The 116,243-nt window shown below is 38.5% G+C and overlaps 2 protein-coding genes across 2 annotated transcripts in view; both read right to left on the bottom strand.

The window, feature by feature from the left end:
- The window catches only part of hunk (hormonally up-regulated Neu-associated kinase), a 52,911-nt gene extending 35,734 nt beyond the window's left edge, over positions 1-17,177 (bottom strand). Inside the window, exons 1-2 of the mRNA XM_028790476.2 lie at positions 16,726-17,177; positions 15,527-15,819 (exon numbers count right to left, since the gene is read on the bottom strand). Of these exons, the coding sequence (XP_028646309.2) occupies positions 15,527-15,819; positions 16,726-17,160 (728 nt within the window). The 5' untranslated portion in view covers positions 17,161-17,177. The remainder of the gene's footprint in view (positions 1-15,526; positions 15,820-16,725) is intronic.
- Positions 17,178-49,455: 32,278 nt separating this feature from the next.
- Positions 49,456-108,698, bottom strand: rcbtb1 (regulator of chromosome condensation (RCC1) and BTB (POZ) domain containing protein 1). The gene is made up of 12 exons (XM_028790459.2): positions 108,568-108,698; positions 107,586-107,735; positions 106,220-106,370; positions 96,384-96,550; positions 86,739-86,897; positions 70,484-70,591; positions 60,869-61,011; positions 58,250-58,440; positions 56,806-56,932; positions 56,105-56,256; positions 51,977-52,107; positions 49,456-50,910 (listed from the first exon to the last, which is right to left on the bottom strand). The coding sequence occupies exons 2-12, from the start codon at positions 107,709-107,711 to the stop codon at positions 50,770-50,772; spliced, it is 1,596 nt and encodes a 531-aa protein (XP_028646292.1). The 5' UTR covers positions 107,712-107,735; positions 108,568-108,698; the 3' UTR covers positions 49,456-50,769.
- Between the last annotated feature and the right edge of the window lie 7,545 nt (positions 108,699-116,243).

The following is a 116,243-nucleotide window of genomic DNA, read 5'->3' on the forward strand; positions in this document are numbered from 1 at the left end:
TAGAGTTGGCAGTTTCATTTTGCATATGTGTTCACCCCCCTCGTCTATCAGCGGCTAAAAGAGTTCCTCTCTCCTCTGAGGTTTCATTTTGCCGATGTGCTGGCCTCGCTGGTATATTAGCGGCTAAGTGAGTTTGTCTTTTGTTGATGGTTTACCTTTGGTGATGGAGTCGCTTTCTTTCAACTTCATGCTGTAGCCTCGTACTTCTTTCTTCTTCTGACTCGTTAACTTGGGGCTTCCTTGCCGGCTCTTTAAGCTTCATACTGTAGCCTCGCACTTCCGAAGCGCCACGCACTTCTGGGCTGAACAAACAGACACACACACACTTCCACATGTAGACGTTTATATATAAGATGTGATTACCTAGTTTTCTAGTTAGCACTAGAACTTTAGGGAACATTTTTATATCTGATTCATTACAGTTCTTTAGCAATAATGATTAAAAACGGGAAGTATTTTTCTCTTTTTTAATATTAGAACCTTAAGACCATTTCACTCTTTCTAGATGTACTTGTTATCTGAATTAATTCATTTAACATTTGATGTCAAAAAACAAGAAACATTCAGGAGATTTGCAATCAATCAAGTGAGTTTCTTTTGCCCAAGGAAAACTCATAGATAGATAGATAGATAGATAGATAGATAGATAGATAGATAGATAGATAGATAGATAGATAGATAGATAGATAGATAGATAGACACTATTTGACAAAGATAGAACTTGCTCAATAAATAAATAAATAAATTGAATAATAATATTGTGAATGATAAATTAGGATTTTAAGAGTCTTTTCACAATGTTAATATGATGTATGTGTCATTTTAAATATGGAAACATTTAAACATGTGAAAGAAATGGAGCCAAGCTGTCTGTAGCTGTCTTTATCATAGCTTACACCAAGAACATCTGTGTAGAACTGCAGACGTCAACATTCCCCCAAGTGTCTGATGTTTACCAGATCTGTTGGTATTAGGACTGAACACTGAATTCCACACAAGGCCTACACACAATCTAAATTCTCTACATTCCAACAGGAGTTTGTAAATAAATAAAGTTTAAAAACCAAATAGATTAGGTCAAAAATACCTGTGGCATAAATTTACAAAAAATATATTTTAAATCTCATTGTTGTATTATTGTATGTTCTTAAAACAACAAAGGAAAATTACACCAGAATGAAGCCTGGTTCTTTCCATTTTTTATTACTTCTATTAGAAGGAACCTATATGCTAATAAGTGCTAATTTGTCTATATAAACTCAAACACTTTATGATTGTAGCATTTGGGCTATGTTGTCTTCCCCTAGGGTGGCACGGTGGCGCAGTGAGTAGCGCTGCTGCCTCGCAGTTAGGAGACCTGGGTTCGCTTCACGGGTCCTCTCTGCGTGGAGTTTGCATGCTCTCCCCGTGTCTGCGTGGGTTTCCTCCGGGTGCTCCAGTTTCCTCCCACAGTCCAAAGACATGCAGGTTAGGTGGACTGTTGATTCTAGATTGTCCCTAGTGTGTGCTTGGTGTGTGTTTGTGTGCGTGTGCCCTGCGGTGGGCTGGTGCCCTCCGCAGAGTTTGTTCCTTGCCTTGCTCCCTGTGTTGGCTGGGATTGGCTCCAGCAGACCCCCCGTGACCCTGTAGTTAGGATGTAGCGGGTTGGATAATGGATGGATGGATATCTTCCCCTATTTAACAAATGCAAGCAACTGTCTCTTTAGTCCCAACATTTAATCCAGTTACATTTCGTAATAAAAAGATTAACTTAATCTTTAGAACTTATTGTGGATGCAGAATGTAAAACATGAGTGTACATATACAGTAAAATGCATTAGCAAAAAAAGTGCATATAACTGCTGTTACATGTACACACTACATATCAATGTAATTATGTAGGCACAGTATGCAAAATTAATGTGTTATGGAGTTAGAAAACAGAGATAGGTACCTCTGTCAAGAAAAGAAGTTTATCTGTTGTTAAATTCTCTTCTCAACATATCCCTAACCTATACGTATGAGCTCCCTCTTAACTGTTTTCCACATTAAACAACATTAAATATATGTACTTGTGAATTTTAAAGGAAGAGAAGGGTTTCTTTAGTGACTCTCCATACACCAATTAAAATTAAAGTGTTTTTCTTTTAAATAATAAAACACCGGGCAGAACTAATAAGGATTTAAAACAAACAAATCTTTGGAATTAAAGACAGAACACTACAACAAGAAAACCCAATGTTCTTCTAGGACTTACTAAATTCCATTAATGTTAATTTGCTTACCACTAAAGTACCACATCAAAGCACTTTCTGCTTACCTCTCATTACCTCATCTCCCCTTGAATTTCTAGACTCAGTGAGTCCTGTGTCATGTGACAGCTTTGATTTTTCCTCAAGTGACAATTCTGGCCAAGAACCGTTTCAGTAATCAGTGTCTTCTTTAGCTACAACGATACTATAGTCTTGGAAAACCCTGCTCCTCTTTAGCCCCGTGTAGTCCATATAGAGGTAGCCCTCTCATGAAGATTCTGGACTGTGTGATGTAAAAGGACAACTTTCACAGTAATGTGCTCCCACCTCATTGGCTGAATGGTAGGACCTCTTACCAATCCTTCCAGACCTCATCTTTACAAGAACATTTCACACAAATTATTTCTTGATTGGTGACTTGCTTTTGTGTAATCCTCCTCATTCTTTCAGCTTTTACCAGCCAAGATGCAAGCATTTTAGCAGCACTGCTTCTGCCATTCTTTCTTCCCAAATTGAGGATCTGACACTTTACATTTATTTATTTCTCTGATCCAAGGCAACTTTATGATACAACTGGCTACAATTCATTTGGTTTTCAAATTGGAGAACAGTTAGATCAAGTGACTTGCTCATTGCCACACAGTGCCAGTAGCGGGATTTGAACCCACAACCTCAGGGTTTGAGGTCCAAAGCCTTAACCACTACACCACACTACGTCCCCCTAGGTATATTACAATGTATGTTCCCCAAAAGTATCTTGCCCATGTTTGGCACTAACCCTGTCCAGTACCATCCTGGTGCCACTTTAGCCTGCTATGCAACCTTCATAATATATGTACTCAGATAAATTATGCACAGATCCATCATCCTGGATTCAAATTTCAAAGCCAGCTCGTTTATACTTCACGCTCAGAACACGTACGCGCCCGCATCATGGCTGCAATGCATTCCCAGTGTTCATTTGACTTGTCCTCTGAGCAGGTCCTCAGAAATTAACAGGACGCGTGCGCGAGTTGCAGTACCAGCAAAAAGTCAGTGGCCACAGTATGATAAAGGTCGGAATGTGACGCCAGAGTCTCTGTTTACTATCTACATGTGACAGAAAGCCTCTATGCGGATCTTACAGGATCGATGTGGGCGCTTCAATGTTTGATGAATGGTTCGATGTGGTGAAGCAAAATGCCGACATACAGATGCATTTGTGGTGCTTTTATATTCAAGTGTTGCATATTCCCGATCGTAATGACACGATACATTTTAAAAGTCTCACATACCATCTTTTGTGCAACTTCACAACAGCAACATAATGTACAGCGCTGTATTTGAGCCACTTGTGATTAAAGTGAAAATTTTGGCTTTAATCTCAAAATGTCCACTTTAACCTTGTAGTTTATTTTATCATTAAAACAGACCGTCGTAAACGTCATCCCAGTTTTTAATCACTATGGCAAGCAGCAATAGATCACCACACAGAGCACATTAAATGAATGATATTCCAACTCTCTGCAAATTTAGAATCTTTAGATTTATACTTGATATTACTTTCATGATGAAATGCATTAAAGTATATATGTTACATTTTACAGATAAATTGTTAATTTCATTTAAATAATGGGTACTGTTAATAATTACACACATGGGGGTGACACGGTGGCGGAGCGGTAGCACTGCTGTCTCACAGGGAGTCACGTTGCTGGTATTCCCTGCTTGGATTCCACACTGTGCTCTGGTTTCGTTCCAAAGATAAGCAGATTTGGGGATTTGGTCCCACTAAATTGACTCCAGTGTATCTGTGTGCTTGTATTCACCTTGTGATGAGCTGAGGCCCCATCCAGGGATTGTTTCTGCCTCACGCCCAATGCTTCCTGGAATGGACACATCCCTGGATTGATGGATTTAATCATTAAACATCCTTGTCAGAAATATTGCGGTAAGGTGTCATCGGAATTTAATGGGTGTTCCAGGCAATTCACAACACAGAAAAGCCGAACCTGTTCTCACCATGATAGTATCTTGCACTGCCACCTGCTGGATTCCTCCAGATTTTCGTAAAGTACGCGCACAAGTATAAACAGTAAAACGCTTGCGTAGCAGGAGTGTCCGCTGCAGCATGCGTCGCGTCACGTGAAGTATAAACCCGGTCTTAGGGATCCAGTTGACATTAGAAGGGCATGAGGAAAACTGAGGATCCAGCATCACTGCAGATGCTGATGTAGGCAGTAGCAGTGAGAGTTGGAGGATGTGACTGCAGCTGTTGGCATCTCTGTCATCTGCAAGACTCAAGCAGGTTGAACTGGGAAAACAGAGTGGAAAGTGTGCTCAGCTGGGAGAGAAAAAGAACAAGATGTCTGCACAGATTTTATGGGATTGTATTGTGGATTTTAAACTTTCATGGAAGATCACCTGTTATTATGGATTATTTATTTATTTACTGCACTTTTGCTCTTTTGAGTTTTTGTACATTTGACTGTTTGAAAATAAAAGCCCTTGAGCACATTGCACCACCTTTTGCTATTCCATGTGTCCTCATCTGCCTTGCCCCATCTCAGCCCATGGCTTTCGATGGTTTTGGGTTTAAGAGCTGTGAGAGACTGGAACCAACCAGAAACAGACCCCCTCCCCCAATAGACTGACACCCTGTCCAGGAATGGTCCTTGACTTGCTCTTGATGCTGTCGAAATAAGCTCCAGCCACACATAAATTATAGACAGGTATGTGAATGTTGTTATATCATCAACATTATATGGCACCTAAATAACTATATAATTGCCTACTCAATACATTTAAAATATAATAATTCATTGCATTTATATAGCGCTTTTCTCACTACTCAAAGCGCTCAGCAATTGCAGGTTAAGGGCCTTGCTCAAGGGCCCAACAGAGCATAGTCCCTATTGGCATTTATGGGATTCGAACCGGAAACCTTCCGATTGCCAGTGCAGATCCCTAGCCTCAGAACCACCACTCCGCCATATTATTCCAAAATATTCCATCTGTAATGCTGCCAGCCATGCTTTAATAAAAAAGTGACAACCAGGAGGTTCATTTGATCATTACAATGGTAAGTAGGACAAAAAGGAATAATAATATCAATGGCAATAGACTTAAACTCAGTTGTTTAATTTACATATGGCTAAATCTAAAACTGCACTCTGAAAGAAAAGAAGTCAGATTATGCAGAGTGTTCACAAAATGCACTAGCGACACTGGTTCTCTACATTGGTTTTTAGCTTAAGCTGTCACCCAGTTGAAGGGTCTGTACGACAATGACCTTACACACTGCATTCACCAGTCTGATTAGTCTGCTTTCATTACATGCATTCAGATTACCAAGATGGGCTACTACAGTGGAGGTTACAACACACTTAATAAAAGCTCTGTAAGACAAGGTCATCATTGTTCTACCGATATTAAACAAACCAAAGACTGACTGCTCTCCTGAATGATCAGCTTAATATCCACAATAATGCCAAGATATTAATAGCTGCTGATTCATTATTTGTAATCTCACATATCATCTGGCAAAAACAGAACCATTAGGAATGTAATTGACAAATATTAGAACATTAGAACAATCTAGATGAGACCAGGCCACTCAGCCCAACAAAGCTCACCAATCCTATCCACTTATTTCTTCCAAAAAAAACATCAAGTTTTGAAAGTCCCTAAAGTCTTACCGTCTACCACACTACTTGGTAGCTTATTCCAAGTGTCTATCGTTCTTTGTGTAAAGAAAAACTTCCTAATGTTTGTGCGAAATTTATCCTTAACAAGTTTCTAACCGTGCCCCTGTGTTCTTGATGAACTCATTTTAGAATAACAGTCTCGATCCACTGTAATAATTCCCTTCATAATTTTTAAACACTTCAATCATGTCACCTCTTAATCTTGTTTTGTTTAAACTGTATAGGTTCAGCTCTTTTAATCTTTCCTCATAATTCAACCCCTATAGCCCTGGAATCAGCCTAGTAGCTCCTCTCTAGACCTTTTCTAGCGCTGCTATGTCCTTTTTGTAGCCTGGAGACCAAAACTGCACACAGTATTCAAGATGAGGCCTCACCAGTGCATTATAAAGGTTGAGAATAACTTCCTTAGACTTGTACTCCACACATCGTGCTATATAACCTAACATTCTGTTTGCCTTCTTAACAGCTTCTTAACACTGACGGGAAGTCGATAGCTTAGAGTTCACTGTGACTCCTAAATCCTTCTCATAAGGTGTAATCTCGATTTTCAGACATCCCACTGTGTATTTAAACTTAACATTTTTACTTCCTCTGTGTAATACTTTACATTTAATTACATTAAATTTCATCTGCCACAAATCTGCCCAAACCTGTATGCTGTCCAAGCCCTTCTGTAATTATACAGTACAGTGGAACCTCGGTTTGCGAGTAACTTGGTTTACGAGTGTTTTGCAAGACGAGCTAAAATTTTTAATAAATTTTAAGTTGATAAACGAGCGAGCTCTTGCAATACGACTAGTATGTATATGCTTTGTCTGCTGAGCGTCATGTGATCACAACTGAGCCGATGGTTCTTCTCTCTCTCTCTCTCGCTGCGGGATTGTGGGCAATCGTCTCCTATTCTCCATCCGAGTCGGTGTGCCTCACTCATATAGTCAACATCCGTACGAGCGTATACTGTTTACCTACAGCATTGTGTGTGTGTGTGTGTTTGCATTCATGCATGTGTGCTGTGACGTCCGAGTCCCTGTCTTGCACCCCAAAACACAAAGCTGAGTCTCAGTACCTTAGCAACACCAGCTTTATTCACCTTGAAACAGCAACAGCGCAGTTATTTATTGTAGCGGTATCTGTCACTCTTTTCTATACACAGACACAGCAGTCAGGCAGGGCTGTGGCCAAGTACTGTGCCCTGCGCATTTATAATGTTCCTTGTATCACCCATCGATGGCAGGCGCTTATAGCATGTCCATGATCTTTTCGGATTCGCTTTTACGGTGAACTGCTACAGTGCTAGGAGACTGCGATTGCTTTGGGACTCTCTTCCGCATGTCGTCCCGTTGGGTGGAATCCTACAAGAGTTTAGAAACTCACTCATACCAGCCATGATTCTTTTCAAAGGTAAAGTGCAGGTTAATTTGTTTTATGCATTTTTACTTTTTATTTTGTATTAATCATTTTTATATGAATAGTTTTGGGTTGTGGAACGAATCATCTGAGTTTCCATTATTTCTTATGGGGAAATTCACTTTGATATACGAGTGCTTTGGACTGCGAGCACGTTTCCGGAACAAATTATGCTTGCAAACCGAGGTTGCATTGTATAATGTATTCCAAATTATCTGCCAATCCACCTATCTTGGTATCATCTGCAAACATAACCAGCTTGTTACTTATATTCCTATCTAAATCATTTATATACAGTATATTAAAAATAGCAGCAGCCCTAGCACTGACCCTTGTTGGACACCACTCTTAACATCAGCCAGTTCTAATAAGGTTCCTCACACCATCACCCTCTGCCTCCTGTGTCTGAGCCAGTTCTAAACCCATCTAATAACATCACCCTGAACTCCCACTTCGTTTAGTTTGATGCCCAACCTCTCATGTGGCTGTGGTGTAGCAGGTCCATAGCTCATGTCAAAAAAATGCCACTTTTAAAATAAATAATCACCGCACTTGTGGCTTAGCAAGGGGGCGTGGTGGTGTGTTGCCGAGCAGTTCCCAGGGAATTTGTGATGTGGGCGGTTCTCACTTAATTGCACAAGTGAGGAGTTGTCTGCATCCGTAATTGTTCCCGGGAGCTGCTGATTGCCACAGCTGATCCACGCCCCTGTGATATATAGAAGCGCAAGGTGGCTAGTAGAGGAGGATAAAGAAAAGACGGACGAGGTTAAGGAGGAGAAGATGGCAGGAAGCAGGAGGGAGAATACAGGTGCAGGAGAGAAGGAGAACGAGCAAGCGCAGTCTTGCGCCGATAACAAGCAGCTGGGAGAGGCGAACCCGAGTGGGGAGTTTGGCCAGCACCCAAGGGCCGACGGTAGTAGTCGCTCCTGCTGAGCAATTGTTTGGAGCAGTAGTGACCGGGAGAAGGTAGGCTCGCCGCAGCGAAGGCAGTGGGAGTCGGAGATTTGGAATAGAAGCCCCAGTGTGAGCGTCCTAGTCGCTGGGGAGCCCAAGTCTCAGTCTAGGTGAGCAGAACCGGAGACAGGAATCGGAAGGCCACCAGACCAGTAGAGCAAAGAAGGTCAGCTGCATGTAGGGTGAGTCCCATGTTGCATAGCCTGGATAGGAGAAACGGGGGAGTCACCAGTAATAGAAGGCACTGGGCTTTGTGTTTTTAAAGAGACTGCTCCCAGCTTTTTTCTACTGGATTTCAACCTCCACTTTTCACCTCTGTTTTTATTGGATTATTTATTTAAGGAATTGATGCACTGCACTATTTATTTGGACACTTTGTTTTTGATTGTTGTTGGTTTTACTAAAAGCATTTTTGCACCATCCCCTTGTTTCATTGTTGTGCCTCACTGCCAAGCTCGTCGGTGACATTACCGACGGTGTCGGGTTCAAGGGCTCCCAAAAGCAAGATGGGAGCGTGGAGCGAACCCGCATCGTCACAGTGGCACCTTATCAAATACTTTCTGAAAGTCAAGATAAATAATACCATATACTCCACTTTGATCATATCCTTTTGTTGCCTCTTCATTGAATTCCAGCATATTAGTAAAACATGACCTCCCTCTACTGAACCCATGCTGAATGTTCCTGATAACTCCTGCCCTTGCCAGGTGTTGCTCAATCTTATCCTTAATAATTCCTTCCATTAAATGTTTCAGTTATGCATGTTAAGGCTACTGGCCTAAAGTTGCTTGGATCTGCCCTGTCACCCTTTTTATATAATGGGATGATATTTGCCATTTTCCAGTCCTTCAGAAGCTCTCCAGTGCACAGTGACTTCCTAAAAATATGTGTCAAGGGTTTACATATGTACTCACTAACCTTCTTAAGAACTCTAGGGTAAATATTATCTGGTCCTGGTGATTTATTTTGTTTCAGCCTATTTAATATTTCAATTTGATATTGGATGACTCAGGCACCGCCGAGAGTGGCAGCCCTTTCAGCAACTCCGTGTACGACTTATTTTTTCTACCTTTTATTTTTCTCTTTTTTTTTATTATTTTTTATTGATCACTCCTATCACTTTCTTTTATGTGGATTCATTCCCTGGACACTTACTTTTACAACGTGGACATGGATTTTTACACGCCGAGACTTGTCTATTCAAGTAGTCAACTTCAAGCGCTGAGAACAAATGCCAGTGTCGGTGTGGTTCCCTATTTACCCGACGAGGTAAGAAGGCGGTATCATGGCAGCAGAGCCGGCACTAAGCTAAAAATGAAGCGGCTTGCGAGAAAGAGGCGTTTTAAGCCTCCGGTGCCTTCTGTGATCCTGGGAAATGTGAACTCAGTATCAAATAAGATCGACGAACTGGCTGAGCTGGTTAAAAATGTCAGAACCTACAGAGAATGCAGTTTGTTGTGCTTTTGCGAAACGTGGCTAGCTACCACCATCCCAGATGCTAACGTGGAGCTACCCGGGTTTAGCACAGTTAGAGCGGACATAGACACAAGTACCTGCGGGAAGCACAAAGGAGGAGACCTAGCTCTCTATGTCAATACAAGGTGGTGTAACTCTGGACATGTGCTGCAGGGATATCGAACTGTTGGCCGTAAGTCTGCGTCCCTATTACTTACCCAGAGAGTTTGGACACGTCATTGTTTTTATTGTATACATCCCTCCTCGGGCGGACGTGGAGATAGCGAGTGACATCATCCATTCCGCTGTTGCAAAGTTACAAACGCAGCACCCTGAAGCGAGATTTTAACCATGTGACGCTGGAAAAAACATTACCTGCCTTCTCCCAGTATGTGGACTGTAACACCAGGGGAAATAAGACTATTGACTTACTGTATGCAAACGTTAAAGACGCATACAGCGCCACCCCGCTGCCTGTGCTTGGGAAAGCAGATCATAACCTGGTTCTGCTTCAGCCACGCTACAAACGTGAAGAGAGCAAACCAAATTAACAACTTCTTTAACAGGTTTGACCACCCTAACCCACTCTCACCTCGGAGTACTGCACCCTCCACCCATCCTTCTGCTGATACCAGCATAGGAGAGACATCCCCACACACAATTACAGCAGCGCAGGTGAGCAGAGAGCTGAGGAGACTTTGTGCCACCAAAGCAGCGGGTCCAGATGGACTATCGCCACGACTGCTGAAGGTCTGTGCGCTGGAGCTGGGGAGTCCTCTACAGCGCATCTTCAACCTGAGCCTGGAACAGGGGAGAGTCCTGAGGCTTTGGAAAACATCTTGTATCACCCCAGTCCCAAAGGTATCACGTCCTAGTGAGCTGAACGACTTCCGGCCTGTCGCTCTGACGTCACATGTGATGAAGACCATGGAGCGGCTGCTGCTTCACCATCTGAGGCCACAGGTACGCCACATCCTTGACCCTCTGCAGTTCGCATACCAGGAGAAGGTGGGAGCGGAGGATGCCATCATCAATATGCTACACCGATCACTCTCCCACTTGGACAGAGGCAGTGGTGCTGTAAGAATTATGTTTCTAGACTTCTCTAGTGCCTTCAACACCATCCAACCTCTGCTCCTTAGGGACAAGCTGACAGAGATGGGAGTAGATTCATACCTGGTGGCATGGATCGTGGACTATCTTAAAGACAGACCTCAGTATGTGCGTCTCGGGAACTGCAGGTCTGACATTGTGGTCAGCAACACAGGAGCACCGCAGGGGACTTTACTTTCTCCGGTCCTGTTCAGCCTATATACATTGGACTTCCAATACAACTCGGAGTCCTGCCACGTACAAAAGTTTGCTGACGACATTGCTATCGTGGGCTGCATCAGGAGTGGGCAGGAGGAGAAGTATAGGAACCTCATCAAGGACTTTGTTAAATGGTGCGACTCAAACAACCTACACCTGAACACCAGCAAAACCAAGGAGCTGGTGGTGGATTTTAGGAGGCCCAAACCCCTCATGGACCCCGTGATCGTCAGAGGTGACTGTGTGCAGAGGGTAAAGACCTATAAATACCTGGGAGTGCAGCTGGATGATAAATTGGACTGGACTGCCAATACTGATTCTCTGTGCAAGAGAGGACAGAGCCGGCTACACTTCCTTAGAAGACTGGCGTCCTTCAACATCTGCAATAATATGCTGCAGATGTTCTATCAGACAGTTGTGGCGAGCGCCTTCTTCTATGCGGTGGTGTGCTGGGGAGGCAGCATTAAGAAGAAGGACGCCTCACACCTGGACAAACTGGTGAGGTAAACAGGCTCTATTGTAGGCATGGAGCTGAACAGTTTGACATCCGTGGCAGAGCGACGGGCGCTCAGCAGACTCCTATCAATTATGGAGAATCCGCTGCATCCACTAAACAGTGTCATCTCCAGACAGAGGAGCAGCTTCAGCGACAGACTGCTGTCACTGTCCTGCTCCACTGACAGACTGAGAAGATTGTTCCTCCCCCAAACTATGCGACTCTTCAATTCCACCTGAGGGGGTAAAAGTTAACATTATTCAAAGTTATTGTCTGTTTTTACCTGCATTTTTATTACTCTTTAATTTAATATTGTTTTTTGTATCAGTATGCTGCTGCTGGAGTATGTGAATTTCCCCTTGGGATTAATAAAGTATCTATCTATCTATCTATCTAATCTGAGCAGTACTTCTCCCTCTACAATTTCCAGATCCCTCAGTACCCCCTTAGTAGTCCCGTTTACCTCTGGGAGGTTATCCACTTGCTCATTTCTGAAGACCTCAGAAAAATGTAAGTTTAGGGCATCCACTATTTCACTGTTTGTATCTTTTAATTCCCCTTTAGTATTTCTGATACACTTCATCTTCTCCTTGGCTGTTCTTTTACTACTAAAATACTGAAAGAATCTCTTAGGGTCTTCTTTCGCCTTATCTGTTATATCCCTCTCCAACTGTCTTTGTTGTCATCTGTTGACTGGTAAATCCTTGCTGGAGGGCCAGGGATGCTTCTCCACAGCTTTTTTCAGAATAAAGTTAACTGCATTTTTATTTGCATTTTTCATGGCATATCAGTTGGAACATGGAATGTGCTTCATTTAAAGTTAATTTTTGTGGCTGGAGTATTGGGACAGAAATTGAGGACCAGTACTGACATGGTGTTTATATATGATTATGTTTACTTCTTCTTTGAGTTCTTTTTTTGTTTTTATTATTTACTTCACTTAGTAAAGAGTGGGCAACAAAGATGCTATTTAAAAATGGGGGCGGACATCTCCCTTAAAGGTGTCACAAATCTGGACATGTTGAGAGAAGTGTATGCGTGTACCTTCTTTAATTCTGCAGTTACAAAACTGCTAAAAATGTAGAATGTGGCCCAGCATTAAGGAATAAATTAGCTGTACTTGCCTATGCTCTCACATTCCTTGTTGGTAAATGTCCAGCACACATAAGGCTTGGCTGAGATTGAGATACAGTTATTATGGTTGCGGGGTCATTTTGCTGGACCTTAAAAAGTACTTTTCTTTTATGCTTATGGTTTAGAGGTAGACAATCAAGTCAGAAAGGAGTTACAATTGAAGATATCATGTAACCTATGGTTTTCCTGCACTGAAAACCTTTGCTATTCTTTGGTCTTTTACAATGAGGACAATGCATTATATACCTCCCATGGGAAGCATAAAGGGGGCATTCTAACTGCTGGCCTAGACAACTTCAGCTGTATACTCTCAATTTATAAATGCAGCAGTTCTACTCCAAGATCATCCAGTATTGATGAGCTCCTCACTATATCACAGAAAGCAGATCTACCCACACAGCGTAAAAACCTAATTTTTGCCACTTGTACTCATAGCTTCTCACAGCTTATGATATTAAGTGAGGATGAGAATGCAGACTAACTGGTAAATGGAAAACCTACCCTTCCTAGGATTATCACTTCAGTGAGGATGGGCTGGGGTTGTGTATGTTACTCAATGAATTTTATTGTTTGGAGAAGCAGTATATGCTCCTGATAGTGTTACCCATGGGGAACTGGTCTAATGAAAATGGACAGACAAAGACAAATCAGGAAATGGCCATTATGATAGTTTTGATTAAATCAATGAAAAACTTACATGAAATATGGATAACAGGCTGTTAGATGACCCACATAAACTAGGCAGATTCAGTCAAAGGTTGCATGAAGTCACCATGTGTGCCCATCACAAGAATGAGAATAACTGTCAGGTATACAACAGGCAAGAGTGGATGGATCCAAGTATACTAGATTTTTGCAATGGAAACTGAAACAAATGCCATGGTTATAATACTTCTTGTACTAACTAAAAACTCTGCTGATGATCCATTTAAATGTGCATGACAATGGTAACTTCAAGTTTGTGTTTTCTTTGAGTCTCTCAATCTCCGAGTATCTAAAGACTACTTTAAATTTTGTTGAAACATATTTCAATGTGTTCATATTTTTGGTTACATTTTCTGTTGCTTTGCCCAAATCATTTTTCAATGAGCACAAAGCAGGGGGGTTATTCTGCCCCGCAATATTAATCACACAGAGAGACAAGCCATGATTTCCTCCACTGTTGCAGAGACTATTACTCTGTGCTGCCACCATGCATCTTTCAAGAAAACTACTTTATTACAGGACAGAGTGCCAGTCAACTGCAGGTCACACTTATGACAAAACAAGTCTTTTAACCAGATGAAAGATGGTATAGAGAAAGATGACTTGCTGGAAAGCAAGTGGCACTATCATCTTCCAATGAGTTAATTCACAGGCAAATGCAAGAAACATATGTCACTGCAGCCCTTGTGTACAAAGAAGTGTGTCACAAAACATGGAATTTTGATTCGATTAGAGACGTCGTAAGCACTTACAGTATACGTTGCTCAGTGGTAAGAAGCACACTGATTTACAGAGTGTTAAATATGTTAATTCATGTTGAACTACAGTTCTAAGTCCCATCTCCAAGCTATTGTGATTTGAGAATCTTTCTAATTTTGAAGAACATTTCCTTTTACTCTCAAAAAAAACTTTTATTGAGATAGCTTTATAATGTTCGGCTATTTCATACCATCTAGCACTGACAGTGCTGCCACCTAATGGCCGAGGACTTCAACTACAATGAAAATGAAGTTAAAACTGCAGTAAAATATAAATGCATCATTTTTTATATATCTGGTCCCATTCTGTTAATTTGACACTATATCCTCCATCTGTTTTCTGAGCTTACTTTCCAGTATACAGTCATAAAGAGCCACAGCCTATTCCAGCAGCAACCAGCAAAGGGCAGGAGCTAACCTGAATCAGGATGACAGCCATTACCATTCAAACTCCTTACCCGGACAATACTGAATCACCAAACAGTGAGTTTTTTGACTATAAAAAGAAAATAAAAATTAATGCCCCACCATCCTGAGGAACATATGAACATCGACACAGAAGGCACAACTGCCTATAAATAAAATGCAGTAGATATGCTGAAATGTGGCACAGTGTAGGAACTAATCCCAACCAGGGTGAGAGTCCACTGCTCAGGCACATGCCCATGCTCCCATGGGGCTAGTCTAAAATGATCAAATAATCTAATAGGCATGTTCTTGGCATGTGTCAGAAAACCCCAGTACCCACAGAAAGAAATATGCAGACTTAATGAAAAATTGCAAACTCAAGAAATGTTAACATTTAATTCTGGAATCACTACCATCACTTTGAAACCAGCCTTTAGAGTTAATTAGGAATGCAATCTAAGTAATCTATCCTATCTGCTTATTAGATACCAGATGCTAGAGAACTATGCCAACCTATATGTCAGCCAACTTTAAAATAGTTCACTTTTATATATGCTGATCATAAGTATTTTAGGAACTGACAAAATCAAAATCATCCTCTGTTAAGACAGCCGTATACAAAGGATTAGTCAACTGGGCAGCAGGGTGATACACTGCTTCTTTGCAGTAAGGAGAGCCCAGGTGCCGTGTGTGAACAGTCTGCATGTTCTCCTTGGGTCCACCTGGCTTTCCCCCACATGCAGGTTAGGTGAATCTACATTGCAAAATTGGCCCTGGTGTGTGTGTGTGTGTGTGCAATGGACAGGCACCTATCCAGGTGTAGCTCTTGCCTTGCATCCCAATGACTGCTGGGATAAACTCCAAGTGCAACATGACCTTCCTTGAATAAGTGGGTTAGGAAAATGGATATACAGATTAGAAGGCAGACATATTTATGTGATGAGCCCTTAGACCAAAAGATACAGAAGCAGTCTTGCTTACCTGTGAACCACCCCAACTCGATGAAGATGATCCACTGCCATCATAAGTTGCTTTACATACTTTTGGGCCTCTGATTCCTCTAGTTGCTTTTGCTCATAGATTTTCTGCATCAGACTTCCTCCTAGGCAAAGCTCCATAATCAGATAGTAGAAGTTCTCTGTTTCCAGAATATCAAACAGCTGGGTGATATTGGGGTGCCGGATCATTTGTTGGATTTGCCCCTCGCGCCTCAGATTTCGTGTCATGTAGGAATCTTTTTTTGCTTTCTTTTTATCAATGATTTTTACTGCTACCTGAAACAATTCCATACAACACAATTATTATTACCTGGCAAGTGGCTAACACCACCTTACAAGAGCAGGATGAACAATAAACCGTTCTTTAATAAGATCGAGGATTATGAAAAAATGACCATATCCACTAAAACTTTAAATTATACACTGTATATTCTACTTTGTGATAATCGGTTCATTATTCAGCTGGCGCTTTATTGCTTAGGCCTGCATCAGCTTAATCCATTCCTTGGTCATAGGGAACAGGAGGCCGTTGAAGTCTAGCCAGGACACTCACACTGAACATGGCCAGCTGAGATTCGCCAGTCACATGAACTGAAGAAAGCCCGAGCAGGCTGTGTAGAACATGCAAAGGCGGCGCTAGGATTCTGACCTCGGTTCCTGCTTCTTGGGCTCTTGTGGCTGGCCACTTTCAGACCGGCATTCTCAATACAGTTGCTGTAGTAGTTTCAATTGGTTGAATGTGTTAGCAGATGATCTGCGAACATTTCTCCAAATAGATTTCAACACAAAATACTCAAACCGGCTTAACCCAATTCCGTGGTGCCGGATGGCTGCGGACTCTTTAAACGTACAAGTCAAACTGCACTTACTACCCGATGGTCCCGTATTTTTGTTATTGACGTACTAATATTCACACACCACACCTGAAGAAGTTTTAACGGACTACAAGTTACGTTGTATTTTTTTTTTTTTTTTTTACGTATTCTTGCTTATTTGTACACACACGCTAAATGTACTGTAAAACATCTTGTACGTTTGAAATAACCTGTCTTTCACAACCCTTGGAAAAATTCGTCCTTTAAACACAAGCCAGACTGTGATAGTCCGCTGTCGAAGTCGGCAAGAAGTTGACGCGGGAGGCGGGCTCGTGCACTGCAGCCACTTAGCCGTCAGCTGCTTTACCTTTTCGCCGGTCAAAGTGTGGAGCCCTTCCCGAACTTTGGCGAACGACCCCTCTCCCAGCTTCATGCCGATCACGTAATTCCCGACTCTCTTGTTGTGGTGGGTGCAACGGAGACAACATCTGGTTGCGCGACCCACGCAGGGCACCACATGGTGGCTGTTGTCCACAAAAGGCACGTTTTTTCCAACGCAAAAGCGATTGTCTGTTGTCATCTCGCTGAGAGCCGCAGGCATTGTTCCGGTCCAACGGGAAAGCCCTCGGGAAGTGATTCTCAAGGAACTCTGCTTGAAGTCGGAGTTTTGCCAGTGTTTCAAATTCCCGGTACAGTCTCCGACGCTTCCCTCTCGACACTGAGAGGCTAGTCTGAAGTAACTTAATCCTGTCCGAGGCAGCCGGCAAGCAGATGTGAGGGCGCTATAGCCCGCCCCCCGCATAGCAGCTATGACAACAAAGCGATCTGCACCTCCACCCGGCGTACTGGCTTGCTTTCTTTCTTTCTTAAGTTTGCTCAGACGTGTCACGTGTTTAAAAATACATAGAACCAGGTATTATTTTGGAGAATCAACTCACAGCAGTGATTTAAGTGCCATACACTGTTATTATAATAGTACAATGATAGTACAATAATATAGTAGATACATTTTTATTTAGAAGTGTGAAGGTATAGTTTATATTAAAGCTGAAATGTTTTCTTAAGACCTCATAGATGGAATAGATTTCCATTGTCCAAAACAGGATACAGTGTATTAATCAAGCGATTTTAGTAGGCGTCTAATAAATCAAAGTTTCGTGCGCGTTTATTAATGACCAGTCAATTAAAACGTAACATTTTGATGCGTTCCAATTTTTATATGGGACGCAATGCATAGTCTTCGTTCTGTCACAATTTTATTACTGTCTCAGATAAGCAAATACAAGTCATTAATTAAATGAAGGCTAGTTTTGTGACATACATGAGATTAAAGCATATTCTTGATTGGTTAATCTCCAAAGGAAATAATTATTCGGGAGATATCTGGAAGAAGAAAAAAAGATTAAAAGAAGTGCTGTTTCTTCACAAAATTGCTGGGCTCACTTTATGTGCTGGGGTGAGAAGCCCAAACGTATGGAATGACCTTAGAGTACAACTGCTGCTTCCCCATAGTAAGAGGAGACAGTTAAGGTGCTCTGTAAATGTAGCCAAAATGTCCACTGCACACTTATCTTGGGATGGTGTACAAGGCATGACCCACTTGGAGAAAGACTAGGAGCCAACTTATGAAGTCCTGGGTGGATTATATCTCTTAGTTTTTCTGGGAGTATCTTGATAGATATTCCTCAGGAAGGGTTGGTTGTTGCTACAGTTGCCCTCACCAACATAAACAGACTGAAGTTGGCGATCCTTATCATCATCATCATGACAAAAAGAAAGAACATCAAAAAGAAAGAACATCAAGGTGGGGGAGCAGATTGATTTTGTTTGATCTTGATTGTACTCAGGCATTAGCTAAATAAATAGAAATGAAGCATTTTTGAGAAATTATAAATACACTTTTTGGTGTACGTTGCTCTAAAGTACCGTTTTTCTTACATTTATTTTTCTGTTAGTTAAAGTAAATCTAGTTTTGTGCAGCGCTGTAAGCAATTTAATTTGTAATTATTTTTCTCTTACATTTGATTATTTAAATCAATTATTGTAGATTTAAATATTATTATACTTGATCACACTTGATCGTAGTTGCCCCCCACCTCATCCTCACAGATGTGCTGGTTGGGTAAATTGCTGTATTCTAACTTGGCTCTGTAAGTGTGGCAGGGCAAGTAGGCACCATGATGGACTGCCGTCCTGTTAAGGGCTGTTTTCTGCCTTGTACGCAATGCTGTCATGATAGGCTGTGACTCTGAATTGCATGAAGTGGGTTTGAAGTGGGTACATTATGGTAATTTCCATCCATTTTTCAAATCTACTTATTCCGCCACAGAGTTGCAAGGTATCATTGCTAGCAGGGCAGAAATTAATACTGCTTGGCATTCATTTTCATCCCATGTTAGAATGGCTCCTGTTTGCACCCAGAGCTGTGCTGACTCTGAACTGCGTTACCTGGGTTTAGTAATGGACAGAGAAATGTTTGTCATTGGGCAGCAAATTGTGCACAGATTTATAAACATAAATCAGTCAATTCATAACACCATATACAGTAATATTTTGTATAGACAGCAGCACATATATCTGCAAATACAGAACTTAACAGGTTTCCACACCCTATGCCACAAAACCCAGTATCCTACCAGCCTTTTTGGTCTCTTCTGTAAATAGGTGTAAGTGGTGATGAATACACCAAGACTCCAGAGGCCTTCTCACAAAGTATATGCCCCCATTGTGTAATAAGATGTAATTTTATGTGTAAAGCTTTCTGTTTATTTACATTAAACTTAGGTTGTCACACATGTATTCTAAAATTGGAACTCTGGTAGTGTCCACCTGCTAGGTTATTCTGTCTCAAGGGCATCTGTAAATCTGTACCATTTAATGCCATCTGTTAATTTAACTAATCTGTACATTTATACAAATTAAAAACAGCAGTGCTTACCAGAACTGAAGCTTCAGAAGCCTTTGACCTCTTCGTGCCATAACTAGTTTTCCTGCCCTTTAGCCATTATTTTGCCCATATATCTACTGTCTCCTAAAATTCTTGTTGCTCCTAGCCTGATGTCTGCGTTCTCATGTGGTGTCTGCTGTGGTCATTTTTTTAATCATAGGAAATAATTCAGTGCAAGCAGACAACAAGGATTGGATGAAAACAAAGGAAAAACAGCACCCAACCCCCTTCCACCTCCAATTAACATAGCAGCACCACATGATAAATGACCAGAGAACCAGTCGCTGTGGCACTTCAGTAAAGAGGCCAGGAACTTGTGTGACAGACAGATAATCTCTGATTTTGAATGCTCAGGTAGCTAAAGGTTCTGCCATACAACTTAATTTTCTTTAATTAATTAATTTAAGAAGTATTTCAAAATGCAATGGCAGTCAATACCGCTAATGTACAGTTTTTATAAATTCTACGAGGTGAATGGGAGCAACTCCATCCATAACTTTCCATGCCAAAAGGAGGATTTTGAAATTAGCTGTAAGCCTAACTGGAAGTCAGCATGGAGCCGAAAAACTTGTTGGACTTCGTTGCTCTGCTTACAGTCCTTGCTGCTGCATTTTGCATGACCTGCACAGCCACTAAAATGAATGGTATTGGAGGGAAAATGGAAAAGTGCATGTGCTGTTTCATTTTGTAACATTTTGAGGGATTGTAGTTTTAGGCAGACATCATCTGTCGCTGCTCTTTTTATTATCACTTAACTGATATGGGCATTTTCTTTTTAATTTTCAGAGAATGCATGTAAACATGCAGAGTAATTGAATCTCAAGGCTACTGCACCCGTTTTTCTGTATTTGGTTGCTTTCTGTTATTTAACAGTCCATTAAATGTTTTCTAATGAAGAGTTCTTTAAAAAGTTTTAGAATGTAAAGTTGACAGTAGTCTGCTTTGTAATTACTCTGTGGTGAGCTGACATATGACTTGTGTATAAATGGAGGCATCCTTTTGTGACAAAATGACACTGAAAAGGCAAATGGAGTGTATGCAGAAGTTTGTCTTGTTAGTTCCGTGTGCTTTAATTTCATGGCTGTGGGGAGCTAAACTACAAACAGGCTCACACAACTGGTGAAACTGGGACAATTTGACAAACATTTTTGTCTCCAACCAACCATGAATGCATTCAAATGGTAAAATGAATGTATACATTGGAGGATGCAGTTGAGACATTTTAACAAAAAAGATTAATTGTATTAACTCATCAACATAACTTCTCCCTGGTGAGAAACGATGCAGTGATTATTATTGGTTGAGCATACAGATGTTTATGATTTCTGTCTGTTTACCCACAACCCCCCTCCCCCCATTTATAGTAAATAGCTCATTTTTATGCAGAGTCACTGGGTGCTGGAGCCTATCCCAGCTACCATAGGATGGAAAGCAGGAAACCCTAGACAGGGAGCCAGTCCATCGCAGGGTGAACTCACACCCATCACAAATCATACAGTAAGGCCAATTTAGTATCATTAGTACACCTAATCTGCATGTCTTTGGATTGTGGGAGGAAACTGGAGTACCCAGAGCAAACCCACACAGACATGGGAAGAAGAGTGAATCTGGGAGGTGAATCCAGGACTCCTTATTGCAAGGAAGCAGTGCTATCATTGTGCCACTCTTATATATATAAAAGTAATAATGTAAATATTAAAGATGTGTACATCAGGTTTTTTTAAGTCTTGCTCAATCCTTGTATATTCTTGCATTCCTAAAAGAAAAGTAAAAAAAAAAAAGTTGAAAGAGGAAAGACAGAAGAAAACATCAAGCAAAGAGCTATGAATCACAGCACAGACATTCAGTTCAGACCCAGTGAATGAACTCTTGTAAATGTCCTGTCATAACAACAAAATAGCACACAGAACTTACTTTAGTGACCAAGACATCATCAGGAGCACATGGATGGGTGCAATGTGTTGTTTTGCGCTAGATAGCTTCATTTACAACATTGCAACTGCACCTTCTCTTAAAGCTGTTATGTCTAGTGTCCTGCTGGGACAGCTGTTTTAAAATTCAAATGTAAATATCATTTAAAGCACACACTGTTGTTCTGTCCTCATGGTTTAGTCATGAAGTAAACATAATCATGACATTCATAATCTAATATTTATAAACACAATGTGTCTTAAGCTACATCCAAACTACTATGTCTTCATTTAAAAACTACCTTTTCAAATGAAAACAATCTTTGATCACGCTAGACATTTTCTCATCATTTACAAAGTATCTTTGTCCACTCCTAAATGAGCAAAAATGCATATGATGTAGATGTTGATTTACACTGGGCATGCACACATCAGTGGAAAAATCCTTCCTCAGCCACAGTTTTATGGAAGTAACAGGGGAATTATTTCTTTTTTATACATGTATGTAGTACTAGGGTGTTGTACCGTGTTAGCTGTTATGAATGTAGTGAGAAGTCAAGCAAAATGACACCTTTTACTGGCTAACTAAAAAGATTACAATATGTAATTACATCTTACCTGAAGAAGGGGCCTGAGTTGCCTCAAAAGCTTGCAAATTGTAATCTTTTTAGTTAGCCAATAAAAGGTGTCGTTTTGCTTGTCTTATATATGTATGCAGCATTTAAACTGTACACAATGCAATTTAGATGCATACAGGTAAGCAACACTTCTATGTCCGAGATGCTGGAATATGTTTTTCTTCCATAAAGGGTGACCAGTAATGGAATGTGCTGTTGTAATATGCAGGATACAAACAGGAAAGGGTTATACAATAAGCACAAACAAATCAGAATGCAATTAGTGTCTGCATTTTCGAAAGTCTTTGCCTATCCACATTGCAGTGCCGAGGCTGGGTTTTCAGAAGTATACAGCTCTGGATAGTGCTTTCAAAAGTCTCCATTTTTGGTGGTTAATAACGTGGGGATAGTGTGGACAAAATGCAAAAATGGAGACTAATGTTTACATTTTTAAATGAAAATGTATGAGTGTGGTCATACACTTATTTGCTATTTTATACCCAAAATATGCATGCAAGAGGTTTTCTTTTTAGTAATTTTTCTTACTGCAAGGGAATGTACAATAAATGATAATCACACAGACATACCTCTAAATAATGGAAACAAATGTTTACTGTAGTGAAAATGCTAACCTTCTATATTGGGCACCTTAAATGTATTGCTGATCAGTCGGTTGCAAATCAGCTCTACTAAATGATCATAGATTCTGCTTTTTTACACAATGTGATGGGTAGGTTGGATGTTTGCAAGTGAAGACTGGTATATAGGTAACCAATTTGCTAAATTTTCTGGTAGATTTGAAATGTTTAAAAAGTCCACTATTTGTCACTTTTTCTGATTGGTAGTCAAATTCACGTCAGCCTGTACATAAGCAAATAACCTCTGAGACTTTCCAACTGTGGCTAGCAAAATGTAGTGTCAAGGCACACGTGATGCTGCTCCTCTTATGTCAAAGGCTGGATGCTATACTTCTTGAGAAATGACACCGACTCTTTCAATCATCCCTTCACTTTCTGGCTGCTAATATACAGGAGTTTTGTATTATTCTTTAAGTTTGATCCATCATTTTAAACAATGTTATTGTCTACAGTGTCAAAAGGAATTAGACAACAACAAAAAGTCTACCTGCATGTGTCTGTTCATCAGTTTTGGACTCTCTACAGAGCCAGCGTTTGGAGTGTAATAGAAATGAAGAACATTTAATAGTGACATCTACATTTTTAGTGCTGCAGGAGAAAAAAGAACCCCCCTGAAAAGTACAAAATGCAAAACAGAAAGTTCAACACAATGATTTGAACTACCTTCCTCTGTCCTTAATGAGTTGAATCTTAATGGCCTTGACAAAAATTAACGTAATTAATGCATGGAAATACAAAATAACTAAAATTGACAGAGACTCGTCATTTTGTGTATGGCCCCCAAATACATTTTTGAAAATATATATAAAAATGTTTAAAACAACAAAATAGTGTCAAATACATGGGTATAGTAAGGGTCTTACGGGGCTGAATGTAAGTGGACACCAGGGGATTGCATAGATGGTTACACCATGTAGGTGGTAACAGTTCCCAGGCGGAGGAAGTCCCACCTGCAGATATCTGGCAACGTCTCCACTCCCACGTCACTCCACCTGTTCTGTTACATAAAAGAAGATGATCCCCAGAACTTATTGTCATTTTGTAATGACAGCAATACACCCTCATACAGATTTAAACCAAAGTTGTAAGACACTGGGAAAGGTACAGGACAGAATAGAACAAGATATCAAAAATTAAAGGTAAAAGGCTTATTGCTTATGAAAATAAAAAGGCAACACTTATGTGAATATGCATATGCAGCAGACTAACATCTTTTATATTCAGTTGTTATTCATGAAAATAGTTGGATAATCTTAAATTCTAACAAACTTTTAGTATGTCATACGTTATTCACTACTATCCGTCCCCCACGGCTCCACCTGCGTAGTAGTGAAACAGGACAAACTTTAAAAATCAATAAACAAAAAGGTATTGCTAGCTAGGAAGCCATTAAGAAGGCTAACAGAATGTTAGGTTATATAGCACAATGTTTGGAGTACAAGTCCAAGGAGGTTATGTTCAATATTTATAATGCACTGGTGAGGCCTCATCTGGAGTACCGTGTGCAGTTTTCTTCTCCAGGCTACAAAAAGGACATAGCAGCGCTAGAAAAGGTCCACAGAAGAGCAACTAGGCTGATTCCAGGGCTACAGGGGTTGAATTATGAGGAAAGTATAAAAGAGCTGAGCCAATACAGTTTAAACAAAACAAGATTAAGAGGTGACATGATTGAAGTGTTTAAAATTATGAAGGGAATTATTACAGTGGATCGAGACTCTTATTCTAAAATGAGTTCATCAAGAACACAGGAGTACAGTTAGAAACTTGTTAAGGATAAATTTCGCACAAACATTAGGAAGTTTTTCTTTACACAAAAAACCATAGACACTTGGAATAAGCTACCAAGTAGTGTGGTAGACAGTAAGACTTTAGGGACTTTCAAAACTAGACTTGATGTTTTTTGGAAGAAATAAGTGGATAGGACTGGCGAGCTTTGTTGGGCTGAATGGCCTGTTCTCGTCTAGATTGTTCTAATGTTCTAATTGTCATTTACATTCCTAATGGTTCTGTTTTTGCCAGATGATATATGTGATTACAAATAATGAACAGGACTAGGTGAGTTAAACGACGGATGGATGAATGAAAATATTCTAAAGTGAATTTCAAAGTTTCAGTAAAACTTTTACCATTTCTTTACATCACATCAAAATATAACGTGAAAAATCTGTAGATGCATGCATTGACAGGACCAAACAAAGAGATTCATCAAACCACAACATTTAAATAAGGTGCTAAGGAGTTATGGACCGGCTACAGCATCTAGTTTGAATGTTCGGTGAGCTCCAAGGAAACAACCTTTGAAACATGGAAAGTGCAATGGGTTGTTAAGTGGCTATCTTGATGTCTTTTACAGATGAGAGCAAGTGATCTGAAGGCTTTGAGGACATAGTGCTAACCTGTATGCACACACATGCTAATTACATTTGCAAATGACTGTTAACAAGCTGCTTTGCTATTGTTTTTTTTGATTAACTAAATTTTCATTTCAATTAACTACATCCTGATAAAGCGTGAGCTATATCAGGTTTAGCAACCTCAGTTTCCAGGAGGGAGACTCATCAGTTTCATTGGATTAGTTACCAATTGTTAGACAGCCATTAATATTTTTGCTGAGCTATGCCAGTATGTCATCCAATAATATCTGGTAGATTATAAACTCGGCACAACCTAAGTGCTTCTTTGAGTTAGGCCTTTGTAGTCAGCAATCTAGTTATACAAATAGAATTTGTTTATCAAGTGTTTGATCTCTCATCCACCCATCCATGCATCTAATTTGAGGTCATGGAGGCCAAAATTGCAAGGCTAGAAGTAAACAAACCTGCCCACCACAGCACACACCCTCTCACGCTGGGCCACATTGGAGTCACTAATTAACTAAACGCACACATCTTGGGGATGAGGGAGGAAAATAGGATTAGCACAAGGAAGCCCACTCACATATGGTTGGGGTGTGGGGGAGGGGGGATTACAAAACTCCATACAGACAGTGACTTTGCAAAATTTAATTCCCTTAGAAGTAGCTTGGACAATACTTTCAATGTGTTTTTCTACTGTCCAGAAAAATATTTTTAAAAATCTTGAAGCATACTTTTGGGAAGTCATTACGCAATGTGGAAATTCCTAAGAACTGGAAAATGGCAAATATTATCCTGTTTTATAAAAATGGTGATCAGGAAGATCTAAGTAACTATAGGCCAGTAAGCTTAATGTGCATTTCAGAAAGCATTTGATAAGGTGCCACATGAGAGGAAGGGCATGAAACTAAAAGAAGTGGGAGTTCAGGGTGATGTTATTAGATAGGTGCAGAATTAGCTCAGACACAGGGAGCAGAGGGTAATGGTGCGAGGAACCTTATCAGAATTGGCCAATGTTAAGAGTGGTGTTCCACAGGGGTCATTGCTAGGGCTGCTGCTATTTTTAATATATATAAATGATTTAGATAGGAATATAAGTAACAAGCAGGTTAAGTTTAGAGATGATACCAAGATAGTTGAATTGGCAGATAATCTAGAATTCAGTGAATCATTACAGAGGGACTTTGACAGCATACAGGCTTGGGAAGATTAGTGGCAGATGAAATGTAATCTCAGTAAATGTAAAGTATTGCATGTAGAAAGTAAAAATGTTATGCTTGAATACACAATGGGAGGTGTGAAAATCAAAAGTATACCTTATGAGAAGAATTTAGGAGTCATAGTAGGCTCTAAACTATCGACTTCCCAACAGTGTTCAGAAGCCATTAAGAAGGCTAACAGAATGTTAGGTTATATAACACAATGTTTGGAGTACAAGTCCAAGGAGGTTATGTTCAATATTTATAATGCACTGGTGAGGCCTCATCTTGAATACTGTGTGCAGTTTTGGTCTCCAGGCTACAAAAAGGACATAGCAGCGCTAGAAAAGGTCTAGAGAGGAGCTACTAGGCTGATTCCAGGGCTATAGGGGATGAGTTATGAGGAAAGATTAAAAGAGCTGAACCTATACAGTTTAAACAAAACAAGATTAAGAGGTGACATGATTGAAGTGTTTAAAAATTATGAAAGGAATTAGTACAGTTGATCGAGACTGTTATTTTAAAATGAGTTCATCAAGAACACAGGGGCACAGTTGGAAACCTGTTAAGGGTAAATTTCACACAGTTTTTGTTCACTCACAGAAACACTGACACTGGGAAAAAGTTGCTAAGTTGTGTGGTAGACAGCAGGGCATTACGGATTTTCAAACCTCCAGTTAATGCTATTTTGAAGGAGTTAAGTGGATAGGACTGGTGAGCTTGTTGGACTGAATGGCCTGTCCTGTGTTTTTCTTCTGAATGTTCTAAAAAGGAAATATAGGAGACAAAAGCACCTAAAACGACTGCAGACTTGAAGACACACTTATTTGCCTGATGGACTTGACAAAGAATGAGTCATGTTTGTGGGTTCATTCCCTGGCTGCTCGGGTGGCTGAGACCTGTCCTGGGGGGGTGCAACAACCTGGAGAAGCTGTCAGAAAAGCAGCACTGTGAGCAGCTCTGAGGGCGGCACTGACGCAATACTCCAAGAGTGATTTGATCTCATCTCCTGGCCACTAAAGCCAATCAGTCTAAATGGGTGGCTGCCACTTTGTGAATTCTTTCCTGTTGTGCTAAAAAGTTTCTGGGGAGAAAGATGAGCAGTGGAATAAATTGCTCAGCTATTTCCCTTTTAAAATTCCTGAATATTAAACAATGTTTAGGTTTTATTTATTTTTTCCTTCTAAAAATGACATGGATGTCAGTCAGTCACCTTCCAACCCGCTATATCCTAACACAGGGTCACTGGGATCAGCTGGAGCCAGTCCCAGCCAGCACAGGGTGCAAGGCAGGAACAAATCCCGGACAGGGCACAAAGCCCACCACAGGGCACTCACACACACCCACACACCAAGCACACACTAGGGACAATTTAGGATCGCCAATACACCTAACCTGCATGTCTTTGGATTGTGGGAGGAAACCGGAGCACCTGGAGGAAACCCACGCAGACGCGGGGAGAACATGCAAACTCCATGCAGGGAGAACCCGGGAAGTGAACCCAGGTCTCCTTACTGCAAGGTAGCAGCGCTACCACTGTGCCACCCGACATGGATGTGTTGTTTTGCAATATGCATGTAATCTCAAGATGCAGATCAATACTCAGTAACATTTTGGGCTTGAATAATGGATATCTTTGGTAAGTTCTAAGACATTTCATCATATTGGGACTCTTCAATGACACATTCAATATTAAGCCAAGAGAATCTGTGATATCTGCCTCCTTGGAAAGAACAACAATTACCCCTGTGCCAAAGACAAAAAAAGTAGATTGTCTGAATGACTACAAAACAGTGGCTCTCACTCCAATTTTGATGAAGTGCTTTGAGAGACTGGTTGTATGAACGCTTTAAAAAGATTACTCCAGAAAGTAATTGTCCCCTCCCGTAAGTATATTTCCACGATCAGTCCATATAAGATGTCTTATCACCTGCTCTTCATACCTTCCTGGCACATTTGGATAATACAAATTGTTATGCCAGAGTCTTGTTTGTAGACTATAGCTCAGCATTTAATAATGCTGAACCAGCAAAGGCGACCATCACACTTCTCAATTTATAACTTAGTGCCACTCTCAGGAACTGGAGTTAGAACTTATTACTAAACAGACTTCAGCATGAGTGCATTTCCTGTATCACATCCTACACGGTGAACCTCAACAGGGTTGTGTGCTAAGCCCTTTTTCTACATTCCTTGTTCCTTGACACAGCTCCAACTTTGTCATTACATTTTTATAATGACACCACCATCATAGACCTGATCACCAACCATGATGAGATTACAAAGAAGTTTATCTGCTGACTCAGTGGTTCCAGGACAACAATCTGACTCTTAATGTTAGCAAAAAAGAGCTGGTCAAAGATTATATGAAACAGAAAGAAGACCAAGCTGACATCTGCATTGGAGTGCATGCTGTTTAGAGGGTCAGCAGCTTTAAATTTCTTGGAGTGACCATCACGAATGAAACGAGGTGGACACAACATATTTAGGCTCTTGTCAAAAAGACTGACAAACCACTACTTCCTCGGATGTCTGAAGGTAGTTCACATTTCCCTGTCTGTTCTCGTGGACCACTACAGATGCACAGTAGAGTCCATCCTCACTGGTTATATAGGCTGTACGGCAAAATAACAAATACTGTTTGCAGTGCCACCCCTAGTCAAACTGGGGCCTTATACGGACTCTTCTTGGCCCATTAAAACTCTCCCACAACTCCCTGAATTCACTACATTAGTATTTTTTAAAACAGCTTTAATTTGAACTATAAATATATAACTAAATAATAAATAAACAAAAAAGTACATATCACCAATGTAGCTACAACGTTTTGATTTGTTTCCTTTATAAATGAAGGCCTAATTAGCAATAATACTAATAATAATAATGATACAGGGTATCAATGTGCTGTTACTCTTTGTTACTTGATATAGCTGGAGTATCACTTGTGACACGTAATACAACCACAAAAGCAATTTAAATACAGCTACTACTACAAGTACTGCTAGTAATAAAGATAATAATATGAAATACAACTACTAATAATAGTGTTGAAATAAAAACTACTAATACTGCTACAGAATGTGCTTAATACACTTGTTTAATGTAGTAAATAAGGGGTAAAAATGAAGCAAAAGAAAAAATGAACCTGTGAACATATAACCTACACTTATGGATTTATCAAAACTTCATTTTGTCTTTCAAATGACAGCAGATAACAATAATGCATTAACTGAATGGTTTGAAACAGTAGTGATAGCTACCAATAAAATAAATCATTAACTGAGGTTAATCTGAGCTCATTGCTCTTGTTGTACAGTATATCAAAGTTGCTTGCCTGGTGCTTTTCTACAATTCAGGCAAACGCCAATTAGTAAGCAGAAGAGTGTTGGTGACATTACACATGTCTTCAATGCAACAACACTCAGAGCATATCATATGCTGACTAATATTAGCAGCCTTTAACAGTGAGTCAATATGGCAGTAATAAATAATCCTCACCCATGTGTCAGTTAGGTCCTGTAACATCAGATAATATTGGGTAAACACTCGATATCAAAACTATTACATAAAATGCTACTCCATTGTTCCAGTAAACTGCTTGCTTTAGTGCAAGGCAATTGATTTAATGTTAGCTAGCTGACTGTAAATTGAGCAAATTTAGATTTCTAAACACAACTGCAAGAGCAGCACAAGCTGTTTCTTCAGGCATTTATTTTTTGCCATCTGTCTACAGTACTTGTTAATAGAAAATTGCCGTGGCTGACAAAATTTGTTAATATGTATGAAACTGCTATAACCCCAATAGAGTCAAACTGCTTTACATTAAATTTCAGTGATGTTGCGTGATACGCCTGGTTGCACTAAGGTAAAATTAGGGTCATAGTAAGAGTTATCTGTCTCAAGTCAAGTAAACCAAGAAACAGAAATCTATCTGACTCTCCATTGGATCTCCTGTATAGTGGAGGTCTGCAAACCCCCACCAGGCCCCCCACATTAGTCCTCTAATCACAGGCCCCTTGCACAGTGCATGATCTGTGTATAGGAAGGGGTAACTCAGACTGTATGTGTTTTTGTATAATATTGCAATTTATGTGTGAGGTCTTTCGGTTGATATTGTGTCACTATTCCAAGAAGACATACATTGCACTTAGTTTACATGACAACAAACCTGGACTTGAACTGCTTTTCGGTGAAGATGATGTACAGGTTCTTTGATTTTTGAAAGCAAATTTTACAGGCCTATTTTCGAAGTAAGACTGTTATGTTAGATGTGACATAAACATAAGAACTTTGTATACAATCCATTATCTACTGCTGAAACTTTGAGCTTTGAGCTTTAAACACAACAATGACTGAGTGTATCATGTGTAATAAGTTATAAATGATCATCCATTCTGTTTTAAAGCGAGTTAACCAGGTAGGAAACTAAAAGCAAATCTGCTGCAGTGCATCAGTCTGTCACAGAGCACACACGGTCTCACAGGGACAGGTTAGAGTTAATCTTATATGCACAGGCTTAGTATGTGGGAGAAGACACAGGGAGAACATAAAGACTCCACACAGAGAGACAGTCTGAGGCAGAACTCAAACCTAGTCATCTGGAGCTGTGAGAAAAACTATCAATGGCTTCTGTTCAATTATTTTGTATAAGATGTCCATTTATAAGCCCAGTGTAGAATCTATACTAATAAAAGGCAAAGCCCTCACTGACTCACTGACTGACTGACTGACTGACTGACTCATCACTAATTCTCCAACTTCCCGTGTAGGTAGAAGGCTGAAATTTGGCAGGCTCATTCCTTACAGCTTACTTACAAAAGTTAGGCAGGTTTCATTTCGAAATTCTATGGGTAATGGTCATAACTGGAACCTGTTTGACTGACTCACTCATCACTAATTCTCCAACTTCCCGTGTAGGTAGAAGGCTGAAATTTGGCAGGCTCATTCCTTACAGCTTACTTACAAAAGTTAGGCAGGCTTCATTTCGAAATTCTACGCGTAATGGTCATAATTGGAACCTGTTTGACTGACTCACTCATCACTAATTCTCCAACTTCCCGTGTAGGTAAAAGGCTGAAATTTGGCAGGCTCATTCCTTACAGCTTACTTACAAAAGTTAGGCAGGTTTCATTTTGAAATTCTACGCGTAATGGTCATAACTGGAACCTGTTTTTTGTCCATATACTCTAATGGAGGAGGCAGAGTCATGTAGTGCGTCATCACGTATTACGCCTCCTACGTAATCACGTGAACTGAAAACGAGGAAGAGATTTACAGCACAAGTCAAATGCGGGAACGAAGGTAAATGACGTTAATTGTTGATTGTCTTTTAATACTGTGTAATTGTTGAGTGTCTTTTAATACTGTGTAAGCATACATATTAACACATGTGCAATTAAACGTGTGCATTTACGGGGTGATTTCTCAGGCTTAAAAGCTCGCCTTTTATTAAAAAGGTAAATGCAAACTCTTTTCATTCTGAAGGGCACAAACCACGTTAGATTTCAGCCGTTAAACGCGCAAAAATGTCAGTACACCAGATAAATAAGCGCAACATATTATCAGTTGTATGCTTACAATACATATAGAAATGTGTTAATCGTTAACTAATATTATGGGATGGTGTTTTTCGACTCGCGCCTTGATTTAAACGGTTGCATGTCTTGGTGGGTTTGCGTAGCTTATTGTCAATATCTTTACACCTCTTTTTAAGACTTAATTTAAAAAGGTTTTCTTTTCTTCTTAATTAAAATTTAAAAGCAATACTTCACCGCTGCGAAGCCCCTCTAGCGCTGACGTCCGAGGTTCGATTACCGTAAGCGAGTGCAGTGAGTGTGTACGCCTGATGAGCCAAGAATAAGGGGGAAAGACGTGTCGCATACTCTTTGCATTATTTGACAGTAAACTATTTTCATCCATTCTATGATCTGCTTCTCACAACTGAAGGCACCGTGGCTGATGTTACCTCACTTGCTGGCCAACCATAAGCGTTACCTGGTAGGTAACCACCCACTCACTTCACTCCCTTACGGGAATCGAACCTCGGACGTCAGCGCTACAGGCGAAGCCCCTAAAATTGCGCCACGGCGTGTGGTTCGTTTATTTGACACCATGTAGATCGGGGTAATTACATTCACGGCATTCATAGTCTGATTCACAATCTGATTGTATGGGTGGTTACCTACCAGGTAACGCTTATGGTTAGCCAGCAAGTCAGCTCGAAGTGATCACTCGAGTAAAGGCAGCGTCACAAAAAAACAGATCCTTAACAAATTGTTATTAGTATATTTTCTCTCAATTTAAAAAGGTTTTCTTTTCTTCTTAATAAAAATTTAAAAGCAGTACATCGCCGGTGCGAAGCGCGGGGATTTGAGCGACTGATGCATACAGACATATTCATGAGTGCAGGTACTTCAGAAAGAAAGCACCGTGTAAACCTAAACTTTAAATTAAGTTCATAGACCTACAAAAGGGTTGCCATTGATTTGAGGCAAGATTGCTTTTCTCATGTACAACTATACGTTGCATTCTTAACAGTAAGCTTGCACAGCTTGGTCATATTACAACCTGAGTGCTGAACTGACAACGTCGTATACAAACAGAACTATAACAATTGTAATAAACAAACAAAAAAAAAAAAAGCGAAGAACCCTTGGATTTAATAAAAAGGCTCCTTCCTTGGCGAAGCAAGGAAAAAGGAAGACCTTATATGGCGTTCATTTATAAAACAGCGGACAGGCTGTGTGAAGTCAGCTTCACAAAAAAACAGATCCTTAACAAATTGCTATTGGGATATTTTCCCTCAATTTAAAAAGCTTTTCTTCTTAATAAAAATTTAAAAGCAGTACTTCGTGGGGATTTAGATATAGATATATATATATATATATATATATATATATATATATATATATATATATATATATATATATATATAGATGTATATAGAGATATAGATATATATAGATATACATATATAGATATATATATATGTATGTATGTCTCTCTCTATATATATATATATATATATATGTAAGCTTATAAGTACTGCCTTACTTCTCTTTAAGAAAGGAAGATGTAATGATACTTGATTTAAACGATTCCATGTCTTGGTGGGTTTGCGTAGCTTATTGTCAATATCTTTACACCTTTTTTTAAGACTTATTGACTGAAACGGGCTTTCACAAAAAAAGTTAGGGCTTTGCTACAGGATACACCCTCCACAAGTTAAGCAAGTAAAAATAAAAGTGTATATTTCTGTTTTATTTAAACCTTTTAAGTTCGTATGCATAGCCCCATTTGGCTGTTTTAGTTTTTTTTTTCTTTCTTCAGTAATATTAAATCTCCTTAAAGAAAAAGAACATATGCATTTTACTTTTTTTGTATCTCTTTAGTAATATTTTAGTGTAAAAGGATAACCAGTATTTAAACCTTTTATGTTACTTTATAAAGTTATTTTACACAATGTTGAAAAATTAATAAGAAAGCTACATATTTTGGCAGCTGCTGCTTTAATTTTCAATGAAATGGAAAAAGCTCTCCAAGAGAAAACCTCAATGAAGAAGAAACAGTTTGCAATATCTAAAAAGGAGAAACCCTCATTTATAAAGGTTTGCTGCAGATGACTTGACTGAAAATAAATTAATAGTTCCTATGTGTATAATACATATTTATCTATTTTACTTATGCCTTTATTCCAGCAACTTGCAACATCTGAGGTACAATTTGTTACATTTCTTTTGTTTTTTGCAGCACAGGCACCTGAAGTGACTTCCTCAGGGTCACACAGTGGTGTCAGTACCAGGATTTGAACTGACAAGCTCCGGGTTTGCTGAAATATTACTGAAGAAAGAAAAAAAAAAACCGAAAACGGGCAAATAGGGCTGTGCATACAAATGTCCATCCATCCATTATCCAACCCGCTATATCCTAAATACTGGAGCCAATAACTAGATATGTAGATATACAGTATATATATATATATATGTATATATATGTGTATATATATATATATATATATATATATATATATATATATATATATATATATATATATATATATATATATATGTGAATGTATGTATGTATGTATATATGTATGTCTATATTTATATGTATATATATATATATATATATATATATGTAGATATGTAAATTTGTATATGTATATATATATACAGTATATGTATATGTGGATGTGTATATGTATGTGTGTATATATATATATATGTGTCTGTATGTGTGTATATGTGTGTGTGTATGTATGTGTATATATATGTTTACATAACCTCTTTAACACACTACTTCTCCGCTGCGAAGCGCGGGTATTTTGCTAGTAACCTAATAAAGAGTAAACCAATAATCATAGGCAATAAAAAACATAATGCTAAATACACACAGATAGCTAGATAGCTAGATAGATAGCTAGATAGCTAGATAGATAGATAGATAGATAGATAGATAGATAGATAGATAGATAGATAGATAGATAGATAGATAGATAGATAGATAGATATGTATACACAATTGTACGTTTGGATTAAAATGTTTATATAATTTGCCTGTGTCAGACTGGCAACTCAGAAAATGTCAGGATTAAATGTCACATATTGTGGTGTCATGGTTAAGGCTTTGCATTCAAATCCTGAGGTTTCTGGTGCAAATCCCACTAGTGATACTGTATGACCCTGAGCAAGTCACTTCACCTGCCTGTGCTCCAACTGGAAAAAGAAATGAAATGTAACCAATTGTATCCCAAATTATATAAACTGTCTTGGATGAAGGAGGCATTGTTAATAAACAAGAATTTATTTTACTTTATTTGTTCATCCCAGCTAAGTAAGTGCTGACCTTAAAAGATGAATGAAAGGTCTGATATCATCAACTGCATATATTTTTTTCTGGGGGTATGTAGTTAATAAAACAAATAAATATGTTATCAGCAGTAGCCTAAAGCTGATTTGGCTGTATTTATTGTTTTGCATACTGTGTTTGAATGGCTAAGACAACACTATTGATCTGAAACTGAGGCAGAGAATAGACAAACATAGTATGAAGGATAAGAAGATGTATATTATGACATTTTCATTAGGCTGGGTTTCTATGAGATCACTGCACCACAAGTGCTCCACTCATTGGTGGCAAATACAAATGTGCATGTTTGGGGGTAAGTGGACTTCACAATGTTTCCTTTGGTTTGGAAGAAGCTTGACAAACCTCAATTGGCGTACAGTGTGAGTTGTAAGTACCGATTAGTCTGTCTTATATAACATTCTGAATGCTGTTTAATAAAATTGCACACAGGGGGCTAAAGAGAACTGCAGGCTGCCCCTCAGAGGAGCAGTGTGAAATTTAGTAATAATAATAATAATATCAATTTAGTAATAATAATAATAATAATAACAACAGTGTATTACTTTCTAAATGGTGGCATTGCATCCAAATATCTCAATGGATAATAATGAAGTCATGCCCAGTTGCAAACTCCCAAATGTTCAGGGTCAGTTAGATCACTGACTAATCAAAGAAATTTAAACTTAAAACTATTTATAGGACAAATTAGCATTTTACTGTGGCCACATTGTCTAAGTGAAATGGGAGCATGCTGCATATTATATTGATAATGTATTTATTTTTGTACAGTACATTCTCCAACAAGTTTCCAAGTATAATTCAAAGTTACATATTGCCCTTAATACTTAATACTACATATCAGTCAAAATGCACAGTAAAACAAGTATCACATCAAACCTCTTGCTATATACTGTATTAAGAATGAAGTGTCAGCATTGTCAGTGCATCAATGACACTGGCAAGCAATTCTGGCAAACATACAGTATGCCAACATATTCACAGCAAATGAAACTTAAGATCTGCCATAACAAAATACTAAAACTTATTTCTTCCTCGCCCCTGTGGCATTGTGGCCCGCCATTTTGCAGCTCTATGTCTCACTAAGCATTGTCTGAATCTGCTGCCTCCTACTACCCAGACTGAGTTCACCACTCCAGCTTCCTTCCAGGCCATCAGAAGCTCTCATCCACCTGGACACTTTGTTCACTGCAGGGTTCATTCACTGGGGCAGTCCACAAATGCTCATCCTCCTGCCTGGCATGCTTTTGGAATGTGGAAGGAAAACTAAAGTACATTGAAAAAAAAAATGCATTCATGCACACTGACTTCTGGTAGAATACGTTGCCCAGAATCTGCACAAACCTATTTGAAAGTTGTGTAATAAAGGACTTTGTTTCTGTCCTGTATTCTTTTGATTTGTTCACCTTCAAAGCAGACTGCAGATGACATTCAAGTTTTCTAAAATCAAGCATTCTGGCTCCTGGCTTTGGTCTACTTTTTTTGCACAAGCTTGGTGACTGCATGGTGGCACAGTGGTTGGCAATTTTGTTTCATAACATTGAGCTCAATTCCTGGGTTGGTGGCTGCTGATGTGCAGTTTACATATTTTCCCCCAATTGCTGCTTCCTTAGATTAGTTGTCCATTTTAAATACAGGAGAAATAAAAGAATAACATTTGTGATCCATGGCGCAGAAACACCAAATATCCAGATTGTTGGACTGGTAAAATAAAAAAAAAAAACATATGCTGGGGAAATAAAAACATTTAAGAGTTTAAATAATTCTTAAAAAAATAAATGTCACCCTGTTGTGGTAGGATTGTTCTACATGAAGAATATCCCACAGAGACACAGCCAAAAGCCAGGAAGCACTGCTATAAACAATAACTTGAATGCCTGCAAGGACATTTTATTAATGTACGTTTAGCTGCCTGACCTCACCTCCTGGAACATTTCCTGCTTCATTTTGGGAACAATGAAACTTGAAGTGCCTCGTGTGACCCTGCATGCTGTCTGGGCTGCTCCATGCCGGAGAAGGTGCAAGGATTGGCAGGAAGCTCTAAATCTGGGAAGTGGGATCATGAAAAACTGGTGGCTGCTGCTGCTTCTGCTTGAGGAACAGTGTCTTTCAGTCCCTGCAGTCAATTCAATTTTAGTTTCACACTTATCACTATATGATCACAGAAAAAATGATAAAGTCTACAATAAAGATGCTATATTAATAATATATATTGTGCTAATAAATAGCTTGTTTTTTTTTTTTTTTGTTTTGTTCTTTATTTCGCCTTATACAATTTCTTGTATTAGGAATTTGTTAGTTTTTGCATACCACTTGGGGTCAGAGAGCAGGGTCAGCCATAATACAGTGCCCCTGGAGCAATTGAAGGTTAAGGGCTTTGCTCAAGGGCCCAGCAGAGTAGGATTTCTTTTTGGCATTGACGGGGATTCGAACCGACAACCTTCGGGATACCAGCGTAGATCCTTAGCCTCAGATCCTTAGCCTCTTAATTACATTCTTTAATTTCATATGGTGCCTTTTTGACAGCATAGGGGTCTTTGCGGCGAAAACTGCAGTAGAAGATATGCAGATCTTTGAAAAATTGTTCAGGTAAAGAGTACTGAACAGTTGAGTGGACAGGATGAAGAAGGGACCACCAGAGCAGTTAGTGAATGCGTTCAGACAAACAGAAACCGAGAGTTACTGCTGGGGGTGCACATTTAATAGGCTGCTCTAGAGGGCGCTCTAAACTGCCAGTGTTAAAGGAGCTGCAGTCACATTACAGCTCTAAAATGGCAAAAGGGGGCATGCAGTGATCAATTCAGTTCACGACATCCCAGACTCAGAGTGTGACCGCCAAATACATTTATCATTAAAAAATGGTGGATAAAACAGAGCTTTAGATATACAAAGCAGTATTGTGATGCTCCATGCATTCCCACCTATACCTTTGGCTCAGACTCTGGGAATCTGGAATTGGTCCTGAGCGACCAGGGTGAGAGATTAAGGTACACAAAGAAAAATGTTAATGGAAAAACTATAAAAACTGTTTAATAAAGTATCTATCTATCTATCTATCTATCTATCTATCTATCTATCTATCTATCTATCTATCTATCTATCTATCTATCTATCTATCTATCTATCTATCTATCTATCTATCTATTCCAATGCATGGCAAAATCACAGTCCAGTGTTATTCATTAGATAAGCAATAAAAACAGTTCATATGCAATGACTCCTTCAAAATAAGAGAAACAAAATCACATTCTGTTTTTCACTTTGTTTTCCTAAAAGCTGCTATAGGCAAAGAAACCTCAACAATGCACAATGAAATGCTAATGACTAGTTCACCATGTCAATCCCTGACTCGGCCTCCATTTCATTGGGTAATTCAGAGGACCTCCAGCACAGGTACTCCTCTACCTTCTCTTCCACATGTCAGAAGGTTACTAGAGAGGAACACATGGGACCATCAGAGGATGATGACGATGACCCTCCTCTTATAACTGCAGTGCCATTTTATATACTCATGGGATTTCTTCAGCCAATCCGAGCCATCAATAGGTTCACACATAGGCATGATCATAGCGTAGCAGGCATCAACTCAAACACAACTCCTATAACACGGGGATATGGACTGGCACGTCAGTCTCTTTTGATGTTCCCTCAGGTAACTTTCTGAATTTTCTCTCAGAGCCCCTTTCACTCTCTCAACTACCGCTCTTTTCCAGCTGGCAGCTCCCCAGTGCTCTTTATCTGTAGCAATGGAGTGATGCCAGGATGTTGGTGCTTTCAACCTTGGATGCACGTATGGCTTGATGGGCCTCTTGAGCTTGCATGCCCATCCACACACACATCACACATGACACATCTCCAGTTGTTTCTTTCTGGCAACTTATTCTGCACCACATTATTTACTAAGTACCTAACACTCTTTATAAAATGGAGGGTAGGGCTTCAAATCATTTTCTCTTTAGTTAAAAATAAGGTTGTGACAAAGCCTGTCACAAAAACTTATAAGCTATGGCTGGCGCTGCACCTCTTATCTTTGCTGTGTTTCTAATTTAACACAATAAGGTACACACATGAATATTAAAAATCTGTCATGAATAATAATTTAAACCTGGTTAACCTTCCTTGAAAAGCGGTTTGATTTCCAAAAATCTGGTACTCGAGTCATTAAAAAGTGGTAGCTGTGCAACTATAGTAGCTATAGTAAGCAAACAGTTACAGGACAAGCCAATACTACTGATACTGTATATATAATATTTCCTTTAAAATAAATACATATATTATATTATACTAGGGGGCTTTTCTCCCTGCTTGCTTCGCTACGTGCTAGCCACTTTGAGGTTCAGCCGCTCGTGTATGGTGATACGGATGTACAATTTAAACAGATTGTTATTTTCATGGGAATTGTTACATATAAATAATAGAACTAATTATTTTACAGCGAGTAATTAACCATATTAAAAAAATAGTAAAATGTAATACTGTAATTTGAAAGTAAATTATGTTTCATGTTGCATTAGAGGTATTCGTTTCATTATATGATTTTGTTCTTTTTAGACTTGAAATTAACATGCAAATAATTTTTAAACTTACACTTTTACTGTAAAACTTCAGTAAAAACAATTTTTTTAATTAAATTTTCGTCAATATCGCATTGAATTTTGATTCTGTGTATGGACTTACATCGTGACAACGCAACGTATAACTGCCTGTGAGTGAATTTAGTTTCTTTCTGTCCAATAAATAAAATGACTTTTTCAAATGTTTGTCTCTGAGATTTGTTAATTGTCTTTGCAAAGACTATTCCAATGGGAAACTGTTGACATTTTAATATGAATGACATATCAAGATCTCCTTTGTTGTCTAATGTATCCCCTGATGATGTACTACATTACCTTTCTTGGATACACCCTTCTTTCAAATGTTTTTAACTCATTTGTTTAGGAAGACATTAAACAGACCTGACATTCTGCCCCTTCCTTCAGTTTATCCCCTCGATCTGTCCAGGTACTCAGGGTTTGCATTTTTATCACAATTTCTGTTATTTGTTCAAGATTTTTTTGTAGTATTATATGTTGTATTTTAGTCTGCATTATTGTCTTTTATTCTATTTGAATGTTTTGTATATCCTGTATTTATCTTTATTTAGTGAAGATATTATTTGTAGTTAATGTTATATTGGTCCTGTTGTTCTTTCTGAATTTTGAGCATAGGAAGGGTGCTATATAAATAAATTGTGTTCTTATTAGTATTTTTATTTTTTTTATTTTGATGGCCCATCGTTTATAATAAAAAAGTGACAAAAACTACAGCAGTTCTATATAAGGCAATTGATATATAGCATAATTCAGTGTAGAATATGTATTGCCGTTTTCTTCATATACATGTTTAAAAATATTTGATTGGCTTAAATGTTTATTCTAAATTGGTTTAGAACAATATTGCACACATGCATAGTAGCCTACATTTTAAAAAACGCAATCACTTTTATTATTAACGTTTTACTAAACTCTAACGTGGTGCAAACATTGTAATTATAATGTATACAGTAATCCCTCACTTATCGCGGGAGATAGGTTCCAAGGCCGACCGCGATAACTGAATTTCCGCGAAGTAGGGACACCATATTTATTTAATTATTTAACGTGTATTTGGACGTTTTTAAACCCTCCCTGTATTGTTTACAACCCACCCTTTACTCTATTAATAACAGGGACAACTGCTAAGCAATATGAAATCGGTAGATAAGTTTACACTTACTGTATAGCGAAGTACACGTAGCTATATATGACGTGATGATGGCGATGAATATGCTGCGCAGTAAAAATGATGACGATGAAGGTGATAATCCCCTGAATGCAGTAGCAAGAGCACGTTAATGCTGAATGAGTGAGATGAGACTTCCTGGTTAATGCAGCACTCCGTCGCTGAGCCAATCAGCAGCACACAGGAACTTAACTGCGTGCTCTGATTGGGTAGCTTCTCAGCCATCCACCAATAGCATCTCTTGTATGAAATCAACTGGGCAAACCAACTGAGGAAGCAAATACCAGAAGTAAAAAGACCCATTGTCCGCAGAAACCCGCGAAGCAGCGAAAAATCCACATTATATATTTAGATATGCTTACATATAAAATCCGCGAAGTCGTGAATCCGCGAAAAGTGAACCGCGAAGTAATGAGGGATTACTGTACTTCGTTTCATGAATGTAAACGAAAAACTATTTCAATTACAACAGATCTTAATGATTTTAATTTTGTCGACATGTTAAACGGTTCCGTACCCCACAGACCCGAACACAACGTGAATGTTAATAGTGTATTTCACAGAAACTATCCATATTATTTAGTTTGATGTATGACACAATGTGATGGCAGAACCCTCTGAACTTCACAATGATGCGTATTATTTGATTTGATGTACTGTTTTTCCTTCTCATTTTTATCGCTCAATTTCTAAACGGGTCCTTGACCCGACGTTACTTTCCGGGCTTTGCCGAGACCTGACGAAACCTTCCAAAAGTAATTTTATGAAGTCGGTCCTGAAACGACAGAGACGTCACTTTCGGGTCTGTAACTGAGGGTCTACAACTGCAGTGATGTATGGTGCTGTGGCTCTGCAAGTGGATGCTACTCAGCATTTGACATTCACTTCTCTAGTGACATCTCCTGGCCATTTGTATTAACGTTACAGAAATTCACTCAGTGACATCTGTTAAACGTCCGTTTTTCACTGCTATGGACTTGCAAGGAAGAGAAGGGTTCGTCAGTGATTTCCAATGTCTAATGTCTAAAAACACACAATTAATGACGTCAGACAGAATGTACCGTATGACAAACAAGACTTAAAAAACAAAAAGGATGTCCTGCTCTTCGAATCCCTGCTCTTTTAATAAACATTACCGTTTTACATTTTGTCATTGTTATTGCTCCTATTATTAGTATTATTATTAGCCCCCATCTTTTCCTGAGATCGCATTTAATCATCCGTCGTTTGAGGTTCCACTGCCCCAGTGTTGTAGGTGCAGAAAAAAAACCAAAACAAAAAAAAAACAAATTGGAAACGAGGATCCTCATCTCTCCTTAAACGTTTACTTTGTTCTTACTTATTTAAAACCGATTAGACATGAATTAGAGGTTTAACCCTCTATATTGTCATAAAATAGGAGAGCACATTAATAATGTATATTGGTAATATTTTGTGGAGCTCAAAAAAGAGTTCACTATGAAGAAAAGATGCCGTGACAGTCAAATCTGTCACATCATTGATTGTGCTGTCCTGTGGCTTGACTTATTAAGAGGGCTGCATTTTGTTTTTTGTGCATAGTGCAAACCCGGGTTCAAGTCACCTACATTTCCCAAAAAAAATTTGATCAGGTGTGATCTGTTTAAAACCTAAAATGGCAAATAATTTTGAGAGATACACAAATCATTTTGACAAAGATCACAAAAAAGATCTGTTCTGAAATCATTCCCACTTCTGATTTGTGGAAGGCAGATCACATATTTACAATAATCCATTTTTCTATTCATTGCTACTTGACGCCTATGAATCCTCAGCATGATAACAACCCACTGTGGCAGATCAGGCTGATTTCAATCTGCTGCAGCCAAAATTCAAAGGTATCAGTTGGGAGCGCTTCTTGGCGCAGATGCAGTCACCAGCACACTGTCACACACACTCGGGATACTCCAAGGTGAGCAATGTTAATATTCAGTGATCCATACTCTAGTTGAAATGTACTGTACATGTAATGTAAATAAAAGCATGTTCTGCATAACTAATCACAACTGTCATTCAAACAGAAATAGTGCTATGAACATCAACAGCAACCACTGTAGACGCCTTTCTGGTGAAATGAGAACTTGCCGATTCCTATGGAGGTCGGTATTAAAAGATCCACTTGAGTGATGTGGCAACAAAGAGCAGCAGGATAAACACATCAGGACCTGCTTTCAAAAAAGCATCTGACTTTGCCAGCAACATCTCTCCCTTGTGAACACATCCTTCAAGGTCTGGATAGGCAATCAGTCCAAAGTCATCTTAGCCACAGCACAGCATAATAAACAATTTCCTAAAATAAAAATGATATTTGTCCTGTTTACACAATTCCAGCTACATAAGCCACTTACCATTTCTTCTCTTCCTTTAACAATCAAAGTAAAAACAAATTCGACCTGATAAATTTAATATTTAATAATTCAAACCACTGAACCTGCAGTCTAACTAGTGTTAGTGTTGTTAACCATAGCAACAATTGAACTTGTTAGTCAAATGTTTAGTCTTGTTATACACATGAAACAAGATGCACATTTACTTTGATATATCATTATAAATGACCAGTAATGGTGCACTGCACGAATGCACTTGACTTGAGCATTCCTACTTTTCATCCTGTTTCTCTTTACATTTAGCATTCGTTTGCTCAGAGGTTGATTTGCTTGCTGCTTCCTGAGCAGCTCTTCTTTTCTTCACCCTAGTGGCCCACTTCTTCTCTTCTTTCGTCGGCATCTGTTTGAGTTAAAACTGATTACATCAGTGTTTGTGTTGCAATTACTTAGTATGTTTTTCTTAATTTTTCACTGAAGCTGGCACTTAAGTCTTCAATCTGCCTCAAGAATGATTTAAGATAAGCTATTGTGCGTTTTCTTGATAATCAACAAAACTCATTGTTTATTTGAAATGTTATGCTTAATATTTTTTTTCTGGCAATGCATACAGTGTGGGAGATTATCCCGTGAAAAAACAAGTCTTCAAGCAATATAAAGGTTTGGGGACCGTCCCCATATATTGTCTTAAAGACAATGTTAAAATAAATGGATCAAAAGTCTTTTTCAAGTATAGTTGAACAATTTTACTGAAGAAACATGGCAGTTTTATACACAAAGGATTATGGGAACAGGAAATGGTTGGCATGAAGTGACGTTGGAGACAGGAACTAAAACCAACGTCATCACAGTGGGACGGAAGTGAAGTGATCTGAGAGGGCCGGAAGTGACGTCATCGCGGCCATTTTGATACCCGGAAGTAGAGGCAATTATTTTCCTGCTGGTTTTCTGTTGAGAGAAGAGGTTCAGGTAAGTACCACGCAATGACCCTTTATCTCGCGATAATTCACTCACCTTTAGGCTCTTTGACTGCCTCCTAATCGCACGTGTGTGACAACAGTCAATTTATTCCATTTCTGAAGGTGTACATTGTCAGTATTCTCCATTGCATTTGGTCCCAGTGTAATGTGTGCCAGTGTGGTTGATAGATGGATGGGCGGCAGATGAATTCAAGAAATGGTAGACAAGATACTTCCTCACTCTGATACCCAGGCTCTTCTAAGAAATGTTCTCATCTTGTGCTTTTTCTCATTATTGCCATATTACTATTATTAATATTGAACATGTATGCAGAGAAAATGTGTGTCTTATTTTATGTGTATGCCAGGAAGGACGGTAAAGCCATGAATGAATCTCAGTGTTGATGATCGGTGACAAGTGATAGCAGATGCTTACTCTGGGTAGCATGACAAGTAAAGGACAGCGAAATGTTAAATGCGTCAGTGACTAAGACTATGTAACTGGAAGATGGTTAGGACAAAAGCTCAGTCTTTTAATAATTCTATTTACATAAATAATTTATTCTGCTGTGCTGCAGTTCAGATGACTTCTTATTTACTGATTCCTTGCCAGCCTTTGATAAGATGCATTCACAAAGCACTGATGTTGCTGGGTAAGTCAGGAGCTTTTTGAAGTTTGGGCCCAGATGTGCTTATCCAGCTGCTACTTCTTGCCAGTACTTGAGTTATTTTTATGTCCACCTCCGGATGAATTCCCAAAATTTCTTTAATTTTTTCATATTAACGCAGAAGTCCTGAGGCTCCCACAAATTGCAGAAGAAGCTCTTGAAGGCACTGATTTTGTTTTGAAGACAGTTGTAAATGAAGTCAATTAGTAACAAATTCTAGTCACTAAGAAAACAGAATGAAAACCTGTGGCCCTCCAGGATCGGCAATGGCCACCCCAGTATATGCTGCATATACAGTGGTGTGAAAAACTATTTGCCCCCTTCCTGATTTCTTATTCTTTTGCATGTTTGTCACACAAAATGTTTCTGATCATCAAGCACATTTAACCATTAGTCAAATATAACATAAGTAAACACAAAATGCAGTTTGAAAATGGTGGTTTTTATTATTTAGGGAGAAAAAAAAATCCAAACCTACATGGCCCTGTGTGAAAAAGTAATTGCCCCCTGAACCTAATAACTGGTTGGGCCACCCTTAGCAGCAATAACTGCAATCAAGCGTTTGTGATAACTTGCAATGAGTCTTTTACAGCGCTCTGGAGGAATTTTGGCCCACTCATCTTTGCAAAATTGTTGTAATTCAGCTTTATTTGAGGGTTTTCTAGAATGAACCGCCTTATTAAGGTCATGCCATAGCATCTCAATTGGATTCAGGTCAGGACTTTGTCTAGGCCACTCCAAAGTCTTCATTTTGTTTTTCTTCAGCCATTCAGAGGTGGATTTGCTGGTGTGTTTTGGGTCATTGTCCTGTTGCAGCACCCAAGATCGCTTCAGCTTGAATTGACGAACAGATGGCCGGACATTCTCCTTCAGGATTTTTTGGTAGACAGTAGAATTCATGGTTCCATCTATCACAGCAAGCCTTCCAGGTCCTGAAGCAGCAAAACAACCCCAGACCATCACACTACCACCACCATATTTTACTGTTGGTATGATGTTCTTTTTCTGAAATGCTGTGTTCCTTTTACGCCAGATGTAACGGGACATTTGCCTTCCAAAAAGTTCAACTTTTGACTCATCAGTCCACAAGGTATTTTCCCAAAAGTCTTGGCAATCATTGAGATGTTTCTTAGCAAAATTGAGACGAGCCCTAATGTTCTTTTTGCTTAACAGTGGTTTGCGTCTTGGAAATCTGCCATGCAGGCCGTTTTTGTCCAGTCTCTTTCTTATGGTGGAGTCGTGAACACTGACCTTAATTGAGGCAAGTGAGGCCTGCAGTTCTTTAGACGTTGTCCTGGGGTCTTTTGTGACCTCTCGGATGAGTCGTCTCTGCGCTCTTGGGGTAATTTTGGTCGGCCGGCCACTCCTGGGAAGGTTCACCACTGTTCCATGCTTTTGCCATTTGTGGATAATGGCTCTCACTGTGGTTCGCTGGAGTCCCAAAGCTTTAGAAATGGCTTTATAACCTTTACCAGACTGATAGATCTCAATTACTTCTGTTCTCATTTGTTCCTGAATTTCTTTGGATCTTGGCATGATGTCTAGCTTTTGAGGTGCTTTTGGTCTACTTCTCTGTGTCAGGCAGCTCCTATTTAAGTGATTTCTTGATTGAAACAGGTGTGGCAGTAATCAGGCCTGGGGGTGGCTACGGAAATTGAACTCAGGTGTGATACACCACAGTTAGGTTATTTTTTAACAAGGGGGCAATTACTTTTTCACACAGGGCCATGTAGGTTTGGATTTTTTTTCTCCCTAAATAATAAAAACCATCATTTAAAAACTGCATTTTGTGTTTACTTGTGTTATATTTGACTAATGGTTAAATGTGTTTGATGATCAGAAACATTTTGTGTGACAAACATGCAAAAGAATAAGAAATCAGGAAGGGGGCAAATAGTTTTTCACACCACTGTAGATAATATTTGTATTTAAAAAATATAAAAAAGCTCTCTTTATAGCTCTCTCAGATTACTATTCTAAAATAATAGGTAGCAGTAATAAAAGTCCTCAGGTACTGTTTAGAACAGTGGCTAATTTAACACATGGGAATTCAGATCTACAGTGCAAAATACCAACAGATATTAGCAGTACATACTTTATGAACTTCTTTAATGAGAAAATTAAAAATATAAGATTCCACATCTCAGCATCACAGTGCAAACTACACACTAGCTTGGCAGACCCCATCTCACGTTGCATTCAACACTTTAGAAATTTTAATCCTGTAACTGAGCAGGAAGTCTTGACTTTAATTTCTAAAATGAAACCTACTACTTGCTCCCTAGATCTGATGCCAACAAAACTATTAAAAAGTGCAATGGATGTTCTTGCAGTGCCTATTCTTAATAGTTCATTATTGTATGGCATAGTATCTTATGCACTAAAGTGTCAGTCATCAAACCATTACTTAAAAAGTCAGACATAGATTCAGATATACAGTACTTAATAACTATGGACCCATTTCAAATTTACCCTTTCTCTCTAAAATACTTGAAAAAGTAGTCACCTATCAGCTTCAGTCAAACCTTACGCATTACAATGTATTTGAGAAATTCCAGTCTGGTTTCCACACTGATCAGACTTAAGTGCAGCATTTGACACCATTGACCATTCTAGTTTACTACACAGGCTGGAAAGTGATGTTGGGCTTACAGACATTGTGCTTGCTTGGTTTAGCTCTTATTTATCAAATATTTTCCAGTATGTACAGAAATGTGCGGACAGTACTCCATCATTATATACAGAAGTGAGATATGGTGTCCCGCTGGGCTCAGTACTGGGACCTTTACTGTTTTCACTTTACATGCTTCCACTGGGATATATCATTAGGAAACATAATGTTAATTTTCACTCGTAAGCAGATGATACCCAGTTATATCTTTCTTTTAGACCAAATGAAGTTTCTCTGATGTTCTTTCATTAGTTCTGTTAGTGAATTAAAGGAGTGGATGGATGAGAACTATCTATCTTTAAATACAGATAAAACAGATGTTAATTATTGGATGGAATGACACTGATCACAACAATATTTTGTCATCATTTAACTCAGTTGGAATCACCATTAATTTTACTGAATCAGCCTGCAATTTAGGAGTTATCTTTGACTCTAGCATGTCATTTAAAGTGCACAATACAAATTTGTCTTAATCATGTTTCTTCCATCTTAAAAATGTTGGGAAATCAAGGCGTTTTCTAAATAAGCAGGATTCTGAGAAATTAATTCATGCATTTATTTCTAGTAGGATTGACTGCTGTGATGCTGTGTTCTCTGGATGTTCAAACTGTTCTTTATACAGCCACCAGTTAATCCAAAATACTACTGCAAGAATTATTACAAGACCAAGAAAATACGAACACATAACTCCAGTTCTTAAATCCTTACACTGGCTCCCGGTTAAGTTTAGGGCAGATTTCAAAATCCTCCATTTAACATATAAAGCATTAAATGGCCAAGGTCCAGCTTACTTGTCTGAACTTATCATGACTTACAAACCAGAGCACAGATTAAGATCTCAAGATGCCGGTCTGCTTATGACTCCAAGGATTAATAAAGTAACAGTGGGAGTTCGAGCTTTTAGTTACAGGGCCCCTAAACTGTGAAATGGTCTGCCTGCTACTATAAGAGATGCTCCTTCAGTCTCAGCTTTCAAATCCCGGCTGAAGACTCACTACTTCAGTTTAGCATATCCTGACTAGAGCTGCTGATTAATGGTACAGACTGCATCTCTGTTGTTAGTCATTAGCACTAAAACATAAGTAATAAGATAGTTATAATTTGTTACTAACCCTCACCTCTCTTCTCTGTACTCAAATGTGGCACTCTGTGCCTCTGTCCACCTGCCAAGTTGTTTTGCCTGCAAAAGGTAAAGTCATCCCTGATGGAGAATCACAGGAATCGTCGGGTAGAAGGGTCTTTTCATCGGATTGGCTGGCCCAGCACTGACTCAGCTGTGGAATGGCCAATAGGGGGAGGCAGCTTGAAGGCCAAGGTCTCCAGGTCTCTCTTATTATGTAGTATCACCTAGTGTTGAATTCTGCCCTGTGCTTGTAATATTTCTACTGCACTATATTTTATTGTACTGAGGATTACTTGTGTTCTGTTCTGTGTATTGTATTGTATTGACCCCCTTTTTTTTTGACACCCACTCCACGCCCAACCAACCTGGAAAGGGGTCTCTCTTTGAACTGCCTTTCCCAAGGTTTCTTCCATTTTATTTCCCTACAAGAGTTTTTTGGGAGTTTTTCCTTGTCTTCTTAGAGAGTCAAGGCCGGGGGGTTGTCAAAAGGCAGGGCCTGTTAAAGCCCATTGCGGCACTTCTTGTGTGATTTTGGCCTATAGAAAAATAAACTGTATTGCATTATATTTAAGAGTGATTCTTATTACATGCTGTACCTAACAATTATGCATGACATACGATATATGAAACATCAATTTTTTTCTGAGGTTAATACATTTTTCTGAAATGTATATAAGGTGTAAGAGAGGCTTTGAAGAATAGAGAATTCAAATTTATAATTTTTCTGATATTTTGCTTAGGACATTATTTTTACTACATCTTGAGGAATCCAGCATCTCCACTTCATTTCTCCATGGTCAGCTTCAATGTGTTGCTCCATTGCCATGACACAATAGCCTGCTGCTTGAGGCACAGTCATGAAAGACAAAAAACCTTCAAAACCACAATCAGGTTGGCCACAGCTTGCACACCGTATGTGGGAGAAGCAAAAGAAGCCCAAAATAAGAGGGAAAAAAAAATCTCCAAACTTGTCTTCAACTGAATAATTTTATTTAACCAGTAATGAATATGTCGTTTTTATTTGTGTAATATCGGAGCTATAATTTATGGATTAAACAAAATCATTAAATGTTACACAACTTATAAAAATCTACAGTAATATTTTACTATTAAGGTATTTTTAATTTTTTTAAGAATTTTATTTACTTGAGTATATGTGAAACAAAGACAAGCATTTTGGCTAAATTCCACTTAATGTAGTAATGGGTTTTTTGTCTATGGAGAAAATTTTGAAATACTGTACTGATTAGGTTCATAACTGAATATCACAAGGCATCTCAGAGATAAAAACAGACTTTAAAGTCTGAGCAAAAATGAATACTGAACAGTTACAGAAGTTTCACCTAATCAATTTTGTCAAAACTGAAAAAGCTTCACTTTGTTAAACAAAAATGTGTCTCAAACTAATTTTACTTCACCTAAAAATAAATATAACTCAAAGAAGGCTTTATATTTACAAAATGTAACATTTTTCATGACATAAACTTGTTAGAGTCATGTTTTTCTTAAAATTTGTTATTACTCATACTTAAGCAAATGCTCAGATGTTTATGAAATAATAAATCAAAATGCCTTTAATTTCATATCCTAAACCACTACATTTATAGCAATGACCTACCTACTCTTGACTATTAAGATAAAATGCAACTTTAGTACCCTTAGATGTCAATTTCAGATCCACACTGGAGTCAGGTGAAGGCTTAGTGTGCAGTTTGTCTTAAAATAATACTTCTTTAAAATTAATGGTACAAGGAAAACTGATTCAATTAAGAAAAATTATCTTTTCTTAAAAGTCATTAAGTAAAACTTACATTAACAGTATAGTCACAGTTTTAAAAAATGGGAAAAACATATAGATTCAGTGTAATCATTGTGTTACAAAACCTTTAAATATATACACGTATTTTGTAAGAATAACTTATTTACAGTCATTGTAATTTCCAATTAGTACAGTTTATCCTTAGTTACAACTGGATATATTTTATATTTACATTTTTTATAGTGCAAGTGCATGATATCTTTCAGAATCAAGGGGGAAGATGCTTCATAGTGTTGCCTTATTACTACCTCAGAGTTAGCTACCCAAGTAACTGGACTTTCAAAACTCAGGTTACATTATCGGTTTTGTATAATTTACATCTGTTTACAGAGTAACTTAGCCTCAGCAAATTGTACATTTATTGTACACTGCTGACAAAAATCCAAAAAGCAATTAAACGATGCAGTTTGATGTGCAGCACTTCATCCAAAAATTCACCAACAGCTGTCAAGAAGAGGAACTCCATGGAAATAAGCATTAGACAAGATAAAAAAATATATATATGATTAAAGAGAAGCCTGTATTTATATCATTTAATTTTTGAAGGCTCCACATTTACTGGCCTTGGAAATGAACTCTTTAAGTAAACAGCCATCAAACTGCCAGAATGTCTCAGTCTGAGTGACTTCAGTCAAGTGATTGACACAAAATTTGAAGCAGAAGTCTTCTAAATCCTAGAGAGAGAGAACATTCAGTTTAGTAATGTAAATAGAAAGAAAAACACATTATATATTAACAAAATGACACACAATGTTCAAAGTTTTCAGAGATAACATTTTGCCTAAGTTTAAGTTTGAATTATATATATAACAATTTTACATTTGTATAAATTGTGTTAAGATAGGAGAAGAAGGCACTTTTAAACTTATAAAAATCAAAAGCAGTAATAAGACACTCTTTTAAACCCAGAGAATTTCTAATAATGATACAATGCAAAACCATTTTTAAAAATCATTTTAAGTTGAGGCAGTCTATAAAGCAGGGTCTCAAAGCAATGACCATTGAGAAAAGTCAAGTGCAATCCCCATCCCTTGTCTCAAATCATTTCTGCAACTCTATTCTATCACAAAACCTTCAGTCAGTCTCTCATTCCCTGACTTCAGCACTCATTTCTGCTACTTTAAATGAAGTTACTAATCATTACCAGTCTGTCACCAAAACCCCTGCTCATCCATTTGCAAACCTAATCAAGTTTTCAATTTATTATTTTCCACATAGTATGGTACAAAATTAGTTGGTTGTGTCTGTTAAGTCTATTCTTTAGGATCTTAAAATTGCATAACTATGCACTTAATTAAGGCAAATGGCTGACAACTGAAGAGTTATATCCATTAATCTAGGACAGTAAAAATATTCTTATGGGAGAAATGCAAACAGAATAATCTTGTGAAATGTATGAAAATTATTTGCAATTTCTCAGACCACACTGCTACTACCATTTAGAAGTATTTGAAATTGAACAGGTTGTAGATCTGTAGTACTAGTGTGTTGTACCATGTTAGCCATTATGAATGTAGTGAGAAGTCAAGCAAAATGACACCTTTAATTGGCCAACTAAAAAGATTACAATATGCAAGCTTTCGAGGCAACTCAGGCCCCTTCTTCAGGCAAGATGTAACAGGTTGTAGATCAAATGGAACATGATTACATCTTTAGATAATTTCATCTACATAGTATGTATGTATGTATTGAAAAACCTCTGCAACCATCTTCATGAACATTTGTTAATAAAACAAATACCTCTGCCTCATATCGGACTGCAGCTGAGAGCAGTGAAAAGGCGTTTTCAACAGTGATTCCTCTTTTAATGATGCGCTGACATAATTTCTTTAGCCTATTCTCACAGTATGATGTTGCCAGGTCCAGTAAGCCTGTGAATTATAGTGATGAATTATTAAATTACCACTAGACCAACAAAAAAATACTGAAAGTATAAAAAAAACACCAACGTCATACTGCTGTTTAGAGTACTGCTCTCCCCCTCTTTTCATTGTACTGGAAGTACTTTTCACAAAAAAGATTCTGCATAATACTGGCAAAAAAGATAATTATAAAAGCAAACATAAATAAGGAACAGCTAGTAATGACATATAAATACTAAACAGTTAAACAATGCTAAAAGGAAAAGGTAAGTTAGAACCTCTCTGCTCAAGTGGGTCTGTTGTAGTGCACCTAGGATTGTACCGCACTATCTGTGAATCAAGACCAGACAAGATATAATGATATGCAGGTATGCAAATGATCAAATAAATCCTATCCTTATGTTATCATTTGCCAAAGTAAATCACTAGAACAGAAGAGGCAGCCTTGAGGTACTGATCCTGACATATGAAAGTTTGTTGTGTGGTCCATGACAGTGTCAGCTGTATTCAGAAAGGCCACCATGTGACTACTAATACCACTTTAAAGTCGGAAGAGTCCACTGATACATCATCCTTTACAGCAGAGGTGACACAATGTGCCTATTTAAAGATCACAAAGTGCTTATTCTATCCAGACGAAATACAAATATAATTTAACATTGGTTTCTGGGCCCTACAGTAATTTTTACAAACTCAAAGAAATGAGTGGAACGGGTGACCAAATTCAAAAGCTGCTCTATTGGTGAATTATCTGCACCATTCCAAAATACAGGAGTAATGACCATTGCCTGTATTATTTTATCATTAATTTGTGTTCTGTAGAATCCATCATTACTGATATCCATAAATGGTTTACAGTGTCATTACACCTGACAAACAAAGAAGCAAAATGCTAATTTGCCATAATTATAAAGGCAAAGGGGTTAAAAAGTAATTAAAGCAAGATTTTTAACCCTTAACAGCTGAAGCCAAAAAATACCACCCAATAACAAGAGAATTAAAACCAGTTATTCAGCCCTGAATTAAAGTTGTGATGCGGGAAAACAACCCAGTAATTAAACATTGTGCTTAGTAATGATAGGCTTTAGTAATGACATTTATATGTTTTATTCTTCCCAGTGTTTGCAGATTTTATCACAAAAAAAGATGTATTAGATTTACAACCTACAAAAAGTGTACCATTAAACATGATGGTGGAAGTAAACAGTTGTTGCATTGTCTTCAATGAGCAAATGGACATACAAAATAATACTGCAGACTACAGTATAGATACTAAAAACACAAGACTGTAAATTAGTTTAAACTAACATTCTCCTCATCAGGCTGAGGTAAGCTTAAAGGTTAGAGGTGCCAAGTTATACGGGTCAAAAACATATTTACATGTTCAAGAGCAAGAAAATCATTATCAACTAGTAAAATCTCTATATGAAATTAAAAATATTGATATTAAAATTTTACAAACTTGATATCCAAGTTCTGCGGTGGGTTGGCACCCTGCCCTGGATTGGTTCCTGCCTTGTGCCCTGTGTTGGCTGGGATTGGCTCCAGCAGACCCCCGTGACCCTGTGTTCGGATTCAGTGGGTTGGAAAATGGATGGATGGATGGATATCCAAGTTTAAATACCCAAGTTTTTTTTTTTTTTTTAAACTGACAACAGTTTTGTTTTTTGATGTGTTCTCACTCTTGTCCTTATACTAACTGACACCTTTTAATGTAGTTCCATTATCCTAGCAAGTCCACAACAACTTTAATAGTTGCAAATTAAATTGTACCCACACAGAAACAGTACATTAAGTATATATATGGGTATGATGTGATCTACAAAAATTAGCTGTCAGATTTTACTTTCTGAATATTACAGTGGAGATGTACATTGTGTACCTGAGAAACCTGGAGTAAAATAATGAAGTTGTTTTCTAAAATATACACAAAATTGCATGGAAACTTCCAAATTAGATTTTATCTTATTTTCCAGAATTTTACTATAGTTTATATGATGATTAAAATATCAACACCTATCACTAGTTTGGTATTGATAGTTTATTTTCAGTGTTCCATGAGCCTTAAATAACTTTTGCAGTGAAATGCTTCAGAAGCAATGAAATAGTGTGTTGTTTTTTGAAAACACTGTTTTTAAACATGTAAACTGATTGATGCCAGTAGCTATTCCTTTAACTAAGGCTGCATTGCGATGTGACCATTTTAAATGACTAGTTGAAGCAATTGCTCTTCATGCAAACTCCAAAGGTTGTATTTAATTTTTAAAGTTCAAAATATCTAATTTGAAATTTCAAAATGGTGACATCAAAAATTCAACAGCTTGATATCAAATTTCAAAAAGCTGATTTCAGACTTAAAAGATCTGATTATCATATTCAAAAAGAATGGCATCAGAATTTTTAAAATTGAAAAAAGGGTATTAAATGCTAAAAAAACAGCTTACTATTGAAAACCTGCTCTGGATAGGCATGTGCATGTACTCTCAAATATATTGGCTCAACTTAAATGAGTTACAATAATAAAACTAACTTTGTCTTTTGACTGTAAATGAAACTGGTGTTTGCACAAAACCCGCCATTTTTGTCCCTTTGCCAAGATACTAGGACAACTCAGTTTTCCTACTACCAGATTAGAGATTTTTTTTAAACTCATAAAAGTACTTGTAAAAACACTGCAATCTTTAGTGGCTATTTCTTGGCAAGTGACGATGTTTACATAAGTGTGTTGTTAAAATCAAGCATTTGTAAAAGGCATGTATTTCTTGAATATATGGCTATTTAAAAAGTGGTCAGTTTGACTTTACAGCATGCAGTTTCTATAAAAACCCATTAATATTAATATTTTGGTCTTCTGAAAAGTATGTTGCACAATTTCAATTTTCCATGTTTTGTGTTTAAAATGCTAACTACCAATCTAGCAAGGCGGAGTGGTGGCTCTGAGGCTAAGGATCTGCACTGGCAATCGGAAGGTTGCCGGTTCGAATCCCGTAAATGCCAATAGAGACTCTGCTCTGTTGGGCCCTTAAGCAAGGCCCTTAAACCTGCAATTGCTGAGCGCTTTGAGTAGTGAGAAAAGCGCTATATAAATGCAAAGAATTATTATTATTATTAATCTAACATATCAGTGAAAAGTAGTGCAGCTCAAAATCACTTCACTGCTGATTTCTTAATGCTGTGTTTATAGGAAAGCACAGTAAAAAAAACCCCAAAAACAACAGGTTTTAACAATGCAAAATAAGGGTTGGGGCGGACGTTACTAGAAAATAGCCTGAGCCTGCTAAGAGTAAACTTAAAAGTGAGACGGGTATCACATAGGAAAAGGAACTTAAATACTGTTGTTTACTACTACTGTTTTTTATGCCCATTTTTTGGGAAAGGTCTTAAACACTTTGTTATTAAATAACTGCCAGCTGGTGTAAATTTGGAAGCCTACTAATAGAACATGAAGAATAGCCGGCATCTGCTTTGCTCTACTCCCCGCTTACAGTCCTTGCTCTTTTATTAATTCTGCTGAGGAAAACAGATACTTAGAAGATTGGCTGCAATTAACAGTTTTTCAAACGGCTTCTTTCATCTGTTCATACTGGAGTGCAAGTGTTGAATATTAAATGAAAACAACCTAAATGTATTTTAAAAATCTGGGTGCCCTACACATTTAAAATTACTAAAACAGAATTTATTATATTATGTGTGTACTATTTACACTAGTAACCATAAATGTAATCACAAATTAGACAAATTGTTTTGACTGCATATGTGAAAAATTAAGAAACAAATAGGTTTTTGTAGACATGAGGTAAGGACTGCATTTCACGCATTCAAAAATGAGTAGAATCTTAGAAAAGCTAAGCTTTATCAATCTTGAAAACTGATTTTTAAAATTTGTTATAACTACCTCTGTCACATTACATAAAAAGTGAATAACTGGCAAATATAAATACAAAGGTTTGAGAGATAACAAATTGGGCACTGCAGGTGTCAGAATTGCACAATGTGAGGTTCTCACCTATAGCATCTTCAGGAGGCAGATCCACATTGTCAGTATAAAGATATTCCAGGAAAGCTCTGTACACAGGGTAGGAAAACTGATTAATTTCTATTACTTCTTTCAGATCTTCATTCCAATGAGACTGAAACATGGACCGAAAATGTTCACATCTGAAAAAGTTAACATGAATAATTTAACAATCGCTGGTAGATGAAAGGAGAATAGTCTGTTATAAGATGCAAGCTTTTCAAAATATCAAAAAAATTTTTGAATGCCTAATTATCTTTGGTGTGCACCTCACCTCTTTAGCTGGGCTTGCTTATTCATACCTTAATTTGTAAACCAAGAATTGGGCCTTTCCTTAATGAATTTAGCCAGGCTTTAAGCTGCTGCACAGTAGGCTTTACCTATGGTTTCTAGCTCTTCCAAGAAATATTTGATCAAGATAATCTGTATATTTAATTGGATTAATTGTTTATATGACTCCACAACATGGAAAAAGGATTATATGTCAATGAATATCAAAATATTTCCATGTGAGATGGGAGCTGCACAACTGTATTGTAAATACTTTGGTTTGTAATGCTTCTTAAATAAACAATTAAAAACATAAAATCAGAACAATTATTTTCAAAAGCAAATGATTTGTATTATCCCAGTTGTCAGAATTATTATATGTGCCTTATACAATCAGTTATACTGTGTAGGTCAAACATTACCTAATTTTTAAGACTGCTTTGTGAACATGAATGTATTTTCCATCCACACTAAATTTTAAATCTGAGGTTTCAGGGTTGTCAAACTCCTTTTTCAGTGACTGGGCTATTGTCATAAAGTCATCATGCTCTGAAATGAAAGAAACAGAAAAAACTGGCACAAAACTGAAAAGGAAAAAAAAACTACAATTTGGGAATTAAGTTAGCTAGAAAACACAATAGCTTGTTTTTGTCAATTCTGCAGATTATTTTTAATCATAAAAGCTTGACAACAATGGAACATAAAACTGAACAGTGTACTATAACAAATGATTGAAACAGTGACGACTTAAAATGACAACCAAAAACAAGCTTCGGCTTAAGGATGTGTTGAATTCTGTGCCATGTGATAAATCAATTATTGAATTAGCTAATTAGCAGCAGTAATACTTTTTTATGACAGGTTGTTTGCAGATACATTTGAAAATGTTATTACTTTTACAGTAGTCAAACAGATGTACAGTATAACTTGGACTATCTGAACGTGTTATTTCCTAAAAAGCAACTGTAAAGAACTGTAGCAATTCATATCTGCCAAAAGTTCAGTTAGTTTTGGACATGCCTTGTTATCTGCATCAAATATGGTAATTTTGATCAAACTCTGTAGTGGTAGCAGTCTTTTCTAAATTCAGTTCCACAATTTTAAATAAACATCCTTAGTACATTCTTAATTATTACACACATCAAGTCTCTATTATTTAAAGGGCAATGACACAATATTTATTTTTGTATACAGTATGTGCCCATTATTTAGGTTATCTGCATTATTACTGGAGTCTACATATGTTTTATTTCATTTAAACACATCCACTTGGCAAAGGCATGGAAAATGACCCTTTAAGCCACACATGGTCATAGGCAGCCATTGCTAATTTTGTCAGTTTCAAGCACAAGTCAGGAATTAGTTAACAAATTATATATCTATTTGATTTTTTTGCATGTCATTTATTCATTATTATCCTCATCTACTTCTAATGTGTTTTCCTTTATTGTAACTATTTGGTTTGATATCATGTAAAGCACTTTGAGTTACATCCTGTGTATGAAAATGTGCTATAGAAATAAATGTTGGTGTTGTTATAGTGGTGAAAAGGACTCTAAATTGATGCATGACAATGCACATACACGCACATGCACACACACATACACTTTAAACAAGATGCATAACAATTCACATACACACACATACACTTTAAACAAGCTATGTTAGGGATGTTAATGTGAAAACACAACCAACAAAAACATTGGGTGAATATGCATGTTCAAAATGTTCACCACTTACCTAAATTTCCTGTACTTTGAATTAAAAATTGTCAATGACATAAGAATTAAAATAATCAAGAATAATATGGCAACATACTAGAAAGTTTTCAGCTTCAAGTGAGATCTGTGTTAAGTAGTCCTTTACCTATGGACAGCATGCGCCACATATTTGCTGGTGTGGCAAAGCAGGCAAAGACATCATCAGTGCATGAAAAGTGAGTAAGATGGGGCAAAACAATAGACTGGCCTCGACACTGCCCCCACATATACACCTGTCCATTCTGAGTTTTTGCAGCAGACGTATGACTAGAGTGGCAAGCTGCAATTTCCACAATCCTGCCAGAAAAGAAAGAAAACAGTAATAAAAAGAGAAGTGAAATGGTTCTTTTGTTAATATGTGACATTATTTGCAAGTTAATTGTCAAGCAGTACTTTTTCATAAAACTTAAGTACCTCTCTCTAATAGGATTCCATATAATGGATTCCATGTTTTGCTTCCAAAGAAGCAAGAAACCAATTGTAATATGGTGTGGATCTGTAAAAAAAAACGATATTTTTGCAATGGCTGATTTTGATTGCTAAAAAAAAAAGGTGTGAATATGTGTTTTATTTATTGTTTCATTTGGTAGTCAATAATTGTATATTGGTTATTACAGGGTCAAGAAAATCACACAATTAAAATTTATCTATATACATCATTTTGCTATGCTTTAAATCACTTACAATAAATAATATCACTTTGTGTGTTCCAGGTGAGCATATGTCCTGGAACTGCTGATGTAGTGTTACTGGTCAGTTATTTCTGTTTCTCTGAATGTATTGCTTTAGGTCTTTGAACTGATGCAAACCACTGGGGTCATTCTAAACCTAAAGCAACATGAAGACAATGGAACAATCTATGAAAGTAAACTGGCAACCTGAATGGTGGACAAGAATAGGAATTCAAAAAGACTGGATAACAACTTTAAATTGATATATTGTCTAAACCAGCTTTCACTATTATTGAGTTATAGCTCATCATCAAATCAAATTGTATATTTTTGCCTCAAATTAAATATTTTCCTAATAAATGCATGATGTTAACTGTTCGGTCAGTTTTAGTACAATGTTAATGAAGAAGAACTTGTGTTTACATATTAAGAGAACTGAGTATTCATTGGCTACTACCACAGTTTGGGTGTTTATATAAAGGTTTTGATACTGTTCAAACCTGTGGCTTGATACATAACATGTGTAGTCTAAGGTTAATTCAGAGTGTACACTTAAACAAAATCAGACAGAGAAAAACAAAGTTGCCATTTTACAGAGAGGTAAAAACTAAACATTAAACATATAAGAAAATCCTTTGAACAACTGTTTCTAAATTGTATTCCAAATAAAGATAAAAAATGTATAAAAATACACGAAAGATGGTTGTTAGTTTTATTTAGAACAGCTTATGTAGGAAAAAACTATGAAGGTTTCTGGTACAATTTATTCTAACATCAGCTGCAATGACTTTATGCATTTTCAATAATACTGCACTTTTTGCAGAATTTATGCTTCAAGTACCTGATAATGAAATGACTTGAAAATTCATCAAAGCAGTCATGGTCAGATATTTAGTTCTAAATAAAGCAAATTCGAACTTCACATTCTTATTAATTATAGTTGAATTTCAAATGAATCTATTCATCTTTATCAAAAAACTATAGCAATATTGTCAGTATTATATTAGATAACAACCTATTTGTGCAACTGAGAAGGTGATTGTTTGCATTTAATTAAGGTCTCCCAACTCATTTCCTGGTGAAATGTTTTATAATGCCTTGGAAATGTACAATAACACTGTTCATTCTTATTTGATTGCATCTGAAGTTGCTCTGACAGAAATCAGTAAAAGAGTAAAGAAACCTCAACCTTAGGCAAAACTCATTTGTGCATATTTAGGGGAGAGAAGAACAAAATTTGAGACCAGATTCACAAATGTTATGAAAGTACAGGGGTGCTCTCAGGTTCATCAAAGGCCCTTCAGCAAGTCCGTTTCATCTGTTTCACCTCTGATTATACACCCAACTTTAGATTATACTAAACTAGAGTCTGAAACCAGACTCACATTCTCTGCTATATAATTCAGCTAGACACCCAATAATTGGCAATAAATATTATTCTGAGATAGAGTACCACCTTAACAGTGCAACAATTGGGTACCTGTGATTTTTCTTCAGCAATTACACATATAAGACAAACCTTTCAAACGTTAAGACTTTTAAAATAAAGAAACATACTGTTGAATAAATATTTGGATAGTCTAAGGGGAATACCTTTTATAGATTATAAATACAACAATAAAAAGGGTCAAGAAACATCAGAATCATGTTTTGCATACCAAACTGCAAGGTACATTTACTAGAGCCAGTACATGGAAAACGGCATAGAAAAAAAATGTGCTGTTGCATATATTGCTTAATTTTGTTGGAGGTTATGTCACTAGAATTGGACTACTTCATAAAAGAAGCAAAATCCACTGTTACTAAACTAGGAATGCTCAAGAAAAGAAGGAATGGCCTTTCAGACAAGGTCAGTTACATGGAAACCTTTTCTTAGTAAAGCAATAGTGTTTAGAAATTACTGCACAGAAAGGTCGAAGATTAAAAATATATATTTAAAGTAAACTCACTTTAAATATAGGTAACAAACAATGAGGGAAGAGAGTCAGAGCCATTGAAAAATCGAAAAAGGCAATTACAAGTTAGCAAGCTGCAGAACATGCATACTATGTTACCTTTCTTTTTCCACCATGATATGCACAGGGCTGAGCTGATTAACCTTATTGCCTGTGCCAAGCTGCCCGTAAGTGTTAGCTCCCCAAACATACAGCAAGCCCTCATCTGTTAATGCAAGGGAATGTGCATAACCAGAAGCAATCTGCAAAATGAAATATAAACATTTAAATTGCATTTGCTTGCTACTCATATATAAACAGTAATTTCTCACATATTTAGTGGAAGTGAGTATGTTCAGATTCAAATTACTGTTTAATCTTAAATGTATTGTCAACTGTACACAGCACAATGTAATTCATACATGCACAGGCCACAGACTATTGATAGCAATAAAACAACAACAAAAGACAATAAATACAACATCATATATTAAATACAGGAAACACTTGTGCAGTTGTCAGCATAAGTGGCTGCTGAGTAGTCGTATGATGTATCTAAAACCATAAGACTTGCCTATTGACCCCATTACATTTGTTCATTTTCTATTTATCGAGTGTTAAATATAGTATAATCAAGATCTGAAGTTCTCCAACAGGCTGCTCCAACTACACTACTTGGTATCTTGTTCCATGTACTGTATTTCAAGACCTCTGTATGAAGAAAGATTTCCTAACATCTGTGAAAATTTTATCTATAACCAACTTTAATCTGTGCTCCAGTCATATTGCCGAACAAAAGATTTTAAACTAACAGCTGCCACTCATCTACTTACTTATTTAGTATTTTTAAACACTTTAATAATGTTGCATTTTATTCTTCGTTTGCTTAAAGATGAAAATACTCAGCTCCTACAACTCTTACTTCTACGGTCCTTCAATTAATCTAGTAGATCTTTTCTGGATTTTCTCTGTTGCTGTTCGAAATGGAGGAAAGTAGTCTTACTCCTTATTAACGAGAAATAGTCTCTAAATCAACCAAATGCATTTATTGTAATTTCAAAATGACCAACATTTAAGAAAAAAAACAGTTGTTATAAGATGCAGGTATTGTTGAATAACTTGGAATTTATCCCATCAAAATGACACTAGAAGGCCAGCAATTTGATAATATGCATTGTCTTCCACCAGCTAGGAGATTCTACATATATCCAAGCAGATGTAATTAATGCTACATTAGTTAACTGTTATAAAAAAGAGCTTAATGACTCAGGCAAAATTAAAATAAGACAAAAGCAAAAAGATTTTGAGCTAAAAGGTCTGCACCATGCCCCATCAAATCTCTGCAAGTATCATACAACTTTTTATATAACATTTACTGTAAATTTGCATGTTTATTGTAAAAAGGTTGAACACAAAGAGAAAAATGCATAAAAGTCGCAGTACTATATCCACTCAAAATATTTTTGGTTTTAATATTTTCCAAAACAGAAGCAAAAAAGAAAGACATTTGTCTACACTAGCTCCTGTCACTCTGCTCCTGCATGAACTCTGCCAGTGTTCATTTTTTGATTCATAGCAGAACACACTATTACCTAGGATGCAGTCCTTACTGAAAAACAGTAAATGGACACTTTCTTGGTAGCAAGGATGTCTATCCACTCTCTTAAAAGTAAGAAAGCACTCTATTTTCTGAAGTAGTTCCAAGATCCACAAAGCCAAGTTTAAGCTCTGTGCCAGTGACTGATCCCAATCTGGAAGAAAAGGCCTTATTTTAAAGGGATAATTACATAGCCTACACACAAAGAATCACATTTTCCCCAAGAAGTTACACACAGTAAAGGGCCTAACAAAAGAGCAACATGAGGATGACAACACCATACCACACAAAAAGGACCATGGCAAAGCTCTTCACTCAAACTTGAGGCAACATGCAACTCCACACAACATTGGACATTATCCTTAAAGACTTTGCATGGCAAAATATGTGTCAAGAGACATAAGAACTCTAGGTAGCTAGGTTGAACAGCCAGTTAAAAGCTTGTGTTCTTATTATCATCATCATATATTCTGGAAACAAAAAAAGGCTTGTGTCATAATTAAAAGCTTCATCTCTCTCTTTTACCAAAGACTGTGCATTAGAGTAAGGAAGAACAAACTGTGAGAGCACACTAAACTTGAAAAAGTGACATGCTATATGAAAAAGCTTGATAAAAAAAACACATATCAAGAAAATCTGTAAGCAAAGAAGAACCATTCTTTTTTGTGTTATATGTTTCACTTTCTTGGCTAGTGTTGGAATCCAAAGACAGCATTTGTAAAATAATGTTTATAATAGCTGTGCTTCTGTTTTTAATTTTGCATGCATGGCTAGGGAAAAGTCGGCAAACTATGCTGGACCGATCACTGGCCTACAAAAAAATATTTTTTGTTTGTTACTGGGAACTTCAGACCAGCTCTCTGTTAAGTTTTTTACACTGATTTCATATATGAAATCAGAATTAAGCTAGCACATCAGATTTTTGAGATACACATCATTGCTGTGGACAGCACAGTGGCGCAGTGGTACCGCTGCTGCTTCACAGTAAGGAGACCTGGGTTCGCTTCCCGGGTCCTCCCTGCATGGAGTTTGCATGTTCTCCCTGTGTCTGCGTGGGTTTCCTCCCACAGTCCAAAGACATGCAGGTTAGGTGCATTGGAGATCCTAAATTGTCCCTGGTGTGTGTGTGTGTGTGTCTTGCAGTGGGCTGGTGCCCTGCCCGGAATTTGTTCCTGCCTTGCGCCCTTTGTTGGCTGGGTTTGGCTCCAGCAGACCCCCGTGACCCTGTGTTAGGATATAGCGGGTTAGATAATGGATGGATGGACATCATTGCTGTTTTGACACTTTTGAATATCAATATAATACCTCAAGACAATATCTAGAGTTTGAACTCTGTCCCACCAAAATTGTTTGAATGTGTTTATTCTGAAAACACACCAGAAGACGATACCAGAGACACTTTAAAACATGTTTATGTCAATTTACCTCAACATAAAAGCGAGGTCAGTGTGCTCAGAATTGTCTGAGGCAACTGCTTTTGTGCTTGTACTGCACATCCATCTCTCTTTGCATGAACCAACAGCAGTCACCCATCATGCTCGGAGTAAATTTTCCCTGATATTGGTTTTCCATCACCTTTGTATATTGATGAAATCTTTCCCCATACTCATCTCTGACATCACTTAGATTTGGTGGAAAAAAGTCGAGATGAGAATGTAAAAAATGTGTCTTCAATGACATTCTGTCTCTGACTTCAGCATATTCTCCACAAGCTCAGCATAGTTCTCTACTCTGTGACTGTCAAGAAAATTCTGGACAACCTGCACGAATGAGGGTGCTGATTCAGTTGGCTTCAGTTTCCTTTTGAACTCATCGTCAAGCATCAGTTCACGGATTTCAGGGCCAACAAAAACACCTTCCTTAATTTTGGCTTCACTTTTCTTGAGACCAAACTTATTTCTTAAATGTTGAAACGCATCACCTTTACTGTCCAGTCACCCTAGCTGTCCAAGACCTGGAACATCATAACTAAAAAATGGGACATGCTGGACGAAAACGGATTTCAGATTTGGAGTAAGCAAGTGAAATTTGTTAAAGTACAGGTGAAAGAATCCCAGTAGCAAAATGCTTGTTGACCAGTGCGGCCACATATGTCACCTGTGAGGCAGCAAAGGAACAAATATCACAAACAAAATGCAACAAACAGCCACAAACTAGCAATAAGTAAATATAGATCATTACACTCACAGAGCTCCAATATACAGGTGCTGGTCATAAAATTAGAATATCATGACAAAATTGATTTATTTCAGTAATTCCATTCAAAAAGTGAAACTAGTATATTAGATTCATTCATTACACACAGACTGATGTATTTCAAATGTTTATTTCTTTTAATGTTGAGGATTATAACTGACAACTAATGAAAGTCCCAAATTCAGTATCTTGGAAAATTAGAATATCAATTAAGACCAATGCAAAAAAAGGATTTTTAGAAATGTTGGCCAACTGAAAGGTATGAACATGAAAAGTATGAGCAATATTTAGTTGGGGCTCCTTTGGCCTGGATTACTGCAGCAATGCGGCGTGGCATCAGTCGATCAGTCTGTGGCACTGCTCAGGTGTTATGAGAGCCCATGTTGCTCTGATAGTGGCCTTCAGCTCTTCTGAATTGTTGGGTCTGGCGTATTGCATCTTTCTCTTCACAATACCCCATTTTCTATGGGGTTAAGGTCAGGCGAGTTTGCTGCCCAATCAAGAATAGGGATACCATGGTCATTAAACCAGGTACTGGTAGCTTTGGCACTGTGTGCAGGTGCCAGGTCCTGTTGGAAATGAAATCTGCATCTCCATAAAGTTCATCAGCAGCAGGAAGCACGAAGTGCTCTAAAACTTCCTGGTCGACGGCTACGTTGACCTTGGACCTCAGAAAACACAATGGACCAACACCAGCAGATGACATGGCACCCCAAACCATCACTGACTGTGGAAACTTTACACTGGACCTCACGCAACGTGGATTCTGTGCCTCTCCTCTCTTCCTCCAGACTCTGGGACCTTGACTTCCAAAGGAAATGCAAAATTTACTTTCATCAGAGAACATAACTTTGGACCACTCAGCAGCAGTCCAGTCCTTTTTGTCTTTAGCCCAGGCGAGACGCTTCTGACGCTGTCTCTTCTTCAAGAGTGGCTTGACACAAGGAATGCGACAGCTGAAACCCATGTCTTGCATACGTCTGTGCGTGGTGGTTCTTGAAGCACTGACTCCAGCTGCAGTCCACTCTTAGTGAATCTCCCCCACATTTTTGAATGGGTTTTGTTTCACAATCCTCTCCAGGGTGCGGTTATCCCTATTGCTTGTACACTTTTTTCTACCACATCTTGTCCTTCCCTTCGCCTCTCTATTAATGTGCTTGGACATAAAGCTCTGTGAACAGCCATCCTCTTTAGCAATGACCGTTTGTGTCTTGCCCTCCTTGTGCAAGGTGTCAATGGTCGTCTTTTGGACAACTGTCAAGTCAGCAGTCTTCCCCATGATTGTGTAGCCTACAGAACTAGACCGAGAGACCATTTAAAGGCTTTTGCAGGTGTTTTGAGTTAATTAGCTGATTAGAGTGTGGCATCAGGTGTCTTCAATATTGAACCTTTTCACAATATTCTAATTTTCCGAGATACTGAATTTAGGACTTTCATTAGTTGTCAGTTATAATCATCAACATTAAAAAAAATAAACATTTGAAATACATCAGTCTATGTGTAATGAATGAATCTAATATACAAGTTTCACTTTTTGAATGGAATTACTGAAATAAATCAACTTTGTCATGATATTCTAATTTTATGACCAGCACCTGTAGAGGAACACAATGGCTGCAGTGGCAGTTTGAAGCTGTGGCTTGGGGCACAGTAGGAATGTTTTTTTCCCCCCCCCACATGCATCTGTGCAGATGCCTCACACTTTCTTCTTCCATCAAGAAGAAGGAAAAGTCCCGTAAATAGCAATAATTAGTTTGTTTTCATTTTGCACAGTGTACCTGTGTTTTCTGATGAAGGGAAGGGGATGCTACTTTAAAGCTTATTTTTAGATGTTGCTGGGCATGCATAATTTGTCTTGAGGTGCTGCTAGCCAACAAGGATCAGTATTATATATCCATTGGCAGTACTTATAATACAAGTTTATAGCAAGTTTTTTGTTTATTTATTTAAACACATGCGGGATGGGAATCTGGCAATGTTCATCTTGCTGCCACTAGCACTGGTTCCTCTTTCGTGTCCACAGGTTTTTTTTATGTACAAATGCCACAGTAATAAATGCACCCAATACAGTACAGCAACAAAAAAATTTTCTTTGACAAATTCACAGACATCCTGCACTTGAAGTAATATTAAGTAAAACAGTTGTTGGTATTTACTGTGGTCTATTAGGTCTCATTTGTCTGACAAATCTTATTAATTATGCATATAAGAGGCACATTCAGGAAATATCTGTACACACTGGCATCAGATCAATTCATTTAGTCAAAAATTACAACTGAGTCACTATTGGCTAGAGTCTGAACATTCTCATTCTCTGGGAAGCACTGCTGCTCTAGGTGACCCAAAATAAAATGGATGGCTGTAAAAAAAAATACACTATTTCAAAAGGTTTCCTTTGCTTTTTTATTTCATTTTATTCATGGAATCCATAGGAGTGTATTCAAGTCCTTGCCACAAGAAATGGTGTGGTTAATCACTAGAATATAGAAGGTGCTATTTATAAATTAATGGTGTGGTTAAAGACTAGAATATACAGTAGAAGGTCCTATTTCTAAATTAAGGTTATTTACTATAAAATATTCTAAGCTCTGAGAGCTATGTGCTGTGATAAATATGTTCATTTTTTTTTATATAAAAGGTGCTTTATGATAATTTTCTTTTGGTGTCCATTATCCAGTATGTTTCCTTTTCTTTATGTTTTTCTTCCAACACCTTTCAACTAATGGCACACTGCAAAAACACTGACATATTGTACTGATTCATATACTAATGTAAATACACTCTGTCTAGTTCCAAATATTTGGATATCAAAACTCTTCTCATAGTTGCAGGTGAAGGCAGCATTTCTGGATTGATTGGAACATGACATGCCATTATAGAAAATTAAGCGTAACCTTCTTCAATGTTGTGATAAACTGGCATGTTATTAAGCAATCACTAAACATGCTTACTCACTGCAAGTATGCTAACCATTCTACTATGGACTGAATACTACTTAGTAGTGCTGGGCGGTATGACCAAAATTCTATATCACGGTATTTTTCAAGATTGTACCGGTTTCACGGTATTCGACGGTATTTTTTTCCCATGCATGAGTTAATCACATTTTCCACTGCAATTACTGCAGTAGACTGGCTAAGAATAACCTATTCCACTGTCATTGGAATTGTACAAAAAAACATTTTAATGTGCACACAAGTATTAATACAGGTTTGCATGGCTCCATAAAGTGATAGTTTTCAAAGGGGGGGTTGGCACTAATGAAGAGAAGGAATCACACTGCATGACAGTTGCTGTCAAAATATACAACCTTTTTATTGAACAAATTTTGCAAACCACTTAAACTAAAACTTTGACAACAAATTGTCAACCATCCAAAGAGGCATTTAGTTGTATTGCACTGAACATGTCTTAAAAAAGGAATAAATGGCAAATATTTTTTGTAAACCAACTACACTTTGTTAATGTTAACAATCTCTGTCCACTGACATGTTAAAGTGACTTTTTAAACAACTTTACCATCATTAAACTGCATAATATATAAACTAATAAATAATAACAATAAAATAAATAATAGTGCAACTTCCAGTAATAATACTATTACTTCAAAACTTCAAGCCCAGGTACATTACACAGTATTCACCAAACTAAAATAAAACAAGTGCAACTTGGAGATGACATCTTTACCAACTGAACCGTCATTAAGGCAAATTGCATTAATATAGACCTTGCTTCAAGCTAAGCTATCTATATATATATATATATATATATATATATATATACATATATAATAAATAATAAAAATGCAACTTGCATTTATAATACTATTTGTTGTTTAGTGGGTCAAAAAAAAACAAAAAAAAAAAGGTCCGTTTTTAAATCCAGTTCGCTGTGTCTGTCTTCGTGGGTGCGATTGCTCAACCGCAGGGAGTTGATGAGGTGATTGGGGCGAGTCGCATCTGATCATTCTCAATTGCTTCGTCGGCTTAGTGTGGCATGTGAATAAGGCGCTGAGCCCACGGACGGAGACGTATATTTATGGGCCGGCAGGATAGGGGAAGGAAAAAAGAAAAGATAGAACACAAGGAGGTTAAAGAAGGGAAAAGGCAGTCATGGGAGACGATCCAGACACCAGGAAGGAGAAGGCAGCACGAGCTGGGGCTCCGTGAGGGAGTGCAGGCTTAGGCGATCTAGGGGCTGGTTCACCCCACTGAGTAAGTGTGTGGAGTGGGGCGAGCAAAATGTGAGACCTCCAAATGGATCTGAGGAGTGACTGAGTGAGCACAAAGGAAGACGGGAGGTGTGCCGACCTCGGACGGTCTGGCTGTGCAGTGTGGCGGCAGCCAAAACAGGGGTTGGCAGAAAGCAGTTCGTGCTGCAAAGGCTCCGTCAGCAACGCCAGTGAAGGGTGAGCCGTGGAGACAGAAGGTGGTGTGCTGCGATTGGGCGAGGAGAGAGACTGCATTTTAATGGATATATTTATTATGGATTTTATCCCCACATTTCACTGGCTTTATGGATTTGCTATTTATTTGGGTACTGTATTTTTCTGAACACTGTCCAACAGACACTTTTGGTTTTACTTTGACTGTTTTTAACAAAAGCACTTGAGCACTTTCCAACTTTCCCTGGCTTCAATGAGATTTCTCAGCTCATCTCGGTCATAACTATCGACGGTGTTGGTTCAACAGACTCCCATGTGGGAAGAGGGAGTCTGTAGGGGACCGGCACCGTCACAGTATTAAACAGTAACCAGATACATTACACAGTATTGAAAAAAAAAAATTAAAATAAAACAAGTACAACTTGGCTTGCAGTATTATCCTGTAGTATAGAAACAGTATTCATACATTTGAACATAATGCTCCACATCCGACCTTTTAAAACCAAAGTATCTACAGATAACAGACACAGCACCTCTTTTCGTCAAAAATTCTTCTGTGTTATCATGTTCAACTTTATCGTCTGCTACAGCTTCAGTTTCAGAATGTTCCCTGTCCATTTTCACCGCTCAATACCTCCACTAACACATGTACTCTGTTGGATGCTTATTTTGCGGTGCACCAGTGAAAAAGGTCCCCCTTAAACAGTTTCCCGCTGCGCCACGTTCCGAATGTTGTTTAGGCTATTTAAACTGGTGTTCCGGTATAAGAAAAATCCATATCATATCAAAAATAAAAAACGTTTTTTGGTATGAACCGGTATACCGCCCAGCACTACTACTTAGTATATGCTATTCTATTAGGTGAGGAAGTAGTACTTGAATATACTAAATATATAACTGTGTCTAGCTTGACACTTGGTTTATAAGTTCATTACTGCTACTATTCTCCCTCAAATACATTTCCTGAAACTTGAAACAGTCATTTAAAAGGAACATTCCACCCAAAAATTATATTTTTATTAAATGTTATTCACACCATGAAGTTTGTAGTTTGTAGCAATGAAAAATTTTAATTTCATGTTTTTGTGGCAAAATTATTATCATTGTGCTGTGCTTCTGAAATAATGTTCTTCATATTCAGGCCATTTGACCGTCCAAGTGCTTTCTTCTAGTTTAAAGCAGATTACAAAAAGAGTACATGTGGAAGAAACCACTGCACTTCCTTTTCATCAGATGTTATACATTTTCCAGTGGATACTGACTGTACAAAGAGAGTAAAGATCCACACACTGTGAATCTTCTGGAGCACAGCAAGGTAAGTGAAAGTTCTTGTTATCTGTATGACCTTTTTTGCCTGGTACAGATAACAATAGAAAGAGGGAAATATATATAAAAAGAAGAATAAATATGATTAAACACAACAGGACAATGCTTCTAGACAAGTATCTTGTTCAAAATCTTGTGTATGTAGACTGTCTCCTGTTAAAATGTTGCTCAGAATATATAAATGAGTAAATGAAGGAAAAAGGGACATTAAAGGAACATCACCATGTTTTACCTGAAGCACACAATATCCCTGTAATCCTGTCAAACGACATGGAGTCAGCTGGTTCCCACTGTTACCAAGCCCAAGCTGTCCATTCCCATTATATCCCCAGGCATATACCTTAAAAATATAGAAGATAAAGTTTATTATTCAATACAAATGTTGCTTTTTAGAAAGTTAAACCTTTACTTACAGTGTTAAAGGAAAGCTAAGTAATGTTTAAAAATTTTAAATATTTGTTCACTGTACAAGTAAGACAAAGTATTTTAGTTTCTTCAAACAAACAATATATAGGAAAAATGATCAGGGCATCAAAATTCATATTATACAATACATGTCCTTTTATACAGGATTACTCACAAACAAAGCATTCACTCTAAAATAATTACAGCTCTAATATAGTACTGCTCATTCACAAATATTGTATGCTGTTGGGATAGGCTCTGGCCACCATTATAAAGTGAATCTGGATGGAGGGTGGCACTGACTTGTCAGATAGATACATAGATACAGTGCATCCGGAAAGTATGGGAATGGGTGAAACTGGCCAAAGATAGGTGTGCCAAGCTTGTGGCATCATATTCAAAAAGACTTGAGGCTGTAATTGCTGCCAAAGGTGCATCGACAAACTATTGAGCAAAGGATGTGAATACTTATGTACATGTGCTTACTCAATTTTTTTATTTTTAATAAATTTGCAAAAATCTCAAGTAAACTTTTTTCACGTTGTCATTATAGGGTGTTGTGTGTAGAATTTTGAGGAAAAAAATGAATTTAATCCATTTTGGAATAAGGCTGTAACATAACAAAATGTGGAAAAAGTGATGCGCTGTGAATACTTTCCGGATGCACTGTAGATTGATACTTTATTAATCCCAAGGGGAAATTCACATACTCCAGCAGCAGCATACTGATAAAGAACAATATTAAATTAAAGAGTGATAACAATGCAGGTATAACAGACAGACAATATATTTGTATAATGTTAACATTTACCCCCCCGGGTGGAATTGAAGAGTCGCATAGTGTGGGGGAGGAACAATCTCCTCAGTCTGTCAGTGGAGCAGGACATTGACAGCAGTCTGTCGCTGAATCTGCTCCTCTGTCTGGAGATGATATTGTTTAGTGGATGCAGTGGATTCTCCATGATTGTAAGGAGTCTCCTCAGTGCCCGTCACTCTGCCACGGATGTCAAGCTGTCCAGCTCTGTGCCTACAATACAGCCTGCTTTCCTCACCAGTTTGTCCAGGCGTGAGGCGTCCCTCTTCTTTATGCTGTCTCCCCAGCACACCACCGTGTAGAAGAGGGCGCTCGCCACAACCCTCTGATAGAACATCTGCAGCATCTTATTGCAGATGTTGAAGGACACCAGCCTTCTAAGGAAGTATAGTCGGCTCTGTCCTTTCTTACACAGAGCATCAGTATTGGCAGTCCAGTCCAGTTTATCATCTAGCTGCACTCCCAGGTATTTATAGGTCTGCACCCTCTGCACACAGTCACCTCTGATGATCACAGGGTCCATGAGGGGCCTGGTCCTCCTAAAATCCACCACCAGCTCCTTGGTTTTGCTGGTGTTCAGTTGTAGGTGGTTTGAGTCGCACCATTTAACAAAGTCCTTAATTAGGTTCCTATACTCCTCCTCCTACCCACTCCTGAGGCAGCCCACGAAAGCAGTGTCGTCAGAGAACTTTTGCACGTGGCAGAACTCCGAGTTGTACTGTAAGTCCGATGTATATAGGCTGAACAGGACCGGAGAAAGTACAGTCCCCTGTGGCGCTCCTGTGTTGCTCACCACATTGTTAGACCTGCAGTTCCCGAGACGCACATACTGAGGTCTGTCTTTAAGATAGTCCACGATCCATGCCACCAGGTATGAATCTACTCCCATCTCTGTCAGCTTGTCTCTAAGGAGCAGAGGTTGGATGGTGTTGAAGGCGCTTGAGAAGTCCAGAAACATAATTCTTACAGCACCACTGCCTCTGTCCAAGTGGGAGAGGGATCGGTGTAGCATATAGATGATAGCATCCTCCTCTCCCACCTTCTCCAGGTATACGAACTGCAGAGGATCGAGTGCGTGGCGGACCTGTGGCCTCAAGTGGTGAAGCAGCAGCTGCTCCATGGTCTTCATCACATGTGACGTCAGAGTGACAGGCCGGAAGTCATTCAGCTCACTAGGATGTGATACCTTTGGGACTGGGGTGATGCAAGATGTTTTCCAAAGCCTCGGGACTCTCCCCTGTTCCAGGCTCAGGTTGAAAATGCGCTGTAGAGGACTCCCCAGCTCCAACGCACAGGCCTTCAGCAGTCGTGGCGATACTCCATCTGGACCCACTGCTTTGCTGGCACGAAGTCTCCTCAGCTCTCCGCTTACCTGGGCTGCTGTAATTGTGGGTGGGGGGGGGAAACTCTCTCCTATGCTGGTATCAGCAGAAGGATGGGTGGAGGGTGCAGTACTCAGAGGTGAGAGTGGGTTAAGGTGGTCAAACCTGTTAAAGAAGTTGTTCATCTGGTTTTCTCTCTCTGTTGTTGTAATGCTGTTGTTTGATTCTACAGCTGCTTTTGTTCTTCTACCTTGCACATGAAATGAGAATCATGCAACCTAGGTACACACAAGCTTCTGAGAGAGACAGACATTTTCATACAAGGATTCTGGTCTATCATATTTAGAGAAAAAACAATGAAGCTCATGTAAACTCTTTCCATCAAGTGTTATGGTGAAATAAAGTATAACATTTAAGAAAACAGACAACTTCAATCCACCTTAATAAAACGATAAGTGCTTGACAGAGTCTGTCTATGCATCTGTCCAGCTGCTATGTCTATTATTCTTGAATTCTTTGTAGCTGTGCCACACACACACAAACACAGAATTGAACATTGCAGATTATATTGTACAAATTATAAATGAAAAAGGGTTGGTACAGTGTCACTGCGGCAGTGCAGCTGCTTCACAGAAAGGTGATCTAGGTTTACATGTGGGGAACTCACTGAATAGTGTTTTCATTCCTATGGGTGCTGCGGCCTCTTCCCACTGTCAAAAGATATGCATTTTAGGTGAAATGGCAATGCCACATTGACTCTAGTGTGTTAGAATGTGTGTGTGTGTCCCCTCCCAGTTATGGACTGGTGCCCTGTTCAGGGATTGTTCCTGTCTTGCACCCTATGTTATCTAGGATAGGCTCCAGCACATCCCACTGCAACCCTGGTCTGGATTAAGAGAGTTAGAAAATGACATAACATAAGCAACCACGTTACATTATGAAAGGTCATTTACTTCTGTCAGACTGTCATTCAGTTTGCAATAAGACTGATTTCATCACTACCATGCCTGACATCTTCCTCCTAATTTCCCATGCATCACAACTCCAGATGCATTGTCCTCCTCTTACAGGTTTTCCCACACTGCAGATGCATATGGATGTGTGAGTGGCACTTGTCTTCTCTTGTCTCCTAACTGAATATTTATTGCTTACGATTATCATAGCACTTCTCATTTTCCTGTTTTGAATTTCAAACTGTTCAAGCAACCTTCTCTTCTAGTCTGCTTCCCATTGTAATCTAACATCTTTCAGGTCGACATGTAAATCAGGGTGGAGTTGTGGCTCTGTGGCTAAGGATCTGTGCTGGTGTCTGGAAGGGTGCTGGTTCAAGTACGGTTACTGCCAGAAGGGATCCTACTCCACTGAGGCCTCGAGCAAAGCCCTTAACCTGAAAATTGCTCCAATGGCTAACCCTGCGCTCTGATCCTCTAAGGCAGGGGTCCTCAATCACGGTCCTGGAGGGCCGCAGTGGCTGCAGGTTTTTGCTCCAACTCAATTGCTTAATAAGAAGCCCTTATTGCTCAAGTAACACTTCTGTTTCACTTTAGTTGTCTCGCTGGTTAAGATTTTGAACCCTTATTGCTTATTTTAGTCTTAAACATCTGTATGCTTGGTTTTTAATTGCTCCTAATTAGCAATAACATGCAAATGACAAAAGAGACCAGCATTTCTCCATTTAGGTTGTTACTATTTACACCTGTGTGTATTTATCATGCACTGTTGGGTTTAATTAAATACTTGAAGGAAAGTGAAGAGAAAAAAGTGAAGGACTCAGAATTACTTATCCATTTTAGCCTTCAAAACATTTGGATGATATCCTTAGAAAGGGGAAGAAAATCTAGGATATGAGAATTACCTGACATTGCAGAGTTAAAGCACTAAACAAGCCACGAAATTAAATTGTTGGCAAGAATTGCTTTCTAATTAAGCAACCAGGTTAGAACAAAAACCTGCAGCCACTGCGGCTCTTCAGGACTGTGACTGAGGACCCCTGCTCTAAGGTCATGTGAAAAGGCAATTTCCCCAGGGGAATTAATAAAGTATATCAAATCAGAAAATTGTGACACTCAGCCTCTCCTCAATTGTTCAATAAACAGAATTGCATAACCCAATTTTCCATAGTCTAGGCTTGAACAAACCATATGACAGAAAAAAAGGGTGTGCAAAGAGCTGGAATTCTGGTTAAGTGCCACCATTTCAGATTTAAATACTGTAAAACTGCAGCAAACTGACACATAATTGCATAGCATCTTAATTTCTCCAAATAAATGCTGTTAAAAATTGCATGCTTCTGTATTGTCGTCATTCCCCCCAATGAAGGGCAGTTTTTCAGATATTCTTAACTATTTATTGAATCAGCAATAATACTGGAATACATGTACTGGCATTACGTATTAAGAATACAAAAATAAGTATTCACGATTCAGCTTGTGGTATGTTTCTAAACATGTATTCAAGAATACTGTTACTTTATGAAATTTAATACTAAATACTTTTAACCATATCTCCTAAAAAAATCTGTGCAAGTGACCATCTATATCCATGGTTTCAATCAAATGTGGATCAAAACTAACAGAACATTTCAAAAAGCAAAACTTGGATTTGTTGTGCACTGAGCAATACAATGAATCCACACAAATAAACTGATAGGTATACCCTACTGTTGCCTCCTGATCGTTTCCCAGATCCTCAGTCTCTCTCCAGCATTTGCTGTTTGAGCAGTGTTCACCCTGCTTCTTGTTTGTTTGGTACTTGTGTTGTTTGCGTAATTCCTCAGACAGGAATGGAGACAGGCGGTGGAAGAAAGATAAACTTCTGTTTTTGTATGAAATTCTCAGAATTTGCTGGAAGTCTGACCAAGAGGCTGTGAGAGCAACAAAATCTCATTTTTTATCTTGTTTAATTGCAGATGCTGCCTCAAAACCTAGGCTGCTGTTTAGCACCATAACCTCTCTCTTAAATCCACCTGCCAGTGACTTCCCTGAGAGTATGCTTTGAGCTTTCTTTCTTTTTTTTTTTTTTTATAAAATCCAAGCAATTCGATCCAGCATCATTCTTACAGGTATTGATCTTTGTGGGACGATACCAGCCCCTTTAAGGCTACTGCACAGCCGTTTTACTTCTTTTCAATTTGATTCCTCTTTTGAGCTAACTGATATAGTCCAGCGCATGAAACCTTCGAAATATCCACAACATATTTTACCCTCACGCATGGCTAAAGACTCCTTTAGAGTTATTAGTCTAATTGTTATGGTCATTATTAATAACTGCCTAAAATCTAGTATAATGACAGACAATTTTAAACATGTAATTGTTCAGCCTCTGCTGAAGAAGCCCACTCTTGATCTTATAGTTCTTTCAAACTATAGGCCTGTTTCTAAGCTCCCATTTTTGGCCAAAATTATTTCTTTGCAGTTGATTTCATATCTGGAGGATAATTTATGTGATGTGTTCTTGTGCAATCTTAGATTTAGATTAGATCTTAGTGCAACATTTGGCAGGGTGGACCATAGGGTTTTGTTAAAACGGCCATCAAGGCTGTGCATTGAAATAGTTTGAGTCCTACCTTAAAGTTAGATCTATGTCTGTTAACATAGATGAGAACTTCTCTCAGCCACCACCTCTCATACAAAGTGTTTCATAAGGTGCTATTTTGGCTCCTCTTTAAAAACATGTCTTTTATCATTGTTATATGCTGATATGCAGCTATACCTCAAAGTTAATCCAGACATTTATTTCATTGGCAAAAAAGCTGGGGGAGTGCTTTGGGGATATTAAATATTGGACGGCTAAAAATTTCTTACAATTAAATGAAAACAAAATTAAGGTCATTATTATTGGTTCTACCACTTCCACAACTGAAATCGGCACTCAATTAAGCTCCTTGTCAGAAATTATTCATAATGATGTCAGGAAACTAGGTATCATGTTTGAGTCGTCGTAAAGCTTTGATAAACAAATACAATCTGTAGTATAGGCCAGGTTTTACCAATTAAGGCAAATTTCAAAACTAAAATCTTTTGTTTCACGGAAGGACTTGGAAACAGTCGTTCAGGTCTTGACAAATCTCAGCTTGACTATTGTAATTCCTTATCTGTGGCACTGCTTAAATCTGCTCTGTCACACCATCAGCTGGTTCAAAACTTTTGGCATCTAGAGCCTTAATTGGGTCTAGAAAAAGGGATTATATCTCCCCTGCATTAGCCATTCTCCACTGGCTACCAGTAAGATGTCACATTGATTTTAAAATTTTGTTGTTTTTAAAGTCTTGTGCACGTTTTTACTCCAAAATACATCTGCAACCTCCTTCACCCATCGAGAGCATTGAGGTCATCTGGACAACTACTCCTCATAGTTTCAAGATCTAGGTTGAAGTCTAGGGGAGAGAGAGCTTTTTCAATTGTTGCTCCTAAGCTTTGGAAGGACCTGCCTTTCCAGATAGGGGCCTCATGTATAAACGCCGTGCGTAGAATTCACACTAAAACATGGCATAAGGACAAAAGCGGAAATGGGCATACGCACAAAAAAATCCAGATACATAAATATGTGCGTTTGCCAACTTCCACATTCTTCCGCTCCATAAATACCGGTCAGCATGAAAAGTAATGCACGTGCACGCGTCTGCTGCCACTCCAAAACTACTCACCTCTTTGAATATGCAAATCAATATAAATAGCCCTTAAACTCAGCGTTCTGTGAAAAGGAATGGCAAAAGCACGGGGGGAAATAAAAGAATTTCAGCGAGGCAAGGAAAAATTTACTATTTGTTGGTTTAAACAGTGGTATAAACCAGGGGTAGGCAACGTCGGTCCTGGAGTGCCACAGTATTGTGCAGGTTTTTGTTCCAACCCAGTTCCTTAATGAGAACTCAATTATTGCTGATGAAGCACATATTGCTTAAGTGACATTTGAATGCTTCATTTTAGTGGTCTCGCTTGTTAAGGTTCTCCAACCTTAATTGCTTATTTCAATCTTAAACTGCTGCATTCAGTGTTTTAATTGCTCCTTATTAGCAATAAGATGTAAAAGACAAAGCATCCAGCAGTTCTCCAGCTAGCTTTTTTCCAATTACATCTGTGTGTGTTCATCATGCACGGTTTGATTTAATAAAACACTTAATAGAAAAATGTGACAGACTGAAAATGATCTGTTTTAGGCTTCAAATCATTTGGATGATATCCTTGGAAAGGAAAAAAATCTACGATATAAAAGCCTTACATTGCACAGACTAACAAGCCATAAAATTAAATAAGGTCTGAGATTGGCAATGATTGGTTTCTAATTAAGCAATTGGGTTGAATGAAAACCTGTAGCCACTGCGGCTCACCAGGACCGACATTGCCTACCCCTGTTTTACATCTTATTGCTAATAAGGAGCAATTAAAACACTGAATGCAGCAGTTTAAGATTGAAATAAGCAATTAAGGTTGGAGAACCTTAACAAGCGAGACCACTAAAATGAAGCATTAAAATGTCACTTAAGCAATATGTGCTTCATCAGCAATAATTGAGTTCTCGTTAAGGAACTGGGTTGGAACAAAAACCTGCACATACTGTGGCACTCCAGGACCGACGTTGCCTACCCCTGGTATAAACAACAAAAGGAAGGTGATCAAGTGACAGAGTGTTGGAGAAATTCGAAAGCTCAAGTTCACAAAGTCGCACAGTACCCGATATAAAAAAAGAATTTGTCAGATATCAAAGTCGCCGTGAAAAGGTGAGTCACTGCCCACCGTCTGAGTGTCATATGAAAGCTTATTAGGGTACAGAGAAAAAAAAATAGGCACACAGTGGGGAAAAAAGCAACAAATGTCAACTTTAATCTCGAAATTTCCACTTTAATCAAATAGTTTATTTTGTCATTAAAGCAGAACATTATAAACTTCATCTTAAAATCATTTACTAGTTTCTCAAATCCCATCGTAACTACAGCAGCACGCTAAATGCTTTGTTTTCTATTTGATCTTCTATGTGCTCTGTGTGTGTGAATCACTATGTGCATCTTAAACGGGCTCTCTTCCTCCGACAGGACACAGAATCCATTACATTCGTGATACAACAACTCTCTGAATAATTAAAATACTGAGATGTATACTTGATATCATTTTCATGATGATAGGAGTTAAAGCATGTTATTAAACATGGGAACACGGTGGCGCAGTGACTGTTCATGCCTCTTGCAAGATGCTTGCTGCGCCATGCACAACCTTCGATGAAATAATTTATTGCAGCAGTACTGTCTCTTTCAAAACATACTAACACCCAATTCCTGTTCTTACTTTTCTTTCTCCAAATACCCAATCACCACACAATCAACTCTGTGATAGACGTTAAGCCATCTGTAAGCTTAGAACGCAGATTCTTCAAAACATTTAAGGAACATAGAATAATTAAACATGAACTATGAAGATATTTCAATCCATCTATCCTTCCAGTGTCGCGCCAGCCCCAGCAAGAATACAGCGTGAGGCAGAAACTATCCGTGAATGGAGTGCCAGCTCCTTGCTGGTGCTGCGACACCATGTCCTCACATGTTTAATTATTAACAATATAGATTATTTAAATGAAGTTAAAGTTTTATCTGTATAATATAATCAGCATATTTTGCTGCATTTCATCTTAAAAATGATATCGTCCTAGTATATAAATACGCACTTTATAAAGTGGCTCGGTTGTGCAATATTATAAGTGTATTGCAAGTTTACAGTGAGGTAATTGTACTTATAAGTACAAAGCATTCCACAAGGAGCACTTGGACTGATTGAGTGTGTTTATAGTTCTTGGGATGAAACTGTTTCTGAACCGCAAGGAAAGGCTCTGAAGCATTTGCTGTATGACAGCAGTTCAATAGACAGCATGGCTGAGGCAGCGTGTGCTTGATGATGTATACCGATAATTCTCTTTCCAATCAGCTGCTGTTGAGCTGCGATTCCCCACTCAGATACAGTGATATAAATACTCCGAGTGGTGCAGTGAGAGTAATATGGAAAAAGATGATTCACTGTGGCAACCCCTAACGGGAGCAGCTGAAAGATGAAGAAGAAGAAGGTGCAGTGAGAGTAACACTAAAGCAGCTATGGTATTTAGAATAGTTTGACCATTCTGTGGACTATTATATTGTTACAGGTTAATTACAACCAGATGCATTAAACTAATAAACAATATGCGGTTAATTTCAGTGTATTTATAAAGCCACGTCAGGGAAGTTGATCTAAAAAATAAAGGGAAACCACACTGGAACAGTAGCACTGCTTTGACGCTGGGTGCCGCCAGTTTGCAAAACCGAGTGGAGAACTTGCGTACGCCAAGCATTTAGCTACCATGAAAGTGTGCGTGGCTTTATGCCAAGTTTAGGTTTTATACATCGCGATTTGAGTGTGGAAACGGGCTTACACAACATTTTTATGCATACGCACCGTTTATACATGAGGCCCCAGGTCTTCATATTTTATTTAGGTTTTTAAAACTCTGCTTAAGACCTACTCGTTTTCTTCTGTCTTTCACTGGGGTAAAGGGGTTGTGGGAGGATGGTTTTAAATTGGTTGTTTTTATTGATCTGCTCCTGTATCATTGTTTCTACTGTGTTAATTTTAAAGCTCCTTTGAACTGCACTTTGGCGCAACATCTGTTGGTTTATATGTGCTTTTATAAATAAATATGACTGACTGACAAACTAATTATGTCTTGGAACTCCATATTCAGGCACTGGTTCTTTCTTAGCTAAACTACTAAAACTATCTCCTGGTGGAGCTTCCTTAAAATACTAATCGGAACTCTCCATCTCCTCCAGAATGCAGCTGTTTGAATAGTGTTCACTGTTTCTCGTTTCACTCTTACTACTCCTCTGCTATGGTGTTTTCACTAGCTTCGTGTTGCTTCAAGGATCCATTTCAAAACTCATCTTGACTTACGGTTATCTGAATGGTTCTTCACCTCATGGGTAATTCCATATGAAATTCTCACACATTTGGACCACATCGTCACAGATTTTAAAGAAACTTGGCACAGTGATTTGGTCACATGAGTAACATGTTGAACTGAAATTGCATGTGTCTTGGATTAATGTTAGGAGAATTTTAAGCTAACAAAGTTTGAACTTATAACAAAATCCCCACTGATTATGACGGTGACTGGCTATATCTCCCTAAACTTAAGTTGCATTGAAATGGTTCTCATATCGTTTTTAAAGCTCTTTTCAGGCTCTATTTTTTTGCATTATAAATGAAAACTTACCATGTTATAAAAATGGAATAGTAAGAAAAAAAATAGTATTTTAAAATTGGTAAATTTTTTACTAAAGTTAGATTATAATGTCATGAACATCACCTGAAAATTTGGTGTTTTGTTTTTCAGTCATTACTGAGCTATCATTACTTATAGGTGGCATCACATGGTTTTATAACACTAATGGGCATTTTTCATAGCAGCCATATTGACATAAAACAATAAAATACAATTTATTTTTATATAGTCTATTTGAATTTGAATTCGCTATTCTTTAAAGCCTCTGTTACACCTTCTATAAATTCCAGAAAATAATTGATGTTTCATATATCGTATGTCATGATAATTGTTGGGTACAGCATGTAATAAGAATCACTCTTAAATATAATACAATACAGTTTATTTTTCTATAGGCCAAAATCACACAAGAAGTGCCGCAATGTTCCCACAAATAGATTACAGAAATTAGAAAACTCACACAAATTGCAGCATATTTACACTTCACAACAAATACCTATAGGTTCAGGCAGTGTACTTAAACCTTACAATACAATACAATTTACTTTTGCATAGCCCAAAATCACGCAAGAAGTGCCACAATGGGCTTTAACAGGCCCTGCCTTTTGACAGCCCCCTAGCCTTGACTCTCTAAGAAGACAAGGAAAAACTCCAAAAAAAATCCTTGTAGGAAAAAATTGGAAGAAACCTTGGGAAAGGCAGTTCAAAGAGAGACCCCTTTCCAGGTAGGTTGGACGTGCAGTGGGTGTCAGAAAAAAATAATAAAAGTGGGTAAATACAATATAATACACAGAACAGAACACAAGTAATCCTCAATATAATATGCAATAGAAATATTATAAGTACAGAGCAGAATTCAACAGTAGATATCACATAATACAATTTGATATGACATCACATAATACAAAACAGTACTGCAAGCACAGGTGTAAAGTAATGACATTAATTAAGATTCCAATTATGCTCCACTGAAATTGAACTGAAGCTTGATTAATGTCATATGACTTTCATATCAAAATGGCTGCTGTGGAAAGTGCCCATTCCAATGTGGCTAATAAATGCCAGTACTCTGCCCTGCATTAATCAGAGCGGACTGAGGCATACAAGTTGGTCAGGTGTGATCCATCAATAGCAGAGTTCAAACTTTGTTAGCTTAAATCTCCCTTAATATTGATCTAAGACGCGTGCAATTTCAGTTGCATGGGTTACTCATATGACCAAATCAGCATGACAAGTTTTGTTAAAATCTGTGACGATGAGGTCCAAAAGTGTAATGATTTGACATGGAATTACCCCAATATTTCCAGTGTCCAGGTTTTCCATATGTCCCTTCAATTAGTCTTCTTTCTGCCACTGCCTGTCTGCTGACCATCCCTCTTCTTTACAGACATTCCAAGATTGGACAATACTTCTCTGTTCTTGATCCAAAGCTGGGGAATGATATCCACTTGTCTATTCAACCTGCACACAATTTACTCATGTTTCAGCATCTTTTAAAAGTACACATTTTCAATTAATACTTTGTCAGTGCAATAGCAATTATCCTGTAGAAGAGTAGCTAAGTAATTCCAAAGATTTGAGGATACCAATTTATTGTCTTAGTCTAGTTAGTGGTATAATTATATTTTAGTTCTACTCCTCTTTTGCTTTTGATGCTTGCACCTTCTAATCATTCTTGCATGTATTTTAAATTGCTTTGTAAGTTGCTTTGATAATGACATCTACTAAATAACAAATAATAATATAAAATGCTATTTATTTGCCAGTAGCAAAATTATTTGTAATATTTAACTCTGCTTACATTTTGTACAAATTTGAGAGAAAAAAAGAATTACTTCATTCAGCAAGGACACTTTGCTGTCTCAAGCAGGAAATACACTAGAAAAATTGCCCAGTCTTTTGTGCTTTTCACTTTTCCTTCATTGTCAGCATACACATTGTATTCCTGCAATAGAACAGGTAATGTCCCTTAATTTACCCTTTAATGACATACTATTACACTCACTCTTCAACTAGTTAGAAGGAGGAGGAAATCGCATTAAAGCTTACTTATTTTGGAAAATCATACTCATACAGATTACTCAAGGATGTTTCCTTGCCGATTTCAACCATGTCATTAAATTCTGTAAAATACCCTGTTTATACTATGTACTGGTATCCAGATTGTATCCAGATAGGTTGTAAATGTATCAAACACACTTTGCATTTACAGTAAAAACTTCATATGCTTCTTTGACAGAAAAATACAAAACACAGTACAACACCCTACTACTACTTGTAAAATAGAAATAAGAAATCTGACTAACCTCCTCCGTTGTGGGGCTCATGTGGTAAGCATGTCCATTTGTACATGTTTGCGGCATAGAAGTAAGAGCAGACAACAGAGCTACAGGATGTGCTACAATGTTGTAGTTGTCACAGCTCTAGCCAAAAGGTGCCCAGTGGTCAGTCTATATATTATATAAACAGAATCAGGGCTGGTGAGAAAATCTTGCTTTGATCGTTCAATGACAACTACTGCTGCCTAGTCCTCCCATTTTTTTAAATTTGTGAAAGAATGCAGCCTCTCAGGCTGCTAAGAAGAAAATGCATGAGATGTTGAAAATATATACCTGTCAAAAACCATGTTGTCGCTGCAGCAACCACTGGTGCTGGTTGTAGAACATGATCCAGTCATGGTAATATAAAAGGCAATTTTGACTTAGTCATTTAAAATGGTAATGACCATCTGATCTACCCAGCCCTAGCGATATCATCATCATTTGGTAATTTGCAAGGGGGCAATTGATTAACCCGAGAATTTTACATATCACCCAACCCTAACAACCAGTGATGCTCAAAATGCATGTTGCTATAATGCAATATACATTTGTGAGCTGCACAGACTATCAACTCGAAAATACTGCAACAAAAATGAATCTATCTTTATCAAGAATATATAGTGATCTTCCAAATCACAATAAGTATATTGGTCATAATTGACAAATTAGCATTTGAACTTGCAAAGAATTTCAACAATAGCACATCACATCCCTCATATCACAGGATTATTTGATGAAACTCTCTTGTATTGGACCACCATGACATATACAGTACTGTGCAAAAGTTTTAGGCAGGTGTGAAAAAATGCTGTAAACAAAGAATGCTTTCAGAAATCTAAATAATGATTGTTTATTGTTATCAATTTACAAAATGCAAAGTGAACGAACAAAAGAAAAATCTAAATCAAATCAATATTTGGTGTTACTACCTTTTGCCTTCAAACCAGCATCAATTCTTATAGGTACACTTGCACAAAGACAGGGATTTTGTAGGATTATAGTCAGATGTATGATCAACCAATTATACCAAACAGATGCTAATGATCATCAATGTCACACGTAGGTTGAAACACAGTCATTAACTGAAACAGAAACAGCTGTGTAGGAGGCTTAAACCTGGGTGAGGAACAGCCAAACTCTGCTACCAAGGTAGTTATACTGCATCAGCAAGGTCTCTCCCAGACAAAGATTTCAAAGCAGACTGGGCTTTTAAGATGTGCTGTTCAAGCTCTTTTCAAGAAGCACAAAGAAACTGGCAACGTTGAGGATCATAGACGCAGTGGTCAGCCAAGGAAACTTAGTGCAGCAGATGAAAGACACATCAAGCTTATTACCCTTCGAAATCGGAAGATGTCCACCAGTGCCATCAGCTCAGAACTGGCAGAAACCAGTGGGACCCAGGTACACTCATCTACTGTCTGGAGAAGAGTTGCAGCCAAAAAGCCATACCTCCGACGTGGAAACAAGGCCAAGCGACTCAAGTATGCACGAAAACATAGGAACTGGAGTGCAGAAAAATGGCAGCAGGTGCTCTGGAATGATGAGTCAAAATTTGAAATATTTGGCTGTAGCAGAAGGCAGTTTGTTCGTAAAGGGCTGGAGAGAGGTGCAATAATGAGTGTCTGCAGGGAACAGTGAAGCATGGTGGAGGTTCCTTGAACATTTGGGGCCGCATTTCTGCAAATGGAGTTGGAGATTTGGTCAGGATTAATGGTGTTCTCAATGCTGAGAAATACAGGCAGATACTTATCCATCATGCAATACAATCAGGGAGGCGTATGATTGGCCCCAAATTTAGCAGGACAACAATCAAGCAGGACAACAACCCCAAACATTCAGCCAAAGTCATTAAGAACTATCTTCAGCGTAAAGAAGAACAAGAAGTTCTGGAAGTGATGGTATGGCCCCCACAGAGCCCTAATCTCAACATCATCGAGTGTGTTTGGGAATACATGAAGAGACAGAAGGGTGTGAGGAAGCCTACATCCACAGAAGATCTGTGGTTAGTTCTCCAAGATGTTTGGAACAACCTACCAGCCGAGTTCCTTCAAAAACTGTGTGCAAGTGTACCTAGAAGAACTGATGCTGTTTTGAAGGCAAAGGGTGGTCACACCAAATATTGATTTGATTTAGATTTTTCTTTTGTTCATTCACTGCATTTTGTTGATTGATGAAAATAAATGATTAATACTTCCATTTTTGAAAGCATTCTTTGTTTACAGCATTTTTTCACACCTGCCTAAAACTTTTGCACAGTACTGTACTTATGTGTCCTAAGATATGAAAGACAAGCACACATGCTCTGATACAAAATAAATGAATTAAATATTTGTGTGTCATATTATTTGGTAATACCAACCTTACAGAAAAGATTAGCAAAAGTTTACAATTGCCCTGTAACCTTCAAGTGAAACTTCATTCAATAGATTATTCTGTGATCTACCTTAATACAAGGATAAGGTGGCTGGGTGTCTGTCCATTTGTCCTTCTGGTTTCTGTCATTCCAAAAGATGGCGCTTCAGTGCATTTTATTACTAAAAAATGTTTGAATTTGTCATTCCAATAGATAGTGCATCACAAACATCAACACGGCTTTTACAAATCCCATATCAAATGGTATATAAAAAGACATACAGCATATGTTGTAATTGTTATGCCAGCAGATGGCATATCACAAACATTTGTAGCAATACATTTTAACACAGAGGTCTACGCTGAATACTTAGATTTCACATCAAGTATTTTTATAAAAGGGTTTTATTCCACGTTATCTACAAGAACAAGTATTAACTGAACATTAGACTCCACGTAAACATTAAGGTACCTACACAGTAATCCCCTATAATAGCATTTGTAGCATACTGTCTGTATACTAATCAGCACACATCATGCACACACATATCAAGTTGCCTACTTTGCTATTTCAAAAGGGATTAACACAAGCATTGCACTATGGTGTTTCTTAGATCATTACATTAAAGTAAGTTCCGACCAAATTTACACACTGCATTGTGACCGATCATGCATTTACTGTATGCCACTTGCTCACGCAAACCAAAAACCTGTCATATAGCTACTGCTGGTGAAAGTGATTTGACATACACAACAACAAAAACAAAAGATTATTTTTGCAGAATTGCATTCTAAGGAAGATTTGCTTTATGATGGAATAATACAACTCTTTAAATTGATGTTGCTTCATGACAACAAAATTATTTGTGCATTATTACTGCACAACACCAAAAAAGCACTATACAGCATACAGCACATAAGAATATGAGAGACAAGTAAATTGTTTTCTTTCTTGTGGATCCTATTTTTGAGGCTGATTAAGCACAAGGTTTAATATGAATGTATTTTATATAAAAAAAAAAAAAAGCTTACCTCCCCATTATCTAGAACAGCCATAGAAGACGTCTGGCCACATGCAATACCAACAACTACTTTATTCTGTAAACAGTTTGATACTTTTCTAGGAGTAGGTTGATTGGCTGTTGATCCTGAGCCGACCTGACCACAATTATTATATCCCCATGCAAACACCTGCAAAAAATGAAAAGTGGTAAGTATATGCAATTTAGCTTAGCAAAGTATTATAGATTTCTGGAACTGAAGTTTATTAACTTAGTGTATGCTATACAGTATATACAGTGCCTTCCATCATTTTTGGGACAAAGACACATTTTTCCTTGATTTACCACTCTGCTGCACAGTTCAAGATTACAAACTAATCAATTCAGATGTGATTGATACACACATTTCAGACTTTCATTTAAGGGTATTTGCATACATTTCAGTCACACCATGTACACATGACACTTTTTATACATGGCTCCCTCATTCTGGGTATGATAATGTTTGGGACAGTTGGTGTCACGGGTGTTTGTGATTATTCAGGTGTGTTTCATTGCTTCATTAGTGCAGACATAACATACCTAGTCTTGCTTCTACCTACAGACTACCTTTGGAGTCTATAGTTGGCATTGTATAACATGAGGACAAGAGCTGTGTCAATGAAAGTCGAATAAGCAAATATGAGGATGAAAAACAAGAATAAAACTATTAGAGATAATGATAAAACCTCAGGATTATCTTAATAAATTGTCTGGAATATTATTAAGAAAGAAAGAATAAAATGGTGAGCTCAGCAATCACAAAGGGACTGGTAGGCCAAGGAAGACCTCAACTGCTGATGGCAGAGGAATTTTCACCATGGTAAAGAAAAATCTATATCAGAGTGACGGCAAGAGCAACGTGTGGAGATGAAAAGAACCGCCAAAGATCCAAAGCATACCATCTCATCTGTTAAAGATGATGGTGGCGGTGTTATGGCTTGGACATCTATGGCTACCAAAGGTACTGGCACACTTATCTTCATTGATGATGTAACTGCTGATGCACAATGAACTCTGAGGCGTCTTATCTTCTCAAGTTCCCATAAATGCTTGCAAACTCATTGGCAGGTGCTTCATCCTACAACAAGATAATGATCCCAAACGTACTACTAAGGCAACACAGTTTTTCAAAGTAAAAAAACAAAAATGGAATATTCTTAAATGGTCAAGCCAGTCACCAGACTTAAATCCAATTGAGCATGCCTTCCATTTGCTGAAAAAAAAAAAAAACAAGGGAGCAAGCACTGAAACAAGCAGGAGTAGAATATGGGTGCAGCTTGAGAGAGCATAACCAGAGGAGATACTCGGCACCTGGTGATGTCTATGAATCAAAAACGTCAAGCAATCATTGCGTGTAAGAGATATGCAACAAAGTTCTAAATATGACTGTTTTTAATATACCCACCATCGCTACGATCCAAACATTATGTTGCACTGCAATGGGTGGGACCATGTAGAAAAAGTGTTGTCTTTTTTACATGGTGTGACTGAAATGTATGCAAATACCCTAAAATGAAAGTTTGAAATATACACTTGAATCACATCTGAACTGCTTGATTTGTAAAAAAAAACTGTGGAGAAGATTGGAAATCAAGGAAAAATGTGTCTTTGTCCCAAACATTATGGAAGGCACTGTACATACTGTAAACATAGACAGAATACCCCTAGTCACTAACTGTTGAACCGTTGGCAAGTTCAATCAATTGCAAAATGTTTTGTATAACCAAAGAAACAAACACACAGCATACATGGAGTGGCTGGATTCATTATCTAGCACATCCAAACACTTCCTTACAGAACAGCCTGAATACAGTCAGAAATGGACTATGAAAGGAGTCTGAATTATATCTCCCAGTTGTTACAAATTATCTGGTGGTGGATCTCTACTTCATAAAATTCCTTCCACTTAATACTAAATAAAAAAATAAAAAAGTGTTATTTTTCTAGCTTGGGGGCACAGACCATTATCCAACTGAATAAGACCACTTAAGGATGGCTACTCTGGTACGAAATACACATATACATGATTCACATACTGATTGGAGACTGAGATATACTGACGTGCCAATGTCATCCTTGCAAACAAAAGAGAAGCGGCCAAGAGTTTTTGCATTTTCTGTGGTGTGGTGTGAGAATAAAAAAAATATATATATATTTTGCTCCAAAAAACTTTGTGTTTTGTTTGTCGCTAAGGAACCATGTGGGAATTTTTTAAAGCTTTTGTTCCCTTTAGAAGGGTTTTTGTGTGGCTTTTTTGGCTCTCACAGGAGCAAAAGCAGATGAGTGTTTTGGGGGAGTGTTTGGAAAAGTTACTTGTAAATTTACTTGTTCTTGCTATTTTTATTCAAACAAGTGTCGGTGAAACAGGGCAGTAAGCAGCAATGGCTGACACTGGCATCTTTGTAAGAAAGTAATCACTGTTATAGTGACAAATAATTATAAGAAACAGAAAAGGATTTATTAGTGGGGAGAAAAAGACAGCAGCTGACTACAAAGTGGTAAAGAGAAGGGCTCCACCTTAAGTAGGCAGGCGGCTCGCATTAAGGCACTGATGGCACAAGCAGCTGTAGGAGTAGATCAGAAAGTAAATGATTAACTAGTAGAAGAATATTCAGGAAGTAAATTTTTTTAGAATGAACAGTTCTTAGTGGTCAGAAAAGTTGAGCAGTTAAGAGGGTGACAGCATAAGGGCTTATTAATATAAAGGAATACAAAACGTGAACTTTTAAGTAAGGAATAAGAGGAGCACAAAGGTGGGAGAGCAGACAAAGTTAACTTCACAGGACAAACAGCAGGCAGTTGAAGGGGAGTATATTACAGGAGCTTACAGGGTCAGAAGGTGTAAATGAACTATAGCAGTTCTTTAAACTAATTTCTTGGATTAAACCTTTTTTGGTTTTACCATTTAAGTTCGACCATTTCATTTTAATAAAAAGTTGAGTCACTTTAGTAATCCAAAGTCAAATTTTAATACTGAGGCCAGTGCAATGCAAGTTCTGTTGGATGTTGGACTTTTTGATGATGGCTTGGAGGAGCCAGTCCTCTAAGAGGGCTACATCTGCAGGAGATGCCAGCTGATTCAGCACCTCGCGCCCAGGATCATTGAAGTGGAGGAGGAGTTAGCTGGCCTTCACTCTAGTAGAAAATTGGTGGACCTGGCCCAGATGTCCTTTAAAAAGATAGCGTGCACCCTTAAGGTAGCATTTGAGGAGATTTCAGACCAGACAGATAGAGACAGGTGGGTCATGGTCACAAGATACAAAGTAAAGGGTGTACACAATCCGGGTGAATCCCCCCAGAACTGGTTTTCAGGTCCTTGTGGAGATGGAATAGGTCTCTGAAGATTCTGAGGTGGTAGGAAGGCATGAGGAGCCCAATTGGGCCAACTCAAACCCAGTTTCCAGAAGGAGAGAGATGTAGTGATAGTTGGAAACTGAATCATTAGAGGGACTGAAGCGAAGGTTTGCTCAAGAGACAGAGAATCTCACATGGTGTGGTGTCTTCCAGGTCCACAGGCGGGAGACCTAAATGTAAGGGTTGATAAGCTCTTAGCCAGAGCGGCAGTGGATCCAATTGTCATTGTCCATGTTGGAACATATGACAAACATAAGTGTAGTCTATCAGTTCTGTGATCCAGATTTAAAAAGCCAGGTGCCAGGCTGAAGAGCAGAACTGACCAGGTAGTCATCTCCAAAGTTCTGCCTGTACCACACGCCAGTCCAGGTAAGACTGAGGAGATTAGAAGGCTTAACACATGGCTCAAATCTTGGTGTAGGTTAGAAGGGTAAAGGTTTATGGGGTATTGAGACTCCTTTTGGAACAGTTAAGACCTGTTCCGGTGTAACAAGATACATCTGAACTGGAGGGGCACCAATGTGTTGGCAAGGAGTATGAGTAGGTTAGTTGAGGTTTGTTTAAACTAGGGTATGGGGAGGGCAAGGAGTTCAGGACAGGCCAGATTTAGAACGGTACATAGAGGGACAAACAATAATGTAAAAGTAAAAATGCATAATAATGTAAATCCTAAGCCAACATTTAAATGCAAAAGAAAAATGAGCAACACATTAAAAATAGCTTACCTTGCTAGAAGTATGAAAAACCAAAACAAGTTAGTTGGAGTAGCATGTAATGGAGCATAATTATGGTATTACAGCAATAACAGAAACCTGGCTAAATAAAGATGAGGATGAGAATAAGGTAGAGGAATACACATTTTTTAGAAAGGACAGACAGAATGGAAAAGGAGGTGGGATTGCTGTTTATGTCAAACAGAACTTAAAGACAAGTTCTTTTCAATTGAACAATGAGGTCCATCTTAGAGAGGACATGAGGCTTAAGAGCATATGATATTATTTATCTTTATTTTCAGAAAGCATTTGATAAGGTACTGCATAAGAGCATAAGAAGTTTGGCAGAAAACTAAAAGAAGTGGGAGTACAGGGTGTTTGTAGATGGGTGCAAAATTGCCTCAGAAATAGGAAGCAGAGTGTTATGGCATGAGGAACCTTATCAGAATTGGCTGATGTTAAGGACTGGTGTTCCACAGGGGTCAGTGCTAGGGCCCCTGCTATTTTCAGTATATATCAATGATTTGCATAGGAATATAAGTAACAAGCTGCTTAAGTTTGAATATGATACCAAGCTAGGTGGATTGGCAGATAATCTTGAATCCGTTGAATCATTTCAGAGGGACTTGGACAGCACAGAGGCTTGGGCAAATTTGTGGCAGATGAAATTTAATGTCAGTAAATGTAAACGATTACATGTAGGAAGTAAAAATGTGAGGTTTGAATACACAATGGGAGGTCTGAAAATCGAAAATGAGAAGGATTTAGGAGTCATAGTGACACTTAACTACCCACAAGTATTCAGAAGCTATTAAGAAGGCTTACAGAAAAGTAGGTTATATAGCACGATGTGTGGAATACAAGTCCAAGGAGGTTATGCTCAAGCTTTATAATGCACTGGTGAGGCCTCATCTAGAGTACCATGTAAAGTTTTGGTCTCCAGGCTACAAAGAGGACATAGCAGTATTAGAAAAAAGTCCAGAGAAGAACAACTAGGCTGATTCCAGGGCTTCAGAGGATGAATTATAAGGAAAGATTAAAAGAGCTGAGCCTTTTTAGCATAAGCAGAAGAAGATTAAGAGGAGACATGACTGAAGTGTTTAAAATTATGAAGGGAATTAGTACAGCAGATCGAGATTGTTATTTTAAAATGAGCTCATCAAGGCATTAGCTGGAAACTTGTTAAGGGTAAATTTCACACAAACATTAGGAATATTTTCTGTACACAGAGAACCACAGACACATGAAATAAGCTACTAAGTAGTAAGGTAGAGAGTAGAACTTTAGGGACTTTTAAAACTAGACTTGATGTTTTTTAGAAGAATATAGTGAATAGGACTGGCAAGCTTTGTTGGGCTGAATGGCCAGTTCTCGTCTAGATTGTTCCAATATTCTAATGTTCAAACTGCTTAATCATTGTGTGCAATATAAAAGTTTCACTACATGCAACAAGGTGGCCAGTGTGTACCATTACAAGTCTGTAATTGTTGCAATGAAAATGCTAGCAATGGTCTTGTTCCTGATAGATTTAATCTATCATGCTACCATGCATTGCACATTTTCCCTCATTATATTTACATGATTTATTGGTATTTGGCCAATTGTTTAAAAAGGATTGTCTTCAAGTATGAGGCTACTGACTGAGAAAACAGCAAGAACATGTTTTGCTGAAAAAGTGTCTACTGAGTGAAAATCACCACAGCCATTCTTCAGGCTTCAGTTTCTGGAACTCAGTCTTTATGTAGGGTTCCAGGTTGCAATACTTATTTCACATAAACAGGAAAAAAAAAAAAAAAAAAACTGAAAATGTATTCATACAGTAACTGAAAAGAGAATTTCAGTCTAGAGTTATAAAGTAGAAAGGTAAATGGACCCAAGTATACTATAAATTTAGAAATCCTCTTAGTGAAAGGATGTCATAGATGACATAAAAACAGATCCCAGGCACCAAGTTGAGGAGCAGTGCATGCTGTACCAACTACACGACGAAACAACTCTGGATCCCGTTTTGCAACCCCCCAGGCAGACACGCAGTCCAGTCCCACCCTCTGGAAATGACCCTCTATCTGCCGCAGCCAGGTGTCACGTGGGTGACCCCTTGGCCTGGTCCAGCCACTCTTGTCCCCAACAATGAGGATCTTACGAGCCGGATCACCCTCGGGGAAATGCGCCACATGGCCATAGTGCCGTAACTGACGCTCCCTCACAACGCAGGTAATGTGCCTCATTCGGGACTCCATGAGTAACCGCTCATTCAACACAAAGTCAAACCAACGGTACCCAAGAATTTTCCGGAGAGACACAGTACTAAAGGAGTCCAGTTTTCGTCTCAGGTCACTGGATAGCATCAATGTCTCACAACGATATAGCAAGACAGGAAGCACCAGGACTCTAAAGACTTGGACTTCTGTCCTTTTGCATAGATATCGGGAGCACCACACACCCCTTTCCAGCAACCCCATGACCCCCCCCATGCTCTCCCAATCCGTCTACTGACTTCATAGGAAGAGTCACCAGAGACATGAATGTCACTGCCAAGGTAAATAAACCTCTCGACAAGGTCAACACTCTCCGCAAACAGACACACTGCTGATGGCTGTGCCCAAGAGGTCATTAAAGGCCTGGATCTTAGTTATAATCCAGGACACTAGCAAGCCCAGATACTCAGACTCCTCGCTTAGTCTCTTGAGCGCCCCGATCAGAGCCTCCATTGACTCCGCGAAGATCACAGCATCGTCAGCAAAGTCACGATCCTTGAATCTTTCTTCACCAACAGATGCCCCACAGCCTCTGGACCCCATAACCCTGCCCAACACCTAGTCCATACACGCATTAAACAAAGTAGGTGCAAGAACACACCCCTGACGAACCCCAGAATCAACTGGGGAAAAACGCAGAGGTCCTGCCTCCACTCTACACAGCACTCACAGTACCAGTGTACAGGCCAGCCATGATATCCAGCAACCTCGAGGGGATCCCACGAACCCTCAGTATCTCCCAAAGGGCAGCTCGATCAACTGAGTCGAACGCTTTGTGAAAATTGACAAAGGCTGCAAAGAAACTCTGCTGATATTCACGTTTGCGCTCCATGAGACCTCTCACTGCCAGGATGCGGTCGATGGTAGACTTCTTAGGCGTAAAATCAGACTGTTCCGGTCGCTGGTAGGTGAGCAAGTGATCACGGATCCTATTGAGGACGACCTTAGCAAGGACCTTACCCGGCACAGAGAGCAGTGTTATCCCCCTGTACTTGCTGCAATCTAGGCGATCACCCTTCACTTTCCAGATAGGGAAGACAAGTCCCGTTTTACAGTCAGTTGGGATGATGCTAGTCTCCCACATGGAAGCAAAGATTGCTTGCAATGCCAGGAGGACAGACTTACCACCAGCCAGGAGAAGTTCACCCCGGATACCACAGATCCCTGCAGCCTTTCCTCCCCCTCAGCTGGTTCACCACCTGTGCAATCTCAGTGAGATTGGGTGGTTCACAGCTAATTGGAGGATCAGCCTCAAGAACCGTGGACCCAGAGACATCCAACGTCCTAGCCAGAGGATCAGCTTTGAACAACTTCTCAAAGTAGCCAGCCCAGCACGTCACAACTGCAGTGCCATCCGTGAGGACCGTTCCATTAGCTGGCCTGATTGCGACTCACCGAGGAACCGATTCAGGTGTGCGTAATGCTTCGATTCCTCTGTAAGCAGGATGTGGGTTGCTAGACCACAGATGGTGTGTCACTTGTATCTGCCCTCAGAGCCATCCTTCTCAGTTCCCAGTACAGACCAGAGTTGCAATTGAGCCGTGCACTGCGACTCCTCTCGATGATATCCAGGGTGCCCTGTGAGATGAAACACCTCCTTCTGGGAACACCGGCAACACCAACACAACCCTCAGCAACCTTCAGGGTCTTGTCATGGAAAGTCTCTCACATCACATTAGGATCGGCAGTCGTACCCAAATCTGAAAATTCCTCAAACAAACTGTGTGCAAACTTATTAGAAACAGACTGGTCTTGGAGTCTGGCCAAGTCCAGGCTCATTTTCCTAGTAGGTGGTAACCTACTGGACCGAAGCGGGATCCTAAGAGTAGTAACAACAAGTCTGTGGTCAGAATTCACAAACTGGGCACTTCTGTAGACCCTGCAGTTTTGCAAGAGCCTCCAGCATCTGCCCACGAGGATGTGATCAATCTCCTTCACCGCACCACCAGTATTGGAGTACCAAGTCCAATGATGTGGTTCAGGGCGCTGGAAACAGAATCCAGCGATTCGCAGCCCCTGACCTTTTGCAAAGTCGAGGAACATGAAGCCACTTTCGCCACGGTCACCAGACCCATGGGGACCGAGACAATCCTCATAGCCAGCCCTGTCAGTGCCAGTGGCTGCAATTAAGTGACCCATAACCAGAGGAGTGTCACCTCGTGGGCACCCATCAACCACCAAGCGAAGCTGCGATTAAAATGTCTCCCTCGCCGAGACATCACTCACCGCGATCGGAGCATACACTGAGACAACAGACAAGGCACCCAGGAAGTGCCGTAATCGGAGTCTCATAATACACTCGTTGAAAGGAGTGACATCAGACACCATCAGAAGAAGCCAATCTGCTACAGCAACAGCTACTCCCTGATGATGACAGCCATTAGACCGACCAGACCAATAAAAGGTGTATCCAACTACAGAGATCTGGCCAGTCCCCAGTATGCGCACCTCAGAGAGTGCCGCCACTGAAATGCAGAGTTTACGTAGCTCCTCCGACAGCAGAAGAAGATGATCATCTTGCCAAAGAGACAAGACGTTCCATGTGCTCACCCGTATGGGCCGCTTCAAACTGGGACCTGAGTGCGCACACCAGTTCCGATCCCCAAAAAGACCTGACCCTATTGGCTCTCCAACGGTTTTGACTGTTCCAGGGAAGGGGCTCCCGAGGGCTTTCCCCCATCCCCTTCATGATGCGAGCAGCCTTCCTATGGGTGACTGCAGCAGAGCTACCCAAGTGGAGAGCAAAAAGGAGTCCTTTCTGTAGTCTCAGAGCTTTGTGAATTTTTTTTTTTTTTTTTTTTTTTTTAACGGTGGCTGGAGTGCCAATCCTGCCACCAACCCCCATGATTTCCCTGCAAGTTGGAGGACCGGATGCAGTTTAACGTCATACCCGGCACCTATATGACTGAATTAAAACACTACAATATACTTCTATAGCTACACAAAACATAGAACTGCAAAAAAAAAAAAAAACAAACAAAACAATTCGACAATTACTATGTTCCCAGTCTTTGCCTCTGTATAGAGTAACAGGCAGAACAGATGTATACAACATCTAGGTCAAAAACATCGTCAAGGCAAGTATGGAGATAAGAGACACTATCACAGATGGAAAATTTACAGATTTAAGTTGAGGGCTATCTGCAAAGGTGGTGAGAAGTTTTGAAGAGTACTGAAGTACAATGTAAAGCTGTATTGCTATTCTAGTCATGATAAGCTTGATTTTTTTTTTTTTTTTTTTTTTTTTTTTTTAAGAGAGGATAAAAGATGACCATTTAAAAGTAGGGCTGCATTATCTAAAAGTATTACCTCTCCATCTGATGTCAAAGCCATTGAATGATGAGAGCCACAGGCCACCTCTGTCACCTTTTTGTTAACAAGGTTGGTAGACACCTGTATGGGGGAGATGCCTTGGTTTGTAGTTCCATTACCAAGTTGACTATACCCATTATGGCCCCAGGCATAGATCTCTCCATCTGTTAAAATAAAATAAAAAAATTTGCATTACATACATCTCTATTATAAAAGAAAATCTTGAGACGAGACTATTGCCAAGAGATTTTTTCAAGTCCCGTGAGACGAGACTATTGCCAGGAGATTTTTTTCAAGTCATGCCCTCCTCTCAACTATTTTTCAAACACGCCCATGGTCCTCTCACCTCTCATTCGTGTGAATGCTTTTGTCAGACAGTTCCTGCGCTCTCAGCTCTTATAATTTTTTTTACGTTTTCCTCAATTTAAGTTCCCAATAATAGAAAACTTATTATGTCAAAACCTTATTGAAGAATTTCATCCTGAAGGGTTATCAACAGAAGAAATGAGTACAAGGGCAATCCTAGCACCGAGAAACGAAGAAGTCAAATGAATTAACGTGAAAACTGTCGATCGGTTACATGGCAAATTGGTTAAATGTGTATCAATAGATTATGCTGAAACAGTTGGTGGTGATGTTGCGGAAGATGAAAACATCATCTTACAATATCCCGAAGAATAACTACAACCGTTAACACCGTCCGAATTACTGTTGAAAGAAGGATGTATCATAATGTTATTGCGTAATTTATGTATGAGTGATGGGCTATGCAAAAGGACAAGATTAGTTGTATTCAAAATTGGTCGAACAATTCTGACATGTAAAATTTTAACAGGCGACAAGTATTTTAGTACATCTTCTGCGCATAATGTTAGACACCAAAGGAGATCTTGATATGCTATTCGTATTAAAATGTTTACAGTTTCCTGTTACAATAGCTTTTGTTATGACAATTAACAAATCACAGGGACAAACATTAGAAAAAGTCTATTTATTAGAGAGAAACAAACTAAAAATTCACTCACGGGCAGTTATAAATTGCATTGTCACGATGTAAGTCCAAAAACTGAATCAAAATTCAATGCGATATTGATGAAAAGTTAATTCAAAAAGTTGTTTTTACTGAAGTTTTACAGTAAAAGAGTAAGTTTAAAAAGTATTTGCGTGTTAATTTCAAAGCCAAACAGAACGAAAACACATAACGCAACGAATACCTCCAATGCAACATTAAATATAATTTTCTTTCAATTTATTGTTTTACTATTTTTTTATTATGGTTAATTACTCGTTGTAATGTAAAATCGATAATTCTATTATGCATATGTAACGGGCATCTGTAAAAGAAATTTACTTCAAATTAAAACCAAAAATATATCACTAGTTCAGAAAGAACCATGCAGTTTTAAATGCTGCTTATTGAACATTCGCTCTCTTGGCATAAAGCTGTTTTGGTAAATGATTTTATATTAAGTACAAAATCTGATCTGCGTCTTCTCACTGAAACCTGGCTTAGTAAATGTGACACTGTCCCCCTAGCTGAGACATCAACAGATGGCTACTCGTTCCTTCATAAGTCTAGAGATTCTGGTCAAGGAGGAGGACTTGGAATAATTCACTGTAACAAAATGGAAATCACTTTTAAAAATTTAGGCAACTTTACATCCTTTTTGAGGCATTCATTAAGACAGATTCCAACACAATTATAGTGCTAGTCTACAGACCACCAGGGCCATATTCATTGTTCATCACTGAATTTAGCAACTTTCTATCCGATTTGGCTATAAATTATGATCACGTAGTACTGATGGGGGATTTTAATGTACACATTGATGTGTAAACTGACACTTTTAGCAAACGTTTTACTTATTTGTTAAATTCAGTAGGATTTTGTCAGAGGTCCAACTCATAATCATAATCACACATTAGATCTAATTATAACTTACAAAGTTGAAATTCAAAATTTAAATATTGCTTCATTAAATGAAGTTATTTCCGATCACTACTTAATTACACTGGATTTAGTCCTGCCCTTGCCAGCACACTCCCAGATTAAAACAAAGACAGTGCTGCATCTAGATTGTAATTCTGCTTCAAAGTTTATAGATACTTTGAGTAAGTCGAGTGTAATTGTGGAAAACCATTTAGATCAGTTAACATTAAATGTAAACGTGGAAAAAAATTTAGATCAGCTAACATCACATTATAATGTGACCTTGAGAGATGCTCTGGACACAGTGGCTCTCCTTAAAACAAAAGTGATCAAAGCACATAGAAACTCTCCCTGGTTTAATGAAAACACTTGAACTCTTAAATTAGAGTGTTGAAAACTGGAGCACAGATGGAGAACAACAAAGCTACATGTCTTTCAAATTTCATGGACAGAGAGTGTTAATAAATATAAAAAAGCTCTCTTTAAAGCTCGCTCAGAATACTATTCTACATTAATAGATAGCAATAATAAAAATCATCGGGTACTGTTTAGAAGAGTGGCTAAATTAACAAATGGAAATTCAGATCAACAGTGCAAAATACCAACAGATATTAGCAGTACAGACTTTATGAATTTCTTCAATGAGAAAATTAAAAATATAAGATCCCAGATCTCTGCATCACAGTACAAACCAAATACTAGCTTAGCAGACCCTGTCTCACATTGCATTCAGCACTTTAGTAATTTTAATCCTGTAACTGAGCAGGAAGTCTTAACTTTAATTTCTAAAATGAAACCCACTACTTGTTCCCTAGATCCAGTGCCAATAAAACTAGTAAAAAGTGCAATGGATGTTCTTGCAGCGAATATTTTAAATATTATCAATAGTTCATTATTGCATGGCACAGTACCTGATACACTAAAAGTATCAGTCATTAAACCATTACTTAAAAAGTCAGACGTAGACCCACACATACTAAATAATTATAGGCCTATTTCAAATTTACTGTTTCTCTCTAAAATATTAGAAAAAAGTAGTCGCCAGTCAGCTTCAGACATACCTTACGCATTACAATTTATTTCAGAAATTCCAGTCTGGTTTCCGCACTGGTCATAGTAAAGAAACGGCACTAACGCGGGTTGTAAATGACATTCTGATATCCTCTGATGAAGGAAACTCCACTGTAATTATGTTGTTGGACTTAAGTGCAGCATTTGACACCATAGACCATTCTATTTTACTGCACAGGCTAGAAAATGATGTTGGGCTTACAGGCACCATGCTCACTTGGGTTTATATCGATTCCAATATGTACAGAAATGTGCTGACACTACTCCATCATTATACACAGAAGTGAGATATGGTGTCCCGCAGGACTCAGTACTGGGACCTTTACTGTTTTCACTTTACATGCTTCCACTGGGATCTATCATTAGGAAACACAATGTTAATTTTCACTCGTATGCAGATGACACCCAGTTATACCATTCATTTAAATCAAATGAAGTTTCTCCGATGTTGTCTTTAATTAGTTGTGTTACGAATTAAAGGAGTGGATGAATGAGAACTACTGGTCTTTAAATACAGATAAAACAGATGTTAATTGTTGGAGGGAATGATGCTGATCACAACAATATTTTGTCATCATTTAACTCAGTTGGAATCCCAATTAATTTTACTGAATCAGCCCGCAATCTAGGAGTTATCTTTGACTCTAGCATGTCATTTAAAGCGCATGTTACAAAGTTATCCAAAACATGTTTCTTCCATCTTAAACATGTTAGGAAATTAAGGCGCTTTCTAAATAAACAGGATCCTGAGAAATTAATTCATGCATTTATCTCTAGTAGGATTGACTACTGCAATGCGGTGTTCACTGGATGTTCAAACTGTTCTCTATACAGCCTCCAGTTAATCCAAAATGCGGCTGCAAGAATTATTACAAGAACAATAATACACGAACACATAACTCCAGTTCTTAAATCCTTACACTGGCTCCCGGTTAAGTTTAGGGCAGATTTCAAAATCCTCCTTTTAACATATAAGGCATTAAATGGCCAAGGTCCGGCTTACTTGTCTGAACTTATCATGACTTACAAACCTGAGCGCACATTATGATCTCAAGATGCCGGTCTGCTTATGATTCCAAGGATTAATAAAATAACAATGGGAGGTCGAGCTTTTAGTTACAGGGCCCCTAAACTGTGGAATGGTCTGCCTGTTACTATAAGAGATGCCCCTTCAGTCTCAGCTTTTAAATCCCGGCTGAAGACTCACTACTTCAGTTTAGCATATCCTGACTAGAGCTGCTGATTAACTGTACATACTGCATCTGTTAGTCATTAGCACTAAAACATAAGTAACAGGATAGTTATAATTGAATTCTAACCTTCACCTATTCTGTTTCTCTTCTCTGTACTCAAATGTGGCACTTGGTTGCATGGCCCACCTGCCAAGTTGTTTTGTCTGCCTAAGGTAAAGTCATCCCTGATGGAGGATCACAGGAATCGTGGGAAAGTGGCGTCCTTTCATCGGATTGGCTGGCCCAGCACTGTTTCAGCCGTGGAATGGCCAAATGGGGGAGGCAGCTTGATGGATGAGGTCTGCAGGACTCTAAACATATCCAAATCTTATTATGTGATATCATCTACTGTTAAATTTTGCTCCGTACTTCTAAAATCTTTATTTTTATACTGTATTGAGGATTTGTTCTGTTCTGTGTATTGTATTGTATTGACCCCCTTCTTTTGACACCCACTGCACGCCCAACCTACCTGGAAAGGGGTCTCTCTTTGAACTGCCTTTCCCAAGGTTTCTTCCATTTTTTCCCCTACAAGTTTTTTTTGGGAGTTTTTCCTTGTCTTCATAGAGAGTCAAGGCTTGGGGGCTGTCAAGAGGCAGGGCCTGTTAAAGCTCATTGCCGCACTTCCTGTGTGATTTTGGGCTATACAAAAATAAATTGTATTGTATTGTAAAACAATTCCCATGAAAATAATCTGTTTAAATTGTACATCCACTTCCCCATATGCAAGTGGCAGATCCGTGAAGTGGCTAGTGCGTAGCGCCCGCCCAGGGGGTGGTGAGCAAAGTGAGCAGGGGGCAGAGCCCCCTAGTAATATTAATAAACTAACTTGGTATTCAGGGATGGTTCTTGCCTTGCACACAATGCTTCCTAGACTGACTTTGCCCCAATGCAACCCAGCATAAGAAAATGGAGTTCAGAGTATTATGGTTCTTAATGCCACTAATCAAGATAACAGAAGTAAGTTATTATGTCTTCTAACCAAACACTTTACTAAATGCTCCTATCCAACTGTTGTAAATCAACAGCCTGGTTTATTAAAGCAACGTGACAAAAGTGTACCTGGGACACATCTACTTTAATGTGTTCTATAATCCCATAAATTAGAGAAAACTAGCTGGTCATGTAATTCTACACTGAATACAACATTCAATACCATCCCAAAAATGTTTGGTTGAGCTAAAAGTCAAATTAGCTTCCATAGTTGCAGCTTTTTGACATGCAGCAATAACCTGGCTGAGGAGGAGAAAAGAAAATTCACTGTTGCCATTATTATTGTTAACAATAGCTATAACTAAAATAACTAAAAAAGGCATTTTGTTAAATGAAATAAAAACTAAACTGAAAATACATACTTGAACACTAGTTGAAATAAAAAGTAAGTGGCAGCAACAACAATCTGTTGATTCTACTTTTTGAATTAAAAAAATTGCCGGTAGCCAACTGTTGCACAATATTATGAGGTGTGAAGGTGAGAACAAAAGTAAGTTTTAGCCCACATTTTCTAGTAGTGCAGAAAGAGGCAGGACAGGGAAATTCCCCCTTAAAAAAGCTTACAAAGAAACAGTGGTACATCAGTCCTCCACCTGGTAACCAATTATTAAAACTTGGCATGGAAAGCCAGTAGGTTGAAGGCACTCAATTACTTTTGTGTTTTGCTCATCCATTACAAACATTATGTGTGTACATTTTGGTGGTTATTTGCTTTGAAATAAATTTGGTTTGCAAAACACTGCAACCAAAAGCTCAGTGGCCAGAAATTTCAATAAATAACTCCAATCTGAAAAAGAAAGCCATGACATCTGATCGGAGTTAAACGGCTGAATCAGACAGAATCCCTCAAGGCCGCGATTTAAGATGAATCAAGTCCACCATCAGATTCACAAAAAATACAATTAGAATATTCTGAAAAATCACGCTGCTTTCATAGGCAAAATGTAACTGATTTTACCTTCCCTAAAAGTGCAAACATGAATGTACATTGGTATGTTAATTAACATGACCTGTGAAGCTTGCTAGATTACAAAATGGAAATCAACTGTGTCTTTTGACACCAAGCCCTGCTCCTCATACTCTGTTGACATGAAGACTCAACTTTTTTTATCCTTGTTCTCTGTTGGTAGCTTTGTACATGAGGTTGTCATAATTAACTGCCTTCATAAACCACTACGAAGTACTTTCTCTGTAGATTAAAATGCCCGATGCTGCTTAAGTAAACACTGGACCTTGAACAATAGGCACTGCTACAACAGGAGTGAGACAGTATTTATATATATATAAAAAAAAGTTCAAAAGATAATTATGTGCACTGATGGCTGGAGCAAAATGGGGCTCGCCAATTCTTTTATGCTTTAATCTGTAGATTTCTACATTACCTTTGCCATGGAATTTTTACACAGTGTGCATTTCTATATTTACATAAATTCATGATGTTCTTGCCATATTCTGGTCTTACCATTACCAGAAATAAAGTCCATCAGCTACGTTAAAGCTCATGTAAAGTGAAATTCATTCGTCTTTCAACACAGTCTAAAGGTAACTTCTAACCATTATTTATTGCCTGAACATCACTCATGGACCCACGGTTCAAGATGTGCTAAAGAGTTTCAATTTGGTCAGGGGTAAAGTTTTAATCATTATTTTCTTGAGCTCAAAAGTAAAAAAGCAATATCACACTGCAACTATTTAGCATGCAAAAACCTTCTTTCAGGACGTTTGGGGTTTCTCAGAGGAGTGGCCCATCTGCTTGGTTTTTCATGTTTTGTGTACGACAATAGAATGGAAAAAGGCAACTGCAGTCATTAAATTTGACATCCTCTCTTACTAGAAGTTATGTAACATGCCCTGGTTTAAAAGAAAGACAGAATACGTTTCTGATCATCCTTATCCTGAAGCCTGCCAACCTATTAGGCACTGTTGTTTATGAACAAAGTAAACACACACAAGTGGCAGGCATGTAGCTATAACCATCAGGTATGAAAAAGTTATGAGCTTCAACTGAATGACAACAGTACCTGGCAGGAAATGCTTTAAAGTATGTACTAGTGTGAGCAAGTTTTTTTAAACAACATAGTATCTTGAATTCTGACTAAGTGTAAGGCAAATCCAGCACTTATATTATTCCTCTTATTGTTTTAGTATATAGATTTAGAGCACTTGAACTAGCAGCAGTTCCAGAGAACTTAAATACAGTGATCCCTCCTCGATCGCGGGGGTTGCGTTCCAGTAAAAAGTAAAAACCATATGTTTATATGGTTATTTTTATATATTTTAAGCCCTTATAAACTCTCCCACACTCTTAAACATTTCCCGCACAGTTATACAGCATAAACCCTTTGTATTCTCTTAGATATTAGGTAAGATTCGTTGAAATTATGTATGTAAACAGTTTATATACAGTAAAACCTAAATATTATTTTAAAGATGGAGCGTCTCCAATATCACATACGATAGACAGGCCACCAGCAATAAATATGTACAATGCAAGAAAAACTGCATACAGTAAACTGTGTGTACAGTGACACTAAATGTAGAAAATTAATTATGGTTACTCACCAACAATGACATGACAACTTGTCCGATAACGACGAGTTTAATTTTACTGCACAACAAAGGACAGCGTTACAGCTCTTCTAAAGGAGCCTCTTCAGGCGACTGTGTAGCACCGCTGTTGTTCTCTTTCCGGCAGTCTTCAATCCAAATCCCTAAAGCAGATTCCATCCGGACTACCGCCTTATTATGTCCACTTACAACTCATTTTGCGCCCTGGTTAAAGGACACTGCGGCCGTAGATCTTATATTCTTTTACTCCTTTTTAAATAAAAAGAATCGTGGACTCATTGATGCCTTACTGGCGTCCTACAGCGGTGTAGCTGTTCCCTTCCTTCAACTTATCCAAAACTTTTTACCTTTTCGGCAATCATTAGCATCTTCCGTTGGCACTTGGGCACGGCCCCTGAAGCAGTAGCAGGTGCAGATAGTTTTGGAGCCTTAACGAAAGGCTTGACTATGCACAAAGATAAACACAAAAGAGCACAAAAGTTAACTCTTTACACAGCGAAACACGTTGATGCTGAATGAGCGATACGAGACTTCGTGGTTAACGCAGCGGAATTGAATTTGCCACTCTGTCACTGAGCCTATCAGCACACAGGAACTTAACTGCGTGCTCTGATTGGGTAGCTTCTCAGCCATCCGCCAATAGCAACCCTTGTATGAAATCAACTGGGCAAACCAACTGAGGAAGCATGTACCAGAAGTAAAAAGACCCACTGTCCGCAGAAACCTGCGAAGCAGCGAAAAATCTGCGTTATATATTTAGATATGCTTACATATAAAATCCGCAATAGAATGAAGCCGCGAAAGTCGAAGCGTGATATTGCAAGGGATTACTGTATTTTATTTGATTTTTGTGGTGCGATATAATTTAATACAATGGCGTGTTGTAATCTAAATTTTGCTTCTAAATGGAAGCTTACTCCTGTCACCTAGGGTTTGTTCCAGCACTCTCAAAATTCTCTCCATGTGCCATCTGCATCCCTTTGTCCACGAAATGTAAAAAAATGAGATGTGGCCATTGAATTTTCAACTGTATAGACTTCAAATGAAATGTATAAAATGTAACCAGTTATTTATTAAATAAAGAACTGGACTTTTCTTATTTAATAAATCCATAAAATGTATATTGCATAAACAAATTTCCTTGAACATTATGTTTAAACATGTGTATAAAGAAGGTAAACAGTCTTCTGGGACAAAGCTGCAGTACCGTGACTTGTATCTCAACTCATTGGTTCTTACTACATCACCACAGTAAGAACACTGCATTTACAGAGGACGCTTATGGTGCCTTGAAAAAATAAAACAGCAAAATTTGGTCAAAAAAAAAAAAAATCACACATCCCCTGGATTTTCAGCTGATAATTGGCTGCAAATATCTGGTTAATGACAGCATTTCAAACTACAAAAAACAGAGCTACAGGTCTGCCCATCCACTTCCTAACCCATACATAATCAAGTAGAGACAGAAAAGCAGCTGTTTATGTGTCTCAGTTGAGAGTATGCACTTCCGAAAATGATTTGCATACTTGACTGCTGTACTGTGAAAAAGTATTTGTCTCTTCCTGATTTTCTCCATTACTGTAAATGTACGACAATGAATTGTTTCAGATCTTCAAGTAAAATCTAACATTAGAAAATGGGCATCTAAGTACCCTGCCATGGACTGGGGCCTTACCCAGGGATTGTACCTGCCTTGTGCCTGATGCTTGCTGGGACTGGCTCCAGTTTACCTGCAACCCTGCCCTGGATAAGCGGATTAAGAAGATGGATGGATAGGCACCCGAGTACACAATCATTAATTTTTACATTTACTGAATGTAAAAACACCACCAACTGACACCATTGGAAAAAGTAAATCGATCCCTAATAAATAAACCAAAATTAAGGGATACAGAGTAAGATGGCTGAACACATTTGCCTTTCTCAATATGAGCAAAACAAGCGGATAACAATTCTTAAATACATGTGTAGCTCACATAAAATATTTTTAACTTAGATTTACCAACCCTGTAATTTTTTTTTAAAAAAGATCACCATACCTTCAGTTGCAAGTATGACATGGGGACCACTGCCATAACTGAAGCGGATGATCTTCTTTCCGCACAGCACATCCAACTTTTTTGGCACAATTGTACTTTGATTGTCACCGGTCCCAAGACAGTTACTGCAGTTCAGTCCAAGGGCATACACCTGTAATCAGCAACTGTTAAAATTAAGGGGCAAATAGAAATTTCAGAAAATTCAAAGAAAATTGGCTGTGAATAACATGTTGGATGTGTGTTGTACTGCAAAAATCTATAAGAGGTTTGATTCACAATGCACAGTAAAAAAATAGCCCCGACTTTAAACGAATTATCTGAAGAAGAAAACATTTTGACAAGAAATAGCCATTTTGTACAAACAAAGCCCATTATATTCCATTACTGCATATCACCTGGTCAATACAATGAAAAATTATTATTTTAGCAAAAGCATCGAAATGCAGGACACCTCAACTATTTTCACCAACTCTATATTTGGTCAGTATAAGTGACTGTGCATGCACTAGACAGAGAGAGAGTGTGTCAGGGGCATTGCTACAGGTGGGCAATGACTCCTGAAAAGGGTTGTCTTCCCACCCAAAGACTGGGGGAAGAAAAACAAAAGTAAACAAAATGTTTTGGTTTAGTTTTTAAAGTTATTTCCTCTCCAGACATGTCTAAATGCCCATCCCAGAAACACCACTGGTGTGGGTGTGTGGTTTAATGGACTGGTGAGCTTTCCCAGTTTGGTTCTCACCAACTACTGACCCATCTAACCACAACCCTAGATTGAAATATACAAGCTCAGAAGATGGACGGATGATGAAAACCACACAAGTGTGTAAACACACGAGAGGATACCATGAACTGATTTGATTGATGGACTGCAAATGTTTTAGTATCTCATTTCCTAACAGAGGTGCCACTCAGCTGGCTCCAGACCCACAGTGCACTCACTGTCAAGAAGTTCCTGCATTTTAATGTTTTTAAGGAACTTTGCTGGGGAGCTTGAATGTAGATTTTAAAGTTTAGGTGCATGTTTATTAAAAGCCGAACAAAACATTCAGAAACTACTTAATCCATACTTGGTCACAGGAGGCTACTGCTAATACTGGTAGCACCAGGATCCCTGGGTGGGATGGCAGTCCACTATTGGGCCCACTAACATACATACCCCCATGGAACCAACTAACCAAGAGACCACACAGACTTGTGAAAAGCATGCAAACACACACAGGATTCAAAACCCACTGAACAGTGAACTACCATGTTGCCGGAAATAATTAACAAATCAATAACAAAGCAAGAAAACTAAATTTTCCCAACTGTAAATCCAGACAGCAGACACAAAGTACAGCCATAGGCAAAATAGGTTATGTCTCACCTCATCATTATGCGTTATATAAATGGCTTCATTTCCTGATGTGCCAAAGACACAGGCTTGTCGAATCAATGAGATTTCCTGAGAATTCAGCACTGTGAACAAAGGCCACTTTTGTACATCCACCATTTCTGCATTCTTCAACCTAAAATGCTTAAAAAAAGGGGGTGATGAGCCCAACAAGAAAGTTATATTCATTGTATACTACTTGTGTAACTGAAAGGCAGCTGCTCCAAGTCAGTAAAATCGCTGTGCAATATAAAGTAGGCAGGAAGGACATTCTACTCAGAATTTAAACTGTAATGCTCAAATTTGTCAAGTTATCCATTTATAGAGTCTACTAATGAAAGTGTGATAAACGTAAAAAGAAGAGGCCTTTGCACCAACAATATGATGTGAAATGCACAGTTCCACATGCAGTAGTGTTTTAACACATCAAAGACAACTTTTTCATTGAATAAATGTTATGTGCACACTACCAGTCGCGTTGCTGAAGAACAATTGTAGTCCAATAAACAATACCGGACAAAAGGCCTGACTGCACACCCAGAAAACTCTTTGCAACGAACCATTCAACAACAATGGGCGGCGAAAACTACTGCACTTTATTACTAGTTAGAACGTCCAAACGAGGCATGCAAAGAGAAAGAAAATGGCCCAGATTTTATTTTTGTTCATTATTAAAAGAGAAAGATTCGACTATTCCAGATTTTAAAATAGGCTTTAACATATTTACCAATGCCAAATGTCTATTACTTCCAGACCTACCCTTAACTTCCGCCTTGAAAAACAGAAGAGCTGTAAATATATGTAAAAGTAAAGCTGAAACAAAATGTTCCGCAAAATGGAAAACGCACACAAACGTTAATTTCCAGACAAAGGGACTATTCAAAGGAAATACTGTACTAAACAAAACGTGCCAGAAGCAGAACAAACAACAAATCTGTAAGGGAAACTATACGAAAAGCAAAAGTCGGTGCATTACCTTCACTGATGACCAAAACGCATCCTAATGCTAAAGCACACGAGAGACACAGCTGACGACTGCTGTGACAGCGCACCTGGAATTTCGACGCGCGCAGCGTCACTTTCACTTTAGATAAGGAAGCATTTGAGACTACAGTAATCAGCATTTAAAACAGCCAATTGGTTGAGGAGCGCATAGGAAAAGTGGGCGTTGCATTGTGATTGGATGAGGTTAAAAAAGGGTAATTTTTGTGACGATTTAAAGAGGCGCCGTCACGGTCATAATGACGCTCCCCATTGTATTACGGATCTATCGCTAAAGTTTCGCCCCCGGTCGTTTTCATGGATTTCTCTCCAATATCCCCAAAGACGTGCCGAATTCTGAAGTGGCCCTGTATGCATGTGTATGTGCGATGGTGTAATGCCACGTTTAGGGCTGTTTCCTGTATTGCAGCCGCTGAATGATAGTGGTACTATTTTGTTGCCCTTCAGAAAAAAATATAGAATGTATGACATTAATTACATTACCAGGGTATTTCATGTTTACAAATTGAAATGGACAGAGACAAATCTCAGTTTGTATTGTTTAAAGTTGACAATAAAACAAGACATCCCTGTTAAATCTTTAAATGTAAAATGGCAACAAAAACTTGTAAACTTGAAAAATTGTTTATGAAAAAAATAACTAGGATGTATATTTCATTGTATATTATACTAGCCGTATTACCCGGTGTGCTGTTCTTTGTTCGTTCTGGAAACATCAGTAAAGGATTCGATGGGAGGCAGGCGGCTAACTCACAAAGGCTTTTGATTTATCATCAAACATTAATTAAAATATTTACAAAAGATGCACGTCTCAATTACTCCCATTTGCTTCTTTTACTCCCCCTATAGTTCATATAATTACCTTTCCTATCTGGTTCCTAACTTTATTTAAATCTTAATTCACAATGTACTACATCCCCTTTACTAAAAAAAGAAATCTTTTTTCTATTTCTTTCTTATTTTACCTTACATTAAAAATAACCAACAATGTACAAATGCACACTTTTTTTTCTCACTTTATCAGTTCACTGCTGAATACTGTGTGCTTGTGTAATCCTGGGGCGAGGGCGCGATAGTACTTAGCCCACTGTTAGGGCTTAAGCGTTACCATTGGCCCATTACAAAATCTTTCAGGTATTTTTACAACCCTGCCCCTTCTAGTGGATCTTTCTTGAACTCGACTTTCCGTTTAGTCTTCCACTTTCTGGAGGTGGTATACCTGCATCTTTTTGTGCTGGCGCCTGTTCTATACTACAGTGGTCTTTTTCCTCCTCCTCAACTATAAAAATGTTACCTTTAAGCAGCCTGAGATGTCATCTGTTGTGTCTATACTTCTGGCCTGTTGAAGTCACAATGTCACATGACCTCGGTTCCTGACGTTTTTGCACCACTATTGCTGGTTTCCAGCCTTGTGGGGTTTTTACGGTGACCATTGCTCCTGGACAAAGAACACAAAGTGATTTTGTGTGCTAATGTTGCTGTGTTAGTCTATGCTTGACTTTCTTTGGGTGTCTGAGTTTCAGCTTGGGACTTGTTACAGGGAGGGTGCCTCTGAAACATGGTCCATCAATAACTTTGCTGGTAAGAAACCTAATCCTGTTACTGGAGAATTTCTCAGACTAAGTAATGCAAGATGTGCATCTGTGTTGGTCTGGTAAACATTCTTAAGCATTAGTTTGATTGTCTTTATTGTTTGCTCTGCCATACTGTTTGAGAATATCCAAGGCTTGAAAACGTCCATGTTAATCCCAGTCTTTGGCAAACTGCTGCACCTCTGTATTGGCAAAAGGAATGTGGTTACTAATCACTTCCTTAGGAATTAAATGCCTTGAAAACACAGCTTTTAGTTTTAGTTTTGCAATCACTGTTTGTGCTGTTTTGTACCTAATCTGCTGTAATTCTGGGCATTTAGAAAAATAATCTACTGTGAGAAGAAATGACTGACCATGTAGCTCAAAGATGTTAACACCAACTTTGTACCATGGCAAATCAGGTAAGTCTTTCAGATGTTGTTGTCAAGCACTGCATTTTTCTATCATTTGTTCTATATCGGTTTACATGCCAGGCCAGTACATGTACTTGCATGCTTGTTCTTTGAATATCTTGATAAGCAATGTGTATTTTTTCTAGCACCAATGACTTCTACCAGAATCAGGTAGGGATGATAAATCTGTCTCCCAACATAAAGATGTGATTACTGATCCTGATACTGTCTCTGAGTGGCCAGTATACTTTGTGGGATATGGCCGGCCATTCATCCCGGCCAATACCCCCAGGCCGCTAGATGGAGCCTTCCTTGCAACGTGGAGATGCCCCGAATTCCAGCAGGGCATCATGGACTATGGAGTTTTAATACACAGCCCTGCTGGATAACATCAGAGTCGCCAGGAGACGCTACAGGGAGACACAGACGTTTATTTTCCATACAGCCTGGAAGTAAATCCCAGTCACATAGTTGGAAGAAATAAAGTGCTTCCGGGCTGATGAAGAAAAGGAGAGGTTTTTACCTGACCCAGAAGTGATAGAAAGTCACATGGACCTCAATGACCTCAGAAACACTTCCAGGTCATGGACTATAAAAGGATTATGGGAAACCCCAGAAGATTGAGCTGAGTTGGGAGGCAGGGTGGCTAAGCGTCTGGGAGTGGAGGATGCTTTGTGCACTTATTTATAATAATAAATATTATTATTGGACTTTTATCTGGTGTCTGACGTCTGGTCTGTGGCTTTAAGGGGTCGACAGTGTCTCTGTCACAACTTGTATACTTACCTGTTCTTTTGTATAGTGCTCAACTTTTGGAATGTTTCATCCTCTGGGGATGCAGTCTGTGCTTGTGTATATAGCTCCTTTCCAACAGCTTTGACTGCTTCCATGGCATAAACAATTTTCTCATTCTCACACATGCGTTCCTCCAATAGTTTCTTCAACTTCATATGCTCAGGATAAAGCATCTACTATAAATATATCATTGCCAGGTGTGTACTTTACTTGAAGATCATAGTATTGCAATAGAAGAAGCATCCTTTGCAGATGTGCTGGCATCTGTCCTAAGGGCTTTGTGAAGATGGCTTCCAGGGGTTTATGATCTGATTGGACGACTAGGACAACAATGATGTACTGATGAAACGGCTTTGCTGAAAAAACTACAGAACACAAATTCTTTGGTAGAGTGGATACTGGAATTGTAAGCTGGTTCAACTGAAGATGAGTATGTGTCCTATTCACCTCACTCTCACATAGGAACATAGTAATCTTAGTAATCATAATTCATACTAAAACATGACATACAGTTAAAACTGGACATGTGTGTGCGCCCAAAAAATTCAGATGTATAAAACGGTGCATAAGCTAAGTTCCATGCACATTCCCTTTATAAATCCCAATCAATGTGAATTTTAATGCACAGGCACGTGCCTACAGCCCCACCCTAACTCCCTCCAGAATTTTGCAAATTTGAAAATGTAGATCAATATATCAAAAAAAAAAAAAAAAAAAAAAAAAGTTGATGTGAAAAGTCGCAACCCACCATCTGTGTAATCTGATTTAGACAAAATTACAAAAGCTGACCCCCATGCCAAATATGTGACTCCAGGTGGTGATGGTGCTGTTATGTCGAGCACATCTTCGGCTACTGGCTGTGCACGCACCTCTGCCTTGGAAATACTGGGCGACCATCTGGCTGTGTGGTAACGAATGCTGCTCTGGAGTTGCTGTGGATGCTGTATAAAATGTGACCAGTGAACTAAGGAATATAAGGGCTGTACTATGTGATATTGACCACAAATTAAACGAATTGGTTAAAAAATATATGCGGCGTCTGATTACAACTTTGTTTGAATAAAATTAGCAGAATGTAAAAACAGGTAATGTTGTCTGATTTGGCTGATCATTTGATGGGTGAGGGTCAGGTTCATCATACCGCATCTGTTCAGGCACAGACAAGTCACGATTGTGTGCCACATTATGCAGCATGCTATATGCTTGCACAATGCGACACACTGTCTATGGACTATAGAGCAGCACATTAATGGAGTGGAAATGCTTTCTATTTACACAGGCAAATTCATTCTCTGAAGGCGCCTTTATAGTGTAGTGTTGGTGTGGAGCACCACAATGGATAGATTCTCTGCTCTTTGCATGGTTCTTTGAGGTGACTTGCTATCCTAAAATGGACTCCTTGCCTTTTGCTGCAGAAGTTGGAAAAAGCACCTGTGACTGTTGCAGAGCTTTTTATAAGCTCTCTTGCTGTAAATGATGTAATGCCAGCTCATTTGTTTGCTATTACAATGGCCAGGGATGAATCACCAATGTGTACGCAGTTGACCACTCCGATTACATGTGGAAAACTGGACCTTACAGTGAATTCCATTTTTATGTTTGCAATTTCAACCACAGTGTAAGAAAACATTACATATCTGGCAAAAATATATCTACAGCTTGGCAGGGTGCAACTCAGTGATGACTGAAGTATTCGATCAATTAGCAGGTTCACGTTGAAAAGCTCCTGTGGCTAAAAACCTGAGGGTAGACAGAACTTGCCAAGGAACAGGTAGAGCACAATTTCTCCAAGTCTGCCTTTGCAAAGCCAGTGCCAGTTCAGGACACAGCACCAAGACCGTAGCTCTTGGAAACTGAAATCAAATTAGAAGTCAGTCATCATCATCATCATCTATAAATTAGCGGTCTGTTTCAATTCTTCCATTTGCAACATCTTCTAACACTAAAGCATCTATTTTAGGTGGAATAATTTGGCCATTCCGTGCACCATTATATTGTTACAGAATGATTACAATCAAGTGAATAAAATTTGTAAACCATATGCAATTAATTTTAATGTATTTGATTAAGCCCACATAATGGATGTGAATTTAAAAAAGGAACAGTGAAAAGAAACTGTAGCACTGATTTGACACTAGGTGGCGCCTGTTTGCAAAAAAGAGCAGAAACTTACACATACCGTGTGGCTTCCGTGAAAATGTGTGTAGCTTTATGCCAACTTTAATTTTTATAAATCTCGAAGTGAGCGTGGAAATGGGCATATGCACCATTTATACATGAGGCCCCTGATTAATATGATGCAAAATACTTTGTAAAAATGCATCATGTAAAGACTTAAAAAATCAGGACACCTCACCTTCTCTCACTTATCCTTTCTAGTCTACATTTACATAGTATAAAGGATTTGAATTTTCTGAATTGCAGGTGAACTGCAAAGGTGTTTGATCAGGTCTGACTCGAACTGCCACCACAAGTTGCAATGGAAAGATTCAGTAATATCTAATGAAATGTTTAGAAATACAAGTTGTTCTGCAGGCATGCTGATCTTTAAGGGGGGCCAAATCAACAAAGCATGCAAAACATTTCATTACACATAATAAATATGTTTTTGCCTTGGTAGGGACAAGAAACTGTGTAAGAAAAGCTGAGATGTTCTAAAAAAGCCTAATGTGAATTTCCCATTGGGATTAATAAAGTATCTATCTATCTATCTAATGGCATGAATGGACTGCAGGGGAGTGGTGAAAAGAGTGGGGGAAACAAGGGCTTGACAAGTAGTCATAAAAAAACTTACCAATGGTGAATAAGTGAATAATAGTCTTCTCACTTTGTGTGAAGCAGTGTTTCCCAACCTCGGTCCTGGGGACCCCCTGTGGCTGCAGGTTTTTGTTCCAACCAGATTCCTAATCAGTGACAACACCTGATAACACTGATCTCATTTAATTAGTTGGTATTATTTTTCTTTTATCCTTCATTCAAAAAAGTACAGCAGCATGATCTTTACATTTATAAGACGTTTAGAAATATTTCTGCTTTTGCTATAGATTTAAATGCTTAACTCTCTTTTGTTGATTTCGTTATATTTTACCCTTTCTCTGTGCAGTTTTTCCCCTTCGTTGTATCTTATTAATGACAATTAAAAATGAGCAGAGTAGACACGCTGGCAAACAACACTGAATAATCAAAGGCTGCAACTACTTTAGCATCAGACCCACTAATTAGTAAATAATGGATTAATTAAACAATTAGAACACCTAGAAAAGTAGAATGAAAATCAAGATGAAAATATTGTTAAAAAGAAAAAAATACATTATTCCCAAATAACTGCTTGGTACATTTTATTATATACTAGCCATGTGCGCCCAACTACGTTGTGCGTGTTAAAGTTGTCTGTGAAGGGCTCCCTGTTTAAACATGGCTGCCAGTCGTGCACAGCATTATGATTTTTTATAAGGGAAACAAAATTACAAAACAAAACCCTTGGACATTGATTCAATAGGAATGGCCTACTCAGAATCACTGTCCGAATAGTAATTATGTGGTGGTGGAGGAGCATTTCTGCTTCTCTCCGTTCACAGTCCGTCTCGTTTTCATGACGCTGTCGTTTCCTCTCACGATCTCTTCTCAACCTTTCTCCAATCTCGCAAGTTGCTTTGTGGCAATCCAAAGAGTAAGGAAGAAGCAATGCTTCTTTCTTGAACTCCAAACACCGACTGATGGAAAATCACAGAAGTGTGCCCGACTTATATACTCTGACTGCCGACTCCAAGAAGTGGGTGAACATTCGATTTGGATGAAGTGCTGCCAACGACGGTCGATAGAAACACAAAAAACCACAGTCTCGACAATGAAGCAGGTGTCGACGCCAGATCTAAACACAAAGCACGGTGTCGACGCCAGATCTATACACAAAGAGTGCTATCGACAGTGTTTGTAAACAAAAGTAACAACCAAGGTGTTGTGTATTCAGCCAGTACAAACAGCACGTAGTCTCCTTTAGTTCAGTCCTCTTTAATCACCACACTCCAACCTCATCCAACGATCCTCCCCCTCACTTCCTCTCCTCCTCCATCACTACTGCCCTCTACTGAACACAGCAGGAACACCACACAAGGCAGTGAATTCGCGGACAAACAAAGATCAAGATCCAAATGAAGATATATATTACATTCATTGCATTCGTAGTCTGTGTAACAATCTGATTGTATGGGTGGTTACCTACCAGGTAACGCTTGTGGTTGGTCAGCAAGTCGGCTAACATCTGCCACGGTGCCCTCCTTCAGTTGCGAGAAGCAGATCATAGAATGGTTGAAATAGTTTACTGTCAAATAATGCAAAGAGTACGCGACACGTGTTTCGCCCTAATTCTGGGCTCATCAGGCGTACACACTCATTGCACTCCCTTATGGGAATCGAACCTCAGACGTCAGCACTGGAGGCGAAGCCCCTAACGCTGCACCACGGTGTGTGGTTCGTTTATTTGACAGTATGTAGATCGGGGTAATAACTTTCATTGCATTCGTAGTCTGTGTCACAATCTGATTGTATGGGTGGTTACCTACCAGGTAACGCTTGTGGTTGGTCTGCAAGTCGGCTAACATCTGCCACGGTGCCCTCCTTCAGTTGCGAGAAGCAGATCATAGAATGGTTGAAATAGTTTATTGTCAAATAATGCAAAGAGTATACGACATGTGTTTCGCCCCGATCTACATACTGTGAAATAAACGAACCACACGCCGTGGCGCAGCGTTAGGGGCTTCGCCTCTAGTGCTGACGTCCGAGGTTCAATTCCTGTAAGGGAGTGCAATGAGTGTGTACGCCTGATGAGCCCAGAATTAGGGCAAAACACGTGTCGCGTACTCTTTGCATTA

This window comes from Erpetoichthys calabaricus, chromosome 4 (genome assembly GCF_900747795.2).
Source record: "Erpetoichthys calabaricus chromosome 4, fErpCal1.3, whole genome shotgun sequence".
Taxonomy (NCBI): domain Eukaryota; kingdom Metazoa; phylum Chordata; class Cladistia; order Polypteriformes; family Polypteridae; genus Erpetoichthys; species Erpetoichthys calabaricus.

Coding starts and splice junctions, on each gene's coding strand:
- rcbtb1 (XM_028790459.2), bottom strand. CDS start 107,711: ATGGTGGATGTACAAAAGTGGCCTTTGTTCACAGTGCTGAATTCTCAG. Junction 56,257..56,805: donor AAAGCAGTCTTAAAAATTAG/GTAATGTTTGAC, acceptor TAACTTTTTCAG/ATGTGAACATTTTCGGTCCA. Junction 50,911..51,976: donor CAGTCCGATATGAGGCAGAG/GTATTTGTTTTA, acceptor CTCTCTCTCTAG/GATTTAGAAGACTTCTGCTT.